At 30.2% G+C, this 112,598-nt stretch overlaps 13 protein-coding genes and 1 pseudogene across 17 annotated transcripts; 8 read left to right on the plus strand and 6 right to left on the minus strand.

The window, feature by feature from the left end:
- Positions 1-5,816: 5,816 nt before the first annotated feature.
- LOC124939794 (alanine--tRNA ligase) lies at positions 5,817-7,475 on the plus strand. Its single transcript, XM_047480240.1, has 8 exons — positions 5,817-5,982; positions 6,061-6,213; positions 6,309-6,418; positions 6,577-6,669; positions 6,745-6,847; positions 6,934-7,008; positions 7,078-7,173; positions 7,255-7,475. Exons 1-8 carry the CDS (start codon positions 5,890-5,892, stop codon positions 7,312-7,314), a joined length of 783 nt encoding a protein of 260 aa, XP_047336196.1. The 5' UTR covers positions 5,817-5,889; the 3' UTR covers positions 7,315-7,475.
- Positions 7,476-8,401: 926 nt separating this feature from the next.
- On the plus strand, positions 8,402-10,861 carry LOC124938766 (probable protein phosphatase 2C 40). The gene is made up of 4 exons (XM_047479270.1): positions 8,402-8,611; positions 9,050-10,146; positions 10,210-10,474; positions 10,548-10,861. The coding sequence occupies exons 2-4, from the start codon at positions 9,058-9,060 to the stop codon at positions 10,673-10,675; spliced, it is 1,482 nt and encodes a 493-aa protein (XP_047335226.1). The 5' UTR covers positions 8,402-8,611; positions 9,050-9,057; the 3' UTR covers positions 10,676-10,861.
- Positions 10,862-12,126: 1,265 nt separating this feature from the next.
- Positions 12,127-13,618, minus strand: LOC124940693. The gene is made up of 7 exons (XM_047481224.1): positions 13,421-13,618; positions 13,255-13,311; positions 13,117-13,170; positions 12,999-13,052; positions 12,849-12,902; positions 12,662-12,766; positions 12,127-12,567 (listed from the first exon to the last, which is right to left on the minus strand). The coding sequence occupies exons 1-7, from the start codon at positions 13,463-13,465 to the stop codon at positions 12,499-12,501; spliced, it is 438 nt and encodes a 145-aa protein (XP_047337180.1). The 5' UTR covers positions 13,466-13,618; the 3' UTR covers positions 12,127-12,498.
- A 1,585-nt stretch (positions 13,619-15,203) lies between these two features.
- LOC124939455 (protein SRC2-like) lies at positions 15,204-16,030 on the minus strand. Its single transcript, XM_047479927.1, has one exon. The coding sequence runs from the start codon at positions 16,028-16,030 to the stop codon at positions 15,335-15,337; it is 696 nt and encodes a 231-aa protein (XP_047335883.1). The 3' UTR covers positions 15,204-15,334.
- A 5,973-nt stretch (positions 16,031-22,003) lies between these two features.
- On the minus strand, positions 22,004-22,627 carry LOC124939456 (protein SRC2-like). The gene has a single exon (XM_047479928.1). The coding sequence runs from the start codon at positions 22,625-22,627 to the stop codon at positions 22,004-22,006; it is 624 nt and encodes a 207-aa protein (XP_047335884.1).
- A 28,305-nt stretch (positions 22,628-50,932) lies between these two features.
- On the plus strand, positions 50,933-54,267 carry LOC124938190 (mitochondrial thiamine diphosphate carrier 2-like). Of its 2 annotated transcripts, none has more exons than XM_047478584.1 (8): positions 50,933-51,080; positions 51,240-51,400; positions 51,956-52,072; positions 52,786-52,897; positions 53,097-53,224; positions 53,346-53,498; positions 53,606-53,749; positions 53,836-54,267. In XM_047478584.1, the coding sequence occupies exons 2-8, from the start codon at positions 51,275-51,277 to the stop codon at positions 54,052-54,054; spliced, it is 999 nt and encodes a 332-aa protein (XP_047334540.1). In that variant the 5' UTR covers positions 50,933-51,080; positions 51,240-51,274; the 3' UTR covers positions 54,055-54,267. The 2 variants fall into 2 exon arrangements, with proteins under 2 accessions (XP_047334540.1, XP_047334541.1); XM_047478585.1 differs by having other exon boundaries at positions 51,001-51,080; positions 51,221-51,400.
- A 187-nt stretch (positions 54,268-54,454) lies between these two features.
- Positions 54,455-57,458, minus strand: LOC124940286. Of its 3 annotated transcripts, XM_047480793.1 has the most exons (4): positions 57,325-57,451; positions 57,099-57,169; positions 56,118-56,774; positions 54,455-56,031 (listed from the first exon to the last, which is right to left on the minus strand). In XM_047480793.1, the coding sequence occupies exons 2-4, from the start codon at positions 57,105-57,107 to the stop codon at positions 54,661-54,663; spliced, it is 2,037 nt and encodes a 678-aa protein (XP_047336749.1). In that variant the 5' UTR covers positions 57,108-57,169; positions 57,325-57,451; the 3' UTR covers positions 54,455-54,660. The 3 variants fall into 3 exon arrangements, with proteins under 3 accessions (XP_047336749.1, XP_047336751.1, XP_047336750.1); XM_047480795.1 differs by lacking the exon at positions 57,099-57,169 and having other exon boundaries at positions 57,325-57,458; XM_047480794.1 differs by having other exon boundaries at positions 57,099-57,451.
- Positions 57,459-62,277: 4,819 nt separating this feature from the next.
- On the plus strand, positions 62,278-62,901 carry LOC124939458. The gene has a single exon (XM_047479929.1). The coding sequence runs from the start codon at positions 62,278-62,280 to the stop codon at positions 62,899-62,901; it is 624 nt and encodes a 207-aa protein (XP_047335885.1).
- A 2,170-nt stretch (positions 62,902-65,071) lies between these two features.
- Positions 65,072-72,243, plus strand: LOC124940706 (putative E3 ubiquitin-protein ligase LIN). 2 transcript variants are annotated; one of them, XR_007099507.1, is made up of 16 exons: positions 65,072-65,882; positions 65,955-66,030; positions 66,586-67,817; positions 67,890-68,031; positions 68,540-68,785; positions 68,871-69,168; positions 69,923-70,044; positions 70,189-70,308; positions 70,380-70,511; positions 70,598-70,720; positions 70,788-70,898; positions 70,971-71,117; positions 71,198-71,323; positions 71,424-71,540; positions 71,632-71,734; positions 71,838-72,243. XR_007099507.1 is itself a non-coding variant. In XM_047481240.1 (15 exons), the coding sequence occupies exons 1-15, from the start codon at positions 65,185-65,187 to the stop codon at positions 71,647-71,649; spliced, it is 3,708 nt and encodes a 1,235-aa protein (XP_047337196.1). In that variant the 5' UTR covers positions 65,072-65,184; the 3' UTR covers positions 71,650-71,837. The 2 variants fall into 2 exon arrangements, 1 of the variants encoding a protein (XP_047337196.1); XM_047481240.1 differs by lacking the exon at positions 71,838-72,243 and having other exon boundaries at positions 71,632-71,837.
- A 3,535-nt stretch (positions 72,244-75,778) lies between these two features.
- On the plus strand, positions 75,779-82,107 carry LOC124938558 (protein pleiotropic regulatory locus 1-like). Its single transcript, XM_047479024.1, has 17 exons — positions 75,779-76,062; positions 76,230-76,254; positions 76,365-76,458; positions 77,189-77,261; positions 77,717-77,779; positions 78,219-78,303; positions 79,016-79,108; positions 79,415-79,478; positions 79,581-79,666; positions 79,753-79,854; positions 79,988-80,071; positions 80,217-80,280; positions 80,585-80,651; positions 80,779-80,856; positions 81,309-81,373; positions 81,688-81,765; positions 81,833-82,107. Exons 1-17 carry the CDS (start codon positions 75,929-75,931, stop codon positions 82,003-82,005), a joined length of 1,428 nt encoding a protein of 475 aa, XP_047334980.1. The 5' UTR covers positions 75,779-75,928; the 3' UTR covers positions 82,006-82,107.
- Positions 82,108-84,287: 2,180 nt separating this feature from the next.
- LOC124939976 (UDP-glucuronic acid decarboxylase 4-like) lies at positions 84,288-89,049 on the plus strand. Its single transcript, XM_047480445.1, has 8 exons — positions 84,288-84,876; positions 85,379-85,677; positions 85,910-86,057; positions 86,675-86,754; positions 87,852-87,935; positions 88,021-88,095; positions 88,345-88,437; positions 88,528-89,049. The coding sequence occupies exons 1-8, from the start codon at positions 84,591-84,593 to the stop codon at positions 88,771-88,773; spliced, it is 1,311 nt and encodes a 436-aa protein (XP_047336401.1). The 5' UTR covers positions 84,288-84,590; the 3' UTR covers positions 88,774-89,049.
- A 1,094-nt stretch (positions 89,050-90,143) lies between these two features.
- On the plus strand, positions 90,144-91,547 carry LOC124938432 (60S ribosomal protein L22-3-like). Its single transcript, XM_047478872.1, has 2 exons — positions 90,144-90,463; positions 91,185-91,547. Exons 1-2 carry the CDS (start codon positions 90,231-90,233, stop codon positions 91,327-91,329), a joined length of 378 nt encoding a protein of 125 aa, XP_047334828.1. The 5' UTR covers positions 90,144-90,230; the 3' UTR covers positions 91,330-91,547.
- Positions 91,548-92,277: 730 nt separating this feature from the next.
- On the minus strand, positions 92,278-94,602 carry LOC124939966 (bidirectional sugar transporter SWEET17). The gene is made up of 6 exons (XM_047480435.1): positions 94,486-94,602; positions 94,380-94,416; positions 94,077-94,287; positions 93,319-93,480; positions 92,613-92,732; positions 92,278-92,518 (listed from the first exon to the last, which is right to left on the minus strand). Exons 1-6 carry the CDS (start codon positions 94,517-94,519, stop codon positions 92,381-92,383), a joined length of 702 nt encoding a protein of 233 aa, XP_047336391.1. The 5' UTR covers positions 94,520-94,602; the 3' UTR covers positions 92,278-92,380.
- Positions 94,603-102,046: 7,444 nt separating this feature from the next.
- Positions 102,047-103,884, minus strand: LOC124939459 (annotated as a pseudogene).
- Positions 103,885-112,598: the final 8,714 nt, after the last annotated feature.

The raw sequence follows: 112,598 nt of genomic DNA on the forward strand, positions 1-112,598 counted from the left end.
TTTGAGTATATTTTTTAATAATAATAATTGATTATACAATAAAATTATCTCAAAACGATGTAGTTTTGTCTTATTTTCTTTTATCGGTTACTTCCGATTTTTTTGTTTTTTTTCCACACTTATATATACATAATTTTAAATTAAATTAATTGATTATTAAACAAGGCCTTAGAAGATTTGATTCGGTAATTGGGTTTTAAATATTTAGAGTTTGGACATTAAAAGGATTGAGTAAAGCCCTATACCATTCCTTCTAAACATATGGGCTTTACCCAGTAGCAAAAAGAAACTAGGGTTTGTCCTTGTATTTAAACTAGGGTTTTGATCATCTTTCATTACCTGTACTTTTCATTATCTCTGTCTTTCACATCTGATGATGGGGATTGTCAAGAACATAGATTCGGTTCAAATGTGATTTTATTTGTCAATTGCCTATGAGAGATCAAAGTGTGTTTGATAATGACACTTATGTTCCGTTGCGGGCATATACTAACTTGTCTCTTCGCAAAGATATTCTTTTTTCCATATCTATATCTTTTAGCGAATTATAGAGTCAAATATGTATCCTTTTCTGCATCATAGTAAAGTTTTGATCTTGTATTTGGCCGATCCAAATGGGTTCTTTATATCCAATGTGATTACCCTATTTCACCCGGCCTATAGAGAATTCAAGAGGCAGCTTCAAGTATTAATGATCCAAATGGGTTCTTTATAATCTGTATGATCCTGATGCTGCCCTACAATTTGTATTTGTGATCCATTTTCAATTGCCTATGAGAGATCAAAGTGTGCTCTTAATAATGCCACTTATGTTCCGTTGCGGGCATACATTTACTTGTCCCTTTCTTGATGATGTCTGTTTTCAATATGGGTATCTTTATTGTGAAGGGTCAAACATATTCCCCAGCCTGTTTTATTCTCCATCATAGAAATGGTAATCAAAATGGTTTTATTGAAATGTATTGATGCAGTTTTCAACAGTCCTCTTGTTGGATCTGTGTTGGATCATTTTCAATAGAAAGAACTTTAGATTTATGCCTGATAATCTATTTTAGTTGAATTTACCCATCTTTTGGTATTGTTATTCAGATAATGTTTATAGATTGATAAGGCTTTGAAACATGCAAGGATAATATTGGTTTGTAATTCATTTGTGCTTATATATTAGGAACCTTTTGATGATGTAAGTTGAACTGGATACAGAAATTTGCGAGCTAGGTCTCACTGAGTGTTATTGTGAGGCTAAATCAACTTGTTCATATTTGATATGATGTTATTGATGAGGAATTGAAATATTATATAATGGACTCAAAATGTGATAATTGGGTAATGGAGAATTTATACTAGTCTATATCAAAATTACCAAGTGGTTGTATAACTTAAAATATGTGGAATTTTTGGACTTAGTTAAAATCTACCTGTAATGAGTTGAAATGTAATGAAATTAATGGATGGATGACTTTTGAATTGAGTATTATTGTCTTCATTGAGATTCTTTTTTATTTAGTTAGTTATCACTACTCTTTATTTGAAATTGATTCAAGATATACAAAAAATTGATTTTAAACTAATATAGTTAATTGAAAAGTTTGAAACATCTTAATTTAAATAACATATGGTTTAATTTGTTGAAATATGGATCATGGCTATGGTATTTGTCTTAATTTAAATAACATTTAGTAAAAACAGTCAAAATTTCCATAGAGTTTGTTAGTAGCGTTTTTATCGTTTGATTCGAGTTTTTTTGTTCGGCTTCTTCAATTTTCTTAATCTATTTTGAAAACTAAATTGAATTTTACTATTTATTGCAATAATTGTATTTACACATTTATTTTACCTAGACTATCATTAAATTTTAAGTATGAGAGATAATGATATAATTATTTAATTACATCTAATATATAATAAAATATGTAATTAAAATAAATTTGATTTTCGATTTGTTTTTTGAGTTCAAATCTTAAGTTGAAAAACAATTCGAAAAGCATATTGAATTTGAATTGGTTTAAATTTATTGAAAAATTAAAATTGTAATTTGAATTTGGTTTATTCGAATTCGGTAAATTCTAATTAGATCCGATCTTTGATTCAAATTAAATATTGAACACCCCTATTTTTTATATAATATTATGAGGGTTTTTTTTAATAATTTAGAGTTACAACATATAATAATTGTTAATGATTTTGAGAAAATAATAATTATTTTTAACAAAGAAAAGATTAAAATGTATTGATATGTATTTTTTTTAAAAAGTCAACTTTATTAAAAAGAACGTAAATAAAATCCTAAGATGAGTTCAAACATTATAAAAGGGAAGTAAAAAATAAAACAATAAATAAGAAAACAACATAATAATTTTAAATATCAATAAGATCAAAAAATTCTTATCCCCTCTCTTTTTCGAGATGCTTGTGTAACATAAATCATTTGAGATGCTCGTATCCATAATTTTTCCCTTTAAAAAACTCTTCTATTTTTTTTTAGATTGTCCACCACATGAAGAGGGGAATTGTTCTTCTATTTTTTTCTTTCAATTTTGTTGCTAGAACACAATTCAATCCATTTGACCCAAAATGAGCGACTTTTGATGGTGTATACCATTGGGATTGAAGAAGGTTCTGCAAATAGCCCACATGCTCTTAGTAAGGTCGCAATATAGAAGAATGTGATCAATGGATTCTTCGATTTTCAAACAAATGTTGGATCTGCTAGCGAGATGAAATTATTTAATTTTCAGTTTGTTAGTTGTCAAGACTCCTTCATTAATAGCTTCTCAATCAAAAAACGAGATTTTTGATGGAATTTTTTATTTCCACACCTCTTTCCAAGGAAACTAGGATTGAGTATTTTAGAGAGACGCATGATAAATGCAACTAGTTTTAAAATCAGGAGAGCCAAACAAAGAAAATTTGTCGTCAGTCTCAATCGAAACGTTGGTAAGAGCATATATGAGGAGAACTCGTCTCCCCTCCTCTTCGGTGGAAAGTCTTCTATTAAAAAGAATTCTCCAAACAATTTGGTTAGATGTGAGACGAAAACAGTCTGCTACTTTAACCTCCTTTTTATTAGATATCTCAAAAAGATCTCGATAAGTGTCGGACAATTTTCCGATAGGGTTCCACAGATCATTCTAAAAACCAATTTTCTTACCATTACCAACCGTAAAAATGAGAAAGAGATTCTTCCATGCTTTATAGATACGCCCCATAGGCTTTACCCATAAACTTTCTCCTAAAAAGAGGCATCCATTCGTTATCTCGAAGTCTGTACTTGGCGATGATTGCTTTTTTCTAGAAGCTTGTGTTTTTATTGAGGAATCTCCACCACAATTTACAGAGGAGTGAAGTGTTGAAAATGGAGAAGTCCTTGATTCCGATTTTACCGTCATCAACTTCAAGCTTCGTTGTGTCCCATCTCACAAAATGAGTGATTTTAGATGAGTTGGAGTTATCCAGAGGAAATTCTTAATGATTGTCTTCATTCTGCTAGCCACCGATGCAAGAATAGGGAAGAGTGACATAGTGAATGTTGGATTGTGGCGAGAAAGTTCTTAATGAGGACCAAACTACCGCCTTTAGAGAGAAGTTTGCTCTTCCAAAGTGCCAACATATTTTCCATTTTCTCAATGATATGATTCCAAATATCCTTGCAACTGAATTTGGCGCCGAGAGAAAAATCGAGATACTTTGATGGGAGAGAAGCAATTTTGAACCCCAGAATTTTGGCCAATGACTGGTTGTCATTAACATTATCGATGAAAAAAAGTTTAGATTTTTCTCTATTAATCTTCAACCTCGAGCATGTCTCAAAAAGATTAAGAATCTTCTGAAGTGAATGAAGGTTTTCTGTTGTAGGTTTAGTAAGACAAAGAGTGTCATCTGTAAAAAGTAAGTGGGATATGTAGTGGGGTCTTCTCGTCGTTCATATATTAATTCCCGTGAAAAGACTAGCATTGATGGCTCTCTCAAATAGTTTTTGACAAACCTTCCATAACCACCGTGAAAATGAGAGGTGATAGGGATCCCCTTGTCTAAGTCACCTCGAACTCTTGAAAAACCCAAATACCGTGTCGTTTATTAGAATTGAGAACTTATGTTCAGTAACACAAGTTTTGATCCACCTCCTCCATTTTCGAGGAGAGAAAAGAGAAAATCCTAACTCACGTGATCAAAATCTTTTTCGATACCAAGTTCACAAAGGCAATCCGACCCCTTTCTTATAGTAATAGAGTCGATGCACTCATTTGTGACGAGTGAAGCATCAGTTATCTGTCTATCTTGTACGAACTCCATCTGGTTAGGAGAAATAAGTTCTGGCAAAAGAACTTTGAGTCTATTAGCTAAATTTTTCGCCAAGATTTTATAGAAGCTCGTCATAAGGTTAATATGTCTGAAGTGTTTGAGTTATTTGGCCCCTCGAATCTTCCTAACAAGGACAATAAAACTAGAATTTCAACATTTCTTAAAGAAAATTGTAGCATGAAATTGCTTGAACGAGCTCAAATAATCGTCCTTAATAAATTTCCAAGATTATTTAATAAAAACGATTGTGTATTCATCCGGGCCAGATGATTTATCTCTATCACAACTTGTAATAACTTTCCAAATCTCTTCAATTGTAAAATCATGTTCGATAGAGGACTTTTGTTGCTCACTCATTTTGTTAAAGTTGTTTCCTCCCAGAATTGGTCTTTCGCAAACTGGCTCTGTGAAAAGATTCTCATAGAAAGAGAGAATGGAATCCCGAATTGAGTTTGCTTCGACAATTTCGACCCCGTTCACCTTAAAGATAAATATCTAATTATATTTTTTTCAATAGTTTGTAAAGTGTATCGATATATATATATATATATATATATATATATATATATATATATATATATATATATATATATATATATATATATATATATATATATATATATATATATATATATATATATATATATATATATATATATATATATATAAAAATAAAATAAAAAATAATAATTTTAAGTAAATGTATTAATTAATGAATTAAGTCATATAAATTATGAGAAGTTAAATGATATTTAAGTTATTAAAATAAACTAGGAAGATTCCAATGCGATGCATACGAATAAAAATATATTGTTACAACGTTTCGCGTTCATCAACTTTAGTATTAAATTTATAAAATAAAGTGTTATTAGCCTAATTGATTAAAAAGTTGTATTTATTTTGTTAGGTTGCGAGTTCAAAATATACCTATAATATTTTTAATTTTATTTTTAACCGTTTTAAATTTATGAGCGGGTCAACCCAGAATCCGACCAAAATATTCATTTACTCTCACATATATATATTAAAATTAACCACAGCTCTCGACCCGGCAATCCGAACACTTTCAAAATTAAGCATCATTATATATACATAGATTAGTTAGTTAAAAATGTTCCGCGTTCATCAAATTTAGTGTTAAATTTAAAATATAATGTGTTATTAGCCTAGTTGATTAAATAGTTGTACTTGTTTTTGTTAGGTTACGAATTCGAAACATACCTATATCATTTTTAATTTTATTTTTAACCATTTTATCCTTACATATATATTCAAATTAACCACAATCATTTTTTATTTTATTTTTAACCATTTTATCTTTATATATATATATACATTCAAATTAAGTATTATATATATATATATATATAAATAAGATCAAACAATTTCTATTTTATTATTATTTTTTTTAAATAAATTGATCTGAAACAAGGACCATATATGACTATTATCACTATTTTTGTAAAGCTTGTTTGAAACTATACTGTGTAAAAGAATAATCAAGCTTGTTTGAAATTACTACAAAGACAATAATCTCTGATAATCGCTAATCAGAGATTAGAGATCGTCTTCAGAATCTCTACAGCGATGGCTAATGAATCTTCTGCGCATACCAAGCTCGATTACTACCAAGACATGTCAAAACTGCAATCTACTTCATCTCTCCTTTCCCATTTTCAGGTCTATCCCCCAAATTTATTGCATACTTTCTACGATTGTGGAAACTGATTATAGATATCCATTCCATTTTTTCTCAAGGACGATGAAGGAAGATTTGTCTTAACACTAGAATCAACTATATTCCATCCACAAGGCGGCGGTCAGCCATTCGACACCGGATTCATCGAGTTCCCGACGGCCAGTTCTATCCCCAAATTCATCGTCAACGACGTCCGATCCAAGGATGGAAGAGTAATTAGCTACTGAATCACTTCATTTTAACCACTGAATCTCTTCCGTTTGGAGATTTACCTTGACTTTTCTACGGATCTACCTACATTAAACAGGTTTTTCATTATGGAACTTTCGAGAATCTTGAATCCTTTCCACCAAAGTTGGAAAATACGATTGATGTTTTGCTAACTGTTGATGAATCTCGAAGAAAGCTGAATTCCAGGTAGTTTAATTAGTTTGAGAGGTTGCAGTTTAGGGTTTTGCATATATGGATTGGAAAGATTTTCATCCAATTACAATACCCTGAAAGCAGTTCTTAGTGATGTTTGTTAGATCAAAACCTATCTGACATGCTTTAATTTAAGCCTTTTGTATTATTAGGCTTCATTTGGCCGGTCATTTGATTGATGTTTGCATGGAGAACATAGGTTTAGGTCATTTAGAACCTGGCAAAGGCCACCATTATCCTGATGGGTATGTTTTCTTTCATTCTATTCTATGACGATTTTTCGTATCAGCAAATTTACTACTACTACTACTAATTGGCAGGCCATTTGTGGAGTACAAAGGCAGCATTCCGCAAAATGAAATTCAACTTAAACAAAAGGATTTAGAACTAGAAGCTAATAAATTGATTTCTGAAGGAAGAAGAGTATGTCATATACTATTCTATTCAGATTCCTCCTGATCCTCTTGCCCTAAAATCATACTTGCTGAAACCATTCCTTCCTATTTTAGGTCATTGTCTCGATTTTACCTTATGAAGAAGCTGCTGCTCTGTGTGGTGGATGTCTTCCTAATTACATCCCTAAGGTGAAAGAAACCCCAATCAGATTCATCATCTCTTAAGGTAATAATGGCTGAAGTTGTTGATTTGTGCAGGAAAGTACTCCCCGGATTGTAAGAATTGGTGACTATCCTGGCTGCCCTTGCGGTGGCACTCATGTTTCTGACATATCGGAGATCATGTTCCTTAAGGTCATATTATTATACACTTGTTTTTCTTTCTTTCATTCTTCTTTCATTATCAATGCCTACATTAATGAACTACATCCTCAGGTTTCTCAGATTCGGATCAAGAAGGGGTTGACTAAAGTGTTCTACAATATTACACCTTAGATTGACCTATTATGGTGTTAGAACAATCAATCTTATTCTTGATGAAATTAATCATCTTTCACAATATTAACCTGTTTTGGAAACAGGTTTTGAAATGTGTAACATAAGTTAATGTAGTTGATTCAAACTTTAAACCCTATTCCACTCACATTTTGGGCTTACTCTCTATTCTATTAGATAAAATTATGCAAAAAAGCAAGTTTTTGGTTGTATTTGTTGGTTGTTTTAAATGTCTATTTTAACCCTCCATTATGGCATCATTTGCTAGTTACTTTAAATTTTAATTAAATGGAGGAGAGGGTAAAGTAGCCATTTACCAGGAAAAACTTGTTTTTCCTTGTCAAAAGAGTTGATATTTCATTCAAATTACTCAATATCCTATGACTCCTTGATGTAAATTTTTTTGACTTAAATATATTTTTTTTTGGGTGGAGCTTCTTCATTTTTAAGATAGTAAGAACATTATTATTTATGAATTTATTTATATGAATAATTAATAGTTTTAAAATGTCTATTTTACAAATTAAATTTTATCATAAGATATATGTTATTTAATAAAAAAAATAATTAATTATTGTTTAAAATAACTTAGTATAATATAAAATAAATTTATTTATAATATTATTGTTCAACAAAAAGTAATTATATTATTATTAAATAAAATGTCTAAATAAAAAATATGATTAAAAAACTTTAATAAATAAAAAATTACAAAGTAATATAGTAAGAAAAGTTAAATAATTTTTTTTTTTAACTAATTATATTAATTTTTTTAATATATAAAATTATATTTTAAAGATAAAAAAAATAATATGACGATTGAAGTAATATTCAAAATAAATATTAATTATCTCAAATAAAAAAAATAAAAAATTCCACATAATCACTTTAATTTTAATAGAAATGTCTTATTCTATTATATATATATATATTGTTTCTATATTAAATCAAATAAATTAACATATACACCTGAGTTTATATTAAATCTAATTAATAACACCTGTAAATAACATAAATATATTTAAAAATAAGAAAAAGGTAGTGGCGGCCATAAAAACTGTTTAAATAATGTTCCCAACTTTAACGATTTTAATTTTTCGTAAAATATTCCAAAGATCTCTCTCCACCATCCAATCTCTCTCCTCTCTCTCTCTCTCTCTCTCTCTTCGCAGTCAGTTCTTTCTTCTCCAGGAGCTCTTCATCTTCTTCAACAAGTAGATTCCAACGCTACCACTCTCTCTCTATCATCTCATAATCGTTGTTGTTTGCATACAGAACACAATTACTCATCCCTAAGGTATGTACGTTTTTCTCTAGATTCTACAAATCTCGATTTCTCGATTTTCGAGATCCATACAAACTTTTACTTACTCATCCTTCTCCATCCATGCTAAATCAACTTGAATTCAAACATCGAATGTGTATCAGCTTCTTTTCTCAATTGAAGACGTTACTGATCTGAAAATGTATGCATGTTTACTGTTAAAATTCGACTTCTATGTGGTTTTGGATCAATTCAGTGTCAGATTCTATTGTTGCAGCTCTTGTGAACTTCTTTAGCAGATTTCGACTAGGATTCGAAGCAGATTCAAAGAAATGATTGAATTAAACCATGTTTCATTGCTAGATTTTGCTTTATATTCTATCTTGTTACAGATTGTGGATCATTACTCTCTCATGCAGTATTCAGTTTTTTTTATTTGCAACATTTAATTGAAGTATTTGTGTTCTACAGCTATAGTGATGTTTGATGAAACAATAAACCATTCTAGTGAAGAAATTAAAGTTAGCTTTGGTTATCAATGCAACAATAGAAAGTTAAGTGATTCGCGTGACATTCCTAATGGAGATAAGGGAACTACACTTCGAAGAACAAGCAGTTCTTTCTCCTGTCTCTCTGGCGCTGCCTTGAGTGCAAATGCTACTCTGGCTAATACAAATATTTGCCATGGATTCATTGGAGCTGAAATTCTTCCATCTTTGGATTCTCCAATGTCATTTAGAAGAATTCCATCTTCCCCTACACTTTCTAAGTTGGATCAGTTGTCATCTTCTCTTCACAGCAACGCGTCGTACCTAAGTTGCAGTCCAAGTGACCCGGCTGATTGTGATTCCTACTTAACATCCATGAGTGCTCCTTCTAGAAGTGAGGGTTTTCTAAATGCTGTAGAGGTTGAAGTTGCAGGTGGTGCTGCTGGTGAAGACAGGGTTCAAGCAGTTTGTTCTGAAGAGAATGGATGGCTTTTTTGTGGAATCTATGATGGTTTCAATGGAAGAGATGCAGCTGATTATCTTGCTGGTACGTTTTACGACACCATAGGGTTCAACCTAAACATATTAGGCTCGGAACAGAAGCTTGATGCTGTTGAAGCTTCCAATTGTATGGATATGGAAAACACAGCTGCAAATAACTGTAAGAACGGGTCACTTACCCTTACACACATTGTACTTGACAGTCTCCAACGTGCTCTTGGCCAGGCTGAAAAAGATTTCTTGCATATGGTTGAGCAAGAAATGGAAGACCGGCCTGACCTGGTATCAATTGGATCGTGTGTACTCGTTGTGCTTCTCCATGGTAAGAATTTGTACACCCTCAATTTGGGTGATAGTCGTGCTGTGTTGGCAACTTATGCTGAAGGAATTGGTGGGAAAGGGAAAGTGACAAAGAACTTGAGAGCTATACAGCTAACTGAAAGTCATACATTGGATAATGAAATTGAGAGGAACCGTCTTCTACGAGAGCATCCTGATGATCCCGCGACAGTAATAGGTGGAAAAGTGAAAGGGAGATTGAAAGTCACCAGGGCATTCGGTGTAGGTTATTTGAAGAAGGTAAACAGTTAAATTATTTTATTTAAACCAAGAACAATGCAATGAAGTTATTTTTATATGCAGAAAATATTGAATGATGCTTTGATTGGAATTCTCCGTATTCGCAACCTTATAAGCCCTCCATACGTCTCCAACGATCCTTGTTTGAGTGTACATAGGATCTCTTATTCAGATCATTTCGTTATCCTTGGAAGTGATGGTTTATTTGACTTCTTCAGCAATGACGAAGTGGTGGAACTTGTGGACTTGTACATTTCAGAAAACCCTTCAGGTGATCCAGCAAAGTTCCTTTTGGAGAAGCTTGTAGAAAGAGCAGCTAATTCTGCAGGTATATATAATAATAGTTTGTTTGCTCTTATTTGAGTTGTGATTTTAAAATATCTACGATTTTAATCTTGCAGGGTTCAGTGCAGAAGAATTGTTGAGTATACCCGCTGGTTGTAGAAGGAAGTATCACGATGATGTAACAGTAATTGTGATCGTTTTGGGGCAACAGAAACGCACATCAAAGGCATCGACATGCCTGTAAGTTCTTTCCATCATCAGATTACTGAGATTTGTTTTTTTTACATGTTGTGTGTGTATATATATCATATCTATATGTGTCTTTGCTTGTATTGCCAATCTTAATCGTTATGAAGTCTTTATAGTAAGTACTCTTTCTTGTTATCAATTTTGAAAGCAATATAAGTTGCTCAACATTTTGTTCTGTGGATTTTATTTTTTGTGTAAAAATTAGTTTGATTCCTGGTAGAAACATGAGAATCATGAAATGTGCTTTTGATAGTAGTGGGTGGCCTTATTTATACTAATGGTGTAGAAATTTTAAGTGATTGAAAGAAATGGTGGAAACAGTACTAAATTGTAGTTAGTAGGTCAAACGATTCCTAATGTCTATACAATTACATGTTGTTAAATGATCAGTGGAAGATGATATGATGATCAGTTGACCAAATGGTTACCACAAAATCTGTGTTTGGCATTGATCCTTATAATCATCTGACCCTACATGATCTGACCCTTCAAAAACAAGATGTATATGCTTCATTTGAAAACACTATTTTCAATCGAGATTTAGTTGATATCTCGATTGAAAATAGTGTATAACTTGACTTAATTTGATCGGCTTCTTTCTGACCTTAGTTATGTATGTGTATATAAGAAATATCATTTTAAATGACTGAACTTCAATTTTCTTAAATCCTATATTCCTTTGCTCTAGTTTAGAATATTGGTTTAATAGATATTCAAAAGCTTATGCTGCTAGCTGAAAATTCTTGTTATAATTTAACCAAAATAAAGTATTTATTTTAATAGATAAATGAATATAACATTAATATGAATTAATTGCCTGTGGGGTTTGAATCTTTCAAGTTTGTATAGTTTATTCAATTTGGTTTAAAAATTATATAACTGTTGTCAATTCGGTTTGACAAAGTTCTGTTTGATTATTATACTTATAATAGTGCAATAACCTGTCCCAATAATTGCATAATAATCTGGCATTGATACACGCTTTGACACTTAGTTCTCATTTCTTCTTCCGCTTTCTTTATGTGGACATCGGCATTGGGTATGAGACTTGATTATTTTAATTTTTGGATCATGTTATTCTTTATTCACTTTTAGAAATGAATTTGTTAAAAAAAATAATGATTTTAACAAATAAAATATATAGGATAAGCTGAATCAAAAGAACACTTGGTCAGTTAAATATCAAGGATCCGCATCCATTTTTTGTGAAGAGCACTTCATTTTCTTTCATTTACATCAGTACTTTAATTTTAATAAATAAATTATAAATTGTATCCAACATAAAATTTAAAATAGAAGGAACACAATTATTTACCAAACACACACACATTTAAAAAAAAAACTTAATTATTTCATAATTATACTTATGAATAATATGTACAACCACAAAAGTATATTTTCTATTGTCATAGTAATTTATAATTTGTATAACAAATCCTAAATTTTAAAAATATATTTGCCCAAACAAACAAACCAACCAACCCCATGATGTTCATGATGGGAATATATATATATATATATATATCTTTACTGAAGAGAATCCTTTCTTTTGTGCCTCTATCACTAGTAAGTGATGCATTACCACTCACTCACTGACTCTTTTGTATTTTATCTCATATAATATTGTTATGAATAATATGCAATAATAATGCCTTCAAATTTTCCTCCTTTTGTGGGATAAAGCAAGAGCAGCAGCATAATATGAGCTAAAATGTTGAAAAGTATACACAATTCCTTTATTTCTAATCAATCAATCATTATATCCTTTATAGAAAGAATAGAGGGAATTTGATCTACTTATCGGTAATAATCTCCCTTTTAAGGGGTAGTGCCATTACCTTGAAGCTTAAGATTGCTAATATCTTGATCATCATCCTCTTTCTTAATCTGTTGCAAATGAATGTAATGTTAGTGATCATGAATTGAGAGCAAGAACATCATCCATCCATCCATCTTCATGAGTCAGATGGAATTTACTTACCCCTCCTCCTCCTTCTCCCAAGGTCCTCCTCAAGTTGGTGGCAAAATCCTCATGCTGCTGATCTTGATCTTGATCTTGTAGTGTGGTCCTCATTTGTTGAAATTCCTAGTGAGATGGTGAAATCAAAGACATGCAGTTGATAGATAAACAAACAGAGGTGGTTAGGTTAGGTTAGATTGATACTTACTGAACGAAGTTGGTTAACTTGTACATTGACTGAATTTTTAATCTTGGAGAGTTCCTGAATAAGAAAAGAAAAAAAGCATGAAATGAATGAATAGGAAATCATGTATGTATGTATGTCAAGAAAGAAGAGATGGTAAGATTAACTTCTTACTTCTCGGTAGGTCTTGACTTGAGAGTCTAAGTTGGATCTCAAACTTTGTAGATCCTACAAAACCGAAGCAATGTATAAGTTAGATAAAGAATTAGATCTTGAATCAGACCGACCTGACCTGCTTTAGCACTTGAATTTTCGAAGTAAGATCTTGTCTCGACTCATTGAGGTCCTGTAACAACAGATTATTCTAACTAACTGAAAACAAAACAAAGCTAAATTGAATTGAAACAATTCATTCAGTCTAGACTCTTACCGCGAGCCTTGCATTAATCGGCGTCGTGTTAGAAGATTCCTTCATCATCATCATCTTCTGTGAATTGTGATTAAGCAAGCAAGCAAACAACACAGAAAAGCGTATAATTGACGTTAATGTAGATAATGAAGATAGGTTAATTAATTAAATCAAGATGATCACGTACAGAAGCAGCGGCGAGAGGAGGGATGGAATCGGCGGCGTTCGCCATGAAGAAGAAGAAGAAGAAGATGAAGAATCTGTGAAGGAAGGAATTGAATCTAGGTTTTAGATTGTAATAATCAGATTGGGAAGCATCAGATCTCACTCACTTATATCTCTCCGTCCGTCTATGGCTATGCTACCAAGAGAGAGAGAAAGAATTAAATTTTGAACTCAGCATTAAAGATATATTCTAAAAGCTCTTTATTATAAAAAATAAAAAATAAAAAATAAATAAGAATTTCATATCCGACAACATCATCTCTTGTTCGGTAAAGAAGGAGATGAATACGAAATCGAGAGATACTCACCAACACGATTAGAGGGTATAAGCAAAAGAACGACTCACCAAATATTGAGAATATTATCCGGATTAAAAAAATCTAATATGACAAATTCGTTCAAATTCAGCTAAATATATTCTCGTATAAGAAAAACACATTACCAACTCAAATATGGTGAAAGTGAAATAAAACACAATTTATGAGTAGGATATTTATCAACTTCTCAACAAAATTCTAAAAAAAAAAAAAAAAAAATCTAGAGAAAATATTGTAACTCCAAATTATTTGTTTCCTCGTGAATTACGTCTAAATTAGAATTGAAAACTCAATTATTATACAGACTTAATTTGATCTAAAAATAACTTATACAGACTTAATTTGATATAAAAATAACGGATTTATCTAAGGGCTAAATATTGAATTATGATATAAAAAAAATTAGATCATTTATTCAGAATACAACATAATCTCAATCTAATAGTAGAATATATTAATTAATCAATGGTATGATTAACAAATAATATTATAAATATACTAACGTTTTTGTTTAATAAAAAAAATGTTTGAAATTATTATTATATTGACATGTTCTTAATTACTTAATTTTATTTAACTAATTATTTTAAAATTAGTTTAAAACATTTAGAATATTAATTATTATTATATATATATGTAATATGTGGTTGGATACCTAAATAATTATCTAACAACAATAAATTACAATAAAGGATTGTACATAAAGATCTAATATCAGATGCATCTAATCAATTATAATATAAGGATTGACTAATAAAAAATCAGACAGTAAAATTTTGATTAAGTAAAACCGTGCCCCGAACTTAAATTTATCCCAAAATAAAGATATATTTGATTTGTTATATTCCTTTGTATATACAAATGTATCATGTATATTTTCTAAATAATTAAGAAAAAAATTATATTTTGATACATAACTTAAATAAAATTTATTTAAAGTCAAGTTAGAATAACCCAATGTAACAACTCTAGTTAATACTAAATCCAACATTAGAAAATAAAATAAAATAGTATTTCTTATAGGAACAAGCAATTTATTTATTTTATTAATTACTTATACAACTAATATAAAATTATTATTGTTTTTAAAATATATATATTGTCACATCTTCAAACAAGTTGGTAGATCAATTGGGCCAGTTTGGAAATTGTTTTGAATACTTCTAGAAATTGAATACATGCAACTACTTTCTCTGCTTAGACTTGTAGATATTTTATTTTAGTTAAAGTCTAAGTTTCTTTATACAAAGATGTAACCAATAATTCAATAATTTACTGTAGATAAGTTATAGATTTAACCTTTTTGACACATATAAAAACGATTTAATAATTATTTTTCATGCATATATATATTATCTGATTTTACCGGTCTCATTAATATTTAATATCTACACTTAAGATCATATATATCCTTAAATGTAATATTTCTATTTAATAACAATTTTCATGTAATAATTTATTAATAAAGAAATTTTACATGAATGCCAATTTCGTGCCGTTTAGACAATAAAAAGGTTCACAATGCAGTAATATATAAATCAGATAACCCATATCGCCGATCAAAAGAACCCAAATCTATTATTTGCCGGTTCCTGTACGGGTGAATAGTACCCGTAACCCGGTCGAACCGGATAACCATAAGGTCCATAACCCTGTAAAACCGGTGACGGTATATATACATACGGTTCAACCTTCGGGTACAAGCTACCCGCCGCAGGATACGGGTCAACCGTCGGAATTACATGACAATATACGCCGGAACCGGAACAAGCAACGGGATACGCCGTCACCGGCTCCTCAACCGTCGCCGCAATGCGTTTGTCAGCCCATTTGTACGAGAAATGAAGCTCGCCGCCGCGGGGACTTCCCGATGGTTTTCTTACCTGATAAGTGACGAATTGGGGTTTGTTTACGCCGCCGCCGGCAGGGGCGGGGGCGAGTAAATCCTTGATCGGAACTCGTATTTCTCCGATCTTCTTGTCGCCGAGGGAGCGATCGCATCGGAGAATGATAACAAGGGTTAATCGGTTCTGTCTGGCTGCAGATTCATCGATTGAGAATTGAATCGGGAAATTCCAAGATGGATTGGTCCCGCCGGCTCTATCTATAGTAGTTTTGAACTTTTCCGAGGATTTGGAATCGCCGGAGATGAAGACAACTGCGTAAACGTCCATTTTGGAAATGTAATTAACATCGTTGAGGTGTTTGGCTGATCTAACATTGATTTCTAGGGTTCTATGATGATGATTATCCATTGATAGAAAATCTTAGCGCCTGTCTTAACAAGGGAGATGAATATATATATACATGTTTTTGTCATGAGTCTGGAAGACGTGTTAAGGTAACTAACCATGGTTAAGGACTTTGTCATTCAAAACTAACCATGGTTAGGAAGTTTCATTGAAAGTGATACATGCCATTTTGTTTATTTATTTATTTTTTTATGAATTTTGATGCAATGAATGGTGTCTAGAAAATAATTTGACACCAAATTCATGTTTTATTTCTCTACTATATAACTATTTATTAGACATTATAATTCATAAAATTCAAATACAATTTTTTTTTAAGACAACAAATGCTCAACATGATAAATATATAACTAGTGCCACTAATAATGCCTCCTTTTATTTGGGTTTGTTTTGAATTTTTATATGCTTGTAGAAACTAAAATTTGATTTATCCAATTTATATATTTTTTTAAATAATTTTAAGTCATTGTAAACTATCATTCTCTGAAAATTATACATCTGAGTAAGTGTGTTATTTAATGTTGCATAATTTTTTAATTTTTTTATTTGATTTTTTATCCTAGAAAAACCCAAATTTGATTTTAAACTCTTAAAAAATTGGCTTCTATTCTTGGTATATAACTCATGAATTGTGATTAAAAAAGTCTCCTAACACATTTTAAATGATGTTCGAAGTATTTTCAAATCAATCCCTAAACAAACGAGGCATGTTTGTCCGAATTCAAGATTTTTAAATAAAGCTTCGGTTTTAAATTTAAAAAGACTTAAACTTACACCGAGTTATGGGTTATTGGGTGTTTTGGTTCAATTGAACCTAAGAAATCTTTTAGTAAACTTAAATAATCCAAAGTAAGGTTTCCAAGACCAAACTCAATTTTTCCGATTGAAAAATGATACTTCTGTTGGAGCTCCGTCTCAAGGCCTTTCCTAATTGAATAACGACACCAGTAATTATCATTGCCAATATTATCTAAATAGGGAGACAAAACTCCTCATGTATTCGAATTCGTGCTTGAAGCCTCCTAGTCCAAGACCAAAACTAATAAAACAAAACTTTATTGGACAAAACTAATAAATTAAATAAAATTAATAACAATTCTAACCTGTTGTAAAATATGGCTGGGTCGGAATAAAGAGATAAATAAGACTCTTGGTTTAGTTTGGGGGCTAAATAAAGAAATTATTTTATATTTATTTGTATTATACTAAATTGATTAATTAATGATCACTCTAGAATGATCTCAAATTGTCTACAATCATAGGACCAATTATGGATGAAGTCGATAAAAATAAACAAAAGTTAATGGTCTTTTGTCTCGAATTTAATAAAGAACTCATTTGCGACAAGAAGAACTACAACACTAAGCTGAAAGTAGTCCCGTAACAGTTAGTTGATAAGAAAAATGCTTTCTCGAAACCTAGAAATATGCTACACTATCTTCTTCAACCAACTTAAGGAGGCTATAAATAGAATTTTTCGACCAAGATTAGGGAGAGGAGATCATTCACAAGCCTCAAATCAAACCCATGCAGAATTAGAATTAGCCATAGATATTTTCTCAAGCTTTTTGAAAATTTTAAAGTTTTGTATAAAGCTCTCTAAAACTCAGTTCTCAATTATCAATAAGATTTATAAAGAGTTCAGAAGTGTTTTTCAATTTATTTTAAATTTCAATTCATATTGTAATCCAAATATCTATAATGAGAATAGACATAGAACTCCACCTATACATTTGGATGATTTAGATTTAAAAAAAAAAAATCTAAGTGTCTAGATGAAATGGAAAAAAATTAACTTTTAAGATAAATAAGACACGGTTTACAAGATTATGGACACAAACAATAATTTTTTTGGTGAAGAATAAAATTAAGAGATTTTCTCAACCTCATATAAATATAGTATTCTTTTTTAAAAATAATTGTCACGTAAAACCATTTATATATTCATGTAAAAATATTTGCACATTCATGTAAATCATATATAACACCTATAATGCGATTTATTGAAGGGCTAAACAATAAAAGATGATAACAAAACTTGTTAAAATCATTTATAATGTTTGGTTTAATGTTTAAATACGACTTATAAAGCTTGAAAACAGAAATATATACAACTAATTTTTATGTAAAATTATTTACACATTCATATTAAAACCATTTATACCTTCATGTAAAATTATTTGCACCTTCATTTAAACTATAGTAAAGACATGCAATGTGATTTACTAAAATGTTTGTAAAATAAAAGATAATTGAAAGATAAAATTAAAAAATAGTCTCGATCTTATAGATAAATATAGTATTTTATTTTTTTTAAAATAATATTTTGAGAGATAACTTATATTATTTATTTAAAGTCAAGAACTCTAATTAATACTTAATCTAACACTAGAAAATGTTATACTCTTTCAAACTCATTATTAAAATGAAATAAAATATTATTTCATGTAAGAACAAGCAATTTTGTTTCTCTTTCAAACTCATTATTAAAATTATTTCATTAAGAATAAGTAAATTTTTTATTAAAATTATTTCATTAAGAACAAGTATTTTTTTTTTAATTTGTTATATATATATTAAAATAAAATAAATTAGAGAAAGTTACAATTCATTTATTTTATTGATTTCTTAGCCAACTATTTTTTTTATATTTTTAATAAAGAAGATTAACATGATCCAAATATAATCCAAATAGTCATTACATCTACTTCAATCTAAAATATGTTTTTATCTATTAAAAATTATTCTTTAGTTAATTAATTACTTAAAAAATTAATACAAAATTATTATTAATATATATATTAATTTCAGCCCTTATTATTAATATATATAGCAACTTCAGCCCTGATTAATTGGAATAATTTATTTTTTGTTTTGATTTTGAAGAAAAAAAAACTTAGGGCTTGTTTGGATTGGAGTTTTTTAAAAAATTTAGAGGGAGAAAATAATAATGATTGGTGATAATTTTGAGAAAGTAATGATTATTTTTGGTAAAATAATTTAAAAGGTATTGATATATATAAATAAAATAAAAAATAATAATTTAAAATAGAGAGTATTTTAGTATTTTGGTTAATGAAATAAGTAATATGATTGATTAGAAAATTAATTGTGTTTGAGTTTTTCAAATAACTCAAAAAGAACAAAGCCTTAGTCCACAAGTTGTATACAGAAAATAGATTGGATAAACAAGTAAAGAAAAAAAAAATCTTTATTGACTGTACCTAAGGCTATGTTTGGTATGAGTATAAGAATATAGATATAGGATAATTATATGTTGTTTGATTGATTATTATTTATATTTATATGATTAATTAGGTATAATTTATACCGTCAAAAAGGATATAATATAGTAACTAGTTTTACTAGTTGCAAGTATATATAAACTTTAATATTCCTCTTTTATTTTTTAGTTTTAATTATAAAATTTTAATTTCTTGATTATATTTAAAATATAATAATTATAATATAAAATTATAACTAAATATTTATTTATATTTAACTATGTTTATTTTCTATTATTACTTATTTTTATTTAATTATTTAATTTTATATATTTTATTTATTTCTGTAAATAAAAACTTATAATTTTTAAGTGTAAAAAATTTAAATGTGAATTTTATATATAGTTAAATATATTAATTATTTTAAAAAACTAATAATTTTAATTAAAAAATAATAATCATATATAAAATTAATTTATAAAATAAAATTGTATTTATAATTAGTCATATATAAAATTAATTTATAAAATTATTAATAAATGGTATGTATAATTAATTATATAAATTTATTTTTGAATCTAATTTATAATTATACCATTCTAATTTCAAATATTATTTTATAAAATAATTATTTTTAATATTTATTTTATAAAAAGAATTATTATTTTTTATATATACAAATATTTATAATAATACATAAATTTAAAAAATAATTATTAAATATTAATTCATATATAAATAAATTTTATTTATATAATTATATAAGTTAAATTATAAGAAATTATATATAAATTAATTCAAACTATTATTAAAAATACATTTATAGGATAATTATATATTAATTTTGTATTAATTTTAATATAATTTAATAATATAAACTATCTATAAGATAAATTTTAAAATAAAAATAAAAAAATAATTTATATAAATATAAGGTAAAATAGTCTTTTAAATTTTGTACAACTTTCTTATACCACCAATTAAACACAAAATAATTAAACTTATATAATTTATACATATTTTATATTTTTTACCAAACACTAATAACCTATATAATTTATACATCACAAAATTTTATTTATAATTTATGTCTCTTACAACTTATATTTATATAACTAGTATCCTATATACGTTACCTACGGTTATACCTCTTCTTTTTACCTAGAGAATGAATATTTTATTTCAGAACAAAAAATATATATATATATTAATAATAATAATAATAATTTTATATTAATTGTCTATCTAATTAACTATAAAATAGCATTAGTCACAATTAATACAATTTTTTTATTTGGTTTAAGCACGCTGTATATAACTTTATATATATATGTGGCTTACCCTAGCATGAGGTAAGCATAAAGATGTTCATTCTTTATTCATAACTCATCTAATAAAATATATTAGATATTCAGATAAATTTATATTTTTAAACCTAAATTGTTGTAATTTAATAGTTTTAGATATAAATTTAAATTTTTTATTTAATTATAAATTAAATCTCATTAAAATTATTTTTTTAATCAATATTTTAAACTAAATCTAAGAAAATTAAAAAAAATCAACTTTTTCTATTTCTTACGGGTAGGGACACCCAAAACTCGGGCTAGCTTTTATATATATATATATATATATATATATATATATATATATATATATATATATTTGTCACATCTTCAAACAAGTTGCAGAAGCCTAGGGCCAGATTGGAAATTGTTTTGAATACTTCTAGAAATTAAATCTTCAGTGAATTATTTAAATAGTTTACTGTATATTGTACTGTTTTAAATGAACCAATTGCTTTCAAGTTGAATCTGTCCATTTATTAAATGATCATTATTAAATGATCATAACATTCACTTATTTAAATATTTTTTTTTATTAAAATGAAAGGTTTATTTCTCATAACCTTGAATGAAATATGGATAAATTTATTTAGGTATAATAAGTTTTAGGACATTTAAGTTTTCACTGTTGTTAAAAATTACTGAGCGTGTCATTAGGTAATAGAGTTTAATAATTTAAATTTTAGAAAATTTAGTAAAGATAAATTGATATTTTAAATAGAGAAATAAAATGATCGAAAAATTAAAGTGATGGAAAAGAAGAGGGAGAAAATTCAAATTTAAAAAAAAAAAAAAAAAAAAAAAAAAAAATCCATATAGGACATGCACTTCTTCTCTCTTAGTTCATCATCCTTCTTTTCTAAGAGTTGTGTGAACTAAATCTTTATTTTTATTAAAAAAACATTATTCCATGGTAGAAATGTTATAACCAAAATTGTCACGTTTTTGTAAACTAATAAGCTTTAAACATTGATAATGAATTTATTACTTAGATGTAATAATGAATAAACAATTGGACGTTCCTTTGATGAAAAAAAAATTTAAATTTATTTAACAACTTTTTTTAAACTTCTCAATCAAATATTAATTTATAACCTTATTTATTTATTTATATAAATATATATATATATATATATATATATTTCTTTTAAAATGGTGAGGTATAATACTGAAAAACTACAAAAACATGATAGAAAAAAATATCATTTATTTAATAGGTTATCGAACTTGTAGGTATTCGAGAAAAATGATTAACTCTCCGACTTCATCAAAATTTTAGAACAAATATTAAAAAACGTCATAATAATAACATTATGAATTATATACCTCCGACGTTTATGATCATTTAAAGTTCGATGATTTCTCTCAAAACAGATGGTTCATTAGAAAATAATTTAGATGGTAACTCAAATACGTAGGTTTGTCATATTAGTCGCATTAAATAACAGTTGATATATATACGGTTCAACCTTCGGGTACAAGCTACCCGCCGCCGAATACGGGTCGGCCTTCGGAATTACAGGACAATATACGCCGGAACCGGAACAAGCAATGGGATACGCCGTCACCGGCTCCTCAACCTTCGCCGCAATGCGTTTGTCAGCCCATTTGTACGAGAAAAGAAGCTCGCCGCCGCGGGGACTTCCCGATGGTTTTCTTACCTGGTAAGTGACGAATTGGGGTCTGTTTACGCCGGCGGCGGCGGGGGCGAGTAAATCCTTGATCGGAACTCGTATTTCTCCGATGTTCTTGTCGCAGAGGAAGCGATGGCATCGGAGATTGATAACAAGGGTTAATCGGTTCTGTCTTGCCGCAGATTCGTCGATTGAGAATTGAATCGGGAAATTCCAAGATGGATTGGTCCCGCCGGCTCTGTCTATAGTAGTCTTGAACTTTTCCGATGATTTGGAATCGCCGGAGATGAAGACAACTGCATAAACGTCCATTTTGGAAATGTAATTAACATTGCTTAGGTGTTTGGCTGATCTAACATTGATTTCTAGGGTTCGATGATGATGATGATTATCCATTGATACATAAACGTCCATTGAGATGAATATATATATATATATACATGTTTTTGTCATGAGTCTTGATAGGGCTTGAAAGCGTGTTAAGGTAAGTAACCATGGTTAAGGACTTTATCATTCAAAACTAACCGTGGTTAGGAAATTTCATTGAAAGTGTGATATGCCATTTTGTTCATTTTTCTTCTTAGCAAAGAAAAATTAAATTTCTTTTTGATATACAATGATAGAGATCATAAATTTTGGTGTAATGGATGATGTCGAAAGGCTAGTTCGATACAATCCATATAGGTAATGCATGTATCCACTAAGTCGTCACCTGTACAAAGAGAAAAAAATTCAATAAATGATAAAAGTGATACTTCACTTTCGTGTATATGTGTTATTTTATGAGTGAGATAATTACAATAATTGTGTGAAAAAAAGAATGATTTAGCAACCTCACTCACATTTTCGTGACACAAATTTCATGTTTAATGTAACTATTTAAGAAAATAAGACGAGCTCAATATGACAAATCATATAACTAGTGCCACTAATAATGCCTCAATGTATAGGTGTTTTGAATTTTTATTAATTTATAAATTATTTTTCTATTTTATTATTAAGTCACTCAAATTTATCAATTAAAATGTTTTTATTTAATTTTTATTAAATCATATTTTTTTTAATAATTAAATAAAACAAAAATTCAAATAAATTATTTTTTTTTATTAAATAAGGTTTTTATTATAAAATCCCAAAAAATCAAGATCAAAACAACTTTAAAAAAATTGTGTGATGTAGTAAGAAAATATAATATATATAATATTCAATCAAAGACAGAAAAGGAAAAGGTAGAATTTATATAATATTCATCCCAAAAAAGAAAAGGATTTTTTTTTTATGTAATATAAAAGAATGAATATAATACATTAAAATGGAGAAATTAAGAACCAAATGAAGATTATTTTCAAATCTTCTGGTTTCAAATTAAATTTAGAATGAGAGCTATAAAAATGGGTAATATTACAAAATTAGATATGTAATTTTTCTAACTTATTAATTTTATTTTTTTTAATATATATATATACATTACAATAATTCATTTTAACTCACTTTTTTTTAAAATAAATTATTATATTTAGGATTATAATAATTGAGAAAGATAAATTATAAGAATAAGTTAGATTTTAATATTTATTTAGATTTTGAAAGAGTTTAATTGAATTTTTTTATTTTATATATTGTTAATAACTTAGTTTTTATATCTAATTCATGTAACTTATGAATTTCTACTTAGTTTTGTAATGCGAATCTTCTCTAGTGCACTTTTTGTAATTTGTTTTGTTTATTTTATTTGCTTTACCGTTATTTGTTTGTTATGCATCCTTATCTTAATGATTTTTTCATATAATATATATTAAAAAGTAAAGGGATAACTTCACTTAAAATTTTAGATTATATAAGTCTGTGTTTACATGTTACATGCCTATAGATAATCTTCAACAAAAAAAGGTTTAGACTCTTAATTTGTAAAGATTAATTATAAAAAAAATATATATCAGATTATTGGCAGTTACGTTTTCTCAATTAAGAAATGCGCAATTGTCTAGTGTACTTTAAACGTTTTTTTGGTGTACTAATATTAAGTTAAAGTTAAGTTAATTTGTTTTGAATGAGAATTATAATTTATTTCTTTACAAAAATAAAGTTATATTAAATAGCCAAAGAAAAAAATCTAGACACAAATTGTTTCACGTAACACCAGCTAGAGGAGCAGCCAAAAAAAACATGGATTAAAAAAATGTAACTATGCTTAAATTTGAATTTGAGACCATAATAAACTATTATATTATTTAATTAATTAAACAAAATATATATATATATATATATATATATATATATATATATATATATATATTATTAGAGCCTCGTTTTAGTTTTTAAGCACACCAAATCATAAATTTTCGTTACCTTCGTCAATGACTAGGAATCTAATAATTTATTATTATATTTTTTAATAATTTTTTTAAAAAAATATTTCCATTGATGTCTTATTCCACTATCATATACTTTAATTTTTAAGTTTTTTTTATTGGTCGTTCTTTTAACATAGGGAATATTAATAATTTTGTTGATCTTAATCTAATCATATGAGATTTTTCGTTGAGTTTCTTCTTAGGAAACACACTGTTATCATTTCAACATTTCGTTGTGATGAATTTTCTTTTATGTGTTATTTCTCCCCATCATTCTATACATATCATATTTTACCTTTTTCGCTGGTTTTCCTTTTAGGCAGCACATTGTTATTCGTGTCATTCCATCGCTGGATGAATCTCGAGATTCACAAGTAACTTCAAATTTTATTTTATTTTTATTTCACCCTCATTATTTAATGTCCATAATATTCTACATTATTCGTTGGTTTATCAGTCAACACACTATCATCACGTTATCTGATTGATTTCAAAACTCACGAATATATCAACTTGAAGAACATAACATCAATATTTAATGGTTTTATCTTCAACCTCAAGTTGTTTAAGTTTTTTCCATCTTGAGTTTAAGGAGGATTTTATAATATAAGATAATATATCCGTAAGATATTATTATAATATTATAAATAGTGATAATATCAGTATTATATTATTATATTAGTTTTATTAAGTGGATTATAATATCTATATAATAAACATAACATATGTGTAAAAATTAAAAATTTATACATTAATTTATAAAATTAAAATAATTATTTTAATTTATTTTTAAATAAAATAAAATAAAAATAATTAACTCAAAGACCAAAACTTAATTAAAACAATTAATTAGGTTAACTATTGTGATAATTAAATGCAAATTAATTAAGAATAATGGTTAAAATAAAATTATTTTGGATAAATGTATATTCATTTTATCCAAAAATAATTTTTAAAAAAAAATCAAAGGATTAAAATAAAAAATTAGGATGAAATGATGTACTCATTGCATCACCTAAAATTATTTATATAACCCTAAAATATACCCAATAAATATACTTGAGAAAATATTTGTCATATTTATTTTAATATTTTGTATATTTAAAAAGATCAAAAGTAAAGCCAAAATGTGAAAGGAAAATTATTTTTAAACAATTCCTTAAGGTTTTCACTAAAAAATTAAATTCGTAATCGGGTGTAACCGATATTCTGTAAAATGGCCACAGCCCAAACCACGTCAAACGAATGAGTGATGGCTTTTCATCCAACGCCCCAGACACGCCTACGTAGCCCGTTGTAGCCAAGGAAACTTGCGCCCGCATTGTACCAAATCAACTAACGCGAACATTAGCTCTGTCCGTCAAAACGCAATAGAACGTTTGCGTCTTGACGGACCACTGACGGAACACTCCGCAAATGCAAAAACGCGCCTAAAATGGCGTCGTTTCGACCGCCACCATCGTCTTCATCGTGACGCCGGAAAGATAAGGATGCCGTCTCATCTTTTGATTCTCCAAAAGTCTCCCGTTAGGATTCGCTTTATGCAGAGATCTTCCATTACTGTTTTTGGCTGATTTGATCCACTTGAAGCCTCCACTGACTTAGGAAGGTTATAAATAGCATCCCTCAACACTTCCGAATGCAAGAGATAACATCTCAAGCCCCGAATCAAAAGAAATCAAAAATCCGCCATTTAAGCTATATAAGCTTTGGATTTTTCGAATTTTCTGTATAAGGCTCTAAAACTTGGTTCCAGGCACTCCAAAAGTTTTCCTAAGATCTAAGGAGTGTTCTCCAATCAATGCTAAGTTTTCATTCATCCTTTAATTCAAACTTCCAGATTGAAATTAAAATTTTTATATTTTAGTTTTTTAAGCTTGTATGTTGTCTGGTTCTTGAGTTTGATGATTGGAAATTGATCTTATGATCATTTATGAGCTTTTTATAAAAACTATAACCGATCAATTGGTCTTAATAAAAAAAACTTAATTTTGAATTAAAAAATTTTAAAAACGGGTTTGCTATTCTTGGACTAATTCTCTTGAATCACAGCCCCAAAAGTTTCCTAACACGATTGTAATAATGTTGGGCAACTATTTGGATCATGTTTATCCATCCCAATCATGTTTAATTAAAATCAAAATTTTCAAAATAGTTGAAAATTTTGAGTTATTGATTTGGTTCAAACGAACAACTAGTGTTCTTGTTTTGGTATCAATCAAGTATATAAGGTTTAAGGAAGCTATTGGTAGCTCATTTCACCTTAAAACATCTTTAAAATCAAAACCCAATTTTTTGCTACAAACTATTTTAAACAAATTGATCATCATACATGTCGATTGATACCTTGGGATGATGTTCTAAATGTTCATGGGAGCTTTGTGAAGGTACTCAGGTCCTTAGATCGAAGAATTCAAGCCTCCATAAAAATTGAAAAACCTGAAATTTTGATGTTCTTGAGGACTGAGGACCGAGAGGTCCGATTGAAAAACTTAACCTAGGACCGACAAGTCTGACCGATGTTCTTCAGCTAAGACCGAGAAGTTCGACTGAGGATTTTTACATCCGACCGAGAGGTCAGACCTAGGACTAAGAACTTCCAAATCAAGGACCGATAGCTTCCACCCAAGACCCAGAGGTCAAACCTAGGACCGAGGAATCTCGACCCCGACCGATGATTCGCAAACCTTTGACCGATGATTTAGCCCAAGGTTAACCCATGACTTGTGGTTAATACCTCCCGACCGACAATCTCAGCCAAGAACCGTGTAGACACTCATTTTTCACACCTAATTTTATAGTTTATACTTTTCATAAATCTGAGTCTATAAAATTTTTCTCGAATTCATTCACGGACTCATTGCACGATTTATATTAAAGACGATTATTTTTAGAACAATTGAGTTTTTGAAAATAATTGATTTTGGATTCTTAATAAAGTTAAGGTAGTAATTTGTCTATGTTACAACACTTAGAGAAGTTATTATACTTAGAATATTCAAGGTTTTATTTAATTAATTACCTTGGGTATTTATAAAAAAAAATTAAAAAAAAAAAATATATATTTTACAAAATATATATTAGCGTTTTTATAAAATTTCGTTAGTTATATTTTGTTTGTTAGATTAGTTAGATTAAACTTTGAAATTTGTTTTCTTGAATAAGTTAGTTTGCATTTTATTTATTAGAATTGTTCCTTATAAATAGGAATAATTAAAAATAAAATTGTTTATTTTTGTTTTTAACAAAATCTTTTTTTTTTGTAGGATGAAGGGTGTGTAAAGGGATAACGTGCAAAAATAAAAAGATAACGGTGTCTACAAATAATGAGAAGCATCCTAGGTCAAAGAAGGAAAAAAGAGATTGCTAAAATAAAGGAAGAAGTTGTCAAAGGAAGAATAATTCAGGAGAAGCATGAAGACTTGGTCATTTTTAATTAAAAATTAAAACGACCAAGTATTACATCATTTATTAAATAAAGATTAAATCTCATTGGATTGAAAACTTGATTTAGTGACATGTCAAGTGGAATGTCAAGTGGAGATTGCTCCATTATTTTAAACATTTGTAAATGTTTAAAATAGTTTTCTTTCCAACGGTCAAGTTTGTTAAATGGGCCTTTGGGCCCTAGGGTTTCATAGCTTGGCCTATAAATACCCCTCTTAACACCCTAGCAACGAAGAACAATCTTCACCTTCTTCTCTCTCTTTACACATTAGGCTGCCGAATTAGACCCTACTTTTCTAAAAAACCTAAGCAAGAGCACCAACTAGATTTGTTGAGTCACAAGTCTCTTGATTAGGGTTTTCATTTTTTTGCAAGGATATAAAGAGTAACCCTTTGTAAGCTCTTTTTCCTTTCTTTTGTTTATTTAAATTTGAATTTGAATTTCACTTTCATTTGATTTTTATTTTTTTTGTACTTTATATTATGCATGATTTCCTTTAAATTTATTGTTTTGATAGGCGTGTAGGTTTTATTTATGTACCTTAATCATGTAAATAAGTAGAATAGAAATAACATGTAAATAAATAAATAAAAAAGCAGAAAAAGTTTTCAAAAACACTACCAAAATAAAAAAAAAATGTAAAATTTGTCTTATTTTGTATAGTTGATTTTTTTATTCTTTTAAGTAACTAGATCTAAGGTTTTTTTTTTTATTTATATAAATGTTTAATTGTATTATTATAATTTTTCTGCAAAGTTTCATGTTCATTGGGATCCATTTGGATCACCAAATAATCTTTTTAGCTAGGATTAGGTGGAAAAACCAAAAAAAACAGCAAGTTATTCTACAAGGAGACGCATGTTCTTCAGCCTTCCAGCACTTCTCCCAGGGTCTCGGCGCTTTCCAGACGACGCTTGCTCTGCTCCAGCTGCTGCTGAATCAGACTTCTGACGCTTCCCAGGCGACGCTTGCTGCAGTCTTCAACTTTTTTATTTTTTTTATTTGTTTATTTGTTTATTTTATTTATTTCTGCATTTTAGATTTAGGTTTATTTTTTGTTGACATTTCTTTTATTAGTTAAGAGTTTGTGGCTTGTTTGATCCTAGGTTAGAAAAAAAATTAAAATTAAATCCTAACTAAAATTGAACTTAGCCCAAACTTAGACTTAGAATTTTCTTTAGACATAGGGACTTTTTTTATTTTATTTTATTTTATTTATTATTATTTTATTATTTTATTATTATTTTTATTATTTTCATTATTATTTTTATTTAAATAAAAAAACCCCAAAATAGTAAAATTTTAGACCTTTAAATAATTCACTAAAGTTTCTTAAAAATTAATCTAGACTTAGGCCAATTAATTTTTGATTAATAACTTGCCTAGTTTTGATTTTTAGGATAACTTTATGTGTGAGTTATTTGCTCTCGTTTTCTCTTATCTTTGCTTATTTGTTTATCTCATGCAAACTCATTAAATGCTTAAAATGGAAAATCCTAAAATGTAAAGCGTAAGAATGTTTAAAGAAAGGCCAAAATTAATTAGTAGAGACCTTAGGGGCGTTGTGGGACATAGCGTCTAAGAAACCCTTTCCCACACGTAACCAAACGCCGAACTCGCATCTCTTAAATTCCTAATTTTTGAAATTAGGTGGCGACTCTCTAGTCGTGAGGTTAATTAATACTGAAAAAAGTTAAAAAAGGCCTATGACATACTTCCCATTAAAAAACTCCCAATCTCTCCCAGATTCGACGGGAAGGTAAGATATGGAGTTGTCTATAAAGCCTCGTTTTTAAAACTTAAATTTTTTCAACATTAAAATTAATTCCCCTCACGTTTTCAAAAAAATAAATTTTTTAAAGAGTGCCCAGAATTTTCAAACTAGTTGATCAAAATTCTTTTTTTTAAAAAATCGATCACAGTTTTCTGGCGACTCTGCTGGGGACATTCGACGTTTGACTTGAAAGTAATTTTGGCCAAGTATTTAAACTTTCTTACGCTTTAATTCATACTCCATGTTCACATTAATTGATTATTTGCATGAGACTTGGAGCTCCAACGTGGAGGTGTGTGGGTATACATCGTTGGATGAAGCTCACACATCTATATTTTATGTGCTAAGGGTAGTCAATGTGAATGACACCCTCAACCCTTGCCTTGAAGGCTTTTGTGTGATTTGAGAGTTGAGAAAAACAATAGGAAAAACCCGGATTAACCCTCTCTTCTTTTCAAATATCCCCTACTATTGAAAATGAGGGATTTTGAAATAGAGGTGAGGGGGATGTCCAATTGAGAGCTCCCCTTACATCGAGAGATCCCTTTTGGGATAGTATCCTTGTCGGTGGAACAACTCTCTCTTAAGCCATTTCCAACTTTAGAACAAAAATCCAAAAAGCCAATTCTACCAAGCCGTTGCCTCGTCTCGTCCTGTCGAGCAACAAAGCCACGTCACGAAGCCCCTTTACTTGACTACTATATATGATAAATACATGTATGCATATAGATATTTCTAGGCGCTCAGTTTATCCATTCAAAGTTTTAAAATGTCATGAAACATGTGAACAATTTCGAAATTTTGAGGCTAAACTTAATAGTTTTAAAGGAGTAAAATCGAGGAAACCTAGAAAAGCTAAAAGAAGAATCTAATGTAACTAGTTTTCTTTCTTTGTGTCTTTACTACTCAGATTCTAAGCGCAAGATCTAATCAAGAAAGACGCGTGAAACACAAAGACGATCAAGAGAGACACATGAGGCGCAAAGACGATCAAGAAAGATGAAAAGACTTGAAGTTAGAAGACTTAGACTAGATTTCTTTATGCTTGAAATGTAAATCTCCTTATGAAGATACATGAGCGACATTGTAACGAAAGGATGAGGGGTGCTTGCTTTCTATTCTTATTTTATTTTATGACTTGAGTTTGTGATTTTATCCATGACACTTAGGATTTTAATAAAATAACTCATTCTTATTTTACTCATCCTTTTCTACATGTTTTACAATGTGAATGGGTAAATTGAGCGTCTATCGCGTGTTAGGGATTATGTGCATACGAGCAACGCATTGCTTGTTTTACTTGATAAAGGGGTTCGAACTGACTTTGTTCTCTTGAACACAACATACTCATATTCACCATAATTTACAATGACTAACCCACCAAGAAGGTTCAATGAGTCAGTTCATCTAAAGCTAGACGATCTTCGTGATACACTGATACAATTGGGGCAATAGCTTGAAGACTTCACAACATAAGTCGAAACTTATGCGACAATCGAACCCCTTAATCCGAAAAGCTTGCGAGAAGAAAGAGAAAAGGTAAGCAAGGCATTCATGGACGGTTGGAAAGCTGCAGAAAGATCTATTCAAAACAAGAGCCATGCAAGCACGTCAAACTCGAGGACAAAATGCTCATCAAGAGAACCCATTTCTCCTAAACAAAGTCAACAATCATCACTAGCAAGGAGTGCCACTATTGCTCCACCTCGTAGAAAATTTGACGACTTGGGGATGTCATTGTCGAAGGCCTTAAGGAACTTGTTGCAGAAGAAGTTTATTCAAACGTTAACACCGGAACCTGGTAGAGAAGTAATGGGCAAGTTCGCAAATGAGTGGTGCGGATATCACTAGACTAGAGGGCATTCCACTAATTGTTGTTTCCCTCTCAAATAGAAGTTTCAAGATCTGATCGACGCTAAGATCATCCCAAAGCTCCAAAGAATGAAGGCATACATCGTGGACAAGATCAAAGAGGAAGTTCAGAAACAGCTCGACGCAGGATTCCTTGAAGTGGTAGATTACCCAGAATGGATCGCCAATGTAGTCCCAGTCACAAAGAAAGATGGAAAGATCCGAGTGTGTGTAGACTATCGGGATCTCAACAAAGTAAGCCTTAAAGACAGCTTTCCACTACCACACATCGACGTGCTAGTGGATCATGCAGCAGGACATCAACTTCTATCATTCATGGACGGATTCTCAGGTTACATTTCGGGCTGAAGAACGCAGGAGCAACGTATCAACGAGCTGCCACGATGATTCTTCACGATATGATCCACAAGGAGGTAGAAGTCTATGTCGACGATATTATTGTCAAATCAAAAGATCGAGAAGGGCACATCGAAAATCTTGACAAATTCTTACAACGCATCAGGAAGTTCCAACTTAGGCTCAACCCAAAGAAGTGTACATTTGGAGTGATAGCAGGAAAGATGTTAGGCTTCTTAATCACACAAAGAGGAATTGAGGTTGATCCGAGCAAGATAGAAGCGATCACGGCAATGCCACCTCCACGAAGCGAGAAAGAAGTGCGAGGCTTTCTAGGAAAGATCCAGTATATAAGTCGATTCATAAACAAGTTGACTATGACATGTGATCCTTTGTTTAAACTTTTAAGGAAAAATGAAAGATTCGTTTGGGATGATGCTTGTCAGAACGCATTCGAGAAGATAAAGGGATACCTCAAGAATCCTCCCATTCTGATGCCGCCAAGACCAGGCATACCGCTGATCCTATACTTAACAGTCACAGAAAACGCAATGGGTAGTCTACTAGCCCAGGAAAACGAGGAAAAGATGGAAGTCGCAGTCTACTACATAAGCAAGCGCATGACGGGCTACGAACTTAATTACTCGCCAGTAGAAAATGTGTGTTGGGATCTAGCTTGGGTCACTAAGAGGCTAAGGCATTACATGCAAGCTCACACAGTCAAGTTAGTATCAAGACTCGATCCAATTCGTCATTTATTCCAGAAAACGCTTTTGTCTCCGAGGTTAGCTAAGTGGATGATGATGATATCAGAGTACGACATCGTATACACAATTCAGAAATCTATCAAGGGGAGCGTTGTAGCAAATTTTCTCGCAGACCAACCAATCGAAGTTGAAGACGAAGAGGAGTTAGCCTTCCCAGACGACGAAGTGATGACTATTAACCCTACAACATGGAAGCTATTATTCGATGGAGCTTCAGGAAAACAAGGTTATGGCATCGGGATACTACTCATCGATCCTATGGGAACATACAACCCAATCTTAGTCAAGCTCGAATATCAAGTGACTAACAATGAGGCAGAGTATGAAGCGTGCATCTCTGGCTTGAAGATTGCTCATGAAAAAGGAGCGAGACGTCTAGAAGTAGTAGGAGACTCAAACTTAGTCATTTCACAAGCTAATGGTGAATGGCAAGTCAAAGGAGACAACCTCAAACCCTACCATCAACACTTATCGACTCTAATAGAAAAGTTTGAACATGTAACATTCACACATGCTCCGAGAAGTCAAAATCGATTCACAGACGTTTTGGCCACGTTAGCAGCCATGACACAAATCCCGGAAGGAATCAAAATCAAGCCTTTGAAGATTCGTCAGAAACAGAAACGAGACTTCGAGAAGAGGACGATTGCCAACACCGAAGTGGCGCCCAAACCTTGGTTCGAACCTCTACAGAAGTACGTTGAGCATGGAGAGTATCCTTCACACTTCCAAAAGAAAGAGAGGAGAGCTCTACGCCAATACGCAACCAACTATGTGCTACTCGCAGGAAAGCTATACCGACGCTCCTTTGACGGTCAGAACATGTTATGCATCGACCAACCTCAAGCATCACAGATCATGGAGGAAGTACATGCAGGAACATGTGGCCCACACATGAACGGATCAGCACTCGCTAAGAAGATCCTTCTCTTTGGCTATTACTGGCAGAACATGGAACAAGAATGTGTAGAATATGTTAAGAAGTGTCATCAATGTCAAGTTTACGCGAACTTGAAGCACACCCCAACATCTTTACTTTACAACATGACTTCACCATGGCCATTCTCGACATGGGGAATAGATATCATCGGGAAAATTTATCCTCATGCTTCAAACGGACACGAATTCATCCTAGTGGCTATCGATTATTTCACCAAGTGGGTCGAAGCTCAATCATATAAGGTTCTCAAGTCATCACATGTTTCCAAGTTCATACGAAACAACATCATTGCACGTTATGGAGTTCCTCATGCTTTGATCTCAGACAATGGTGGACACTTCCGGGGAGAAGTACTCAAAGTACTAGATGAATACATGATTGAACACCACAAATCCTCACCTTATCGTCCTCAAACGAACGGCGCAGTAGAGACAGCGAACAAGAACATCATCACTATCATCAAGAAGATGACTCAGACATACAAGGACTGGCACGAGAAGCTTCCATACGCCTTATGGGGATATAGAACAACCATTCGAACGTCAACGGGAGAAACGCCATTTGCATTTGTCTACGGAATGGATGTAGTGCAACCTATCGAAATCGAAGTTCCTACTTTAAGATTTTTACTCGAGACACAAGTAGTGGAGGAAGATTGGTGTAAGTCACGGTACAATCAGCTAGCCCTTATGGAAGACAAGAGGTTAGACGCATTATGTCACACGCAAGCATACCAAAGAAGAATGACCAGAGCTTTCAACAAGAAGGTGAAACCTAGGAACATTCAAGAAGGCGATTTAGTTCTAAAGAAGAACTTACGGATACTAGACCCTAGAGGGAAATTCCAAACACCTTGGGAAGGACCCTACCTCGTCAAGAAGGTCTTTTCAGGTGGCGCCACGAGATTGACCACCTTGGATGGAGAAGAACTCTCATCACCCTTCAATGTCGACATGCTCAAAAGATACTTCATCTAAAGCATGCGTGTTGAATCCCATACATCAAAGTTCATAACTTCATAAGTTGTGAACTACGTTAGACCTGATCTCTCTCGAGAGTACGTAGGCAACCCATCCAGGGTGCGGTCACCACTATCAATTATCTAAAGAAGTTGATAGACATTTCGTTTCACATAACATGCATTCATTTCTCATTACATACATCAAAGTTCATAACTTCACAAGTTGTGAACTACGTTAGACCTGATCTCTCTCGAGAGTACGTAGGCAACCCATCCAGGGTGCGGTCACCACTATCAATTATCTAAAGAAGTTGATAGACATTTCGTTTCACATAACATGCATTCATTTCTCATTACATACATCAAAGTTCATAACTTCACAAGTTGTGAACTACGTTAGACCTGATCTCTCTCGAGAGTACGTAGGCAACCCATCCAGGGTGCGGTCACCACTATCAATTATCGAAAGAAGTTGATAGACATTTCATTTCACATAACATACATTCATTGCTCATTACATACATCAAAGTTCATAACTTCACAAGTTGTGAACTACGTTAGACCTGATCTCTCTCGAGAGTACGTAGGCAACCCATCCAGGGTGCGGTCACCACTATCAATTATCGAAAGAAGTTGATAGACATTTCATTTCACATAACATACATTCATTGCTCATTACATACATCAAAGTTCATAACTTCACAAGTTGTGAACTACGTTAGACCTGATCTCTCTCGAGAGTACGTAGGCAACCCATCTAGGGTGCGGTCACCACTATCAATTATCGAAAGAAGTTGATAGACATTTCATTTCACATAACATACATTCATTGCTCATTACATACATCAAAGTTCATAACTTCACAAGTTGTGAACTACGTGAGACCTGATCTCTCTCGAGAGTACGTAGGCAACCCATCCAGGGTGCGGTCACCACTATCAATTATCGAAAGAAGTTGATAGACATTTCATTTCACAACACATCGCATACATTCATTGCATATACATTAAAAAGGGAGTTAATCACACTCTAAGTTGACTCCTAAACCAAAAACTCTTAGTCAATACTAGGGGCATTTTTATTAAAATAAAAATGACTACAAGATCCTCACAGAGTCCCACTTGAGAAAATATAACGCCCAAAGCTAAAGTATTTTTCTCTTCGACTATGATCTCAAAAGATTTTCAAAACATTCACACATACACAAACATTTTTCACAAGCATGTGCATGGAACTACGTTGGACCTGAATTCCTCTAGCTATGGGATACGTAGGCAGCTTGTATGAGCCCGGTCCTAAACATTTTCAAAAATCAAACCCTGTATCGACACTAGGGGCATTTTATGAAAATGAAATGATTGAAACATCCCCAAAGAGTTAAAGCCAACGAGAAATTGGGATCACAAATCTATCCAAACAATCAAACCTCTTGTGTAGAAACTAGGGCATTTGTGGAAGATAAAAAAAAAAAGATAGACCCCTGATTTTTTTCTAATGCCAAGCGAACTGATGAGCGAGTGCAAGAAATAAGTAGGGATGCGGGAAAATACGTTTATCCCCAATGGATGTCTCTTGACGAACTAATGTAACTTGTGGAATCTGAGTAAAGCGCTTCGCAAATGGATCTACCTCGAGCCTAGACGAAAGCTTAAACTACTGATGTTTAAGAGAGAGCTCATAAAAAGATGAATGCCCAAACTCGGAACCATGTCATCAACAAAGGCGATGTCTCGTCTCAATTGGAGGTCAAGTGCCAAAGATCTAAGACCTCAAGAAAAGTAAAATCAATTAAACAAAGACTGTGTTGGTTGAGATATGAAATACAATACTGTTGTTCATTTAGATTCTATCTAATTGCTAAGCAAGAACAAAGTGTTTGAATCTATCAGATACACCCCGGTCATAAAGAAAAAAGGCCGAATAAAATAGAAAAATACTCGTAGAGGTTGAGATATTGAAATCACCATTTGTTGTTCATCTAGACTCTTGTCTAAATTGTCAATGCAAGAACAAGAATGTACCGATTCTATTAAATATACCCTGAGTATAAAAGAGCCCAAGGCCATAGAATCTTAAGCACACTGACCTCCGAATTTGAGAAGCGAGGCTCAACCTCATGATGCGTGGTTGAAAGATTAAGCATTCGAGCGAACAAATCCCTCGAAAAACTCAGGGCAAAACGTCTTGGCGAAAGACAAGTCCCCAAAAGTGACAGCATGAATCTCGAAGAACATCGATTACATGTGGTTTCCTCTCGACACACTCTAAGGAAGAAAGTATGGAACCGATTCTTGAAAGTATTTCAAAACCGTTGAAAAAGACGCTAGTGTTTTGAAAATTAAGGAAGTCTAACTTCCAACTTAAATCACTAAACAAAGTTGTGATTAAAAAGTATTTCGCTAAACTGACCAGCAATACTTAAATCTATATAATCACTAAGCAGAATTGTGATTAAATAGTATTTCGCTAAATTGACCAGCGATACTTAGATTCTATATAATCACTAAGCAGAATTGTGATTAAAAAGTGTTTCGCTAAACTGACCAGCGGCACTTAAATCTATATAATCACTAAGCAGAATTGTGATTAAATAGTATTCGCTAAACTGACCAGCAATACTTAAATCTATATAATCACTAAGCAGAATTGTGATTAAATAGTATTTCGCTAAATTGACCAGCGATACTTAGATTCTATATAATCACTAAGCAGAATTGTGATTAAAAAGTGTTTCGCTAAACTGACCAGCGGCACTTAAATCTATATAATCACTAAGCAGAATTGTGATTAAATAGTATTCGCTAAACTGACCAGCAATACTTAAATCTATATAATCACTAAGAAGAATTGTGATTAAATAGTATTTCGCTAAACTGACCAGCGATACTCAAATCCATATAATCACTAAGCAGAATTGTGATTAAAAAGTGTTTCGCTAAACTGACCAGCGGCACTTAAATCTATATAATCACTAAGTAGAATTGTGATTAAATAGTATTTCGCTAAACTGACCAGCGATAGTCAAATCCATATAATCACTAAGCAGAATTGTGATTAAAAAGTGTTTCGCTAAACTGACCAGCGGCACTTAAATCTATATAATCACTAAGCAGAATTGTGATTAAATAGTATTCGCTAAACTGACCAGCAATACTTAAATCTATATAATCACTAAGCAGAATTGTGATTAAATAGTATTTCGCTAAATTGACCAGCGATACTTAGATTCTATATAATCACTAAGCAGAATTGTGATTAAAAAGTGTTTCGCTAAACTGACCAGCGGCACTTAAATCTATATAATCACTAAGCAGAATTGTGATTAAATAGTATTCGCTAAACTGACCAGCGATACTTAAATCTATATAATCACTAAACAGAATTGTGATTAAATAGTATTTCGCTAAATTGACCAGCGATACTTAGAAACATATATAATCACTAAGCAGAGTTGTGATTAAAAAGTGTTTCGCTAAACTGACCAGCGACACTTAAATATATATAATCACTAAGTAGAATTGTGATTAAATAGTATTTCGCTAAAAAAATACAATCAGCAAACTAAGTCAAGATGTGTACATGTACAATCCAAAGACTAGGCGAGGTGTGTAGAAATATGGTCGAAACCACCAGGCTCGATCTACATGATCGATAAACCAGGAGCGATGCATATTCTAAACAAAGGTGAATCGTCAACAAGTGGATGATAAACCGACTTTGAAGAATGAAGGGTAAATTACACGGGTCTCCCGAGAGACTCGTCAGGTTTGTTCTCTTTTCATTCAAGGAAGCCAAAAATAAACTATAAATTGGGTGTTTTCAAAACGCAGTGCCTATTTTCAAGCTTGGACATGCATTTTTCTAAACCAAGTGTTTTCTACAAATTTTGTCCAAGAGGGGCATTCTGTAGACACTCATTTTTCACACCTAATTTTATAGTTTATACTTTTCATAAATCTGAGTCTATAAAATTTTTCTCGAATTCATTCACGGACTCATTGCACGATTTATATTAAAGACGATTATTTTTAGAACAATTGAGTTTTTGAAAATAATTGATTTTGGATTCTTAATAAAGTTAAGGTAGTAATTTGTCTATGTTACAACACTTAGAGAAGTTATTATACTTAGAATATTCAAGGTTTTATTTAATTAATTACCTTGGGTATTTATAAAAAAAAATTAAAAAAAAAAAATATATATTTTACAAAATATATATTAGCGTTTTTATAAAATTTCGTTAGTTATATTTTGTTTGTTAGATTAGTTAGATTAAACTTTGAAATTTGTTTTCTTGAATAAGTTAGTTTGCATTTTATTTATTAGAATTGTTCCTTATAAATAGGAATAATTAAAAATAAAATTGTTTATTTTTGTTTTTAACAAAATCTTTTTTTTTTGTAGGATGAAGGGTGTGTAAAGGGATAACGTGCAAAAATAAAAAGATAACGGTGTCTACAAATAATGAGAAGCATCCTAGGTCAAAGAAGGAAAAAAGAGATTGCTAAAATAAAGGAAGAAGTTGTCAAAGGAAGAATAATTCAGGAGAAGCATGAAGACTTGGTCATTTTTAATTAAAAATTAAAACGACCAAGTATTACATCATTTATTAAATAAAGATTAAATCTCATTGGATTGAAAACTTGATTTAGTGACATGTCAAGTGGAATGTCAAGTGGAGATTGCTCCATTATTTTAAACATTTGTAAATGTTTAAAATAGTTTTCTTTCCAACGGTCAAGTTTGTTAAATGGGCCTTTGGGCCCTAGGGTTTCATAGCTTGGCCTATAAATACCCCTCTTAACACCCTAGCAACGAAGAACTTAAACTTTCGACCTTCAATCTTCACCTTCTTCTCTCTCTTTACACATTAGGCTGCCGAATTAGACCCTACTTTTCTAAAAAACCTAAGCAAGAGCACCAACTAGATTTGTTGAGTCACAAGTCTCTTGATTAGGGTTTTCATTTTTTTGCAAGGATATAAAGAGTAACCCTTTGTAAGCTCTTTTTCCTTTCTTTTGTTTATTTAAATTTGAATTTGAATTTCACTTTCATTTGATTTTTATTTTTTTTGTACTTTATATTATGCATGATTTCCTTTAAATTTATTGTTTTGATAGGCGTGTAGGTTTTATTTATGTACCTTAATCATGTAAATAAGTAGAATAGAAATAACATGTAAATAAATAAATAAAAAAGCAGAAAAAGTTTTCAAAAACACTACCAAAATAAAAAAAAAATGTAAAATTTGTCTTATTTTGTATAGTTGATTTTTTTATTCTTTTAAGTAACTAGATCTAAGGTTTTTTTATTTATTTATATAAATGTTTAATTGTATTATTATAATTTTTCTGCAAAGTTTCATGTTCATTGGGATCCATTTGGATCACCAAATAATCTTTTTAGCTAGGATTAGGTGGAAAAACCAAAAAAAACAGCAAGTTATTCTACAAGGAGACGCATGTTCTTCAGCCTTCCAGCACTTCTCCCAGGGTCTCGGCGCTTTCCAGACGACGCTTGCTCTGCTCCAGCTGCTGCTGAATCAGACTTCTGACGCTTCCCAGGCGACGCTTGCTGCAGTCTTCAACTTTTTTATTTTTTTTATTTGTTTATTTGTTTATTTTATTTATTTCTGCATTTTAGATTTAGGTTTATTTTTTGTTGACATTTCTTTTATTAGTTAAGAGTTTGTGGCTTGTTTGATCCTAGGTTAGAAAAAAAAATTAAAATTAAATCCTAACTAAAATTGAACTTAGCCCAAACTTAGACTTAGAATTTTCTTTAGACATAGGGACTTTTTTTATTTTATTTTATTTTATTTATTATTATTTTATTATTTTATTATTATTTTTATTATTTTCATTATTATTTTTATTTAAATAAAAAAACCCCAAAATAGTAAAATTTTAGACCTTTAAATAATTCACTAAAGTTTCTTAAAAATTAATCTAGACTTAGGCCAATTAATTTTTGATTAATAACTTGCCTAGTTTTGATTTTTAGGATAACTTTATGTGTGAGTTATTTGCTCTCGTTTTCTCTTATCTTTGCTTATTTGTTTATCTCATGCAAACTCATTAAATGCTTAAAATGGAAAATCCTAAAATGTAAAGCGTAAGAATGTTTAAAGAAAGGCCAAAATTAATTAGTAGAGACCTTAGGGGCGTTGTGGGACATAGCGTCTAAGAAACCCTTTCCCACACGTAACCAAACGCCGAACTCGCATCTCTTAAATTCCTAATTTTTGAAATTAGGTGGCGACTCTCTAGTCGTGAGGTTAATTAATACTGAAAAAAGTTAAAAAAGGCCTATGACATACTTCCCATTAAAAAACTCCCAATCTCTCCCAGATTCGACGGGAAGGTAAGATATGGAGTTGTCTATAAAGCCTCGTTTTTAAAACTTAAATTTTTTCAACATTAAAATTAATTCCCCTCACGTTTTCAAAAAAATAAATTTTTTAAAGAGTGCCCAGAATTTTCAAACTAGTTGATCAAAATTCTTTTTTTTAAAAAATCGATCACAAACCGAGAGTCCTTAGCACTTTGGTTGAGACTTCTTAGCCCGGACCGATGGGTCTGATCGAGGGTCCTAAACCCCGACCGATGAAAATGAACCCAAGGTCTATGACACCGGTAATCTAAAATTATTTTTCTAATTTTGGAATCCCAAGGCATGTTTTAAAAATTCTAAAAAATTAGAAAATATTTTAAAAATATTTTTGAGATATTTCTACAAAAAATATTTTGACAAAGGCTCGTTTGAAATTTATATTTAAACATAATGCCTTTAAAAAATAATATTCTTCAGGTATTTCCTTCCTAAGTCAGCGTCATCAACAATATTTATCAGCATTTAAACATTGTTGTCATAATATTTAAATAACGTACAAACCTTATGCATGCTTAGTACCAGAAGAATAATTGGTAAAAATAAAACGGTATACAACCGATTTTCAAAAGTCAAAATTTATAAAGTAGAGACCGTTTTTAAAACGGGTACGGAGGATGAAGCGCAAAAACTCTTTCCTGAGTATCACCAAACTATGAACTTAAAGAAACTCGGGTCAATACGTTTGTACACTTATGACGTCAACTTTGATTGATTTTCAAAAATCTATTGGAGACTCTATTTAAAAATAAATAATCTTTTAAATTAATTATGTTTAAATAATTTAAACAAACAAATTTCTAAAAATTAAATTGTAATTTGATTAGTGCAAATCCCCAAATTATTTAAAATTGAAACCCAAATTAATTATTTTTAATTAATTTCAAAAGCTGTAGAGTTTATTTAAAAATCTTTTAAAAATAATGTTTTATTTTAAAAGAATATTTCTGACACACAAATCGAGGTTAAAACTCTCTAACCTCAATCTTTCCCACAAAAATCATACAAAGAGTTTTTTTGGATTACACTGTGTAACTAATATAACATTCAATATAATTTCCCTTTATTCTAATATTATGTTTCTTGTCTAATACCTTCTCATGTCAAGTGCCATGTGGGATACATCCTATCTTATAATCAGGTTTTAAGCCTAAGTAAATTGACTAGGGTTGTTGATGAATTTGTTAAAAGACTCTAGAATCCACAACGTCTGGGCAATCAAGTTTGCTCCGCCTTGAATGGAATCATCCCCTCGAGTGTTTCCATCCTTCTTCAATGCTCGCACGATCATTTCTTATTCTACACTGAAAATGTCGACCACAAGGGATGTGTATATGAACATGCTATTTCTGGTTCTAGGATAATCGGGAATGAAAATGCATATACTTGGGGAGACTTGCTTAGTTTTATAAAGTTCAAAGGAGTTGTAGTAAATCTTGAGAAGAGGAGGAAAACAACTCTTATAGGAGATAACGACGTCTCATCTCTTAAGATTGGTCCAATCGATTCAACAAAGATCATGGTTGTTGATTCGATGCTCTGGGTCTTAGGTGAAAATCCACAAGAAAATAAATTCTTGGAATGAAAGGGGTTAGTATGCCCCATAGTCTTCAACTTAAATGATCTCTTACAAATCATTTAGGTTATTTGAACTACTTTATTGAATTAATTATTTAAAGTAATACAAAATTTATTTTTTTAAAAAATATTTATATATATATATATAATCAATACAATTTTTTTAATTTGATTTAAGCCAATGTAACTTTCATATAAATCATTAATTTATATTTTTATATTTTTTTTTGTCACGTCTTCAAACAAGTTGTAGAAGCCTAGGGCCAGTTTGGAAATTATTTTGAATACTTCTAGAAATTAAACCCGTGCAGAGACTTTCTCACTTGTATTTATTTATTTTACAAAGTCTGCATAATTAATTAAGTCTAAGTTTCTTTATACAAAATGTAATCAATTATGCAACAATTCACTGTATATTGTACTCTTTTGAAAGAACCCATTGCTTTCAAGTTGAATCTGTCCATTTATTAAATGTTCATACCATTGACTTATTTAAATACTTTTTTATTATTAAAATAAAAAAATTAATCTCAAACACCATTCTAATACGCCTTGTTCGGTTTAGTTTGGGTTATTTAAATAATTAACTCACTCAAACATCATTTCACTCCCTCTCTAATTAATTAGATCGCTCAATTTATTGCTCAAAATAAAAGAAAAAAAATATTTTAAATTATTATTTATTATTTTATTTTTATATATCAATATCTTTTAAATAATTTTACCAAAAATATTTTTATCTCTTTAAAATTAAAATTACCGTCCATTATTATGTACTTTTCCAGGTTAGTGTAATAACTCAAATAAAAAAAATAATCTCTAATTCATGGTTATAACTAAAAGTGTCATATTTTTGTAAACTAATAAGTTTTAAACATTTCAATTCATGAAATTGTTCACAATAATAATATCTTTGATGAAAAAAAAATTAAATTTATTTAATAAATTATTTTTTTCAAATTTTTCATTCAAATATTAATTTAGAACTTTATTTGTATAGTATTTATTTATTTCTTTTTTCAAAATGGTCAGGTATATTTATTCAATAACTTATCGAACTTGTAAGTATTTGAGAAAAATAATTAATTCACCGACCAACTTCATTGATATTCTAGAACAAATATCAAAAAAACGTCATAATAATAACATTATGAATTATACGCATCGAACGTCTATGATCATCTAAGGTTCTACGATTTCTCTCAAACCAAATTCATCACTAAAAAATAATTTGGATAGTAACCCAAATATGTAGATCTATCATATTATTCGCATTAAATCAAACTTTTAGCAACTATCTAAATATTCGAATATTACCCAATGAATCACATTAATATTTTACAAAAATAAGATTTAAAATATTAATCACCATTTGAAAATACAAAATAAGTGAGTTGTCGATTCAACCTTATATTTATATTGACACATATGTCAACAACTTATCGTAATATTATATTTTTACATTCACATTATAATTCATTAACAAATTCTACTAACTTTAAATCTCACATTCAAACTCATAACAAATTTGGTGCGTTTAGACTATAACAAAGTCCACACTGCAGTAAAAGCAACAACAATATATTCAGAAATCCATAACGCAGCGTCCGATATCAAAAGAACCCAAATCTATTATTTGCCGGCTCCTGTACGGGTGAATAATACCCGTAACCCGGTCGAACCGAGTAACCATAAAATCCATAACCCTGTAGAACCGGTGACGGTTGATATATATACGGTTCAACCTTCGGGTACAATTTACCCGCCGCAGGATACGGGTCGGCCGTTGGAATTACAGGGCAATATTCGCCGGAACCGGAACAAGCAACGGGATACGCCGTCACCGGCTCCTTAACCGTGGCCGCAATGCGTTTTTCAGCCCATTGATAGAAAATCTTAGCGCCGGTCTTAACAAGGGAGTGAATATATAAACATGTTTTTGTCATGAGTCTTGACCAGGCTTCAAGACGTGTTAAGGTAAGTAACTATGGTTAGGAAATTTTATTGAGAGTGTGACATGCTATTTTGTTCATTTTTCTTCTAAGTAAAAAAATAAATAAATTTCATTTTCAATATATGTAATGAATGGCGTTTGAAAATGATTTGGTTAGGACTTACATGTTGCATGACACCAAATTCATGTTTTAATTATATCATTCATTATTAGGCATTGTAATTCATAAAATTCAAATTCATATTTTCTTAAGATATAAGACATGCTCAGCATGACAAATCATGTACCTAGTGGCTAGTGCCATCTCATTTGATCTGGGTTTGTTTTGAATTTTTTAACTAACTTTTTTGAATTTTATATCTTAAATTTGAAGTGAGTATAAAACGGGTAAATCACAAAATTAGATATGTAATTTTTATAACTTACTATTTTTTTAATATATTATAAAAATTCATTTTAACTAACTTTTTTTAAAATAAATTATTATATTTAGGAAAATAATAATCGAGAAAGATGAATTGTAATAATAAGTTAGTTTGTGATATATATATATATATATATATATATATATATATATATATATATATATATATATATATATATATTAAGATTTTAAAAGAATTTTATTGAAATTATTATTATTTATATATTGTTTATAACTTCATTTATATCTAATTCATGTAACTTATGAATTTTCTACTTAATTTTGTAATGTTATTTATTTGAATTATTTGAAAATTTTAATTTGTTGTTCGAAGTTTGATCAAGCTCTATGTGGTATGTGGTTAGAGTCATCAATTTGGGTTAAGCTCGTTGGGTTGGTCCGTCCCGCCAAACAATTTAGACGGATTGAGTTGAAATATTAGCAACCCATTTGGAAGTGGGCCTACACGGGTCAGTCTATTCGGGTCGCGGGCTTAGGCGGGTCGGGCTTAGGCTTAGGGTTGGCAAAAAAATTCTAATCTGATTTATAGCATTATAGGCCTATGTCATTATGCCGCATAGCCCTAGTTTTTTTCTCTCCTAGGCAGCAGTGTAGTAGCAGTATATACTCAATATTTCGTTCATCGGTCGCCCGTTACTTATTTGTTCCACATTTCTTCTCTCTGTTCTCGTTTTCAAGGGTTCGTGGATTTAAACTTGGTTTCAGACTGCAACATTCAATACTCAATACTTCGCTAATTATCCGCCGACAACTTATTTGTTCTACCTTTCTTCTCTTCATTCTCGCCTTCAAGGGTTTGTGAATTCAAATTTGGTTCTAGTTCCAAAAGCTTCACACTGAAAGTCTGAAACTTAATATTTTATTAAATAACAGATTTATTTTTGAAATGGACTCCTCTCAAAATTAATGTATTAATTTGGATGTTGATGAATTTGAAAGTGATAAGCATGATGAAATGTCATCTAAAAAGTCTATGGAATATTCTGATATTTGGATGTATTTTAAGAAATATGTAACGATAAACAAGACTCTTGTTTGGTGTGTATTATGATCATGTTCTTGAACTCTTATTTTTTACAAATATTAATGATTTTTATTTATTTTTATTTGTAATGAAACAACCTGCGGACTGGTCTGTCTAACCCGTAACCCATATTGGGTTGAGTTGGAGATTTTCAGCCCGCCAAGATGGTAGGTCGACCCATCGTCGACCCGTCAAACGATGAGTTTGGGTGGGTAAGTCCGCCCCGCTATGGGTTGGCCCGTCTGAACTCTCCATGGCTAACTTTAGATAACTTTGGATACACATTTTCTTTAGTGCACTTTTTTAAATTTGTTTTTCTATTTTATTTTCTTTGCCGTTATTTGTTTCTCATCTTATCTTAATGATTTTTAATACTTTTAATATAATATATATTTAAAAAGCAAAGGCATAACCTTACTTAAAATTTTAGATTATATAAGTCTTTGTTACATGTTACATGCTTATAGATAATCTTTAACAAAAACGTTCACTTAATTTATAAAGATTAATTAAAATATATATATATATATATATATTATTCAAATTATTGTCAGTTACGTTTTCTCAATTAAGAAATGTTCAAAATTTGTGTGTACTTTTAAACGTTATTTTGATGGACTAATATTAAGTTAAAGTTAAATTTGTTTTGAATGAGAAATCTAATATATTTTTTTAATTTAACCCACTAATATAACTTAAATAATAAGAGTACTGAAGAGTTCTTTTTAAGAAAAAAAAAGTAAAAAAAAAAAATTATTTACAATAATAAAGCTTGTTGAAAACTAGGACAAAATAATATTAAGTAACTTAAGAAAATTTTCTTAAAAATGGAACACATAAATTGTTTGACCGTGAGGCCCGGACACACAAAAAAAAAAAACAAATATAATGTAACTCTCCTTATATTGAATTTTAGACCATAATAAATATTATTATATTATTTAATTAATTAGACTATATTACTTTTTTTAATTATATTACGTTTTAATCTAGAAAGTAGCATTACATATTTACATACCGATTGTCATTATTTTCGCATAGGGCTACAAATGAGCTGAGTCGAGTTCAAGTGAGTTCGACTCGATTAAATATTTATTAGTTCGGTTCGAACTCGAACAGATTTATAAATTTGAGCGCGAGCTCGACTATTTACCTATAAGCTCGACTCATGACCTTGACTAAAATTAAATTTTCAAACTCGAGCTCGAATTTGAGCTCAAACTCAAATCAAAGTTATTTTTAAAACAAAAATATCAAACTTTCATACATATTTAACGAAAAAAATAGTTGAGTAATTTGAGTTTACTAATTTTCGAATTAAATAATATGAAATAAAGTGGAGAAATATGAAAAATCGCATGAATAAGTGAGAGAAATGATAAAAAAAAATAGTACTTATGAATGAATAGGACCCAAGATTTAGGACCTTGTCTTTCCTTTCTTTGTTATATATTTATACAGAATTTTTAAAATTGAATATTTTATCACATAATTGAAATGTAAGTCAAAAAAATATTTTAAAAATTTTAAATAAATATTATAGTAAAATGATGAAAAATATAAGAAAAAAATAAGTAATACTAACGTGATATACATAAAATCAATTAAATATATATATATATATATATATATATATAATTAAATTGACTATTATACCAATTAAAAACATAAGAATTAAAAAAAAATAAAAAAAAGAATTTACCTCTTTAAGAAAATATTTGTTTGTAATATGAGTTGTGGAAGAAATTAAAAATAAAGTCAATAGTTTCGATTATAATTTATAAAAGAATTTAAATTTCTATACCTAATATACTTGTGAAGATATGGATTTTTAATTTTATATATAATATTATATATATATATATATATATTAATTTAAAATTAAACAAATATTTTTTTCTTTAAGTTAATGAAAATGGAAATACTGTAAATAAATGAAAGAAATTGTAAAAAAATTATGACAAAAATATATTATATGATGGTTAGAATATATTCTGACAATAATATAATATATTCTAACAAACGGATTAAAGAATTAAGGTTTTGAATTTTGAATTTTGAATTTTGAAGCCATTACATAATGTGAACACATTAAATTTGAGAGTAAATAAAAAATATTTGTTTTAGATTTTAAGTTTTAATATTAATAAAATAAATATAATATTTAGTATCAGGTTCGAAAAATCTCGATAAACTATCAAAAAAAAAAAAAAAAAAAGTATTATATAAACTTGAGTTCGCTCAAGTTGAACTTTGACCAATCTCGTTTACGAGTAACTTAACTCATTTGTAACCCTACTTTTGTCTCCATTTAAAAAAAAAAATTATGTGTCACAAAAATTTATAATAAGTTAGATAAAAAATAATAATAATTTTTGTAGAAATGGTGAAATATTGTTTGGGTTCGAAATAATGAAGACCCTTAGTTGAGTTTGGGACAAAAGAAGAGTATTTTATCTTTATTTCTTTTTCTTTATTTGTATTATACAATGACTTTGTACAAAAGCAAAATAATAAATAATAAGAAAAGATGAATGGTTCTCTTTATATATCAAGTTGGAGTGCATTTGTGCTTTCTTTTTATTACTCTTTGTTTCAAATGAATGAAAAATATATTCTTGATCAAAAGAAACTAAAGCAAAAATACAAATTAGGTTAAAGTCTTAAAAAAAATACAAAAACTTACTATTACCAATGATTTCGAGTACCCTCATCTTTGGACTGCCCTAGTAAAAAACAAATATCTCACATCCTTCATATATAATAACTTATACACATATATAAATTATAGTTTGTTGTTTAAATTTAAAAAATATATGAATAAATAAATAAAACAATGGCTTACAAAATATATATTAACAAGTGTTTTTAATAAATTTTAAGGTTTGTTTTTGCTATCTTTAAAATGAGTCTATCTTACCTCATGGATTTGCTGGGTTTACTTAAGTAGACTCTGATTCCGAGTTTACCAAAAGAGTTATAAGTTATTTAAAATAATTTTAATATATATATATATATAAATATATAATTTGTAAAATCATTTCATCCTTAACATATATTTATTTGAGTTCAAAATAATATGATAAAAGGGGTCATGATTATATACTTTTATAAAACCTTTCTCTACTATTTTTTCTCACATATAAACTTATCCCTCAACAAGAAAAGCAAAATTTACTACTTTTGATATAAAAAAAGGTGAACATGGAGATATGGTTTGCCTTTGGATGAATAAGCTAAACCATTGAGAGATCTTTTTTTTATTGAAAAGGGCCAATAAGATATCTTGAAATTGTCCAAAAATAACCTAATATAAAAACAAGCCTAAAAACACAACCAATTGGTTTTGTTTGGATAATCAATATCTTATATAAAATTAGATTAGTTATTAATTATTTAAATTAGAAAAACATTAAATATATAACATAACATATGTAAATAGATAATAATTAGTATTTGATTAATAAAAATTCAATGGTGAGATACTAAATTATTTGAGAAATAATTTAGATCCAACAAGGCCTACTTGTGTTTTCAACCACTAATTGAAAAGTCTTATAAATCCACTTTTACTTTTCTAAAGTTTGTTTTTTCTTTAGAACTTTTTTTTTTCTTGTTTATTCAAGTGTTTATTAATGCTATTTACAATGTAACTAATTCTCTACAATGAAAATATAATATCTAAATCATATAATTATTTTAAACATTTTTTATTCAATCTCATGCATCATAAAAAAAAATTATTTTATTTTTATGACTAGGAAAATAAAAAGATAAATAATAATTCAAGCCTTTTATAACAAATAATATATATCATGACTTAAAAATAATATTTATATAAAATAAATATAAAAGATTTAGGTAGTGTTTATACCTTAATTTATCACTTAATTTAATATATTATACCTAATAATCGTATTTTTATAATCACTTATACTTATAGATTTAAATAAAAATAAAAAATTAACCTAACAAATTTATTTTAAAAGTTTACTTTAACAAAAAAATATCATTTTAATCTTGTAAATTTAATGGAATTCCTAATATATATAAAGTGTATTACCATTCTACAAATAAAACCAACTTTCTTTTTTTTAATCATAATTTATCAAATTTTGAATGTTACAAGATTAATTTCAAATAAATTAATTTTAAATATTATTTAAAAAATAAAAATATAATTATAAAATATTTAAAAAAAGTAAAGACTTTAAATATATATATATGGTAAGTTAATCACCCTCTCCTTTATATATATATATATATATATATATATATATATATATATATTAATTATTAAGTTAATAAAATTATTAATATATATATAACGTTGGATTATTTTTTTATAGGTTTATTATAACAAATTTTGTTCTCTTTAATCATAATTTATTAAATTTTTAATGTTAATAAATTAAATTTTAAAGATATTAATTTCAAACATTACTTAAAAAATAAAAATGTAATTTATCAATATTTATTTTAATTATTTTTTATTTAATATATTAAATTATATAATTTAATATATGAAGTTTATTAAATAATATAATTAATATATACGAGGATATAATAGGTTTGATGTATTTTTTAAAATATTATTAAATTAATTTAAATATTAAATTCTTAAATTTTATATGTTTTTATTTGAATAATTCAATTTTTATTTTTTTAATATTTAAATTATAAAATACTTAAAATTCAGTGTATCTTAATTAGATTCGAATTAAGAAACCAAATATATTTATAATCCAAATAATAAAATATTTTGATATAAAATAAAATAAAAGAATTTGGATGAAAATATTAATTGTTACGTGTACACTGCAGAACCGTAGAAAGTGATAACGATCTGTCTTCTTCTTCTTTCTTGGGTTTAAAGAGAGATTCTTCTTCTTGGTTTTGGTTGTTCGGAGTTTGAATCGGCGACGACAAACAAAACCCATCATCACTACCCCTTTTTTAACCCATCAAACGGTCAATGGCGGCTTGTATTCTTCTCCTTTTCTCAGGTAAGAAAGAAAGTCTATAACTTTATGCATATGGAATAAAAGATTTCACCGAGAGAGAACCCTAGTTTATGTTTTTGGTGATCGTTTGTTCGTTCGTTCGTCTTAACTGATCCTGTTTCAAGGAGATTATATATATATAGGTGTTGGATTTAATTGTAGGAGGTAGGAGAACCTGACCTGGGGGCGGCTAGTTCATGGGAGAGATGGAAGAGCCTGGGCAGATGAAGAGAGCTCTAATTAACTCTACTGCTGGGGCATTATCTGGAGCAATTTCAAGAACTGTAACATCACCACTTGATGTTATTAAGATCCGGTTCCAGGTTAATACTTCAATTCACTTGATCATAACCCCTTCTTCTTCTTCTTCAAGTATACAATTTTAACATCTGGGGAAAATTAAATTATGTTACTAACTTTTGAATCCAAAATTGGGATTACCATGGTTATAAAAAACTATTTTATTGGTAGTTTTCTCTGTGGGTTTTGGAATATGGGTTATAACCTGTTTAATGGGGGAGGACTTAGTTTTCAATTCATTCTTTTGTGGTCTAGATAGAGGAACAAGATGGATGTTTTTTTTTTTTTTTAAATTCTCTCTTAGTATTTTGTCATACATTTTCTTGAAGATTGTAGGTTCATAGTCCTTTAGTTGGATGGTGGAAGGTGATTAGGTTTTACTTTCCAAAAAGCTTTCAAGTTTACCTTTACTTTTCAAGCGATGATCTTTTTTCTACATGTTGAATAGAGCAGGATATGATTTCATGTCTGTCTGTGTTTGTTTGTATGCCTTGTTTTCTCATGAGTAAAACTATGAATAAGAGACTGAAAATACATCAAGTAAAGCTTAACATAGTCGTTTTCACATCTGTGGGCAGGTTCAATTGGAACCAACTACTACACAAGTTTTGCTACATAAGAATATATTTGGGCCTTCAAAGTACACTGGAATGGTACAAGCATCTAAGGATATCTTCAAGGAGGAAGGGTTGCGGGTATAGTTTTTATACTGTATGGTTTACATTGATAAGATGTTGATTTATATGTCTAAAATTGTTTGTTTCATTGGTTTCGAATAAGAATGCAACTAATGTGTCAGTAATGCTATTAGCTCCTTCCTATTTATTACAATGTCTAAAAGACGTATAGTACTTGGGTTTTAACCTTTACATGGCAAAAAATTAAGGAACTTTGCCTTCGAACAACTCAATACATACTTTGTAGAAAAAGATGATGTAGACTTTTGTAAAGAATTGATTTTTTTCTTCATATACAGACATAAACTAATACAAGGAGAGTACACAACCTCCAACTACTTGGAGTAAATGGCTCTTGGAAAGATATAAGTGTGTATTGTAAAGGTGTATCTCAATAGGCCTAGGTTGATATTTCTGCACATGAAACGTAAAAACAAAATGGGATAGAGGGTTATTTTTCTACCTGTATGTATATTGAAGGGTTTGCATCAAATGTAATAGACAGACGTAGGAAGATGTCTGTTGGGCCATGATAGACACTTAATAAGAATCTTAAAGCATAGATGGATATGTTATTTGTGTGTCCTTGTCAAAATCCATCTAGTTACTAAACTGGAATGGCTTTCGTATGTAATCACTTACAGAATCTTTCATCAAGCAACATAATCACTTCATGTATTTACAAGAATTTGATATCATGATGTTGTATTTAAGTGAGGGGAAAATTACAGGGCTTTTGGCGTGGCAATGTCCCAGCACTACTCATGGTTATGCCCTATACTGCTATACAATTTACCGTATTACACAAACTGAAGACCTTTGCAGCTGGTTCTTCTAAGACTGGTAAGTTATAATATCAAGGCAGACCACAATATTTTTATAATTTATTGAAGTGGATTACTTATTTGACTTTTGAAATAATGATGTGATCTCATTGTACTTAAACATCATACATTACTAGTCATTGGCGGTTTTTTAGTTCTGAATCTCATCAGCCCATTTATTTCGTGCTGCCTAATGTATTTTGTGTTTTTTTATTCAGCGGATCATATCCATATAAGTCCATACATTTCTTATATCAGTGGAGCATTAGCAGGTTGTGCAGCTACTGTTGGGTCTTATCCGTTTGACCTTTTACGCACAATTTTGGCTTCACAGGGTGAACCAAAGGTATAAAAGGGTTGTAACTAAGGAATTTAACATATTCTGGCAGTATTTATATGTTGGATGGATCATAGGGGTAAGGCCTGAGCTTTTATTCTTATTTAAGTGACATGCACTAACTATGCAGGTGTATCCAAATATGAGATCCGCATCCATTGACATCGTAAAAGTTCGTGGCTTTCAAGGACTTTATGCTGGGTTATCACCAACACTAGTTGAAATAGTTCCTTATGCTGGACTGCAATTTGGGACTTATGACACATTTAAAAGGTGGGCAATGGTAAGCTTCTTTCTGCTTGTCTTTTACTAGATAGGCACCTTACAAATTATACTTTCTGTTTGAAGTGGTGATATTAAATTCTAGCACTTATATGTTCATTATTATAGGCTTGGAACCATAAGAAATCCTTAGATGCCCATGCAGCAGGTGATTCTATTTCAAGCTTCCAGCTTTTTCTTTGTGGTCTAGCAGCTGGTACATGTGCTAAAGCTGTTTGTCATCCTCTCGATGTGGTCAAAAAGCGATTTCAGGTAGAACAAAATGGCTTCTCAAACTTAAATTATACAAATATTTTCTATGCTCCCTTCAAAGTCCAATACTTGTTATGCAAATGTAGATTGAAGGGCTGCCAAGACATCCAAGATATGGAGCTCGAGTTGAGCGACGAGCATACGTGAACATGTACGATGCTATCTGCCAAATATTGAAGAAAGAAGGTTGGCATGGTCTTTACAAGGGCATTGTTCCTTCCATTATTAAGGCTGCGCCAGCTGGCGCAGTAACGTTTGTTGCTTACGAAATAATGTCTGATTGGTTGGAATCCATTTTTACTTAAACCCCCAACCTAATTTTGCTTTCTTTTTGCCAAGGAGTGTGTTATTCTTTTACTTCATCAATATTAATTTATCCATATTCTTTCTGCATACTGTATCAATAGTCTAGCTTAGCTTAGATTGTGTTCAAACATTTTTAAGCTGTTTTGTCTGAATAATGTTTACATATTTAAATGGCAAAGCATTAATTAGTCATTTCTCTTTGCCTTGTTTAATTTTTGCATTTGTGTTCAATTTTTTTGTATTGGTAGATTGGAAGAGTAAATTTTTGTAATAATTATTGTAAACCCTAGAATAACTCAATCATGATGGCAATGGATACCTACCCTATTAGGTACCTGGCCTACTTTTTGGTGCTCAGGTTGGCTGAAATATTAACTTTTTCATTAATTCATGTTCAAATGAAAGAAAAATGGTGAAACATTCACATTTAGTTTAGTTCATATGATTTTTTTTCTACATGAAAAAAAAAATTAAAAGATCTAAACTAAGGAATAGAGTAACAAAGCAATCCAAAGGAAAAATGAAGAGGGTGAATAACATATTTCCTCTTCATCAATGTAGTAACTATTTTGTGATCATAGGTTTGAGATAAATTGATGAAATTTTCAATCTCGAGGACTACTTTCGTTTAAGGCAAAGAATTTTCTCGAAACTCCACCGTTTGAACACGAGCCAGCATCTTCCAGTTCTACATTTTTGTCGGCATTTCCTATATTGTTAGAATTTTGTTTTTTCGGACGAGCTGCTGCTGCTTTACTATCCTTTTTTTTGCTGTTAACAGTCAAAAACCCATTTGCCAGGGCTTCCAATGATCTCATGGTAGGATTCCTGTTTCTTGTTCCATGTCTCCTGGAATTGGTGTTGTTTTGCTCCTCGGTTATGTTGGTAGTAGTAGTAATAACATCAGTAGTGTCCTTTTTTATTTCACCACATTGTTGTTCTATACTATTTTCTTTGATTGTCGTAATAACTACCTCGTTGGTCCCACAATCGAGCAGCGGAGGCGGTTGAGCGACATTCAGATCTATAAACACCTTTGATGTTTCACCATTCTCTAGAGAATTCGCAGGAAGATGAATTTTGTTGTTGTCTAGTTCCATTCCTCGGTTATTACATGAAGTTAGCTTCTTGCGTTTTCTCACTTTGCCTATTTTTCTATCCGAGTTGCCTTCCTTTGGCTGATTGGAGCGTTTCTTTGGTTGGATTAAGGAAGTCTCTTCGTGCTTTTTCTTTCCGGTTTTGGAACTATTGGTGTCAGCAGAGTTCGTGTCTTCAGACGATATGCCAGAAGATTCCTCATCGGTTCTCAATTCTCTAACCTTGAACGGCTTGCCATGGGCCATACTCGTGTCTACAACCATGAACTTCATTGTTTCCACGTTCTGGCTCATTAACCGGGGCTGAAGGTAACAGCGATGTTCCTTATCAGGTAAATCATTATTTTTTCGGTTGTTTTCATCTATTTCATCGTCGAGATCGATAAGGGTGGGGTCGGATGCGACTTTGTTCAAGACATCGGTTATACAATCGAAGTAATCGTTTCCTTTTACCAAACTCCTCCTAGAGAATTTCATTATCCCGGGCATGAGAAACACCAACGTGTTCTTAAACGTGGCTGCATAATTGTAATCTTTAGGCTGCTCCGATTGCCAACCCCTTGCAAGCAAACGAGGCCAAACCGATTCCCAAAACAAATCATTAGTTTTAGCCTTGCTTAGCCGAATATCCCCCGTTAAAAAATTGACAATTTCTGCAGGCGTGAGAGATGAACACGATTTTCCAAAAGGAGCAGTAGCCTCCGAGCGATTGTTATTATAGCTATTGGACTTTGATGGTTCGAGTGAAGTTCTAGTCAAGTCTTGCTTACCTTTACCGATCCCAACTGCTTCCACGAGGTTTTTCATTCCAACAGTAGATTTCAAGATCGTGATATATTCCTCCAACGAAGATTTCCCTTCCGAGCATGATTTCGAGACCTGACAACCCATTTTTTTCATGAGATTTTCAGTTAAATGAAGAAAAAAATGATGTTTTCAGCAAAAATATGAACTAGAAGCTATACCTGTGACAGTCTATTCCGGTCTTCTTCTGAAACAAACGCAGATAAACGTGATAACAATTCTTGTTGCCTAAAACCGGAGAAAATCCGATGGCCTTGTACAAACTTTCTAGTCCTTGTTTTGCGACCTTCTGACCATCTTCGATAGCCATTAGACCTGTAGAATTTCCCATAATAAAAGGAAAGAATGGTACCCATTGTTTTATTCTCAACTAATCTCTTAACCTGAACCAGATTCTTCCCAAATACATATAACCCTAGAATAAAACCCGCTTCTTCAACATCATTCAAAGAATCACCAGCTTCCCCAGGAACAAGACAACAATTTTCCATTTTCCTGTCTGTTTCTTTCACATTAACACCCTCTTGAATATGCTTACCCATGTTCTTATCATCATCAATCCACATAACCGAAACAGGAAGACCCACTAAAAAATCAGAAGGAACAAGATTGGACTTGAAATCTTCCTTAATTGGGTTCTTCACATAAGAATCATACTCAAAATCTGAAAGTAGAGACGGAATTTCAACTTGATAATTGTCACCAACTCGAGGAGATATCCTAGGATCCCCAAACAGATAATGTTCTTCCTCAGATAATACATGTGTAGTCGATTCCATTTCACAATGACCATTTGAATCAATTCCTTTCAAATGCGTCTGTCAACAAATGAACAAAACCACAGCACAGCAGCTTTCATTCATCAAATTCAAATCAAGACTCAAAAACACAACAAGCAGATCTGTTTATGAACCATTAATGAAATGGGGAAAAACATAAATCTTTTTTAGATTACAGACAACAAACAACTAAACCCAGAAATCATCCCATGTTAACAAATCCCTATGACCCAAATTTCAACAAATCGTCAAGTTCCATATGATCGTAACGAATTGAAAAGTAAACAAACAAGAACTATATACTCCATAGAGTGAATATAAAGAAAGAAAGAAAAGATGCATGATATGACATCACACACTAACCTTGTCCATGGAGATAAAGAAACAGAAATCCAAAGGGCTGGTAAGATTGGGTTAAGAGAGGAAATGGGTATCTTCATGTTTGAGAAGCCGATTAACGAGTTGCAGATGCAAAAGAAACAAGGCGTAAAACAGATAAACAAAAGGACGGGTACGTATAAAACACGTATCTTGACGTGTTTGTTTGTTTGTGAAATATTTGAAGAAGAAGAAGAAGAAGTGAGAGTACCTGTTCAGAAGAGCTGCGCTTTCATGGCTACTTTGAAGGGTTGAATTAGCGGAGGAAGGAAGGAGAGGTGTTCTAGAGAGAGAGAAAAAGAAAGATGTAGAGAGAGAAAATGAACTCTCTTTCTCGTTAGTCGCTGGCTCGCTGCCGTCTTAAGGACTCGGAAATATATATTACTATCTTTATTATTATTATTATTCATATAAAAAATATATATGTTTGATTTATTTGACCTAAAATTGGTTAATATTATAAAATGAAATGTACTATTTAAATATGCTTAGTCAAGTTAAATCTAGGGTTGGAGTTGAGTTTAGACTATAAAAGACATTGATCAATTTTCATGCAAATCTTTTTTTATTTAGATATTATTTAATGGAATATATTCTTTTATTTGTTAATCTAATCAAATATTTACCAATTAATTCACCTTCTCTTTCATGTATCTCATTCATAATAAAAACATAGAATTAAGAGCTTTATTATTATTATTATCAAATTTTGTTTTTAATTTGTTATGGTTACCTTTTTAATTATTTTAAAATATAATAAAAGAAAAAATGAATATAGTTGTTTGTATTTGATAGGAAATATATTAAGAGTTTTATAAAAAATAAAAATTTATAACTTTTTAAATCATAATAAAAAAACAATTATCAGTTTGTTTTAACAATTTAAACTATATTATTTTAACAATTATTTTTTATAAAAAAAAATAATAATGTACAAATTAACTCAAAAATTTTTACCCAATTAAAAAAATGCATAATTTATTAACATGAGGTCTTGAAATATTAAAATTTTGAAACCAACAATTTAGAATATTGGAATTTGCTTGAACAAAGTCATTGTTTATATTATTAATATAAGTTTTTATAGGATGAAATACTTAACTAAATATGTATAAAAAGAAATAAAATAGCTCAAGTAGACTGTAGTTAGTTTAAATTGTTAAAATGGCTCCATTCAATAAAATAATAATGTCAATGAGTTATTATTAAACATAAATGTTTTAATTGAAAATTCATATCAATTAATAGTGAATAGTAAATTTGAAGAAGGAAAATATTAAAATTTGAGCGACAACTAGGGTTCATTGGTCCCGCTGGGAGTTGTAGGCAAGGACCGTGGACCGTAGGATCTGATTTCCTACACGTGGCAGTTGATTGTAGTCCTACAACCTAGCAATTTACTAAAAGACCTTATTCGGTCTATGACCCGACCCGGTGGTTTTGACAAGTTTTAGTCCATTTTTTTATATACATTACAAACCACTTATAAACATTCTAAGGTAACTTTCAAGATTTTGAATCTCTCATAAACAACTTCTCAGGTGAGATTCAAGTTTAAAATATTTATCAATTCAACAAACAAAAATTATACCTAAGTATAAGTAAGAATTGAATTACTTCAAAAGGATACAAGGCCTAATCCATTCAAATACTGGAAGCGAATGATTTACGCCATTCTCATCTAACAATTGTCAAAGACCTTTTGAATCAAATCAAATAACTACAATATGCAAGTTACATTTAAATTACATAATAGGGCAGTGACATCATGAAACTTTATTAATCCGATTCAAAGTAGAAAATTCAAGTCCAAAACTTAATAACTGAATTCGCATATACAACCAGGGACGGACCCAGAATTTGTTACTGAAGTGGGCTTAACAAAAATTTAAGGGTGGATTAAAATAAAAAACAAGAAAATTTTAGATAAAACGGGTAAATAAAGATAAAATTTTATCATTTTTTTTAATAATTAAATAAATAAAATAGTGAATTCTATTGATTTTTTTTTAAAAATTAGTGGGTAATATCATATTTTAACCGTAAAAAAAAAATTGGGTTGAAGTTCACCCGAACCCTTACCTAGATCTGTCCCTGTATACAACTGCCAAGTATAAAAATCTTCAAACCCTAAGCGAATCGGCACATAATGATATTTCAAAATTAGTTCAACGATCAACTAGTCGGGCAGTGAAATATGTTCAAGTGAACCATGATGGTTGTATTCAAATTCTCAAACCTCCATCAACCTATAATCTTGCTAACAAGGTCTCGAGAGTAACCAAACAAAATGAGGAGTACACGATAACGTACACAGCACTTCAAGTGTAAAACAAACTCCAATGGAACCAAATTTTTGCTTTCTCAAAGTTATAGTTACGATCATTCTATTGAAGTTCATGTGTTATTATAATTGTATAGATATTGAACATAAAACAATTAATTTTTAAATAAATTTTTAACACTCAACTATTCTAATAATTTTTTAAAATAAAAAATTATTACTGAAAAATATAAATACATTATTTAGTATAAGAGAACTCTACCCAACAATTTCAATTGCTTGATAATAGTGTGAAAAATAGTTTAGAAACCTTCTAGAGGAGTTTTTATTATAAGATTTTCTTACACTCTATTATGACTATATGTTTTTATTATAAACATTAAAAAAAAAAACAAAGAACGTTAGCATGTTTTATTCTTAAATATTCAAATGTTCACGGATAGTTAACCAATAATAAATTTGCAAGATTCTTATTTCTTTTTAATATATAATTTCTTTTTAATATATATTTTAGGACTTATTGATCTAATATTAACTATAATTATATTTTTTTCAAATACATATAATATTTAAAATCATTATAAACATATAAACAATTGAGATAAATCATAAAATAAAAGTAGAAAAAATTGGGTCAACGTCACTAATTTATCCAACTAAAACATGTCGTTTAATAAAGAGCAATATTAGTTAATTACGGATGTACCCTCCTAGGTCGGCTAAGTCAGATTTTTTTTTTTAAATTTATTTATTTCCAACATACGAGCAAGTCCAAAAAAAAATGCTGTCGATTGAAAATGCGTTAAAGACCACGTGGGACCCGACTCTACTGGACGCCCGGATAAGGTAGCTGGATTCATTTTTAATTTTTGTTTATTTATTTTTATTAAGTTTCAATAAAAAAAATAAAAAATATAATTCTTTTATTACACCATCTTCTTAGCAATATAATATATTTTTATTTTTTATGAAAAAATTGGGAAATATAATTTTAATACAATTAAATATTAATTGAGTTATAATATATCCGTTTATATTTTATAAGAGAAACTATATATTTAGGTTTATGTATTTAATGGGTCAAGAGATATCATTATTATATTAGTGTCTGTCCTTCATATTTAAGATATCCAAATATATTTTATATGTAAATTCACATCCATATATTACAACCTAATTTAAAACATTTAGATTAACAAAGTGAAGTATTTTACAAATACAATGATTGAATAAATATTTGTTGAATCTATATATATTGTTATAATATTTTTACAAAATTAATTTGGAGTTATTAGTAATGTTTAATTAACCAATATGTTTTTTTATATATAGAAAACGATAAAATATCATTAAATAAAAAGACCTGAAAAATGTAAAGTATTACGAGAGCCTAAGATTCAAATAGAACAAGTTTTTACAAAAAAAAAAAAACAAAGGATTCAGATAGAACAAGTTTTTTTGTAAAAAAATAAATGAACTAACCAGATTGAGATAAAAAAATAAATTGAGAACAAAAGTAAAAGACACAAATAATTAACAACTATGTTCTTATTTATTTAAAAGGACTTAAATGTTTTTTCAGCATAGTTTATAACAAAATTGAATCACCTGAAAGTTCAGGGACCAAAGTAGAGTAGGGGACAGTTTTTGTTATTAATAAATATTTGTGTCACTATAAATAATTGAATAAATGACAAACACTAAAAATATAGTTATAGTTTAATATATAAAAAAATATGATATATATATATATATATATATATATATATATATATATATATATATATATATATATATATATGTAATCACTTAACAATGAAATAATTGATAAATATGATATGTTGTGTTATTATACTTAATCAAGGTGGAGAAAATTTTAGTGGAGAATCAAACATTTCAAATGAGTATCATAATCGCGATTAAATCCTTATAATCGGAACCAAACGATGATAATCAGGTAATAAGGATCGATGTACTATAACAATTAAGATAGTTCAAATGAAAAAATAGTTCCTAAAAAACTAATAATCACGAGTTTTATTAATTTTAATTATTTTATTAACAACTAATTAAAATTATGTTGTTAAACTAATATTAATTATTTTTCATTTTTAAATAACTAAGTTTATAATATCAACTCGAATTCACAGCAATTCTTATATATATATATATATATATACTCAATTTTGATCAGAATTATTAATTATATCTCAATTTAAATTTTAAAATATCATGGCTTCAATTTTCACACCAACTGATTCATTTAAAAAAATGATATCTAATTTATTTATATGTTTTACGGTAATATTTTATTAAAATAAATGTCTTTCTTACTTCTTTATTAATATATATATATAGTTATATAGTTATATATATATATATATATATAGTTATATCTGTTGTTATAGTTAGAGGTAGTTTGATCGGTTCTTAAAAAAACCTTCCTCATTCACGAAATTTTAATAGAATATTAAATTAATCTTATTTTATTTTTTATTAAATTTAAATTTTAAATATAAAAGACATTTATAATTATCTTTAAAAAATCCAAATAACTTCATTTTTTATGGAACAATATTTTTATTTTATTTTTTTATAAATATCTAATATCCAAGAAGCCCTTATCCACGAAATTTGTACAGTAAATGTCACGTGATGATAATCTTTTAATTGAATAAAAAAATTAAGGACTAGCTTATTACAAAATCTTGAAATAGTTTAAGGACTTATAAAAAAATCTTGAATAAGTTTAGGGACATAACTAATAATTTGATTGATAATGGTTGTCTATAAAAGTATGCCATAATAATATGCCATAATAATATTCATGATCTTTATATCTCTCGGTGGTATACGATTCTTGAGATAAAGAAACAAAAAATGGCTGAAAACAAAGAAGGAAATTTGTCGTCTGAAAACGAAAAGGGTGTCGAGATATCAGAAGGTGATCTATTGTCACCAAACCGAGAAAAAGGTGTGGAGATAGCAAAAGAAGGTGAGTTGTTGTCACGGAGCCGAAAAAAGAGTTTGGAGATAACCAAAGAAGGTGAGTTGTTGTCACCGAGCCCCAAAAAGAGGGTGGAAATAACCAAAGAAGGTGAATTGTTGTCACGGAACCGCGAAAAGAGTGTGGAAATAACCGAAGAAGATGAATTGGTGTCACCGTATCCCAAAAAAGATGTGGAGACAACCGAAGATGATTCCTCACCGTGGGGCGATTTGATGGAACAATTGATGATGCAAGTCTTGCCATCCAATGGGATAGTCTCGAAAGAAGCTGAAGAAATGATGCAACGATTTACTATGAAGTTTATAAGCTTTGTGACGATGGAAGCCAACGTGATATGCAAGAAGGAGAAGAGTTTGATTCTCCGTGATAAGGACATTGCTTGGGCAATTGAAATTCTCGGTTTTAAAGATATTTTGGATCGTTACAAAGTACTCGATGAAGATCTAATTCAATCGTACATGCAAATCAATACAAAACCACTACAATTCGATTAGGTTCTTGACAAAGTACATCGAATCTTATAGTTTCATTTGAATTTCTGTTTTCTTTCTTGATTGACGAACATGTAAATATTCGTCGTCTTTGCTATGATTTTGCTTTTAGTTGGATTATGAATTTCAATACTATGTTTGTTTGTGGGATGAATATCTTGAAATAAATATGTTTGTTTTCTTTAATAATTGAATTGAACTAAAAAAACAAATCAATAAATTTCCATTGATCCTTTTAATTATGTTTGTATTTTGGTTAATTTTCGTTTTTGAATTTCAAGAAATCATTAGATTAAATTATTTGTCATTTGATCAGATGCATTACAATAACTTTAAGAAAGATACAATCTACCAATGCGTGCATGTTAATCGAAAAATTCGACTAAACTCAAACAATTAAAATTGATATTTATCATAATTGCCGATATTATTGAGAGTGGTTAATTATAATTTTGTAATTTGACAACCTAATATAAACAAACCTACTAATAAAACATATGATCTTCAAAATAATTAAACAAAACTTAATAATTAAATAAGAATGTATTTGAGAATAGTAAATAATATTATAAGTGTTCAAATATAATGATTAAACCAAAAAAAATGAACAGAAAACAAACTAAAAGATGTGATTTTAAGACAATTTTATTATATTAATTTAAAAGTGTTTTAACAAAATATTCAAAATTATATTATCTTGTTAAATTAAATTTACAATAACTAACTAACATTTAACAGGTCCGTTTATGAATATATTTTTGTAGAGTCGAACTAACGATATAGGTCCGATTAAATTATAAAAACCGAAACAAAGCACGATAAATATTCTTTTTTTTTTTAACTTACCAAAAGCTCTTAAAATTTGTAATTTGTTATATTACACTTAATATAAGGAGTAGAAATAAATTAATAATAATAATAATGTGTAATGAATGCATCTCTAAAAATCCATGTTGGTTTGTTTTAGGCCACAGATTTGAATAGGGCCCATATTTGATCATCATCATCATTCATTATCAGACCTTCACGTTTTTGTTATTGTATGTTGTTGAGCAGAACATACAGAAATCTGCAATTTCCCACCTAAGAGGTTGTTTGATCTATTTTTTTTACTATTCAAAAACACATATGTGTTTCGAAGATTCAATCACTTCATTTATCTGCTAAAATATTAAAATATTTTATTTTAAATAAAAATATATAATAATAATTTAAACAATTAAAAATTCAAATAACTAATTTTTTAAATCATTAAAAACACCACTTTCAAATAACCAACATCAAATAAGCCCCCAAAAGTAGGGCTTTCCTCTTTGTCATCTTCTTCACATGTTTATTAATATGTTTCCAAACATCAAATATAATTTGAAACTAATATAACTAATAATATCACCTAATATTGTTATTATTCATGTTTGAGATCAATTTACTACTACTTTCTATTTTAATTTTTTTTTCATCAAATTCAATACAGTAAAGAAACAAAACTATATATGTCCACCATCAATACACAAAAAATTAAAACAATATGATGAAGAAATGACAGACCGCCACACCACAGCTCTGTCTAGTCAATATGTCCGCATACCAATCCCAATATATAGATAATATGCTCTTTGCAAGGATGAATACTAGTTTGTTTGTTTTTTTTTTAAAAAAAATCCTAAAAAAACCTCTTACAGGTTTGATGTTGGTTATTTTGATCAAATATAAAATCTTATTTATTTTCAACAAACCAATCACTTAACTATTAAAATATTTGTTTTTTTTATAAAAAAAATCTAAAACACCCAAATCAGCCAGCAAAAAAAACAAGACATAGAGAAAGAGAAAGAGAGATACCACTTGGTCATAGAAATGAATGTGAATGTGAATATGTGATGGTGGTCCCCAGTCCCAAGATGATCTGAAAAAAAGACAAAAAAGAGGAATCAGAAGTTAAATGAAAAGAAGAAGATTAACATTCCATTTGAGCAGAGCATTCATACACACACTACACTGTTATTAATTTATTATAGATAGCTGCAACTGTAAACTTGTTTACCAAAATGTATTATACCAATAAATGATGTGATGTCTCACCTTTGTAAAGCTGTACAATCCATAAGTTTCCTTTTTACTGTTTTGTCTTCACCACCACCCTAGACCCCAGCCAGAGCACCTTCAGAGGGACCAAACACAAAAGTTTGAAATCGCTGGCTAAAGCTAAAACTAGTCACGAGCAAATGTTCCTTTTTTTCTCTTCAAACAACAAAACTTCCCTCTCTTCTTCTTCATTCCTCATCCATGGCTTCTTCTTCTTCACCATCCATTGATTCTCTCGACCAAGAAAGACCACCCAGCATTGAATCCATACAGACAATTGTCCACTCAATAACCCACCACATTCAAACATTCCTCTCCACTCCCAAATCAAGAAGACGAGTCAAAACCAACTGCACATCCAAGCTCAACAATCTCAAGCAAGATTTCTTTGAATTCTCAGAGCAATCTGTTCTCTCCAATCTATATTGGGGAATTCAAGGTATTGAAGCTGCCATTATTGCTAAATGCCCGGAAGAGTTATCCAACAGGCTGAAGAACTCTGAGGAAATGCTTCAAGCACCCGCCTTGCTCGAAGAGCATGGCGTCACTGCCGGAGTTTCCAATGCTTTTTTGGTTTCTTGCTCTTATTTTTATCTCTCTGCTGTGAGGAAACTCCAGGGAGATAATTGGCAGTCAGCACTTCATTTCCTTCAAGCTCTTTCTGTATCTCCCATATTCACACGAACGGAATTCGCACCTGAACTTTGCACGAGTTTACTAATGAGTTCAAGAAGCTCGGAGATTATGGACGATGATGATGATGAAATTAATAAATTGTTGAGACGTATGGCAAGGAGATACAAGGCTTGGTTGACGTATTATCAGGTTATGTCATACAAAGGGAGTCCTCATCAGCATCAGCAAGAGGAGGAGGAGGAGGAAGAAGATGAATTGCTACTGTAAGTCTTTGATTGGAGCTTAATCTCTAATCCAAACAGAACTCAAAATCTTCTGCTGCTTCTTTTCTGCAGGAATAACAACAAATCTGTAAATACCCAATCTTCAAATTCACGTGAACTTGAAAATATCTTCCAAGGCCCTCATAAGGTATACCTCTTAGACCTTAGTTGTCTGTAGCATGGTAAGAAAATGTAGCCAAGTGAGATGACAATTTTACTGTCTAAATAATTAATGAAAATACTAAAAAAAATATTATTTTATTTTTTTATAATATTTAATTATTAAACACTAAACATATATTAGTCATTTTGAAAATGGTCATTTACCTCAAATATCTCACTTTATTTTTTCTTTCAAAAAGATGGTTTATTTTTAAAAAGAATGTACTTGAAATGAAGTGGGTGTTGATGGGTTTTTGTGCTAGTCTCACAGAAATGCATGCAAAGCTGATCCAGATAGTTGAATGAAATTACTCTTGTTTAACAAGTAATAAAAGAATATTAATACTTTGTGTTGCAAGTGTTGAAGCATGATGTGCCAAAAAAAATCAGCTTTTTTTAATTCAATTTGCACTTAAGAAAGATAAAAATGAAGTGGATGGATGGATGGATGCAGTTTTAGAAGGTGCATCCACTCGATCATCAAGAAAGTACAGATATTAACCTGGCTAAAGTGTCCAACCCACCAGCTGAAATTTCACAGGTTCAAGAACTTACAGTTACTCTTCTGGAAAGCACTCAAGTTAGCAGTGGAGGAATTTCAAGCAGCTCAAATACTGGACGGCTTGGAGATATATTGAAAGAAAATCAGTCAGACGTATCGGTTTCTGGAGATTCAAACGACAGTTACTTCAAAGAAGATGTTGGTTTTGAATTAACTTCTCAAAAGATAAAAGGTGCAAGTGCAAGTGCAACCACCTCTGAAAGATACTTCAGTTCCTTCAGCCTTTCAGAATTACCTATCTTTGATCTCAAATGTAAAAGACAATATCCCTCTGAGAATAGTGTCCACAGGGACGAGAAACTACTTGAAAAGATGCTGCAGCAAAATGATGCCCAAATCTTTGATTCTCAATCATCATCATCATCCATAATGCAGCGTAAAACAAGTGGACGTGACCTGCAACAACACGGAAAAGATTCCCAATATGAGTTAATGACAATACTCGAGAAAACAGTTTCAAAGCTATGCTTCTCCAATGAGAAGCTGAAATTCGACGAAGATTACTCCTTCGAGTTTGTGAGAATATACGGACTCTTAAGCAAAAAGAAAGGAGTAAAATATACCCTCCTAAAAGATGTAATCTTGAATCAGTTATTAACAGCTATCTCAACTTCTGAGGAAGTGGCACTTGTAAGGGCATCAGTTTCCATACTTACAACCCTTGTTTCAGGGAACAAATCAGTAATAGAAGACGTTAAGAAGAAGGGATTGCAGTTACATGATTTGGCAAATGCATTGAAAAGAAACGTGCATGAAGCAGTTATTCTGATTTACTTAACAAATCCATCTCCTGTAGAAATAAAGACTTTGGAACTTCTACCTTCATTGCTAGATATTGTATGCACTAATTCAAACACTTGCTGTAAAGGAAGGCTAGATTCATTATTGCCAACTCCACCTGCAGCATCATTGATGATCATTGAAGTACTAGTTACTGGGTTCGATTATGCTACAAATAAAAGGCACCTGGCTGCGATTAATGTACCGAGAGTACTAGCTGGGCTGCTCGATATACAAAGATATAATAATACGAAAGAATATACCTCTTTGGCTACTATTCTAGTAAGGTGTATGCAGTTTGATGGGCAATGTAGAAAATATATATCAGAGTTTACTCCTGTAGCTCCATTTTTATATCTCCTGAGCAGTAGTCAAGAGCATGCAAGGTCCATTGCTCTCGAGTATTTCCATGAACTTCTCCAAATGCCACGGTATAAATAACTTAGTTTCAATATGATAAATATTTAATTGGGAACTCCTACTGATTTATCTCTTTATGTCAGGTCATCAGCGAATAAGCTGTTAAGACGAATGCTTACAGAAGGAAGCATTAATACAATGCACACCCTAATGCTCCTCATCCAGAAATCACAACATGAACACAAACTTCTTTCAGCGTTTTTGTTGCTTCAATTAGACATGCTGGTAAGAGTTATTATGAATGGAACTCCACAAGATATTCTAGTGTTAATGATGATAAACCATGATCTTTCAAAAAAAAAATACAAGTGTTTCCTTAGTGACAATCATTACCTTATCTTGAATTCATTCGAATTCCCAACTATTTGGATTGCCCAGAGAAATAGTGATTCAGGAATTTCGCCTCTTCTTCCATAACCATAACTCAGACAGAATTTCAGTTCAAAGACAATTTATACTAATAAATGGAAAAAACATGCTCTGAAACTATGGAATGACACCATACAGGTATAAATCATGAATGTTATACTAATACTATTCTAGAACTTGACTTTCATTGCTTAAAATTATGGAAGACAAGTTCTTTTTTTGGAGAAAAAATTCATGTGTTGATATAAAATCATGATCTATTTGCTTTACTATTATGGTGATAGAAGAACATGATTCTAGTTTAGTCATTTAGCCTTGTGTCATTGAAAAATATATCTAATGATCTTGACAACAATATTTTCAGGAAAGCTCGTCAGGTAAGAGTATATACAGGGAAGAGGCGCTTGAACACCTCCTCGAACCATTGAAATCCAGCCCAGGATCTGCAGGCCAGCAATTATCTGCTTTCCTTATGTCAAGTCTTGGTGGAACCTACTCATGGACAGGAGAACCATATACTGTAGCTTGGTTGCTAAAGAAGACTGGTCTAACCACCTGCCATCACCGAAACATGATAAGGAATTTCAATTGGCTAGATGAAAGCATGCAGGTTAACACGTGATGAGAATTTACACAATGAAGTTCTTAAGCCACTCTCAGCCGTTTAAACGATAATAACAATTGTGGGATTGCAGGATGCTGCCACAGATTTATGGTGCAGAAAGATAGCAAGAATTCTTATTAAAACTGGGGTGCCAGTCTTCCGTGCTCTTGAAAATGGCCTTAAGAGTGGGACAAAAAAGGTTTCTCGAGACTGCCTGGCTGCCATGGCTTGGATTGGATGTGAAATTGGTAATTGTCCAGAGGATTTAAGACATGAGGCATGTGATATTCTTCTGCGTAGTGAAGTCCAACAGTTCTTGCATCCTGGAGTGGAGCTTGAAGAAAGACTTCTAGCATGTCTATGTATCTACAGCTATGCTTCTGGTAAAGGTAACCACATGTATCTATATCTAAAGCAAATGTCACGCCTTGGTTCAAGAAAACTAGAAGAATAATTATTTTGAAAAGTAAAAGTTCACAAAAGAAGAGGCGGCTACTCTCCTAACCCAGCCATCCCACGGGAAAGCCTCTTCTTTCTGGTATATATCAAGCTTATCATAACTATTAGGACTCTGAAACACAAGCTCCCTGGTTTAAATAATATTTAGTAATAAACATGAACCAAACTCCCTGGTGTGTCCAAATCCAAAATGTTCCTCAAGGCTCTTAAGTTTAATACAATTAAATAAGGACAAAAGGGACTATATATACACGAGTTTTTCGAAAAAGGGCAAAGTTCATGTATATAAATATGCATTATCCATTAAATAATGACTGTTCCCAACCTACATTTCCCTAAAAAAATTGTACTCTGTCCTGTACTCAAATGGTATACCGGTAATGATGGTTATTGCTTGAAGAATTAGTGGGAACTAATACTATGGGAGTTCTTCCTAGTACAGACATCAGTTATTCATTGGCACTGAAGACACTGTGGTCCGCAAGGTCTTCTAGGAAACCAAATTGATCCAGAAGCATTAACTTGAACGTTCCAGATAATGATCACTGCAGAAAATTGATCATGGCTAATTATTGTGTTCTAGTTTGCTCTTCATGTTCTGACCAGATAACCATTAGTTATCCTTGATTAGAATTTATGTTGCAGTAAGTTGAATGATTTGTTGACGTGTATTTCTCTGTGCAGGGATGCAGAAGCTTATTCATTTCTCTGAAGGAGTAAGAGAGTCACTCAGACGACTGTCTACCATAACATGGATGGCAGAGGAATTACTGAGGGTTGCAGATTATTTCCATCCCAATAAATGGGTGAGTCTGGCAGAAAAAAGTTAACTCTAGCAATAATTGATTTAGGCCTATAATCTAGCAATATTAAAAAAAATCAATGCAATTCATGCTTTACAACTTATTCAAAATGAAGCTATTAATGCAATTCCTCCACTGTGAGCACAGCGGATTTCCTGTGTCCACACACAAGTGGTGGAGGCTGGTCAAAAAAATAATGGAGCTGTAACCGCTCTTATCTATTACAAGGGACAGCTTTATAGTGGATACAATGATGGGTCAATAAAGGTATAATAACATGTCTACTTACCAAATTGTATTTAATGTGGATGAATATAATAGGTTTCTCTTTGTAATAGGGGTGGGAGATCAAGGGACAAACAGCCACTCTCATATCAGATATGAAGGAACATAGAAAGGCAATAACATGTTTATCCCTTTTTGAAGCAGGAGATTGCTTATTGAGTGCATCCATGGATAGAACCATTAGGGTATGTGATCATAAAGTGATCAACTCACATTTTTTGTTACACTACTTACATCTAAGACATGGAGTAATTTTCCTTATAATACACAGATGTGGCAAATGGTACAAAGCAAGTTGGAATGCATTGAAGTAATAGGAACAAAGGAACCTATTCAGAGTTTAGACTCTTACAGAAAACAGATTCTTGGTATTTCATTAAGCCATGAGATGAAGGTAAAGATTAGATTCGTCTTAATACATCAAAGCGAGCTCCAAAACACCAAATAACTTTTAATTTCAGGTATTTGATACATCATCAACTGAAAGAGAAGTTACCATGGCCAAAAATGTTAAGTGTCTTAGAGTTGTCCGTGGAAAGGTTTACATAGGTTGCATGGATTCAAGCATACGGGTTTGTTCTCTCAGGAACTTTACATCACACAATCAGTTATCATGCTTAACAATGTCTACTGCTTGATTACAGGAAATAGATCTAAGTAAAAACAAGGAGCGAGAGATAAAAGCGCCATTTAAAGTTTGGAGGATGCAAAGTAGGCCAATTAGTTCAATTGCAGTTTATAAAGATTTGTTATATTGTTCAAGTCTAACAGTTGAAGGTTCAAGCATCAAGGTAAGGCTTACATAAACAGATTCGTCACTACACTAGATGTCTAGAGAAGCTGTACAAATAAATGACATTAACAAATATAGGAATGGAGGAGACAAAGCAAGCCGCGTATAACAATAGTACCAGAAGGAGGAACTCATGTGCGGGCAATGGAAATTGTCGAGGACTTCATATACTTAAACTGCAACCAGTCACCTAGTACCCTTCAGGTAAAAATTACTGCATTTTCTTGTGACATGATGTAATTAATAAAAATGCATTGATGTGTTGTTTCTATTCTGCGAAAAAAACATTTGGTAAATGAGACAGATTTGGCTGAGAGGGACACAACAAAAAGTAGGAAGAATATCTGCTGGAAAAAAGATTACCAGCCTACTGGCTGCAAATGATATGATCCTTTGTGGTACAGAGACAGGAGTTATCAAGGTTTCTTTATTCATGCATCTCATGTCTGACAACAATAATCTTAAAACACTTGTATGTCTTCCTTTCTAAAATAATTCTCTTTTTTTGGCAGGGTTGGATTCCGCTCTAGCAGTACATATTCAACTCAGATATAATGAAAAATCAATAGAGATGGATATACAATTTAAAGTGATGTGTAGCTAATTAAACTGATAGTAAGAGAGTTGATGAAATATGTGTAAATTTGTTGTAGGCTGTAATTCAAGGGTTCAAACTCTTACTATCATTATTTTTGCATAATACTACGAGATCGCACAGAAGATCTGCCATTGGAAGTATAATCAACAAATTGATAAGAGAATTCACATTCAAAATGACGACGAAGGAACATATGGTTGAAGATTACATGTCTAAGAATAGTTTAGCTGAAAAGAAGATCTGACATCAAATTTTCAATGATCAGCCAGCGTAAATTCAAAGCTTCTTAGCAATTCAGCTAGATGGATAGAGATAATGAAAGATTTAAAGATGATTGAAGAGTCGGATACACACCTGCTGCCCGTAGGCAGATGAAGAAAAGCGCGCGCAAGGTTATGACAATTGAAAGCACAAGAACTATATATATATATATATATATACTAGCACGAGTAATATGCAGAAAAAAATTGTGATATTTTTCGTTTGTGATAAAATAATTTCTAAAGAAATTTATTTATTTTGTATAGTGTAAATCTAAAATTAATAATAATGCATTTAAAATAGCAACAAATACTAAATTTTATCTATATTATTATTGAATAGAAAAGATTATCACAAGACAATCAAAATACTAGAATATGATCACTTTGATAATTTATTTTAAAGATTAACTGTTTATATAAAATAATATATGTATATATATAATATGAATATTAATATGAAGTATAGATAAGATTTTATTTTCTGAAGCAGATTGCTTAACCTAGGTTTTGCTCCATTCTCTCTATAGGATTCTTTTCGGTTAAGTACGACTTACACTATTTCTTTCGAATTTGAGGGTAATCAAAGAGAGCGTGGATATTAAGACCGAGTATAGGTTAAGATCGACGATCTGAAACGGTCAGAATTGCGGTAAAGCGCTAGATATCTGGATATTAAAAAAAAAAATATCTTTCTCTCTATTGAATACAAAAATTATTATGAAGAACCATAGTTATCGGAAGCCTATATTCGATGTACCTCTAGCCTCTTAGGAAGAATAGTTCTTGGTTAGTAGGCGTGGTCGTGCGGTCCGGTTGGTGGACGGACAACCTCAGGTGAGTGTTTAAGGTAAATCGACACAGAACATGGTGAGAGAGTCGGGATAAATCAAAAGGTTTAATCGGACATCGGTCTTTAATCGACTTTCTTAGCAACTACTAAAGATGCTTCAGGCGTTTGGGCCCGGGGAGGATATGCGTTGAAACATGAATGACACATGTGGTAGAGGGAGGGTTCTAGAAAGGGGTCGGAGTTCACACAATAAAAGGAAGGGGATGTCTCCAGGTAGAATTCAACATATGCACCAAACTATGTTTGGAGCGGTACAACAAGATCCTCGTAAGGATGAAGCTCAGACCTATGCATTAGTGGTAGGTGCGAAGAAACAGACTATTTGGGTCAACTGGTCGAAGACGGTTAATGTCAGAACTAAATCGTTTGAATTTCAAACATTGGAGGCACGCTATGGATTTGTGACTATTTCGGAAATTAAGAAAAAAAAAGAGCAATTGCGGTTGATTTGTTTCAATTAAAGTTGTTACGTTGGGCTCTTCATACGTCGACTTAGAACCGAGGGCGTTTGGGGCTCGGACCTAATGATGACGATTTTTGTATGGATTCAATTCTCATGGAAGATAGGTTGATTTATGGAAAGATTTTAAAACAACATTTATCATGCTAATTGATAAACGTATTAGACCATTAGTCGATGGAGGAATCCGATGACTTGTTGATGGTCGATCGGTTAATATTGAAAACCAACATGTCATTGTGCTCACACGTAACATAAGACCGCCTTAGATAGGGAGGGTACATGGATTTGATTGTTCGGAATGACAACGGATATATGGAATCATGATCTTCTTAGTTAAGCCGGTAATGATCTTAGGTGATTTATTGAACTCGACAAGGAAACTCAAAGAGCACAAGAGAATGATTAAGTTAGAATTAGGGTATGTCAATTTGATCCATATAGACGTTACTTTGAATCTATTTGTGTTGATAACGTGATACAAGTATATAAAGTAATGGTGTGACATGAATGTCCTATAGTCGTATCTCCTTCACCGAGATCAAATTTGCATGTGTCGGAGGTGTCGACTTCGTTTGGGCTAACTAGAGAGTCAGTGTTAACCCCATTTTACGTCAATTGGATTCGTATGGCTAGTCTTGCAGTTGTTAAAAGACCTGGTGTTGAGATACCAATTCATGGGGATTTGATATGGTCGAGAGGGTAATTGAGTAGGATGAAACTAGATTAAATGAGTTAATAGACTCTCGTGAGGCTGAGATAGAGTATCAGTCTTCACACCCCTCGAGTTGTGATGTCTCCCAGTATGGCGAAAAAAGGGAGAGTAGGCAGATGGTGGTACATCAAAATCTGAGTTCATTAACTCATCATCTTATTTCAGATTTATTGTTTGAGAAAGAAATTATTGACGAGGTATAAAATAAGTTATGGTCACCTATAAAAGATATAATCTAGGTCAATACTATTAGAACTCTCATGAGACTAATATTCTTAAATCACCAGTTTTCGTTCATGATGTGTCTGATGAGGAATCAGTGGTTTCTAAGCCAGATTATGATGTCAACGAGAATATCCAAATAGAATTCTCGACACATAATATGACGATAAATAAAAACCAATCCCCGTGAAGGAGGTACTTGATTTAAAGACTGAAGTGTGTCCTATTGTGAACGAGATTTCACCCATACCGTATACTTTTCATCTAAGTAATTCTTCATCGAAAAATTATCAACATTGTTAGTTGAAGAAGTTAAATGACCTACCACAGGGTTATATGTATGTAGGAAAGCGTGTCTCGAAGCTGAGAAAGGGTTATTCTTATTAGATTTTATCAATGATTGGAAAAATTATTGTTTGAAAAGTTTATGGGTTAAATGATGGTGTGAAGAGAGGTATCATTAAGTCACTAATTAATGAGAACACTTCGTTGTGGCATATATTGTTTTAGTGAGACTAAAATTCGGAAGATGGATCAATGGATCGTTAAAGATCTATGTAATTGGCGGTTGAGTGGTTGTGAGGCTCTTGATTCTACAGGGGCATCATGTGAAATTCTTGTGGCATGGAATGAAGACATGTATGAGAAAATATATATTAATTTGGGTAGATACTCGGTTAACGTTCAATTAAGAAATCAGAAGGCTAATTTCTTTGGATAATTTATGCGGTTTATCGACCGATTCTATCACAATTTAAAATAGAGTTCTTTAATGAAATGAAAAACGTGGTAAGTCTTTGGGACTTACCAATTGTTTTTGTGGGCGACATGAATGAGGTTAGATCTCCAATTTAAAGGAAAGGGACCAATAGGCTTAGTAGCCTAATGCACGAGTTCTCAAAGACAATTGAAGATCTTAAGTTAATCGACTTGCCTTTGGAAAGCGGTCAATTCACCTTTAAGAGAGGTATGACAATGTGAGACAAGTTCATTCTCGTATCTTATTTAAATATGTATTTATATTTTTTAAATATATAATAAATATTTATTATTTTAATATAATATAATGAAAATTATATTTATAAAAATTATTAATTCTTATATTAGTATGAAAAAATAAGTTAATTAAAAAAGAGAAATTAAGATATATATATATATATATATATTTATAAAAGGAGAGAGAAATATATATTAGGAGAGAAAAAAATTAAATATTTATTATTATAATACAGTATAATTAAAATTGTATTTATAAAATTTATTAATTTTTAATTTTAATTTGAGAAAAAAAAATTTATTAAAAAAAATAAATTAAGGAAGAAATATATATTAGGAGAGAAATAATAATTAAAATAAATAAATTAAAAAAATATATATATAATTTTAAATTAAGAGTTATTATATATATATATATATATAATAATAATAATAATTTTTTAAGTTAAATATTCACTGTAAATATATATATATATATATTTTTTATTTTATGTAATTTGGAAATGTTTTCTCCAAAAATTAATGATGTAATTTAGCCCTCAAGTTCAACCAGTCGTCACAGTTTAGATCCCTTGGTTTTCTATCTCCATTCTCGATTTTGCCCTGCCGCCCTCTTCAGTCGTCTCTACCCCTGTTCATGGCTTCTCTGTAACTAGGTTTTGATATTCGATCTTCATTGGTGTCTATCCGGCCGACTTGAGAAAGATGCCTGCCCCAATACTGGAAATGGAGCCGGTGGAGCCTCAGTCTTTGAAAAAGCTCAGTTTCAAATCCCTAAAGCGTGCACTCGATCTTTTCTCTCCCCTCCATCACCAGCTTCCTCCGCCTGATATTGAAAGGTCATTTTTATCTCCTTTCTTTCTCTTTTGTCTTTCTCAATTTTCTTAATGCTAAAGATTTCACTGCTTATATTTTCTTCATTATCTACTTTTTCTCTCTTGCTGTCCATGAGTTTAGCGATTACTGCATACCTTACTGATGCTTGTTTATGTTTATTTTTTGATAGCAAGAAGATACGGATCAGCTACAAGGTTAGTACTTAGTCGTGCTTTGAACATTTACTTTAAAGTTATCAATGTTTCACAGTTAAGAATTTTGGTACATGTATTGTTTGTTTATGGTGCATTTTAATTTGTTGAAGCTCAATGCCGAGTTTGGAGGAAAGCCTTCTGGTCAAGCTAAGTCAGAGGAACCTCAGCTAACATCGTCTGCTTCAAATGCTTTAGCTCTCACAGGTACTGAACACTTATTTTGATTTTCATACCTAGGTTTAGAAGTTCACCAAGGAAATTAGACTTTCTGTTATAGGAGACACTCTGAATATATTTTATGACATAATTGGTGACAGTCATCTTGTTCACTTGTATCTTGAGTATTCACTGTTAGGTTTAGGTAGGCTATACGATGTGCACATTTTTTGTCATTGTATGAACTTTATGAACAGAGTTTCCATGGAGCTAATTAGGAGTTATGATTTTCTTTTTATGTTTACTTTCTTCCTCTTTCTATATGGTCCTAATTCTGATTCAGAAGTTACTTAAAAAACAACTTATTACAGAGACCGCTTCACTTGCTTACTCCAGCTTTTCAAATGTATATCAAACTACCTTTTGATTGTTTTTATGAAGGGATATAGTTGAATGCATTCACATGATTCAGCTTAAGTTTGTTCTGGTAGATTATGTGAAATGTGTGTTTTATTGTGCTTAGCCTGGTCTAAATCAAACCAGGAAGATAAGGTGACTTTGTGCCAGAGTGAGCAAATGCGTTTCTAGATTATTTTTTGTTTCTTTTGCGTCTGACACAAGTTATTGTTCGTTTATATACTGAATACTTTCTAATGAAAAATAGAACTATTCTTAGATGATGAGAAATGTGTCAAACAGTCCATTTTGAACTTCATGTCTACATTTCCTTGCTGTAATCTGTTTAATTATTTGGTTTGTATTTTGACTGCTGGCCCAGGGAATTCTATTAACTCGAAGAATGATGGTTCTCAAACTGACTTAGTTGTTGGTCCAACTGCTAAACTAAAGGGGTAAGTTTCATTAGGTAGTATATTCAAATGTTGTGTAGGTTTTATATGTTTTTTTAGTAGATGAGCTAACTACCATGATATGTTATGTGTCTGACCTTGTTGAGGGTGTTATCCATTGTATTGTCTAATTTGTGAAGGATATTCCTCTTTTTCTAGCTAAGATCCTGCCTTATTAATCACAGTTCCTCTGTTTAACAGTTGAACCTCTTCACATTGAGCTGAGAGAAGTTTTATGAAGTGTGACTTTATCCTTTTCCTTCCCTTGTATGGACCCATCTGTTTAGCAAAATCCCCTAAATGAACACACTTTTGATTTCACCAGTCTAGAGGCTATAATATATGCATATATATATATATATATTTATGGTGTGATGAACTTGATATTCAAAACTTGCATTTCTTACTGTGTTACTAATTGACTTAACACTTTGAACCTATGCACTTTGACATAACAGGCTGGATGTCGGTGGGTCAGGTAAAAGCAATGCAGTTATTTCAGCTCCTGGGTTGTCGGACAGGTTGTTACCTTATCATGCGTTATTTCTAATGTTTACTTTTATATGAGTGACTGTTAAGTTTTGCTCTAATAATTAATCCTCTGGAGTCTTGTGCTTAATATTGTGAATGTTATTTTATTAAGTGACAAGATCAATATATGTTTAATTTCTATGCTAGTAAATCATACGCAGAATTCAGGCAATATAATTTTTGGAATTGGATAATTTTTTTCTCAAACATGGTGATATTGGTCTACAAGTCTTGTGCTTAATATTATGTGGAGACAACTATTGTATATTGCACCCATTTTTCTTGACAATTGTAGCATTCCCTTAAATCTTCAAAGTGGTTAGTTTGTAAATCAAGTTATGTCAGTTGAGTTGGTGCTGTTAAATTGACTGATTTTTGGAGGAAGTGGTCACACTCATTACAAATTGCTTTTATGGTCTTCTATTCCAGGAATCTCTCAACATCTGCTATCATGGAAAGAATACCAAGCAGATGGCCTCGTCCTGTGTGGCGTCGTCCATGGAAAAATTACAGGGTAAGAGCATACTCCAGTTTCCTTACTCTGTTTGGGGATGGGTGTAGTACAGGACTAAGTAAATTCTCTTAAATTGAAATTAGTAATTCACTGCTAAATATCTAACCAGAAACCTCCTAAAATATTTTCAGTGTCAGAATTCAATCTTGGTCATTCATGTTTAGCTGGATGTTTAAAATAGTATTGAATGCCCTAGCAAAAATATAAAATAGAATTCAATGTTCTATTGTGAATGATAAGTCAACTTAGACACTTCTTACTCAATTGACTTGACTTTGTACTCACCTGAGCAGTGTTTTGATTATTGAAAATAGTAAATTTTGATTCATTTTACTATTGTAGCATTTGCATTACAGTAGTATTTTAATTTCTGATTTGTAAGCAACCATGATACATCCTTCTTTTGGGGTTCTTCCCTCTCCAGGTTGTACGCACTTGTAGAATCTAAACTAATGTTTTACAGCTGCATGGAAAATTTTCCTTCGACTCCATGAGGTTTTAATTTATTCCCAAATCCCAATTGATGGTGATTATTGCATAAAACTCTATTTTGCATAAATCTAGATATTAAACAAGAGATTTTCCTAGGTTCTATATATGACTATGGATTTCTTATTGGCGTCCTAGATATATCAGTGTTTCAGATCTTAGGCATCACATACTATTTGTTGTAAATCTAATAAGTTACGTACCCATTTTTGTGAATGTCCAGGTGATTAGTGGTCATCTGGGATGGGTAAGATCTGTTGCATTTGATCCGAGTAACCAATGGTTCTGTACAGGCTCTGCTGATCGTACGATAAAGGTAGATAACCCTCTCTCTCTCTCTCTCTCTCTCTCTTCTTTTGTGTAAACAAAGAAAGTCATAATTGACCCAGGGCTTAGTAGATGTTTTGTCATTTCTTTGTTGTTTTCCCTTTCCTTTTTTTTTGTGTGTTTGTTTGTTTTCGGGGGGGAATTGGTGGCGGATGGGTTTGTCTGCCATTTTTAGACTTTTCTCGGTTTACAAAACGTAGCATCTATAATCACTTCGGGTTTAGCTTATGAACTCCTTCAACTGTACTATATCTGATATTTCAGACATTTGTTCTCTCTATTGTGTTTTGAGTAGATATGGGATGTAGCAAGTGGAAAGCTGAAACTCACTTTAACAGGACACATTGAACAAATACGAGGTTTGTCTTGTATTGTTTTAGGCACCTAAATATATAAAAATGTGCAGTCTTTAGACATTGTCATGAGTCTTCAGCATATGATGAATTTATTGTTACTTGCAGGTCTTGCTGTTAGTGAGAAACATACATATATGTTCTCCGCTGGTGATGACAAACTAGTTAAATGCTGGGACCTTGAGCAGAATAAGGTTGACTTGCTATCAAGAATATATTTCATTTACTTTTTAATAAATTGAAATTGCTGACACTAGAATTTTACAAAACATTTCATCAGGTTATCCGATCTTACCATGGTCATCTAAGTGGTGTGTATTGCTTGGGTTTGCATCCGACTATAGACATTTTATTTACGGGTGGGCGTGATTCTGTTTGTAGGGTAAGATAGTTGCTGTATCCTATGGAATCATTAATATATAGAATTGTGGAAGCCATTTAAGTTTTCTGCAAGTAAATGTTATTGTCTTTATATCTGGAAGAGATTTAATTTTTGCAAACAAATGTTCTTTCAGGTGTGGGATATTCGTAGCAAGACACAAATTTTTGCTCTTTCTGGGCATGAGAACACGGTTTGCTCAGTTTTCACTCGACCACTGGTACGCCATCTCTCGTGCATAGATAATTGCAGGTCACATTAAGCAAGCACAAGTCTTCTAGTTCTAGTGACATTATTGTTGGTATGCTATTTCTAAAAATCTCCTTTCGTTTGGCTTCTTACTCCTGTAAAATGTTTAATACCAGGACCCTCAAGTTGTCACTGGCTCCCATGATACCACCATCAAGTTTTGGGATCTTAGAAGAAATGGTAATGCAGATGAATTATTATTCTTTTCCCTCTGTATACAAATACATGTTTGATGACACACATTAACCCTCACACATCTATTCTTGAAGTGGTAACCATTTGGAAAAATTTATTGTTTCTGTATATGGATCTGTTTTAATATACAGAAACATGAATAAATTTATGAATCTTTCTCTCATTAAATCTATTTTCTAAACGTTTCTGTATTAGGAAACTGATTTAGATACAAACATTATGTTGAATATTATTCTATTCTCTATGAGATCTTCTCTGTGTAAAAATATATGTTTGATGATACTTGTAGGCAGAACAATGTCAACCCTCACACATCATAAGAAGTCAGTACGAGCAATGGCTTCACATCCCATAGAGTATGTTGCTTTACACAACTTCTTCATTTTGTAATAGCCTCCATTTCTAGCTATAAATTATTGCATAATCTCAAATCTCAATGATTGCTGCCAATAATTTAAGTAGCTTGTACCTTTGATGTGGCAGAGATTGTTTTGCTTCTGCATCCGCTGACAACATAAAGAAGTTCAACCTGCCCAAAGGAGAATTTCTGCACAACATGCTGTAAGTGTCCTTTTCACATTCTTCAAGTTCCATTGCAATATGTGGTTGTGACTTTTATCTGTGGGAAAGTCACTTGCTGAATGTCTGGGTGAGAAGTAAAAAAACACAAGTTATTGGGAATCCTTCTCGAGCTGTAACGGTAATAGTGTTGCAAAAAACTAATATACGAAAGATGATCTTTATGCAAACAAGCTACTATAAATATTTTGAGAATCATCGGAAGTTTGAATTAACCACTATGATCACTGCATGACATCATTACTTTGATTACTTCAAAAGCATAATTAATTTATGGTGACTTCAAGACTTGGTCTTTGTTGTTGTAGATCTCATTCTTTCAAAAGATCAATATTTTATTCTCCTAAAAGACTAGAGGTTTATGCCTGTTTCACTTTCCTCAAAGCATACAGTTTTGAACATCATTGATGCTTTTGGGCATTTCGTCATTGCAGGTCTCAGCAAAAAACCATCATTAATGCAATGGCAGTAAATGAAGACGGTGTATTGACTACTGGAGGTATTATTTTGTCTGTGTTTAGTTTGCAACTGTTTTTTTCTTTTGCATATTGATCCTTTTTGGAAAGTGTTATTTCCTTATTTTTTTGTTTGGTAAAAGAAATGTGGCCGGATGAGATCATGGTTCATTGTCAATAAAATTGTTGCGGTTTTGGTAAAGAAAACAAGTCTAAACTGGATTTTAATCTGGACCCCAAGCTTAGATCATGAGATATGATTTAAAACTTTTTGGAGAATAATAAATGTAGTTTAAACCCTAAACTTGCAACCAATAGGCTCAATCCTATCTCTTCTCTTATGTTTTGCCTTTTACAGGTGATAATGGAAGTTTATGGTTTTGGGACTGGACAAGCGGGCACAATTTCCAGCAAACCCAAACAATTGTTCAGCCTGGTATGTCATGCATATATCTTGCCCTTAAAAACTCCATATCTCTAACTCTCTGTGGTTTCCTTTCTAGGTTCATTGGAAAGTGAAGCTGCTATTTATGCTCTTTGCTACGACAAAACCGGCACTAGACTAATCAGTTGTGAAGCAGACAAGACGATTAAGATGTGGAAGGAAGATGAAAATGCAACTCCCGAATCTCATCCCCTCAACTTCAAGCCACCTAAAGATATTCGAAGGTTCTGATTCCTAGGTGTTTTTTTTTATTAAATTGTGTCTTGACCATTAAATTTCAAACTATGGATTATCAATAGTATGTTTAATTGTCTTGACCATATTTTGAGTTTGTATCATTTGTGTCTATTTGAAAGACATCCTTGATGATTAATACTTTTTAACTATGATGAAAGTCCTGTCCTGTCCGGTCCTGTTTTCAAACATAGGTCTCATAACATTTACATTCTTCTTATGTTGATGAAACAAAGATAGTGCTCTGTAAATGGTTTGGACATGCATGAATTTGGTAGAATAATACAAATGGTTTTAGGAAAAGATGGAATCTTTAGACAACTGTCATGCATAGTTTATTTATTTAGAAAAAAACCCAATATTAATATGAATGTCCTAGCCTCATTGGGGGATGCAATCTAGTATATATATATGGATACTCCTCTAATTCCTGTCTTAAGTTAACCTTAAAATGTTGATTTGGACATTTAAAAACAATAATATAATTATAAAAGCTCTATCTTGTATCATTATACTTGTTATATTGTCAATGATTATTTTAAAATAGTACACAATAATTGAGATTTGAGAAACAGACAGACAACCCATTTGCTTACTAGGGTTGGTTGGTTCTTGGGTAGGTTCCCAACAAAAAACACTGGGGTCTCTTATATTCATTATCTTAGGTCTGATTTGATTAAACTTAATCGATAAACTTTCAGATAATCGTTGAGATACATCTGATAGTATTCAGCTTATTCGAATTGCTGACATTTTGAGTTTGTTTGATATGTTTAATCGTTCCCGTTCATCCTTTTATTTGCTTCAAATTATCATGCTTTAATTTATTTATTCGATGAATGAAAAATTATTTAAAGATTATGAGATAAATCAAACTAGTACTTAAGGCTCAGGTTCTTTTGGGGCAGGCTTTTACTGCTATTATTACCGTTGCTCAATCTTAGGACATGTTCCTAATCCTTTGTTTTAATTGTCTTATTTAATAAACTCTTAAAAAGTATATTTTCTTAGGACATGTTCCTAATTCTTTGCCTTAACTGTCTTATTTAATAAACTCTTAAAAGTATATTCTCATTTATAAGTAAGTTTTATATTGAATTGAAATGTTTAATTTTGACCTCCAAAAAAAAGGAACTTGATCACAGTTTCATTTGACAATCCTATATAATACAAACGAGAGGGATTAGACATTATTATTTATTTGAGAAATTAATATGTGAATTAAAAATATTTAATGCACGAACATTATAAAAGAAGACTTTCATTTCAGACAGCCTGTCACTGGTATTTATCATGGTTATTAACAACTCTTAAATGGTCAAATCTGGCGTTGTTAGCATCCTACTTTAAATCAAAATTGTATTAAATTACATATATAAATGGTTGAGATTGTCTCAATTTTTATTTGAAAATGTAAATTGTTTCTCCCAAACAAATTTAAGTTAGAGAGAAACAATTGAGAATTATGGGTTCTACATGGATTTTATTTTATTTATTTTTATTAAAAGAGAGGTGATTTCAGGAATTATTTAAGATTCACTTGTTATTTTTTATTATATATATAAATAAATTTAGAGTAATGGTATATACAGCACAAAAAATTGTTCGTGTTCATCAAATTTAATATTGAATTTAAAATATAAATGATTAATTAGTTAATTTAATATTAAATTAATTTAATATATATTAATTAAATAAAAGTTGAATTTATATGGTTAAATCTAATTTATCGCGTTCATCAAATTTGATATTGAAATTAAAATATATATTGTTGTTAGCTTAATTGGTTAAAAGGTTGTACTTGTTTTTATTAAGTTACAATTTGAAACATATATATAATATTTTTATTTTATTTTTAACCGTTTTAAGTTTTTGGACGGATGAACCCACAATTCTTATGAGCGGGTCAACCCACAATCCGACTCAAGTATCCATTTACTCTCAAATATATATCCAAATTAACCACCGTTCTCGACCCGACAATCCGAACACTTTAAAAATTAAGCATCATTCTATATATAATGATAAAGAGTTAAAAAACAAACTCACACAAAGTTACTCGAGTTTTAATAATTGACTTAAAATATAAAAATATATTGAGTTGAAAAAAAAAAATAAAAAAATAATAATAATAATAATAATAATAATAATAATGTAAAAATTTATCTAAGAACGCTTTGAGCTGGAAAATAATAATAATAATAATGGGGAAGTAAAATACAATTGCTTAGAAAATGACGGTGGCGCTATTTTGATGTTTGGTCAGAGTAGTGGGGGGCAATCTTGGGAAATGGCTGGACTCAAACGGTGGTGGTGATCGGAGATTAGATACACGCGCCGGTGAGGGCCACATCGCGGCGAGTTTTCATGCAAAAGTCACTGCTTCACGCCACGCCTCTTCAACTTCGAACTCGCCATTCCTTTCTTTCTCTCTCTCTTCATCTTGTACATTTCCATCAAAGACTTATTATTACTCTTTCTTTCTCTCTCTCTCTCGGTCTATAGATACATTTCTTCAAGCCACATTCGTGTGCCGAAATCTGGAGAAGAAGAGAATATAGAGAGAGAAATCGCGGCGGAATATGGCTTCCGAACCAGCAATCGCGGCGGAAGGTCATGGAAACAGAATTCGGACTGCAAATCCAATCACCTATATTCTTCGTCAACAGCGACTTACATGTCTTCTCATCGGAGTAGCAATCGCCACGCTTGTCCTTAAAACAACAGGTCCACCGTCATCATCATCGACTCATCAATCTCATCATCTCGATGACTCCTATTCTTTTCAACCGACTCGATCGTCTCATCTTTCGCTACCTCGTCGTACTACTTACGAACTTCATCACGGATTTCAACGCGCTAATGCAGGTATCATCTATCTATATATCTAATATTGTTCAATCAGTTAAACATCGACTGTTGTTGAAGATGAGATCTACCGAAATCATAAACATGCATTGGATATTTATTTATTTAATTATTATTTGGATTGTATTGTGCGCTTCTGTTTAAATCATTCCTGGTTCATACTATTTATTTAAATCTGGATTATTAAACATATGCTAACATCTCCTTCAAATGCATAACCAATCGTATGAGGTTCTTCAATGAAAGTTCTTAAATACTACAGGAAATTAAAGAATTGAGAAGTCCTGATATATGCATACATGTTTTGTGATTAATAGTCCTGTGGAGAATAGTAATCTGTCTTCTGTACTTTAGGTTGAGCTTAGTATTGTGCCTTTTACAGTATCCAGTCTACCTTAAGTTGCCTTTAGTTGCAGAAACTGTGATTACTGTATCATTTATTATCCTGGTATGATGTTTTCTGGTCAGAGATGTTGTGATTCAGTTGAGTATTCATGATTAGGTGGAAAAATACCACTTGGATTGAAGAGGAAGGTGATGAGAATACTAGTAACAGGTGGAGCTGGATTTGTTGGGAGTCATCTAGTGGACCGTCTAATGGAAAGGGGTGATAATGTGATTGTAGTTGATAATTTCTTCACTGGAAGAAAGGAAAACGTGATGCACCATTTTCGAAACCCTAGGTTTGAGCTCATCCGACACGATGTTGTTGAACCTATCCTGCTTGAGGTGGATCAAATCTACCATCTAGCTTGCCCTGCATCCCCGGTTCATTACAAGTTCAATCCTGTCAAGACCATCATATCCTTTTTTAAAGCTTCCCTTATTATTCTATTTGATTTTTATGGTATACATGCTCCTTTTTTTATGGGGTTACAAACCACATATGTTGACAAGAAATGGCATGACAGGAGTTATAAATCCTTAAAATTCACATCTAATCTTGCTAAACATCTATCAGTTACATTATTATATAATAATCATGTTTGATTGTTTGTTGCATTTGAATCCTTAATTCAATATGATTGATTACAAAACAAATGTGGTGGGGACATTGAACATGTTGGGGCTGGCAAAAAGAGTTGGTGCACGGTTCTTGTTAACTAGCACCAGTGAGGTGTATGGTGATCCCTTGCAACATCCACAAACAGAGACCTATTGGGGAAATGTGAACCCCATTGGTGAGTCAATTTAACCTCCCTCTTGATTTACTATATGTGCCAGTTTTCATTGCCAATACTATAGGAATAATCTTTCCAACTCCAATTTCATGAACAAATTTTTGCTATGCTATGGAATGATATAATTTTGTTTTTATATATAATTATATATTAATGTTGAATAGTTATTGTCTATAGATAAAAGTAGCAACAGTAATTTCTAAAACCATTTTCTCCAATGTTATCATATTTTGTTCTTCCACAGGCTAAAGTTTATTTAATGATCTGTTAAGTCGAAATGAATGATTGGCAAATGGGGACCAACTTTCATTTTCTCCAATGTTATGATATTTTGTTCTTCCAAGCTAAAGTTTATTTAATGATCTGTTAAGTCGAAATGAATGATTGGCAAATGGGGGGACCAACTTTTGGAGTTTGATGTCTCATTGATCACAAAAATTTCATTTCTTCAAAAATCACAAAAAAAATTAAAAAAACTTTTTGGTAATTTTTTTTCACTGAAATATGATCTAAAAATTTGTTTTTCTATATATAATTTTTTTACCTACAAAGTTTCATATGACAAAGATATTAGTTTTTTTCCTGTGATTGTGATGTTTTGTGGGTTTGGGACCTAGGTGTGCGGAGCTGCTATGATGAAGGAAAAAGAACTGCAGAAACCTTGACCATGGACTATCATAGAGGACATGGAATTGAGGTCTCAAATCCTATCCATTCATATTTTATGTGGCATCTGATTTTGTGGGCATTAATTTTTATATACAAATAATGTAGTCTGAGTTTTATATTGAAATAACTTGTGAAATTTTAGGGCTTGTTCAATCATGAGTTATTTGAATAGCCAGTTGGTTATTTCACAATAATCCTTGTTTGATATAATTAGTTAATGAAAAATGAATTACTTAAATAAAAATACACTGCATGCATAATAATAAAAATATTATTTTTCAATAGAAGATACTTTTAGTTGATGATAATTAACTGAAAATAATATTAAAAATAAACCAGTCAAGCTAAAATTTAGAGAGTGACAATTTAGTTTACTATTCTTATAAAATATCTTAGTACGGCTGAATGAATATGAACAACTGGTGCTGTCATGTCATGCCATGCCATGCCAATGAAAAATTAATTAGCTTACCAAACTTCTAAACAAGAGACAGATACCTAAAGTGTGTCTATAGTTTCATTGATTAATCTGATTAATGTTTTTTTAAAATTGATAAAGAGAGCATTTCTTTTCCCTTTCTATTTAACAAAGATAGCCATTTAGGGTAAATCTGGATAAGATGTTTTGGTGCAACCAAAAAGTAATAACCTAGTTAAAAAGCAGTTAGAATTAGACAGTTCAAAATTATTCTATAGTTATAAATTTCGCTACGATGTTAACTATGCTCTAAAAAAACCGAGCAGATGAACTTTGTTCTGATATTAACTATGCTCTGAAAAGACCAGGTAGACGAATCAATAGGGAAGATGGAATTTAGTCTCTAGGCTCACCGGTATTTTGAGCCTCTTGTGTGACAATTGATGATCTACATACTTTTGAGATGCTATTCTTTCTTATTACATTTCTTGGTGATTTTTCGATAAATGTTTGAGTTGGTTATGGATAACTTATGACAAATGATGTAATAACTTGAACTGAATTGTTTTTGATGGTTTTTTCCATCCAATTTTTTGCGACTTTCGAGATTAATTGGATTAATGTAATAAGTTGCATCATCCTTTGAAATATGAAAAATAGTTATTGAGTAGCTAATTTATGAATCCTTTTTCTCTGTGGTGGCACAGGTAAGAATAGCTAGGATCTTCAATACATATGGTCCTCGAATGTGCATTGATGACGGTCGTGTTGTCAGCAATTTTGTTGCCCAGGTTAATTTACTTATTCTTTTTCTGTTCAAGAAATATGTCATATATATATTATTGATGCTTAATGATATACTATTTGTACTTGCAGGCGTTAAGGAAGGAGCCATTAACTGTTTATGGGGATGGGCAACAAACAAGAAGTTTTCAATATGTCTCAGATCTGGTAATTACTAAATCCATGTCCTAGAGATTAAAGGAATTAGTATATCAATTGATCGTCTTTTAAAATGAGTGATCATATATAGAGTTGAATTGGATATTAATGGGCACTCATTTATAACTTGACATGAATTGGATTAATTTAACAACCAGTTGACAAGAAAACCATATAGAGCAAATGAAATTCTTGAAGAGGGAGTAGTATGTATGTATATATATAAGGATTGTGAATTGAATATATTGATCTGATCAGGTAGAAGGTTTGATGAGGTTGATGGAAGGAGAGCATGTGGGACCTTTCAATCTGGGCAATCCAGGCGAGTTTACCATGATTGAACTTGCTAAGGTAATTTAACTGCTTCATATATACATGATTCTATGAATCGATAAATTATTGAGTTGATGAATCTAAACATTCATGGATGCATGAATGCAGGTGGTGCAAGAGACAATAGACCCAAATGCAAAAATAGAATTCAGGCCAAACACAGAGGATGATCCACACAAGAGGAAGCCAGACATTACAAGGGCAAAGAAACTTCTGGGCTGGGAACCAAATGTTCCTCTTCGCGATGGTCTACCTTTAATGGTTTCTGACTTTCAGAAACGTATATTTGGCGATGATCAGAAACAAGGTCATGATCATATTGTAACAACCTCTTCTTCATCATCATCCAACTAAAAAGATCATAATCTATATATATATATATATATAGAAATGAGAGGCTACATATTAATTTCTACAGTCTGTATGAACAAATATATAGGAGGTGATAAAAAGGTAAAAGTTTCGCAGGCCAGGTTGTTCGATACAACACAAACTTACAGATCTTGTTTTTCATTTTGTATAATAGCCTTTTTGATGTTGTAATTCTTGCAAGCAATAACGATTTCCAATTCTATTGTGAGTTACTATCCAATGTAATGTAGACATTGTTTCATAAATCTTGTCTTTATTTACTCACGTTTTAAGTTAGAATCGATCTTATAATTCTTAGTCTTTTAAAATCACCATTTTTACTTGATTTATTTTTAAGTTATAAAATCTTTTAATTGGGTTAGAGCAACTGGCATATATAACTCTCTTTTTTTCTTTCTTTCAACCACCGGAAAAAAAAAAAAAACCATTATGTATTGGACGTTTCATTTTGGCCATTTTAAAAAATGGCCCTTATACTTTTTTTTTTAATAATATTTATTTTTTTTACATGTAAATCCTTTTAACTTATATTTTTTATACTTTTAAAATAAAAAAATTATAATATTTTTTAAATTTATAATTAAATGATTAAATTTATTATATTAAATTTAATTTATTTTATATTTATGTGTATTAAGTGTTTTTTATTAATAATGTTTGTTTTCATATAATATGTTTATTTATTTAAATGTATTATTGAATTATTTTATTTATTATGAATTATTGATATATAATTAATTTTATTAAATGAATAAAAAAATATTAATGTTAAATAGGTAAAGTTGATAAATATTCAGATAATATTAATAAGGTTAAAAGGTTAATTTAAGAAAATAATATTTTAAAAATATTTTTTTGAATTTGAAAATGAATTTTTAGGTTGCTGATTAATTATGTTTGATATGATTTTTACTGCATTTTAAGTTTAAGAATGAATTTATGAATTGAAGATGGCCTTATAATTATAAGTTATAAGAATTAACAAGTTCATTATTAAATATAAAATTAATTTTATCAACAAAAAGACACCAAATAAATAAATTTATCATTTATATGAATAATTAATAATATTTTTTTTAAGGTCATACAATTTAAAATTGTAAAAAACTATCTAAACAATTTAAGAATCTAAATCTGTTTAAATTTAACTATTTACGTATTATTTTATTAATATAATATAATATAATTTAATTTAAGTTTTATTTATAAAATTATAATTATTTTTTATAAAATTTACTTAAACTAGAATACTAAACCCTAAGAGTATGGGCCGAACTTATTACATGGTTGAAACCCAAGCCCAAAATGGAGTGCCTGAAAACCCTAGGCAGACTCTATTGATCAAACAAAAAGGAGATCATCTCAAATATTGTCATTTCCGGCGGCATCTTCATTCTCTCTCTAGTTCTTGCTCAATCCTTTGCAAGAAGAAATCAACGATGAGTCGTGGTGCGGCAGCTGGTGGCCCCAAGGGGAAGAAGAAGGGTGTAACTTTCACCATCGACTGCACTAAGCCGGTGGAGGATAAGATTATGGAAATTGCTTCGCTTGAGAAGTTTCTCCAGGAACGTATCAAAGTTGGTGGTAAAGCCGGTGCTTTGGGCGATACCGTCTCAATCTCTCGTGAGAAGAGCAAGATCATAGTTACCTCAGATGCTAACTTCTCCAAGAGGTAAAATCATTTCTCCTAGTATTTGTTTATACTTAGATCCATTTGATGTTTCATTATGATTCGAATCTATTGTTTTTTTATAAATCTGGAAATAATGCTGTTGGTAATGTATGTTGTTTCTAAGAGGGAATGTTATTATGATCTTATTCCTTTTCAAACTAGTTGGCAGAATTGATATATCATCAAGTACTAGAACAGGGAAGAAAGGCAATAATCTCTGAACTATAAATTAAGAAGTTTGGATAGTTGATAGTTAATTTCATTCTTGGTACTCTTGATCTTGTATACAAATGAATGTAGCACACCCATTTGTTGAATTCAGATGGACAATATGGTGAAAGTCTGAACCTTTCTATGGAATTGATGTTTTTAGTTAAAACAACTCATCCCAATCAGTTACACCCATAACAACCATTGTTGTACATATTCACTCAATTTTGTTTAGGGTTTGTCTGATTTAGGTCTCAGTTTCTAGAACTTCATGCTCTATGTCTACCCACCAGGGTATATCTTAAGCTTAAGACCTGAGGTCTTAAAGTTTGATTCTCATTTAAAGCATTTTGATTGAAGTTGTGGGTAAATATCTGATCTCATCAAAAAGAAGAGAAGAATTTCATAAGTGGGGGAGATTCTTAAACTTAAGAGGCCTGATGTCTTAAAGCTTGATTCTCATTTAAAGCATTTTGATTGAAGTTTCATGTGGTTTGTGTTTGCCTTTCAGGTATCTCAAGTATCTAACGAAGAAGTATCTGAAGAAAAACAATGTTCGGGACTGGCTTCGTGTGATTGCAGCAAACAAGGACAGAAATGTTTACGAGTTGCGATACTTCAATATTGCTGAGAATGAGGGAGAGGAGGAAGACTAGAAGAAGGGTCTTATGAAGAATTTGTCAGCTCTATCTATGTTAGTCTTCTACTGCACTATTTAGCTAAATTGTGGTTTTCATGTACTTTGGAATGTTTTATTGTAGAAGATCTTTTGTTTGGGGCAATTTTCGGTTTTTTCGATTTTCAATACATATTTGTTCTAGTTTTGGAACTGCTGCTTTCTTTGAAATTCTAATTTACTCAGTTTTAAGACTTATATCTCCCCCACTTATTTCTTATATTTTCATTGTTTAATCTTTATTAGATATACCGGTTCTCAAAATTGAGAGTTTATGTAAAATCTAGAGTTTTTATGAAATTGTAACGTTTAATTTGAAAAAATAATAGTTATATATTATTATTATTTATTATATATAACTAAGTGTTTTATACCTAACCAATTTTAAGATATTATATATTTAATATAAAATTAATTAAAAAATAATAATAAATAAATAACATTATAAAAAATTACTTACAAAATTAATTAATTTATTTAAATAAATAACTTTATTTTTTAATTTTTAAATATAAAATTATTTTTATAAAATTAAATCATATATAATCGTAAAATTGAAATTATTTATAAACTTATAAAATCATATTATTATTTATAATTATAAAATTTTATTATTATTTATAAACTTATAAAATTTTATTATCATTTATAAATTTATAAAATTTTATTATCGTAAATTTAAAATATTATGAATTTATTTAAAATTAGTCTTCATTAAATTTATGTAAAATTTTAAGAAACAGTCTTTCAATATACCAAACTGTTGATTTCTTTGTTAATTTTTTTTAATAACTAAATTGTTTGTAAACAAGTTTACATAAATATAGAATATAAACTATTAGACAGATAAATAATTATCAAAAGGTTTTTGATAGAATATATGATAGGAAGAAAAAGGGGTAATATAAACTTTAAATAAAAATAAATATTCACTCTCATCCATTCAAAAAAATCTGAATTTGACTACTAAATAAATAAAAAGAAATCAAAATCTGGAATTTCTTTATTTTGCAAATGGTCTGTAGAAGGGACTAGATGATCAAATTATTGTCTACCACCCCATTCTCTAGTAATCCTTCAGCTAAAGGTCTTTCCTTGGTGGCATTTCTGTAAATAGCATATAACACTAGCTGTATTGCTCCAAGTATAAATCCAGACCCATTTGGTATCTGAAATTTAAAATAAAATAAAATAAAATAAATACAGTTTATAACTATGAAAAAAAATCAATAATACAAATTAAGAAATTAAAGGGAGACTTACCCATATGAAAAAATCATTTTGGAGAAAGCCATATAAAGCCCAAGTGCCACTATTCAAGAAAATGAAGAAGGAAAGGTAGAATGGCATGTATTTAACGCTCTTCGTTGTTATTACTGTCTTCTGCTCGAAAAATAAAAATCATGCGATCAACTATCAATGACGACAGTAACAAAAACCATAAAAGTGACTAGAAATCATAATGCTCGAATAATAGAAATCATGAAAGTAATAATTTTGTAATGTATTTAATATTAGTAACTTGTTTAGTTGGTTAGATGTTATAATAATAAAATCATATTAACGAAAGAAAATGTGTATCCATATATAATTATGACTATTTAATATTTTATAACAAATACAAATTTATTTTTTCTAAGTTAATCATAATTGGACAAACTTTAATATTTGTTGTAGAGAGGTTATTAGAGTATTGTATTATTATTTTTAGTTAAAAAATATGTAGAGGCTATAATGAGGACAACGTGTTAAAGCAATTATTGCCCGACAGCTATTAATATAGCAATAAAATAGGATAATGTGGACCTCCATCATAATAAATATACTTTGTTTTTTTTTATTTGTAAAAAAACAAAAACAAATAATTTAGGTACCAATGTACCATCTATATTTACATTCTCATATCTCAACAATAAAATTCAAATATGAAATGGAAAAGAAATTGATGAAAGTGAATAAGAATACTTACTATGGCGGAAAGAGGAGATGCGTACATGATAATATTAAGACCGACACATAGGCAGCCTATAACGATTAGTCGATCGTATTCTTCTAAGGCCAATTGAGTCACCAACAATATAGTCGCAAAGACTCCAACGTTAAGAAATGCCACCAAATATGCCCTTTTCATCTATACATTATTTTTCCATAAAGTATCAAATTTATAGTTAATAATGCTTTTAAAATAGTTTTAAAAAATTAACTTATTAAGATAATTCTTGTCGGATAAATAAAACTCATATGTAATGTTTATTAAGAACTTCTTAAATTGAATAGATGTATTTGCTTATATTACACTAGAAAATAAACCATGATTTTAAAAAATAATAATAAAGAAAATTTCCAATACCCAAAAAAAGAAAATGACTAGTCTATATATAGATATTAATAGTGAAACAAAACTCTATTTGGTCGGAATAATATTTGATAATGAAATAATATTCAAAATAAATCCTTATCACTCCGACAAGTATGTGTCATGATATCACAAAATCAAATTTAATATTGAAGTATACTATTTATTTTGAAATGTGACAAAGACTTTAAATTAATTTAAACAAATTAATTAATTCCCCTTATATTAAAAGTTTAATTTGTTTTCTTTCTAAACCCTTCTTTCTCTAATTTTAAGTTCGATTTTCACTAATAACATTCTTAAGCAAATAATTTTGATTAGAAAGATTAGAAAAGATATAACGATATAAACCGAGAGAAAAAGAAACCTACCCGCATCCTCGAGGGAGCGTAAATGAGGAAGAGGAGAATAAAGATGGATTCAACGAAGATTCCAAAGCCATTAACGGTGGCGACGAGTAGACCGTCGGGACTAATGACTCCATAATAAACCCATTGACAAGAACTCAATAAAGCTGTTACATAAGGAAAGATCTTAAATTCTTCTGTTGATTTGTTCTTCACTATTTTCCAAAATGTATCTCTGCAAATTCCATCCCATATATATATAGATCATTATTAACATATATATTCAATAAATTTGATGAAATTATTATAAGTTAATCAGAGCTTTACATTGGAGCAAGAAAAACCAGGACTGAGAGGATATTTCCTGCAAACATATATATAGATTAATAATTAAGATTGTTAAAAAAATAAAAAATAAAAGTGAATTTCTTACCTATGATCCCGATTATGAAGCTCAAGGTTTCCATTTTGAGGGAGAGGAGGAAGAAGAAGATAAGGGGATTGGTTTGGTTTGGTTTGGTTTTGAAGCAGAAGCATATATAATGGAATAATATATATTTTAATAGAAATAAGATTCAGATGGTTTGATAAAAATAAATAAATATATTAGGTAGAGTGCTATTTCCTAATTAATAATAATAATATACAAATAATATGTTTTGTCATGACTCTCTTTGAGTCTTTAATATGAGACCCTACTTATTATTCATATGCCATTATTATGCTTGATGATTTTGGATATCAAGAATCAATTTCATACCACACATTTTCTTTTCTTACTAGTCCAATTTCATAGCACACAAAAGAGAACACAAAACATGTGCATAATAATGATCAATGGATCCAAAAGCTTCTTATGGTACCCTAACAAGTAAGCAACTGATGCTACTTTTTTTAAAGGAATTTGAATTAAGGTTGCAAGTGAGTCAAGTCGCTCTCGAATTGCTTGGTCAAAGCTCGACTTGAGTTTGACTTTAATTAACTAAGTTCGAAACGCTCGTTTAATATTTGAGTTAAGTTCGAGATCATATAATACTTGTTCGATAACTTTTCGAACTTTTTCGAATCAGATAAAAAATTTTTTTATTTATTTTAATATTAAAATTTATATTTTAATATATATATATATATATATTTTAAAATTTAATTTAAGTTCAAATTTTTAAGTCGAGCTCAAATTTATAAACTCACTCGAGTTCGAATCGAGCTAATAAATACTTAATCGAGTCGAGATCGAGCTCAAGCTTGGATGACCTTGAATAGGGACCTAGTCCGGTTCACTTTAGTACCGGTCTTGTCAAAATATTCTATATAATTATTTTTTACTTTTATGTTATAAATAATAATAAACTCGTAACATTTAATTTTTTAAAATAATTTGAGTTATTATGTTCACACTATTCATGTATTTGCCATAATAAAAAAATATATATTTTATTTGTCTTGCTATATTTTATGTTAGAGTGAAAACATATAATATTTTTGTATTTTAATTTAGCTTATGAAACCAGTCTATTTCTCACATTAGAAGGGTTTACAGCTTTAATAATAAAAAATTATATTTATAAAATATAGGGAACGTGAAATGAGCTTGGTATATTATATTATTAATATATATTATATGATTTGTCTTTCAATGGACCAACTCACAAAGATAAAGGTCCAGCAGTACTCATCTTGTTGTCTATCTATAGCAGTCAACATTTAGCCATTTAGGTATACAAATTTGATCAAATATATATAATTTAATTTATTATATTTGTGAAAAAAAATATTAATTATCTTCATCTTAATTAATATTTTTCAAATTCTTTACAAATATTTTTTAACATTGCAAAATTAAGAACGTATAAGTCTCAAAAAAAAAAAAAAAATACTCCATTAGAAAAATAATCGTACATAAAGTCAACTTTAGAAAAAAAAACTGATAATAAATCTATCTGTTTTTTTATAAAACAAAATAAAATGTTCTCGCATCACATGTTTATTTCATAGCATGTTTTTTTAGGCATTCAATGGTATTTGACAATTTAAAATGTGTTAATCTAAAATATATACTCCAATTTTTTTTAAATAATACGTCCAAAATGTATGTGAATATATTCTTTACATATGTGCAAATGAATAAAAAGAAAATAATATGTCAAAATAAGAATGTTTTTGTTAATTTATAACAAAAACACACAAATTATTAAAATTAACTTATAATTTAAGTATAGAGTATTAACTAATATAATTCAAAATTTAAATATATTATGATAGAAGATATTCAATTTTAAATATAAAAAATGAACAAATTATTTAAAAAATATTTAAATAACCTAGAAAGCAAGTCACATTTAAATATATATTATATATATATATATATATATATAATGCTTAATTTTTAAAATGGTCGAAAACTGTGGTTAATTTAGAAATATATGTGAGAGTAAATGGATATTTTGATCGGATTATGGGTTGACTCGCCCATAAACTTAAAATAGTTAAAGATAAAACAAAAAAATGTTATATGTATATTTCGAATTTACAACCTAACAAAAACACCGTATAACTCATTAACCAATTAGACTAATAACACTTTATATTTTAAATTTAACACCAAAGTTGATGAACGTATGACATATTAACAATATAAGTTCAACTTTTTAACTTTTATATATATATAATTAATGATACTTAATTTTTAAACTGTCCGGATTACGGGTCAAGAGTTGTGGTTAATTTCGATATACATGTGAGAGTAAATTGATACTTTGGTTGAATTGTGGGTTGACCTGCCCATAAACTTAAAACGATTAAAGATAAAATTAAAAATGTTATATGTATGTTTCGAAGTTGCAACCTAACAAAACAGTTATAACTCTTTAAACAACTAAACTAACAACACTTTATATTTTAAATTCATCACCAAAATTGATGAACGCGAGACATTTTAACAATATAAGTTAAACTTTTAACTAACTAATTTATATGGCTAAAATGAGCGGTGGGTTGCCTAAAATGAAAATAAAGTCCCTTACTTCGGCTAGACTTTCTTACTGGAGCATACATAACGGACAAGGACTGAAAAGACTATTCTTAGCCTCTTATTCAAGAATCTTTCCGATGAATGGAAGCGAGATTGGATGAACGTATATAAACTACAACTAAAGATTTGATCCCTTTCTCTTAGGGAATCTCGACTAGACGAGGGAGCAAGGTTGACGCTACGAAAAAAAAGTAATTGCAACTGTAATGAATGAGCTTATTTCTTATTATAAGCCTATTTGACTAGACAGGTCTCCCGGGGGTTCCCACAGAGAAGTCTTGCTCTGGCTTGCCAAAAGCGTTTAATATTGATCATTAAGGATGTCTTACACACTGGTGGAATTGCGTAATATTTATAAGGCTTTTAACTAGCTTAGTGAATCGATTGTTACTAGTAAAATAGTATGTTACTCTTGCCTATTAGAAACTAAGGGGAGTCAATCTTTGATTCAGAGTCAGCGGCCGACAGCCTAATAAATTCTTTCCCGTTCAGAAAGATGAATCCTATCTGTGGGGCCTCCCCCTCATATATATAATGATGCTTAATTTTTAAAGTGTCTAGATTGCTGGGTCGAGAGTTGTGGTTAATTTGAATATATATGTGAGAGTAAATGAATATTTGTGTCGGATTGTGGGTTGACCCGCCCATAAACTTAAAACGGTTAAAAATAAAATAAAAAATTCTTTATGTATGTTTCGAATTTGCAACATAACAAAACAAATACAACTTTTAACCAAGTGTGATTGTGATGTAGTTTGCCGATGGTTAATAGACCAGTATCAATTGAAAGTAGTTAAAAAAATATGAATAAAATATTTGATTGACCAAAGTGTAATGTTACAATGTTAAATATTAAAAAATATGAATCAGATATTTGATTGACTAAAGTGAAAGTGTAATTTCACGAGATGAGAGGTTCATTCGGAAATTGTGATGAAATGTGAGAAAATAAATTATTTTATCAAAGTGAATAAAACGTAGAATGGGAGCGCATTAAATACATATTATTATTATTATTAACAATTAATTTTATTTATATTTTTATTGGTGTATTGCACTAGAAACATCGTATTAATCCTTTAATGTTTGAAAGTAGTAAAACTCTATCATCTATCATATTTTTGTTATGCAAAATAAACATTTGTCTCACATATTCCAAAATTTCAAACTAAATTAAGCAAATATACATAAATTGTTTGATTTTTTTTTTAATGATTTCGACATAATCAATACTTTAACTTAGTGATTTAGACTTTTCTCTAACGTAGGAGAGATATTGTCAATTTATTCTTACGTTGATCTAATCCCAAAAATGTATTTTGCATTTATTTTCTCCAAATTTTATATACTGTTGCATTTTTTTTATTCTCAATGATTATACTAACTTTTTATTACTATTATGATTTTGCTAATTAAAATAAAATAAATGTTTGTGCTATGTTATCCCAAATTTAAGAATCTTTGTTAGTTGACCAACTTCCTTTAATTTATTATTTTCTAATTTTTCGTGATGAAGAGTTAGTATTAGCCTACCTCATGAAAATATAATCGGAAAAAATAAGTTAAGGGTTTATATTATAACAACATGAATTTAGAAATAAACAAATGAAAGTCATTAATAAATTGAGGGTATTTTGTAGATTTTCTTTATTAATAATTACAACGAATAGCAGGCGCTTATTAATTAATGGGTGGTGGGATTAGTTAATATTAAATTCTTAATTATAATATAGTTAGTCGGAAATTAGTGCTATTTATCTATTAAAAAGTATTAATTAGGATAGTTTTATGTATGATCTACTGCGTTCACATGGAATAAAGTGTTTTGGGGGCATCCCAATGTAATGTGTTAATTTAAAATAGTGACAAATCATTTAATAATTAAATTTCACATTCTCTTCTTTTGTACTAATCTTAAAATTATAAACGTGCAAATTTAGATTGACAATCATGACATTTTAGAGACGATAATGGAGGAAATCAGAACAAAAGATATTTTCTTTTAATTTATATCGTTTATACCATAGTATAAAAAAATAACTATTTTAAAGATAGTATGTTTAATGTTTAATTTAATGTTGATTCATTATAGATATTTTCTTTTAAATTTAACTTTTTGTGTTCTTATTGTTAAGTTATACAAAAATAATTTAACAATTTCAAACGCAGTTAACTAATTATATACGTGATATTTATAAGTTATACAAAAATAATTTAACAATTTCAAACGCAGTTAACAAATTATATAAGTGATATTCATATATTAATAAATAAAACGACATTTATATCACTCCCTTGACTAAATTAAATATTTTAACTACCTTATCTGAAATTCGTTAGACAAAACCTTAAATTTGTTAAAATTTGATAATTAAATTAGTGATATAAATATTTTATTTATTTATTTATAAATGTTACGTATATAATAAGTTAACGGTGTTTGAAATTGTTAAAACAAAATCTCATTTTATATAATTTTATATATAATTTTATCAATAAGGATCTCTAATCAAACAATTAGATCTATAAGAGGCACAAGTCCTAGCTTTGACTACAAAATCAATTATTTAGAGCTCGGTTTTCTAGCCATGCTTTTTTTGGTAGTTCGACCGCTGAATTTCTTTGTTTCTGTATTTCCAGAATATGAGTGTGTGACTTGTACTAACCTGAATTCCGTTCATTTGCACGGGTAAAGATATAAACAAAATATTATTTAAATATAAATATTTTAAATAAAAACAATATTATTCAAAATTTTGAATTGGTTTTAATTTGTAAAATTAAATTTAATCTAAATTTAATGTTTATTTATATTTTTAAATTCATCAAGTTTAAAATCATTTAAAAAAATATATTCATTTACCAATGTTCGCGCACTCCATATAATAATTATTTTTACAGGCCCTAATCTTAAGTATAAAATGTTAACATTTTAACCGCTATACCACTTATGATTGTTGAAATAATTTTATAATTTTGTGTATGTATATATATATATATATATATATATATATATTTTGTAAATTATATATATTATATAAAAAATTTATATTCATACAAAAATAAATATAATAAAAATAATTATATCTATTATAGTAATATTAAAATAAAAAAAATCGTTAATAATGATATATATAACATTATATATAATAAAACTAATTAAATTTCTTGTCCTAATTTTATTTATTAAGTACAAGACACATTTTAAAATTATTGTAATTTTTTTTTTGATTTTTGTTTTGTTTTTTGTTTTTCGTGTGCATCCCACGTGAATTTTTCAATATTTATTATAATTCTTAACTCAAACCGACATTTAGTGATTTCAAATCCAGAGGTTAATCGTACGATTACACTTTTCGACATGATCTTAGGCCCTAAATTACCCTCTGTGGACGAACCTTTAAGTTTCTCACAAATATTTGCATTGCTCAAGTCGACATTCCCAACATTCGATTACACCTTTTGGCATACATTCTCGCTTCTGCTTCATATATTAATATTCGTGCACTCACATATAATAATTATTTTTAGAGATATTTAAATCCTAGTCTTAAATATGAAATGTGAACACTTTAACTGTTAGACTACTTATGATTGTTAAAATAATTAATGCAAGCCTTTGAGACCAAGCCTCAGATGCCAGAACTTTGATGTATATTGAGTGACCTCGGAGATAATAACTAAACATATTTGTGATACCTTATAGAGAACACACATCGTTTTTATTTACTCCTCCCATAACAACTAAAGTACCTTTCTCACCAATAATCGTTCATCTCTTGCCTTCTAAACATAACATTTTCTATTATGCTTCTTTAGTTTATGTAGTCTTTTCTGAAGTATCATTCATCTTAACACCATAAGCACTTTACATTTTCTTTTGTCTTTAACATAAACTTATAACTTTTATTGCTCAATCTTCTTTCTCATGATGTTGTTACATCTTACAAATATGTCTTCTCCATTGTCTTCCTGTCTACAATATACCCTATTAATTTGTTTCTTTGACATCAAGTAACTCGTACTTCTTCCACCTCAAACTTGACAATCATTCATACCAACAAGAACTACAATTTGAACATCTTTTGGAAACCTCTCTAAAACTTGTTAAGAACCCTCGAAGGATCATCCAACATCTACAGCTTCCTCTCCTCTCTAACAACCTCGCTCTGATACCACTTGTTGGGATACCAGGAGATGAAGTATCTCTTAATGCAATAACAATAACAACATCGAACAATTGCATAAACGAAAGAAAGCAACTAAGGAACGCAAATACAATATTTATAGTGGTTCGGCCAAAGAATGTCCACTTCCACTTTCGAAATACAAGAGACTCTCAACTTTATTATCAAGAATGTTATAGAAGTATTACAATGATTCTCTCATAATGAAATCTCACACACAACTCACAAAGAAGCGATGTTTTTAAGGCAAAGACTTGACTTTCTATAAATAAACTCTAATTAGGTCAATATCAATATCTTGTCTAAAACTCTCAAAAGAGTTTCCAAAATATTCTTACCACAATTCCTAATTGTATTTCCATAATAAAATATTTAATTTTCTTTTGTGATAATCTTATTTTCTAATATCAAGATTATACACCAAAAAATATAGTTTTCTTTTGTTGAATATACTCTTTCATTGTACTAAGATTATGTACCATGAATATATCATATTTGTAATATTGTAAATCCAATATTAATAGACCAGGTCCGTCTTGTTCATTTTTGGGGCCTTGGACGATCAAAGATTTGGGGCATAAATTTTGAATTCAAAAACAATATTTAATAAGAAAAATATGATTCTTATAATATCAAAAATATAACAATATTTGATTTACGAAAGTTCATCCAATAGCTCATTTTTAATACTTATAAATGCCAATCCATTAAGCCTTTCTTGCAGCATTGTGGAACGCAAATAGGATTTCAACAATTTCAACTTAGAAAAACTTCTTTTAGCCGATGCAACAATAACTAGAATAGTTAACAAGAGAAGAAATGGCTTGATCAACCGTATAAAGAAAATAATCAATTCTAAATGACTCCTCTATAGATAATGGAGTGGATGATGTCCCTATATTTTCATCACACTGTTTTTTTCTTCGAATCTTTCGCCTTTGAGGAAATATGGAATCAACCTCCATTTTCAAAGAAATAACTTTAGCCTCTTCTATCGCTTTAGTGAAACCATTTTCTTTATAGACCTCAAAGAAAGAAATTAACCCTTTCATTCTCTTTATAGCAACATCAATAAGCATATCCTTCGATTGTAAAAACTTGCTCACCAAATTAACTTCATTTAATATTTCATACCAAATAACAATTGCTAATATAAATTCAAAATCACTAAGTTCATTATTCGCTAAGGACTTAGCTTCACTCCTTATTTTATCATCATTATCAACATCTGCTACTTCAAGTAGAGCTTCTCGAAGTTCTGACATTTGGAACTTTATGGCTTTAACACTATCAAGACGACTCTCGCATCGAGTAGAAGACAATGATTTGGGAGTATACAGTTTAATATTATCCTTCAAAATTTTCCACCTATTAGTAGAATGTGCAAAAATAGTATAAATGCGTTGGATAATTCCAAAAAAATCTCTTACTTTACCACATGTACTGGTCATATCACATAACACCAAATTAAGATTATGACAGCTACAAGGAGTATAAAAAGCTCTAGGATTGATGTCTAAGAGCCTTTTTTGCACCCCTTGATGTTTTCCCTTCATATTCGACCCATTATCATAACCCTGTCCTCGTACATCAAAAATATCAAGATCAAGATTTTTTAATTCATTTTCTAAAACTTGAAAAAGTCCTTGTCTAGTGGTGTCATTCACATTCAAGAACCCCCAAAACGATTCATCAACGTTATACTCACTATCGACATATCTCAATATCAAAGTCATTTGCTCTTGGTGGCTTATATCAGGAGTACAATCAAGCATCACAGAGAAATACTTTGCTTTCTTTATTTTTTCAATGATTTTTTCTTTATTGTATAATCTAGCAAAAGTATGAACTCATTCTGGATGTTATGACCAATATAATGAAAATGAAGCTCATCATTGGTAATTCGTCTAACATGATCTTGGATGACTGGGTCAAATTCTGCCAACATTTCAATCAAACCCAAGAAATTACCATTACTATTCTGATACAATTTCTCATTAGTACCACGAAAAGCTAAATTATGTTTACCAAGAAACTTCACAATAGAAATCATTATTTACAAGACTTTTTTCCAATGATCTTTTTCTTTGTTAATTAGTTTTTGAGCTTCTTTATCAATAGTTTGATTCTTTTGTAATATTTGTCGCAATTCATACCAAGTGTTCATATTCGTAACATGTTCCATATTCGCCTCATGAACTTTAAGTCTCATATTAACATGTTTCCAAGTGTCAAAGCCTTCACATGTTAATCCACCCTTACCCACCCCTTTTCTAAATATTTTACAGCAAAAACAAAATACTTTATCAAGATCATTTGAGTAAACAAGCCAATTCCTATCAAACTTCTCTCCATTTGGTAACACTCTAGTATACAACTTTGAAGAAAATCGTCTATTATCTTTATCAAGAGGCCCATTGACAATGTTTAAATCTCTTTTAGGACCCTCTAACACTAACAATTCAATCATTTTAGCATCAAGACCATCCCAACTTCTTGGATCAAATATGTCAGGGTAATTACAAGTTTCACTTGTATTTGTGTCTCTACTACGCATAACACCATCATTATCATGATTCTCAATATTATCATTGTCATTCTCATTCGTTTCCATAGTTTCAACATCATCAGATTCATTTCAACTGGAATTTGAGTTTCTTTCATAACATATTTGTCCAAAGCTCCCCTTTGAGAATTTATCAACTCTGTTATTCGTTTCTTCTTTTTAAGTTTGTCATAACCCGATTCACATTTACAAGTGGGAGACATTATCTAAAAACAAAACAAAGTCGAAATGATAAACTACTGTCTACTACTACTAACCTTTAATTAAATAAAATTCGATCAAATGTTCCCGAATGGCCGAATCCCCACCCACCTTCCCAATCTAGCGGCCACCTTCAATCAAATGTTCCATACTTCAATCTAATTAAACTTTTGAGTCACTATTGAGTAGGGATGGCAATGGGGCGGTTCGGTTCGGTGAATGACAATACCATCCCCGCCCCGAATTTACCCACCCCGCCCCGATTCCCAACTTGGTTTTTAAATATAAACCATCCCCGCCCCAATCGGGTACGGGGTTTCCCCGCGGTGCACCGAAACCTAATAACAATTTAAATTTAAAATATAAATAATAAAATAATTCATATATTTAGAGTTATAAATTATCAAAATATTAAATACCAAACAAAAACAACATTCAATAATAATAATTTTAAAGTATTAAATACCAAAACAAATAAACTTCCAATAATAATAATGTTTCAAAATATAACAAAAACTCTAATTGAACTAAATCTCCATTCTTCATCTTCATTCTTCAATGGTTAGGATCACATTCTGTATTAATAAAAAAATATATTAATAAATAAAATAAAGTATAAAAATTTAAATAAACTCACATTTCTCAAACTATACTAAATAAAAACATTTCAGCTTATTTAAAAAACAATAAATTACTAATTTTTTTAAAAGAAAATAACATGTAATACCATTTTTTATTTGAAGAACAATAAAAGTATAAATAAACTAATGAAGTATCATACTTCTCAAACTATACTAAATAAAATAATTTTACCTTCTTTTAAAAATATTAGATTACTAACCTATTCTTTTCTCAAACTATTAAATAAACTAATGAAGTATCATATTATACATGAATATAATAGCAAAAGAAAATTATCGGACACAAATATTATACAAATTTAATAATAGCGATCTAAACTAATTGTTTATAATGAAAATAAAATAACTAAACTCACCTGAAATCGAAGATATCGTCGTCAAGTCGAGAGAAGATGTAACAAAGATTGTAAAAGACAAAGACGAATATAGAAAACACCCTACAAAAAAGACGTGATGCCATTTTGTTTATATTAATTAGTAAAAAACAGTAAAATAATATTAGCAAAGAGTTCAACTAACCTTCAAACTGAAAACACCTTTAAGATTCAAGAGAGAATCATGGATCATGTATGTAGAATAAAGAAGATGTAACTAAAATTAAAATAAATTCTAGAGAGAGAAATAGTAATAAAGATTGAGGAAGAGGAGAGGAAGATGAAGAGATAAAAAATAAAAGATATTTAGAGATATCGTGTATTAAAGATAAGAGGGATGGAAGATAAAAAGGTTTTCAATGAAAAAGAGAAAATTAATGATGACATTAATTAATGATTTCATTAATTAATATATTTTTATTAAATAAATATAATTATATTATATTGGTTCGGTTCGGGGATCGGTTCGGTGCATGTAAATACCATCCCCGCCCCGAACCCCGGTCAACATATTTCGGGTTTTCCCCGATCCGCCCCGATCCCCAGTCAAAACGGGGAAAAACCATACCAATCGGTTCGGTTCGACTCGGTTTCAGCGGGACGGTTTCAAATTGCCACCCCTACTATTGAGAGAAGAATTTTAGAGAGAGAGAGAACCGAGTAGAAAGAAACATAAAACCTTTTTTTATAGTACTGCATAATTGTTTTTGTGCCTTCTTAATTTTGGAGCCCTGGGCGGTGGCCCATCTTGCCCACCCTAATAGTCAGCCCTGTAATAGACATTTGGTGTAGTGTCAAAAGTCTAACTACGAAGTATTTTGAGCTTGATTCCATTGTTATATGTAGAAATGCCACAATTAAGGACATGTTTGATCATCGATCTAGTGGTTTTGTTAGCTAAATTAGATATAGAATGAGATTAAACATTATGGAGACTTTATCCCATAATAGAGTTTTAATTTTGGTAAGACACAAGAAAGTGTCACTGTCTGAACAAGACGTTATGGTAAGATATGGATATTTTCTGTGGGGGGCTTTGTTATAAGTTGTTCACTAATAATTCCATATAATTTTTGTTGAGAAAAACTTTGGGATTTAAAATTCCATCCAAGATCTCGTTATTTGGATGTAGAGTTATTCATGGTGAAATTCTAACAGATGATATGTGCATGAAAAATGTGGTATTATGACTTGTCGTTGTTGTATGTGTCACGAAGATATTGAATCAACAACTCATTACTTTTGTATTATTGAAGAGTGACTAATATTTGAAGTCTTTTGTGGAGTATTACTAAGATTCATTGTGTGATGCCCGAATATTTGAGTAGTTGATAGGAAATTTGGATTGATGCGGCTAATATGGTAGACATACATATTTGTGTTACCATTCCAATTATTTTGTGGTGGATTATCTGGTTGAAGAAAAATCGTCAAACTTTCAATGACCGTAATCATTTGATGCGTATCAATCATAATACTATTATTATGACGTTTTTTGATATTCGTTCAGGAAAGTCAGTAGAGTCTGTCGGAAAATTAATCGTTTTTCTCAAAAATTTATGAGCTTATAACTTATTGAGTACCGTTTGTTCTTATTTTCTTCTTTTCATGTTATGTTTTGTCGTTATGTTTAAATATTTTTATTTTTATTTTTAATATATATGTATTTTTTTATAAAAAAATACCTCCTTGCTACATAATATCTTAGTGATTATATTATTATATTAATTTTTATCATCAATTACATTACTAAATTTAAGAACTAAAATACTTAAATTTAATATTAAAGTTTAAAAACTAAAATACTTAAATTTAATATTTTTTATGATTATATTAATACTCTTTAAATTATTTTATCAAAATATTTATTTATAAAAATGAATAACAATAAGTTTTTTTTTTTAAATAATTCAAAATTATACTAAATGCCTAAATGCCATGCTGGATTTTTGACCTAAATAAGCATCCACTTTTACAAATGAAGTTAAACAACTTCTTATCTGCACTTGCACAATTCTTGTAATTTCTTAACATTTTCATTCCTAAATTTGATTACATTATATATATTTTTAAAAGTCAATATTAAAATTTAATTTAAAATTCACAAACAAACTAAATCTTATAAAATACATATACATTAAACATTTATATTTAAGATACAAATCTCTATTTGTCTATTCTGGTGGACAACATGACTAAAAAAAGAAAATGGACTATTGATCTAAAAATGAATTGTCCTATTTTCAGTGATGGTAATCCACCTATACGTTAATTCATACTGTCATTATTATAACTAGGATAGCATGTATTTTGTGTATTTGCACGAGTAATAATATAAAAAACCGTGAAAAAAATATTATGGTAAAAAATTTATGAGCGGGTCAACCCACAATCCGACTCAAATATCCATTTACTCTCACATATATCCAAATTAACCACAGCTCTCGACTCAGCTGGACACTTTAAAAATTAAGATCATAATATATATATATAGAGATTAGTTAGTTAAAAAGTTAAACTTATATTGTTAAAATGTCCCGGATTCATCAAATTTTGTGTTGAATTTAAAATATAAAGTGTTATTAGCCTAGTTGGTTAAAGGGTTATACTTGTTTTGTTAGGTTGCGAGTTCGAATCATACCTATAACATTTTTTATTTTATTTTTAACCGTTTTAATTTTATTGGCGGGTCAACCCACAATCTGACCCAAGTATCCATTTACTCTCACATATATCCAAATTAACCACAACTTTCGACCCGGCAATCTAGGCACTTTAAAAATTAAGCATCATTATATATATATATATATATATATATATATATAGATTAGTTAATTAAAAAGTTGAATTTATATTGTTAAAATGTCTCGCGTTAATCAAATTTTGTGTTGAATTTAAAATATAAAATATTATTAGCGTAGTTGGTTAAAATGTTGTATTTGTTTTGTTAGGTTGCAAGTTCGAACCATACCTATAACATTTTTAATTTTATTTTTAACCGTTTTAAGTTTATGGGCGGGTCAACCCACAATCCGACCCAAATATCCATTTACTCTCACATATATCCAAATTAACCACAACTCTCGACCCGACCGAACACTTTAAAAATTAAGAATCATTATATATATATAGATTAGTTAGTTAAAAAATTGAACTTATATTTTTAAAATGTCCCGCGTTCATCAAATTTTGTGTTCAATTTAAAATATAAAGTGTTATTAGCCTAGTTGGTTAAATGGTTGTACTTGTTTTGTCAGGTTACAAGTTCAAACTATACTTATAGCATTTTTAATTTTATTTTTAACCGTTTTAAGTTTATGGGCGGGTCGAACCACAATCCGACCTAAATATCTATTTACTCTCACATATATCCAAATTAACCGCAGCTCTCGACCCGACCAACCCGACCGGACACTTTAAAAATTAAGCATCATTATATATATATATATATATATATTAGTTAATTAAAAAGTTGAACTTATATTGTTAAAATGTCCCGCGTTCATCAAATTTTGTGTTGAATTTAAAATATAAAGTGTTATTAGCCTAGTTGGTTAAAATGTTATACTTGTTAGGTTGCGAGTTTGAACCATACCTATAACATTTTAAATTTTATTTTTAACCGTTTTAAATTTATATGCGGGTCAACCCACAATCCGACCCAAGTATCCATTTACTCTCACATATATCCAAATTAACCACAACTCTCGACCCAACAATCCGGACACTTTAAAAACTAAGCATCATTATATATATATATATAGAGAGAGAGAGATTAGTTAGTTAAAAAGTTGAACTTATATTGTTAAAATGTCCCGCGTTCATCAAATTTTGTGTTGAATTTAAAATATAAAGTGTTATTAGCCTAGTTGGTTAAAAAGTTATACTTGTTAGGTTGCGAGTTTGAACCATACCTATAACATTTTTAATTTTATTTTGAACCGTTTTAAATTTATGGGCGGGTCAACCCACAATCCGACTCAAGTATCCATTTACTCTCACATATATCCAAATTAATCACAGCTCTCGACCCAGCAATCCGGACACTTTAAAAACTAAACATCATTATATATATATATAGATTAGTTAGTTAAAAAGTTGAACTTATAATGTTAAAATGTCTCGCGTTCATCAAATTTTGTGTTTAATTTAAAATATAAAGTGTTATTAGCCTAGTTGGTTAAAAGGTTGTATTTGTTTTGTTAGGTTGCAAGTTTGAACCATACCTATATCATTTTTAATTTTATTTTTAACCGATTTAAGTTTATGGGCGGATCAACCCACAATCCGACCCAAATATCCATTTACTCTCACATATATCCAAATTAACCACAGCTCGACCCGACCGGACACTTTAAAAATAAAGCATCATTATATATATATAATATATATATATAGATTAGTTAGTTAAAAAGTTGAACTTATATTTTTAAAATGTCCCGCGTTTATCAAATTTTGTGTTGAATTTAAAATATAAAGTGTTATTAGCCTAGTTTGTTAAATGGTTATACTTGTTTTTGTTAGGTTGCAAGTTCAAACCATACTTATAGCATTTTAAATTTTATTTTTAACCGTTTTAAGTTTATGGGTAGGTCAACCACAATCCGACTCAAATATCTATTTACTCTCAAATATATCTAAATTAACCACAACTCTCGGCCCGACAATCCAAACACTTTAAAAATTAAGCATCATTATATATAGATACTGGATGGAATTCTTAAAAAAAGATCCGTAAAATGACTTACAATCCTTCTTCTTGTATTTTAGTTTTAATATTTTGTCTTACGTCATACTTTAATTTGTTGTGATTAAATTAATTTTATTTTTTAATATTTTATTAACCTTTTTCAAAAACAAAACATATAAAAATAAAGATAGATCTCAAGTGGTCCTCAACTAGTGTCATTAGTTGGAAAGGTTGAAAGGCTCTAAACATACTATAAAACTTTTATTATAATTCTGACACAAAATATGAAAGAACTTTTATTATTAATATGAAAGACTCTACACATACTATAAGACTATTTTCAAAAAAAAAAAAAAAAAAAATTAAACTCAAAATGCAATAATGTTCGTATCACACATAGACAAGTAATTCATTTCTAAAAAGAAAACTCATTTTTAAATTTAAAATAATATTCCCACATTATTCCTTTTTTTACATATTTTTTTAACTTTTTCAATACTAACTATATATATTTATTAATTTTACAAATTTAATCTCAATATTTTTTTCCATTCAATTACAAACAATATTTTTTTCCATTCAATTACACAAAAAAATTATAAGTTAATAAATTATACACATAAAAAAAATTAAACATTATTAAATAAACACAAATTACACTACACTGACATAACAAAAATTAATTAAAACAAATATTAATAAAAAATAATTAAATATTATTAAATAAACGCATATTACAGTACACGAGTATATAATAAAAACAAAAAAGTTTAAATAAATAAATAAATTATAGAAATACTAAAGGTATAAAATACAACTATATTAATAGTTAGAGGACTAAATTTTAATTTAAAAAATTGAATTTTTGAATAATGTAAACTCACATTTAGGTTTTTTAGAGATGGAGAACGGTGAAAAAATAATTTTTGGGATGAGTTTGAGTGTGTTGGAGTAATTCAGCCTATTTGGGGATAAGTTTGAGTGTGGGTTGTAGATGATATTAGATTTGAAATATTAAAATAATTAATTAGTATAAATTACAAAATGAATTATTTGATGAAAATACATAAAAAAATATTAACATCTAACAAAAAAAACAATATTTTTAAAATTAAATTAAAAAATATTTTAATTAATAATTTCAATAAATTTTATTAATTATTTAAAAACCAACACCATTAGGAAAAATTAATATGTTTTGTTAAAATTTTAATGAAAGTGTTAGGATCGAAAACAACAATACAAAGGGGTTGAATACAGTTATTCTATTTTTCACTTAAATGCGATTTTAATCCTGTTAAGGATTGAAAATCTGTTTCTTATTTTTTGGAGAAATCGTAGCAAGCTCTTGAACGGTTTTAAGTGCGAAAAATGTTTGCATGATTTGAAGCGACAGATATAAGAATGAATTGAGCAATGAAAAGACAACACAAGATTTTATGGATATTCAGAGATAAAAACTACTACGTCACATTTTCTTCTGTTTCCAGAAGGATTCCACTAAAAAACTTTGATTTGTATTGACGCTACACAAACCCACTCAGATCACAGATCTTAACACTTGTTTGTCTGAACTTTTAGCTATCACACTATCTTGTTGGACAAACGACTATCTGTTCAACTTACACACATAAAATGATTATCGAATAATATAAAAGATTATCGAGTAGTGACTTATAAAAGAACAGAGCTTTTCAAGAACTTGAGATCTTGGAGCGTAGCGACGAGAGATTCGAGAAAGAGCATAGTCGAAGCTTTTTCTGTTGTTCTCTGATCCATTTTTATAGTGGAGGCATGGCAACGAACGAATCCATTTTGTCGATAAGTGGCAACGATACATTTGTCGTATGCCTGTGTACGGTATTTTAGTGCGCAAGAGAATGAAATATTCGTTTATCATTTAGCATGTCAGAGTAGAGAGTTGGTTGTACATTTTGTCGTATTGCAGTTTATGAGTGCTCAGCTACTTGGCTTAGCCGATAAGCATTCAACTGATGTGGAACTTAGCTGATAACGAACTCTGGTGATGATCAACTCTACTAATGAGCTACTCTGCTGATAACGAACTTAGTTAATAATCAGCTCTACTGATGAGCTATTCTGCTGATATCGAACTCAACTGATGATTAACTCTGCTGATAGCGAACTCAGCTGATGAACAACTCTACTTCCAGTGAACTCAGTTGTTTGATCAACTCTTTTGCCAACGAACTCTGTTGTTTGATCAACTCGGTTGCCAGTGAACTCCGTTGTTTGATCAACTCTGCTACCAACAAACTCTGATGTTTGAGCAACCCTGCTCCCAGCGAACTCTACTGTTTGATCAACTTTGTTGATGGAGCAGCTCAGCTAATAGCGAGTCTGCTGATGACAACTCTGCTGTTAGCGAGTCTTCAACTGATGGCAGCTCTGCTGTTAGTGAGTCTTCAACTGATGACAACTCTATTGTCAGCGAGTCTTCAACTGTTGGCAGCTCTACTGTTATCGCGTTGCTTACGATCAGTTGCCTAGAGAAGATGTCTTTAATTTTACCTGCGCGTTGACACATTATTGAACTTAATTTTATTCATTCATCAAAACCATGTGTATTCATTTTAATTATTCTAAATTAATTTTAATCAATTAAAACGTGTTTCATAATTCAATTTAGTTTAATGTTTTTCCCTTTTTAACTTAAATTAACAATTTCCCCCTTTTAACTTATTTTAACTTAATTGAACAGGAATGAAAACTACTAACTAAATAGTCTACTTTTATTAGTAAAGTAACAATTTTCTTAATCCTTCCCGATTCTGTCAATATATATATATATATATATATATATATATAACTATGCAACTTATTTAATTGATAATT

This window comes from Impatiens glandulifera, chromosome 5, assembly GCF_907164915.1.
Source record: "Impatiens glandulifera chromosome 5, dImpGla2.1, whole genome shotgun sequence".
Taxonomy (NCBI): domain Eukaryota; kingdom Viridiplantae; phylum Streptophyta; class Magnoliopsida; order Ericales; family Balsaminaceae; genus Impatiens; species Impatiens glandulifera.

What these genes read in the sequence shown, in the direction of transcription:
- LOC124939966 (XM_047480435.1), bottom strand. Translation starts at nt 94,519, where the DNA reads ATGGAAACCTTGAGCTTCATAATCGGGATCATAG. An exon ending in CTTCATAATCGGGATCATAG is followed by an intron (nt 94,417 to 94,485) that starts GTAAGAAATTCA and finishes ATATGTTTGCAG; the next exon opens with GAAATATCCTCTCAGTCCTG. An exon ending in ACGCTCCCTCGAGGATGCGG is followed by an intron (nt 93,481 to 94,076) that starts GTAGGTTTCTTT and finishes AATAATGTATAG; the next exon opens with ATGAAAAGGGCATATTTGGT.
- LOC124939794 (XM_047480240.1), top strand. Translation starts at nt 5,890, where the DNA reads ATGGCTAATGAATCTTCTGCGCATACCAAGCTCGATTACTACCAAGAC. An exon ending in TCCGATCCAAGGATGGAAGA is followed by an intron (nt 6,214 to 6,308) that starts GTAATTAGCTAC and finishes TACATTAAACAG; the next exon opens with GTTTTTCATTATGGAACTTT. An exon ending in CGAAGAAAGCTGAATTCCAG is followed by an intron (nt 6,419 to 6,576) that starts GTAGTTTAATTA and finishes TTGTATTATTAG; the next exon opens with GCTTCATTTGGCCGGTCATT.
- LOC124938558 (XM_047479024.1), top strand. Translation starts at nt 75,929, where the DNA reads ATGCCTGCCCCAATACTGGAAATGGAGCCGGTGGAGCCTCAGTCTTTG. An exon ending in GTCCATGGAAAAATTACAGG is followed by an intron (nt 78,304 to 79,015) that starts GTAAGAGCATAC and finishes GTGAATGTCCAG; the next exon opens with GTGATTAGTGGTCATCTGGG. An exon ending in CCAAACAATTGTTCAGCCTG is followed by an intron (nt 81,766 to 81,832) that starts GTATGTCATGCA and finishes TTTCCTTTCTAG; the next exon opens with GTTCATTGGAAAGTGAAGCT.
- LOC124939455 (XM_047479927.1), bottom strand. Translation starts at nt 16,030, where the DNA reads ATGGATAATCATCATCATAGAACCCTAGAAATCAATGTTAGATCAGCC.
- LOC124939456 (XM_047479928.1), bottom strand. Translation starts at nt 22,627, where the DNA reads ATGGATAATCATCATCATCATCGAACCCTAGAAATCAATGTTAGATCA.
- LOC124938432 (XM_047478872.1), top strand. Translation starts at nt 90,231, where the DNA reads ATGAGTCGTGGTGCGGCAGCTGGTGGCCCCAAGGGGAAGAAGAAGGGT. An exon ending in GATGCTAACTTCTCCAAGAG is followed by an intron (nt 90,464 to 91,184) that starts GTAAAATCATTT and finishes TTTGCCTTTCAG; the next exon opens with GTATCTCAAGTATCTAACGA.
- LOC124939458 (XM_047479929.1), top strand. Translation starts at nt 62,278, where the DNA reads ATGGCTGAAAACAAAGAAGGAAATTTGTCGTCTGAAAACGAAAAGGGT.
- LOC124940693 (XM_047481224.1), bottom strand. Translation starts at nt 13,465, where the DNA reads ATGGCGAACGCCGCCGATTCCATCCCTCCTCTCGCCGCTGCTTCT. An exon ending in CTCCTCTCGCCGCTGCTTCT is followed by an intron (nt 13,312 to 13,420) that starts GTACGTGATCAT and finishes CACAATTCACAG; the next exon opens with AAGATGATGATGATGAAGGA. An exon ending in CGATTAATGCAAGGCTCGCG is followed by an intron (nt 13,171 to 13,254) that starts GTAAGAGTCTAG and finishes CTGTTGTTACAG; the next exon opens with GACCTCAATGAGTCGAGACA.
- LOC124940706 (XM_047481240.1), top strand. Translation starts at nt 65,185, where the DNA reads ATGGCTTCTTCTTCTTCACCATCCATTGATTCTCTCGACCAAGAAAGA. An exon ending in ACAATGATGGGTCAATAAAG is followed by an intron (nt 70,309 to 70,379) that starts GTATAATAACAT and finishes TCTTTGTAATAG; the next exon opens with GGGTGGGAGATCAAGGGACA. An exon ending in CATTAAGCCATGAGATGAAG is followed by an intron (nt 70,721 to 70,787) that starts GTAAAGATTAGA and finishes TTTTAATTTCAG; the next exon opens with GTATTTGATACATCATCAAC.
- LOC124938766 (XM_047479270.1), top strand. Translation starts at nt 9,058, where the DNA reads ATGTTTGATGAAACAATAAACCATTCTAGTGAAGAAATTAAAGTTAGC. An exon ending in GTGTAGGTTATTTGAAGAAG is followed by an intron (nt 10,147 to 10,209) that starts GTAAACAGTTAA and finishes TTTTATATGCAG; the next exon opens with AAAATATTGAATGATGCTTT. An exon ending in AAGAGCAGCTAATTCTGCAG is followed by an intron (nt 10,475 to 10,547) that starts GTATATATAATA and finishes TTAATCTTGCAG; the next exon opens with GGTTCAGTGCAGAAGAATTG.
- LOC124939976 (XM_047480445.1), top strand. Translation starts at nt 84,591, where the DNA reads ATGGCTTCCGAACCAGCAATCGCGGCGGAAGGTCATGGAAACAGAATT. An exon ending in ATTTCAACGCGCTAATGCAG is followed by an intron (nt 84,877 to 85,378) that starts GTATCATCTATC and finishes ATTCATGATTAG; the next exon opens with GTGGAAAAATACCACTTGGA. An exon ending in ATAGAGGACATGGAATTGAG is followed by an intron (nt 86,755 to 87,851) that starts GTCTCAAATCCT and finishes GTGGTGGCACAG; the next exon opens with GTAAGAATAGCTAGGATCTT.
- LOC124940286 (XM_047480793.1), bottom strand. An exon ending in ACCGGAATAGACTGTCACAG is followed by an intron (nt 56,032 to 56,117) that starts GTATAGCTTCTA and finishes ATGGGTTGTCAG; the next exon opens with GTCTCGAAATCATGCTCGGA.
- LOC124938190 (XM_047478584.1), top strand. Translation starts at nt 51,275, where the DNA reads ATGGGAGAGATGGAAGAGCCTGGGCAGATGAAGAGAGCTCTAATTAAC. An exon ending in CTTCACAGGGTGAACCAAAG is followed by an intron (nt 53,225 to 53,345) that starts GTATAAAAGGGT and finishes CTAACTATGCAG; the next exon opens with GTGTATCCAAATATGAGATC. An exon ending in TGGTCAAAAAGCGATTTCAG is followed by an intron (nt 53,750 to 53,835) that starts GTAGAACAAAAT and finishes ATGCAAATGTAG; the next exon opens with ATTGAAGGGCTGCCAAGACA.